This window comes from Pimephales promelas, chromosome 1, assembly GCF_988280905.1.
Source record: "Pimephales promelas chromosome 1, fPimPro1.hap1.1, whole genome shotgun sequence".
NCBI classification, from domain to species: domain Eukaryota; kingdom Metazoa; phylum Chordata; class Actinopteri; order Cypriniformes; family Leuciscidae; genus Pimephales; species Pimephales promelas.
In genome coordinates, this window is record NC_142769.1 from 48,198,020 (window position 1) to 48,342,198 (window position 144,179).

Here is a 144,179-nt window from a genome sequence, read left to right on the forward strand (position 1 = left end):
ATGGGGGAATATTTTGTGGGTCCTCCTGATAATGCCAAATGTGTTATGTTACCCAGTAATAAGTAGCCTATATCTAGTCAGGGAAAGAGTGTAAGCATATTCGTCTAAATAATTCAGTATTTTCAGCTACAGAATCATGAATATTGTTATTCTGGTGTCACTATTGTTCTGTGCTTTGGGTTATCAGCACCTAGTCCAAGCCTATTCATTTAAATTCACAAAGTAATAATGTTTAGACACCCATACATTTAGCATATTAATCAACAGTAAATTTTATGTTAACATTTTACCATATGTCTTGGAGTTTTGTATTACTCGTTTTTGGGTTTTGCCTCCCACCACCATTTTACGCTAGCGAGGAAAGCGCGCATGTGACGAATAACGCCAGAGAAATGTCAGTAGGACTATTGGGCTATAATCGATTATGGTCTATTACTGAGTTGTTCTCTTTTGCATTGTGATGCATCGATGCAACGATTCATTTCAACACCCCTACCCCATATTTACAATTAAATATACTGATGTTGTGGGCCTATTTTCTTCATCACAGAATCAAATAGCAACCGATAATAAAAATCGAAATCTTATTATGGGACTTCCATCAGGACAACGATCCAAAAAAAAAAAAAAACATCAAAATCAACACAAAAATGGGTCTCTGAGCACAAAATGAAGGGTCTGCCATGACCGTCCCAGTCCCTTGGCCTGAACCCTATTAAAAATTTACCAAAGTGTTTCAACATGGATTTGGGAAATTGGAGGATCATAACAGATTCAGTATGGAGGAATGATGTGTGACAATTTGTTAACACTGACTGAATACAAACAACAGCCATTATTATGTGTGGAACGAGGCAGAAAATAGTAACAAACTGCTTTGCTGTGGGGGGGACAGCGGTTACTAAACAAACGTCAATGCATCCAGGCCTGTAGGTGTCAGTATAAAGCCTAAACCACTGGTACTTACAGGACGAATAAGATAAAGCTAAAATAAAAACCATTCATTATAAAATTCATTCATTCATTGCAAAATCATTCATTATAATTCTTCACTACAGACTTGTTTTCCACTCACTGATCTCTATATTTAGATTATAGATGTATTGTGGGATACTAACTACTATATTATAGTTGCAACTTGCAAGATCTCAATTCGAAGACCAGGGCAAATCGTGGCGCTTAAAAATTTTATCAATTACATAGTTACACCAGTAGGAGGCGACACATTGTTTTGTCATTGAATCATCCATTCAAGTGATTCGTTCAAAAATGCTCACTCATCCAAGTGAAGTCTTTATGAGTGAGTCTTTGAATCATCCATTCAAAACGATAAAAAAATAATTTAAAATTAGTTTTAAATAGACTGCACTGCAGCAATGTACATTTTGTCTGAACCTCCAGTAAATGACATGTTAATGTGTAATTGTGCAGTCTGGAATTGTGCAGCGCTAATTTCACACTGGACATTTTGAAGGCGGAGAATTTTTTTTAATTTGCATAAAATTTGCATAAGTTAACCTGTGTCTCTTGCATCTACAAGGCACAGTGATTTGTCTTACATAGCTCATACTTGCTAACTGAACGCATGTGATGTCTCTTACTAGACACTTTATATGTATCTTATTGCAGATGTATGTTGTCTGAAGTCATTACTGTGAGCTGTAAAACGTTATGTTATTACTTGAATTATTGTTTCAGCTCAGATATGAGGTTTAAGCTGAACTCCACTCCTCATCCTCCCATGTTGCTTTACCTAGTTCAGCATCACTAGTTCAGGAACAGATCTGTTGTTTGTCCACTAGATGGCAGCACATGCTCAGAAAACAAAGCTTGTTTAGATTCCTTTGTGTTCGCAGTTAAAAACTCGTTAAAACAAACAAAACATGCCAGTGCTGATGATCATGTGAGCATTTACACGAGAATTTTGCTTCTGTTTTGTACACTTTTGTGCACTGGTTCTCAACTAGTGGGTCATGTGACACGATCTGGACAGCAGCGGAAAACGGTGTTTAATGCAAATAAACTATGATCGGAACATAAATAGGCTTATTAAAAGGAGAATATTTGTTAGTCAAGTTAAAGTCAAAGTGTCCAATAAATTGGTTTTGGTGTATATTTAATTGTCATTTAGGAGATTGACCTATTCCAAAACTCGAAAATTTGAACATCGTGCAAAAGTTCAATTATTTCAGTAATTCAACTTTAAAGGTGAAACTAATATATTATATAGACTCATTACATGCAAAGTGTGATATTTCAAGCTTTTATTTGTTATAATTTTGAGGATTATGGCTTTGAAAACCTTTTCACGATATTCTAATGTTGAATCATAATCATCAAAATTATAATAATTGAAGGCTTGAAATATTTCACATTGCATGTAATGAGTCTATATAATATATTAGTTTCACCTTTTAAAGTTGAATTACTGAAATAAATGAACTTTTGCACAATATTCTAATTTTTCGGGTTTCACCTGTATGCACATCCGCAAATTATGAAAGAATTATTAAACAAACAACATGTTTTGTGCAGTGAGTTATTTAAAAGCATGAAACCATCAAAATTCAGTTTTGTACAGCAAACAATTTGGTACTGTATTGTGTGACGCCTCTTGATGACTATAATGTTCATTTATGCTTTTTAATGGTTGTATTTGTGACTTATGATATCTTCAGGTTGTTGTTTTTTTTTCTTAAATAACTTTATGTTGTTGTTCTCCAGACCTTACGGTTTCACCACGGCTGAGGTTTGGCTGGCCGACGTGAGCGTCAGTCTGGATGAGTCTCACAGGGCCAATGAAACTCTTTTACCTGCCAACGGGAGAGGACGATCCAGACACACTACATGTGGACCAATGGGGTGGCTGGATTCATCTGATGACAGAGTGGCGGAGAGGTCAGAGGTCAGTTGGCATGAACTTGTTGAAGATTAAGTTGTCTCCTTTAATACGCACAGTAGATCACTGTGTTAATCACTGTGTTGTGTTCAGGAAAGTGTTCTGCTAGGATGTTTTTAACCATTTGTTGGTGGCCTGATGGTATATTTAATAATTTGTACTTTTATTTTGAAAAATTTATATTTAATAATAAAAGTATTTTAAGTTCTGTCATTTTAATCATTTTAATCTGAGGTGTTGTAAAAACGAACAAAAACACTCCATCAAAAATGTGGGTCAGTACGATTTTTTATGTTTTTGTAAAGTCGCAGATTATAAATACAGTAAAACAGTGATATTTGTGAAATATCATTATTCAAAGTATTATTTTTCTATTTAAATATATTGTAAAATGTAATTTATTCCTGTGATGCAAAGCTGAATTTTCAGCATCATTACTCAAGGCTTCAGTGTCACATGATCCTTCAGAAATCATATTAGCGGATTTGCTGCTCAAATAACGTTTATTATTATTATTATTATTATGAATGTTAAAAACAATTGTGCTGCTTCTTGATGCATTTTTTTCAGGATTTTTTGACAAATAAAAAGTTTAAAAGAAGATATTTAAAACAATAATATTTTGTAACATAATCACATTTTATTAATTTGATGAATAAAATAATTTATTAAAAAATAAATAAATAAATTCTAACTGACCCTAAACTTTAGTTTATGTACATAGAAAAAAAAGTCAAATGATAATCTGTGCAAACTAAATCCAGTTTTTCATCTTTAGTCATGCACGGGTGAAGTAAACCGTCTACTTTTACTCTTACATGATATAGATGTGATGTAAGTAAACGTTACTGGAGCAAACCACAGGAATCCACAACCAGTTCATCCGCCTAGATAATGAGTCCCACCCAAAAATGTCCATTATTTCATCATTTACTCTCCCTCTGGTTGTTCCAAACCTGTATCCGAGTGTCTTTCTCCTGCTGAACACAAAGATGATATTTTACAGAACAGACCGTTGACATTAGCCATTGACTTCCAAAGTAGGTGACGAGTCAACATTACTTGTGCTAAATTGACAGACGGATCTAGATGCTGCTCAACCTGTAATATTACATTCAGTGTCATTTAAATGGTTTAAAAAGAGTAATTAATGATACTGGTGCTTAAAAATTAATCCAAAAAAGTAATCACATGACCAACAGTAGGGATATGGGACAACCAACATATGAATGTAATTGATTGTTAAGTGAAAGTGAAAATTATTTTGAGGAATTGATTGTTATATGAGGGTCATAACAGTGTGTGGACTGACTCTATGTTGATGACAGACTCATGTTTAGTCTTATTTCAGCCAGTGACCCGAGGAGAGCTGAGACCGTTTGTGAACCTCTCGGCTGCTTCTCATTGGCTGCTGGTCTGAGAGGTCTCTAAGTGCAGTCTGGGATTTGAATTACAGTGATTGATTGATTTAATGATGTAAACCATGCAAAGAGCCATGGATTCCTGTTCTGCAGTGTCCCTCTGCCCCACACGAATGTGATGGACTTACACACACACACACATGCAAACAGTGCTTGGTTTTAAATGAAAAAGCTGCAGATGTGATGTAACAAACAGGATTGATTGAATGAGAAATAGATGAGAGGAACACAGAGACGTTGCTGCTGAAACGGCACACACACACTCTGCATTGTTTTGAGAACGACGAATGAGCTTTTTTGATATGCTCAACTTTCTTTAATGTGTAACGCTGCTGTTTGAGAATAAAAAAAGACCTGCAAAGTTACAAAGCAAGTGTTGCGGAGCGGCCTTGTCATTTTTTAGCAGTCAAAAAGCATTTTATTTATATAAAATAAAAACTAAGACAGTATATTTGATTTATTGTAAATTTAATGTCAAATTTTTGAAGTGCTTTCACTTCAGTAAAAAATCTGCTGAGTGGTTTCTTTAAAACAAGGCCAAATTTACAACCATTTAAGTTTGAATAGTGCATTTTAACCCCCATTCTCAAAAAGGCGGAGGTGACAGCTAAGGGGTTAAACAAAATGTTTTAATAGAAAATAACCAGAATTAGCTAAAGTCATGTGTCATTGGCCAAAGAAGTCTTCATAGTGTGTGTGTGTGTGTGTGTGTGTGTTATCTGAGAGGACCGTAGAGTTTCAATAATCCAGTATGTGGGGATGTATCAGTGAAAAGGAAGGAGCTGAGAAAGTGTCCTTCAGGAATGGAGAGATGAAGGTGTCGTCTGTGGGTTATACAGGAGTCTTGACTCTGGACGTGACGTTCAACAGTGTGAAGTGAATTAGATTGTGTGTGTGAGAGAGTGACTGCAGACTTTCTGGTAAATGTATGGTGTCATGACAAGACTGTCAATCACCTGCCGTCTCTGCACAGGGTCACCTTTTCTCACACACACACACACACACACGACTCTCTGCTTGAAGGTCTTGAATGACACTCAACTCTTCCCAAAGCTGGATATCAGTCGAACACGGTCTCCATGAAGAACGGCTCTTCACCTTCTCTTTCATTCATTACTTTACTGCGCTTTCATTTCCAGCCATGTTTTTCAAAATACTGTTGTGTTATCGGATGAGTGGATGGATTGATGGATGGATGGATGGATGGATGGATGGATGGATGGATGGATGGATGGATAGATAGATAGATAGATAGATAGATAGATAGATAGATAGATAGATAGATAGATAGATAGATAGATAGATAGATAGATGGATGGATGGATGATAGATGATAGATGGATGGATGAATGGATGAGATAGATTGATGGATGGATGGATAGATAGATAGATAGATAGATAGATAGATAGATAGATAGATAGATAGATAGATAGATAGATAGATAGATAGATAGATAGATGATGGATGGATGGATAGATAGATGATAGATGGATGGATGAATGGATGAGATAGATTGATGGATGGATGGATAGATAGATAGATAGATAGATAGATAGATAGATAGATAGATAGATAGATAGATAGATAGATAGATAGATAGATAGATAGATAGATAGATGATGGATGGATGGATAGATAGATGATAGATGGATGGATGAATGGATGAGATAGATTGATGGATGGATGGATGGATAGATAGATAGATAGATAGATAGATAGATAGATAGATAGATAGATAGATAGATAGATAGATGATGGATGGATAGATGATAGATGGATGGATGAATGGATGAGATAGATTGATAGATAGATAGATAGATAGATAGATAGATAGATAGATAGATAGATAGATGATGGATGGATGGATAGATAGATGATAGATGAATGGATGAGATAGATTGATGGATGGATGGATAGATAGATAGATAGATAGATAGATAGATAGATAGATAGATAGATAGATAGATAGATAGATAGATAGATAGATAGATAGATAGATAGATAGATTGGATGGATTGGATGGATTAGATAGATGGATGGATAGATAAATAGATAGATGGATTAGATAGATAGATAGATAGATAGATAGATAGATGGATAGATAGATAGATAGATAGATAGATGGATAGATAGATAGATAGATAGATAGATAGATAGATAGATAGATAGATAGATAGATAGATAGATAGATGGATGGATGGAAAGATAAATAGATGGATAGATAGATAGATAGATAGATAGATAGATAGATAGATAGATAGATAGATGATGGATGGATAGATGATAGATGGATGGATGAATGGATGAGATAGATTGATAGATAGATAGATAGATAGATAGATGATGGATGGATGGATAGATAGATGATAGATGAATGGATGAGATAGATTGATGGATGGATGGATAGAGAGATAGATAGATAGATAGATAGATAGATAGATAGATAGATAGATAGATAGATAGATAGATAGATAGATAGATAGATAGATAGATAGATAGATAGATAGATAGATAGATAGATTGGATGGATTAGATAGATGGATGGATAGATAAATAGATAGATGGATTAGATAGATAGATAGATAGATAGATAGATAGATAGATAGATAGATAGATAGATAGATAGATAGATAGATGGATGGATGATAGATAGATAGATAGATAGATAGATAGATAGATAGATTGGATGGATTAGATAGATGGATGGATGGAAAGATAAATAGATGGATAGATAGATAGATAGATAGATAGATAGATAGATAGATAGATAGATAGATAGATAGATAGATGGATGGATGGATGGAAAGATAAATAGATGGATAGATAGATAGATAGATAGATAGATAGATAGATAGATAGATAGATAGATAGATAGATAGATGGATGGATTAGATAGATGATAGATAGATAGATAGATAGATAGATAGATAGATAGATAGATAGATAGATAGATAGATAGATAGATAGATAGATAGATAGATAGATAGATAGATAGATAGATAGATGTGTATTAACTATATTATATGGTCTTCTTCACAGAAGGAGAGAGAGGGAGGACAGAAACAGAAAGAGTTGAGGAAGCTGTAGGAACGAGTGTGGGTAGATATCCTGTACACACCTCCTCTCAGCGTGGAGAAGAGAACATGAGTCGAGGGCTGATGATGACGACACACACTGATCCCACGTGTGTGTGTGTTCAGTCTGACAGGTACACAATAAATATGTCCTCCTGTCCTGTGTGGGTAAATGTTGTGTGTGTCCTGAGGGGCTTCTGTACAGAGGAAGTGATGTATGCCTGAGGCCCAGCTAACCATGAGAAGGAGGAAGAGAGGAGAGGGACACAGGAGCCTGTGGGGAAGAGGAGGAGTGTGTAACCCGAGGGCTAAACGCCACTGCCAGTGTGGTGGAGAGTAACTGTCCTCAAGTTCAAGATTTAGTTTTGATACTTTATTTATTGTCGTCTTTTTGATGCTCAACAATTGCTCACTCTCTCCTTTCTCTTAAAGGGACAGTTCACCTTAAAATGTCCATTCTGTTATCATTTCCTCGCTCCAAACCTGAATGAGTTTCCGAACACAAAAGGTGATATTTTGAAGAATGTCAGTTGATGAGCCCCATTATTTTGAAATATTTTAATTAAATTATTTGTAAATGTAGTATTATTAATAGGGCTGTCAAACGATTAATCACGATTAATCGCATCCAAAATAAAAGTTAGTGTTTACATAATATATGTGGGTGCACTGTGTATTATTTTGCAAATAAATACACACACATTATTTATATATAAAATATTTATATTTATATATAATATAAATCTATATACAGTATATACATGAAAATATTTCTTAAATATATACAAGCATGTGAGTGTATTTATATATATATATATATATATATATATATATAAATAATTATACACAGTGCACCCACATATATTATGTAAACACAAACTTTTATTTTGGATGCGATTAATCGCAATTAATCGTTTGACAGACCTAATTATTAATATAATAAAAAAAATATTTTTATATTTATTATTTAATTAAATGTATTTAAAATAAAAAAAAGTTTTTCTTTACATCAGAATAACCAGAAATGTATTGAGAGGTCTTCAAATATTGACTTCATCAATAGCAGCCAGGACATTCTGCCAAACATCTCTTTTGTCTCACACTAAAGACAGAAAGTCGCTCAAGTAAACTTTTATTATTAGCTGAACTATTCCTTTAACAGCTTCCCCTTATCATCATGTCGGTTCACTCTCTTCGCCGTGTTGTTCACTGAGGGAAGGTGACGAACGGGGACGGACAAATCAAAACCTCCTCTTCGTCCTCCACCTCTTTTGAATGAAAGGAGCTAATCAAAGCGCCCCCCCCCCCCACACACACTCACACACACACACGCAGCCTCTGCTTTCGGCTCTTTGTGCTCCAGGCCTTTGTGTTGAAGAGGCCCTGACGGGGAGAGAGACAGACTCACAGAGACAGAGGGAACACTTAGAAGACGAGCGATCACGTTAAAACACGCCACTGTAATTTACTCCGATGCTGCTGTGCACTTTATCAGAACGCTGCACACACACACACACACACACACACACGTCCCCTGCTTAACCCCGACACAAACAGACATTACCCAGATGCTGCTGCAGCCAGAGGAATCAATCATGGCCTGTCCACTTCTCTCCCTCTTCTCTTTCTTTCCTTGTCTGTCTTTGCTTCCCCCTCAGTGTGTTTTCTGGCATGACAAATAACAGCACGTTTGTATTGCCAAAGCAGCCGCTGAACAGCTGCAAACGCCAGATATTTACTCCATTTCTACATTTTCTTTAAAAAATGTGAGTTGTGATTAATGTTCACCACCGTTCAAAAGTTCACAAGGCAACAAAAAATACAGTAAAAGTGCTAATATTGTGAGATATCATTGATAATATAACTGTTTTCTGTTGGAATAGCTTTTAAAATGTAATTTATTCCTGTGATCAAAGCTGAATCTTCAGCATCATTACCCCAGTCTTCAGTGTCACATGATCCATTACAGTGAAACATTACTTATTATTATCAAAGCAGTTGAGCTGCTTAATATTTTTTCAGGATTGTTTGATTCATAGAAAGTTGAAAAGAACCGCATTTATTTAAAACAGAAATTAGGGCTGTCAAGCGATTAATCGCATCCAAAATAAAAGTTTGTGTTTACATGTGGGTGCACTGTGTATAATTATTTTGTATATATATAAATACACACACATGCATGGACATTTTAAGAAAAAAAATATTTATATATAAAATATTTATATTTATATATAATATAAATTATATATAAATCTATATACAGTATGAAAATATTTCTTAAATATATACAAGCATGTGTGTGTATTTATATATATATATATATATATAAAACAATTATACACAGTGCACCCACATACTGTATATTATGTAAACAAACTTTTATTTTGGATGCGATTAATCGCGATTAATCGCTTGACAGCCCTAATAGAAATCTTTTGTAACATTATAAACGTTGTTCCTTTTATGACGTTTGACGTTTATGATCAATTTAATTTGAAGTATCCTAAGTAAAAAAAGTATTAATTACTTTAAAAAAGGGTAAAAAGTTATACTGACCCCAAACTTTTTAAAAATTGAAGTAATTTTAAGTTGGCCAGTTAAAGCTTGTCGAGTGATTTCTACTCACTTTAAGTTTATTTTAATAAAAAAAAAAAAAAAAAACGAAGTTTATTTTGCAATACTCTACTTGAAGTACATCAACATTATTTCAGTGAATTAAGTCGTGCGTTTAAAGTGTGTCCTTTCCTAGAACATCTAAGTAAATAAGATATTGTGTTGATAGCATATCTACATAGAAGGATAGGAAGAATGTGACATTTTGAGTAGAAATGATCACAAAACAGCAAGTTACGAAAGCTAAAAACAAAAGCAATGATAAAAGTGCGTAAACTCATCTGGAAAACCTTATTAATTATTCATGCCCCAGTGCATGATGGGAACACCAGCATCAGTTGTTTTTACTTAGTTTACGCTTTATTTTCTACAAGCTTAAATTGAGTACTAATATAGAATTTACGTTGTTTTTTTAAAATTCTTGCCTGAACTCATTTATTCAGAAACCACATAATCAATTGCAGTTCACTGTATAATTATAATAACGGTATAATTTCCATTGTTTTCATGATTAAGTTGAAATGCTGGGTTTTTTTTTAACCCAATTTTGGGTCAAATATGGATAAACCCAGCCATTTGGTTACATTTAAATTACATTTTTAACCCAATGTTTGAGTTTGACCATATTTGACCCAAAATCGGGTTAAAACAACCCAGCATTTTTTTGAGTGTGTGTTAAAAATGTGTAGTAAATATTTTAAATGATGAAATGAAAAAAAAAAAAATGAAAAACTATAATTGTAAATGTAGAGTTATACATTTAAATGAATCACATTTTTGCATATGAATGTCACATGAATATCACAGGCAAGTAGAAATCAAGCCCTGCTGTTATTCCCAAGAAAAAGGAATTGAGTGATGAATATGTAATTTCATGTCAGAGGAAAAGGCCCATTGTCCCTCACACAGTATCAGGCAGACATACTGTACATCTAGCACACAGCGCTATTTGTGTGCGCCTAATAGCTAGGAAAGTTTTACATTGTGCAACTCAATGACGAGCGAATCTTTTTAATTCTTTGTGTGGGTTTCGTGAATTGTAAGCAGTCTCTCAGGAAATGCAGTTCTGGGTTTGTTTTGCTTGCATTCGAGGCGCTGAACTAGTCTCAGTCTCTCTCGAAGATCTCATTAACCTCTCTTCAGACTGTGAGCTGAAGAACAGAACAGCAGGGAGCTTGTGTCAGGTCTACGTCACTGTGATAATAAGCCATCTAGTGTGTGTGTGTGTGTGTGTGTGTGTGGGACATATTTTGGAGGGATGGTGGGGGCCGAGACGTGAACTCGAGGATCGTGACTTGGACTCAAGTCAGTCCAAATTTGCAAGACCTGTGACTCAACATAGCCAATATTAGAATACTGGTGACTCGACTTTGACATTATCTTAGTTACTTGTGACTTGACTCATTCTGGACACGTTAGATTAGATTCACGGATCAGCGTGTCCGTCTGTCACTGTATGTCCTGGAGCAAAATGAGCTAGTAACAATAAAAAACGATATAACAGCTATTTGTTGAGGACTGAGGAGTCAACTGAAAATCTGCAAGATTTGTTCATTCATTAATTTCAGATTTGTGTTTCCACTCTAAAATCCTAAACAGATTGAGTGCTTGAAGTAAAAATAGAGTGGACTGGAGTGTAAAAATAGTCCCTAGAATCAAGAGTGACTTTAACGGTTCCTAATTTGGTTTCAGAGTCTCCTTTACATGCAAGCCTGAAGTCCTGAAATTTCAACTAGAAATCGATTAAAAGTCGATATGCGTGGAAAAAACGTTAGATTAATTAGCTGTGCACTACTTGGTAGCCTTGTCTGTTGTGATTGGTCTACTCTGCTCTGATTGGTCAGATGGCTCAGTCTGTTGTGATTGGTCTACTCTGCTCTGATTGGTCAGATGGCTCAGTCTGCTGTGATTGGTCTACTCTGCTCTGATTGGTCAGATGGCTCAGTCTGTTGTGATTGGTCTACTCTACTCTGATTGGTCAGATGGCTCAGTCTGTTGTGATTGGTCTACTCTGCTCTGATTGGTCAGATGGCTCAGTCTGCTGTGATTGGTCTACTCTGCTCTGATTGGTCAGATGGCTCAGTCTGTTGTGATTGGTCTACTCTACTCTGATTGGTCAGATGGCTCAGTCTGTTGTGATTGGTCTACTCTGCTCTGATTGGTCAGATGGCTCAGTCTGTTGTGATTGGTCTACTCTGCTCTGATTGGTCAGATGGCTCAGTCTGCTGTGATTGGTCTACTCTGCTCTGATTGGTCAGATGGCTCAGTCTGTTTTGATTAGTCTATTCTGCTCTGATTGGTCAGATGGCTTAGTCTGCTGTGATTGGTCGACCGCTTACATTGTTGTGTCTGAAACAAAATGTTGGTCCTGCTCTTCCTCAGCTCTTGATACACAGTGATACGAACAGGAACGATGGCGTCAGTTTTAGCGTATTATTTAAACCAAACTCGTCTAGTCTCAGCTACAACTACAGTGTTTCAGGGTCACAGAAGACGTTGTTCACGGGCAGCCAATGAACATCATAGAGTGGCATTATGCAAATGTGTTGCATTAAAACATGCAAACGTTATTACACACTGCATAAAAGGTCATATTTGAAAAACATAACAGGGGCAGTTTAAAGAGTGAGCTCAACCCACAAATCTACCCACAAAATCTTTTATAATATGTCAGATGAAATGTTTGTATAGACCTTATTCGCAAACACCGGAAGTAGCTTACCGCGGCCATATTGTTGACATGACATCTGTCCTGCTGCCCCTAGCAGTGCGCAGATTTGAGTTGAGGGGGAGCTTGATCTCGTTGGTATCAAGAGAAGATAAGCTTGATTGTTGTATGGGCCCACATCAAAATCAAGTAATAGCATTAAGTAAAGATCCGTCCTTATTGCCAGCCGTAACCTATCCGGATATTTATAACGGATATCTCGATCAGACAGTATCCGTATAACGTAGCATACAAATTACAATTTGCCTCAACAAGGCAACATTGAACGACACTCGTCTCATTCGTGGAGGTGGAAAAACAAGTGCTTTGTGACATGCAAGATTTGTTTTATTAAAATGTAAGTGCAAAACAAAAGTCATGCGAGTCTGTTGTTTTTGTCAATTTTAAGTTTTCATTGAAAATGTTTGTGATTACATGAAGTACATGGTTACATATTTGACCACTTGCTTGAGCAACTTAATATATACAAGTAATGCATGTAATAATTGGCTTACGTTGTTGAAATAGTGAGTATGTGTTAAAATAAAAATAGTGAGTAGCGGGGTGTTTGTGGTACAGCCGCGGATCAGTTATGCACTGCAAACGCAGCATATAAGCACCATAGACGAATCCGACGAGCGTTCGGTGTAGGCTGCCATCTTGTGGCGACGCCATTACTGAGCTGTTACACCAGCATAGACATGTGCACCGGTATGTAAACAAACCTCGGTGATAGCGCGAACGCACCCTCGATGACAGCTACAGCCAGAATGACTTGTTGGGTTGATGATGTTAGACAGCGGCCTCCAGTCACAGATGAAGGTACAAACGATCTTACAGATTGTTTATGAAAATAGATTGGCAAGCTAGCTAGGCTAACGTTTGCTAACGAGGAAACTATAAAAAGATCTGTCCATTTGGCAACAATAAATAAATGAATCAAATCAAATAAACAAATTCATGTTTTTCATTTGTGTCCATTTTTTATCTCATTTTCACATTGCAACGGGCAAGGGTAAGGTAACGTTACAGCTAGAAAATATACATAATATCGACCAATTAGTGTTTTTAAACCATGGAAAGAGGTCAATATAACAGCAGGAGAACAATTATGTCACATAACGTTACATTTAGCTCATTATTGTTATTATACGCGAATGTCTGCGTCTTGTACTCGCCCAGGAAATCTGTGTAAACTGCACGACACCAGACAGGGGCAGTCGACCCGGGGTATTCACAATGTTTTCTCTTCAAAATTGAAATTTTACTCCCACCATTGAAACAGTTTATAACAGAAACCCACTCGTTTACCCACTCGACATTATACAAGGGGTAACGTTGTAACGTTAGTGACAGTCGTAAATCGCGGGCTGTTTATTCCAGTGGACGCAAGTTGCAACTAAAACAATAGAAGGCAATGGCGCAACGCTACCCAGCAACAGCTCAGTAATGGCGCCCGCTTACTTCCGGTAGTTTCGCCGGATTCGTCTATAGCGCGGATTATGTGTGAAACCTGTGGTAAAATGATGGGAACAGACTTTTCTGTGGGGAGTTGGCTTAAAGTTTAGCCTATTTATCCTAGCTAGCCTCTCCTGCGCTGTCTCCTTCCCTTCACGTTTTCTGACAGTCTAGGGCTGCACGATTATGACAAAAATCATAATTGTCGATTATTGCCTTGAAATTATAATTGCGATTATTAATTACGATTATCACAATTTATATTGAATGATGTTTTGAACAGCTTTATGCCATTGTTCGAAGTGACTGCATGCAAATTGTTATCAAAATAAAACGGCTGAAAACTCCCGAAAGACTTTCAATGCTTTTCTATGGTTTAAAGTAACACCAAGTAACTTTTCCTCTTCGGTCGCCCTACTGGTTGGAAACGAAATTGTCCATTGCCGCTGTCGTAAATAATTTAGCCTACCATCGCACGCACGCTCGCTTTTTATCCAGCACCGGCTTTAGAATGAACGATGTCCACAGACAAGGTAGAGTATGTTACATGATTTCATGAAAGGATGATGTATTGCGACATCAGAAATGAAGAAAAACAAAATAATGACTATTGCAGTGCATGATATAAAGCAGTCGAATTGTGTAGTTCTTTTTGTGGTCTGACTCTGGTTTCTACCCGAACCCCGAAGTTACATAGTGCCAGTAAAAGCGATACAGACCCTGTCAGGCGACGGCAGAAGTGCCTTTCACCCTGTTACGACTTGATGAACCACTGATAAGATTTTGGAAACATTATTTTAAGTAAACAATGTTAGATAGTTAATGCTAATTATAATGTTACACTAACTAAAATGAAAACAATGGGAAAAAACCCCTTAAGATAAGCTGTAAAAAAAAAACACATTTTAAGCACACAGAATAATGTAAGTGGACTTTTTGTAATTGTGCCTTTAAACGATTACATAATTGTGGCATCCATAATTGTAATCGCGATTACAAATTCGATTAATTGTGCAGCCTTATGACAGTCGGTAACTTATCGCATAAAAACTAACTCCGGGGATCTTATTGCTATTGTTATAAAACAGAAAAAAATTGTTATAAAAAAATTGCTATAAAACAGCCGTGTATTACACAAAATCATCACGCTGTTAAAAAAAAACAAAACAGTGATAATACCATGGATAATCCCGACACTACCTCGCTTGACAATTGACAGACTGACAGACTGACAGTTTCAGTGGTTTCTATGTCAACAATATGGCCGCCGCAAACATTGATGACGCTGATCGAATAGGGTCTAAATGAAATGATATCACAGTAATCTTCATTATATCCATAGACATCTGATTTAATATCTCATTGTGACAAATTTGACTGAAATGTTCAGAAAAATTGTCTGTGCGTGATGTAAAATGACAACGTAATTAAGGTTGGGTTTAATTAGACAGTTGTAAAGGGAGTCCAAAGCTCACAGGACAGTTATGGCATAACTTTAATTACCTGAAGGCCGAAGCCCATTGAAACACAGACGCACACGCCTCTCCACATTGTGTGAACAGCGCGTTGGATGGCGACAGATGGATCACTTCAGCGAGCGTGAGCTCTCACACTGCGTCGGTCTGTGAAAGCCTCTTCTACAGTAGCTTTGTTCTCACTGTAGAAGACTGGAGAAATATTGAGACACACTCTTCAGGAGGAGAACAAAGAGCACACACAAAATTGAGCGATGTTTCTGTGTGACTGCATGCTCTCCTCTCTCTTTCTCTCTGTCTGTTTTTCTGTTCCTCTGCGTGTTTCTTCTGATAAGAGTCTGTAACAGGCTTATGGTCCTTAAAACCTTTTAAAAGAGATCGTCACACTGTCTTTGTTCTCCAGTGGAGATCCTCCCTACTCTGTCTTAGACATTTGATGTGTGTGTGTGTGTGTATGTGTGTGTGTGTGTGTGTGTTCTAGAGTGCTAATGCACACCATGATTGGATTGGATGTGATGAGATCAGCGAGCAGTCTGGATTGGTGGAGGTAGTTTTGGAGTTTGATGTTGTTGTTGAGAATGGCATAATTCAACTCTTTATGATGCAACAATTCAGCATGTTGATGACATTATGAGCTGTAATGCATCCACTTGTGCTTATGAGATTGAAAGATTAACAATCCACTGTTATTCTGATATATTCCAGTGTATATATGAATATCATTTTTGAATATTAGGTTAATTGTTGTATTTACTTCTGAAATCTTATTTTGCTAGCTTTTATATGTATATACTTATATGATGCATTCAGTGTTGAATTACTGTAATTTAATTACTTTTCCCTTGAAAATGTAAAGTAAGGGATTATTCTTAATTTATCTGTAATTTAATTATACTTTTTAGCATCAGACAATACATTTTGATGTTAAACCCACTCTTGTTTTATGTCTGATCTCATGACATTTCACACTTTTTTCATACATATTTTACAATAATTCATAAGAATTTGTACGAGTGCGGTCGTAATATTTAGACACCTTATAAAATGCATACGAATCGCTGTGAGATCCGATTGGTCACAGTATTTACCGTAATGTAACCTTCTCCACCTTGGTCAGTTTAAGGATAATTCATGCTATTTTATAGTATTTATTTGAAAGAATTAAAACAGATTCACGTCTATCCTTTTAAATTGTTATTAAATTAAATACTTTTTAGAGAGAGTAATTAGTACAGTAATCTAATTACACTGTTGAGGTAATTAGTAACTAGTAATTAATTACTTTTTTAGAGTAACTTACCCAACACTGGGTGCATTTATAAGCTTCAGTTTCCATAAAACGATTTTTTAAAACTCCTTATCCAGTAATCAAAAACAGCTGGTAAAGACTCGTTTGTTCAGTAGTAAATAATTTATCACATCTTTTTACATTACTGTTGGGTATTTTCTCTGCAGGAATACAAAATGTCACATTTCTGCAGCCAATGCCACTTTCTCAAGTCAAACATTTCACAAAAAGACTTTGGTTTCAAATTATGAGTGTGTGTGTGTGTGTATGTGGACAAAATACAGGGCCTAAAACTGACCATTTCACACACCTGCCATTGGCCGGTGACTTAAATAAATTTACTGGCCATAAATATTTTTTACCAGCCATGAAACATCTAGATTAATCCTTATTAAAGCTACAAAAGGCATTAATTCAAGAACAGTGAGTGATTTTTCTTTGTCTTTTGTTTAAGATAAAAAAATAATATGCTGCTGTCGCTTTAAGAGCTAATGCACGGATCCAATATACTGATATACATGCGTTTTTCAACTCAACTGTTTACGTTCACTTAAAGTTGCTCTAAGTGATGTCACGTGCCAAAAATTAGTTGTCACATACAGCAAACATCTCCTCACTATCCGCTAGCTGCCTGTCCCCTGAACTCACTATAAAAAACGCGGTCCGAGGTTTCACAAAGGGCAACAAAAACAAACTGGGCCAACCCGCACCACGAAACATAACAAACAGCTCCAGCCAATCACCAACAAGAAGGGTTTGGGGGGTTAGTGCGCGGATGAGGAGGAGAGAGGGTCGAGCTAGCCTCCGTTTTCTTTGACAATACGAACGTCAAAAAGAAGTGACGTCACCCAACATCGCTTAGAGCAGGGGTTTTCAAACTTTTTGTGTGTGTGGACCACTATTGTAATCAAGAGTTTCCGCAGACCACCTCATAATACACATAATAAAATACGTCTACACACAGTCCCACCTGAATTAATCCACACCTCTAAATAGGCTTACAAGCACTAAAACTATAACTGGTCCTCACATCAGTACAACAGGCTTGTTAAAAGAAAGTTTACTGCACACAACGCCTGCCTCATATTTCATTTATTTATTTACGCCATAATTAGATTAATTTGAACAACAGGCTTATTTCCATTGCAATGGAGTAGGAAATCTTGACCGTAATAAGAACACTTGGATGTAGTCAACTTTTCAAAACCCAAAAAAAGGATTTTAGCGGATTATTAACCTTCAGAGTTTTACAAGTCCTCAAAAAGTAGGCTTGAGTTTGTCCACTTAACAGCACATCCGCAAAAAACATTTCAGAAACGCGAGATCAAGTTTCCAACTAACTGGAAATTAAATTGATAACAGGCCTTATTCGTTCCATTTATTAACATTTGGTTCACTGTAAAACCTGATGAGTTTAACTCAAACCGTTTGAGGAAACCGATTGCCTTAAATTATTTAAGTTTATTAACTCAAACAATTTCAGCATAAAAAATATTTGATTTGTTTCCAAGTAACTCAATAACTTATTGTTAAGATAACTTGGGTAAATAAAGTTAATAGTACTAATTAGTTACTATAACTTAAATCTATCAAGTACAGTATACTGTAAACCCAAATAAGTTGGCAGAACTCAAATCACTTTTAATAATATAAACTTAGTCAGCTTTAAAAGCTAATCTGCTGACGTAGTAAATGCTAACATATTAGAAACAGTATTTTATAAGCACTTACAAGCACAGAAGCACTTGCTGTATAAGGTTAATAATATAAAGGGATAATTTGCTCTCAAATCAAGCTGAATGCACCACTTGTCACCATGATGGTAACTATCCTAAAGCCAACATTAACAGATAGATACTGTAACCCAGCCGTTTCAGTTAAACTTAAGTTCGTCTAAATTAAAATAAATAATTTCATAAAACTCAAAACAATGAAACAGTTCAGTTTACTTAAAATATATCAGTTCTGTGAACTTGAAAGAAAAAGAAAGTGCTAAATACTCATAAAAATTAATTTGACTTAACTGATTCGTTGAATTTAAGTTTGTCCTACTCAAACCAATTAATTATTTTGACCGTTAGGGTTTACAGTGTTTCATATAAACTCTCTGGTTTCATATAAACACCTCTGCCCTATACATATTTAATTTGCAATTGACAATTTAATTTAAATTTTATATCAATATAGGCCTACATTTAGGTTTTACATTATGGGAATTTCCTGGTAAAATGAAGGTTTTTTACATGATTTTATATTTTATTTTGCCTTTCCACGGACCACCGTATGGAAATGGCCAGCTTAGAGCACCTTTAAGACATAACTGACTGTATTCACAAAGATACATGTCAAGACGAGTATTTTGGCATAATATGTCTTTTCAAACGCATGAAGACGTTTCAATTCGGTATCCGTGCGCTGTCTGACACTTGGATTTCTCTCACAAAACTTCTCACGCAGCATGCGAGAAACGAATTGAGCTCTCTTTCGTGTCTCAATTTGACAACACTATGTGTATTGTTCATAATTAATACAAACCAAATATTGTTGCACTTTTTTTTGGATCATGAGTACACTACACCTGTGGTTACTCCGCTAGATACCTGTAAACTTGAGGAGAACTGACTATGGAAATCATGTTGGGACCAGTTCTGAAAAAGTTTACCTTAGAAAAGTTAGATCGGAGAAAAGCTCTAGTATGAGTTTGATATTGTGTATCGAAGTGCTTTTTGGGGCTTTGACAGTATCTGTTTGTGTTTTCTGTGATTTGTGTGTGATCAGGCTTGCTTAAAGGAGCATCAGTCCCTGTGTCCACGAGTAGCCGTATGTTTTGGTTTGGGTGTGTGTGTTTCTGCAGGGTACCTTTAAGTCAGGGCCAGGTTTCTGTTGCCATGGTGAACATGGAATCCAAAAAGCTTAGCTCTCCCTGCAGCTCAGGACCATCTCATTGGCTGATTGTCCTACATGGGATTGTGATGCGGGCTGTCAGCTGACCAATAGGGCACAGGCTGAGCGAGGGCTGTTGCTAGGGGGAGTTGCTTGGAAATAGTCAGCTGGGTTTTTCTCTCTCTCGCTCTTGCTCTCCCATTGCACTCATTGACTCCTGCTCCCCCTCCCATTTCCTCCTTCCTGTCTCTCTCTCTCTCTCTCTCTCTCTCTCTCTTTGCACTTCTACATGTGCTAGGGGAGCACATGTTAAAAAATTCACTAAATATTTCATGTTGCTCTTTGGTGTGCGTGATGTGCAGAATTGTTTTGGCTTGGTATTTGTGTGTGTCTCTGTTACGTGCATGCTTTTGTTTTGGTTTTAGTGTGTGTGTGTGTGTGTGCGTGCACATATACACAGAGTATCACTTAGACAAAGTTCCCCTCGGTCGACCCCCCCCCCCCCCTCCTCCTCCTCCTTTTGACCTATATTGTTCTTAAATTAAACTCTTAACACTAATGATTGACCTGATTTTAATGTCAATACCAGCATAATTAGTCTCTTTACTTCCCAGTTTTTTTTTATTTGAAGACTTCCCTATTTTTTTTCTCCAGATGTAAACTTTTGACTGCGTCCAATATCCTGTAGGTATTTAGTGCAGTAAGTCCCTAACCCAAACCCAATGGCATCAGGACTGAGCAGGCCCGGCAGGACGAGGCTTAGCAGGGCTAGACACACAGGAAACAGGGAAGGACAGGTGGGGCGAATAAACCAATGATCTGAAAACAAGAAGGCTGGGGTTAAACAAAACTTTTGCTGCTAATTTACTCACCCCCATGTCATTCAAGATATCCATGTCTTTCTTTCTTCAGTCGAAAAGAAATTAAGGTTTTTGATGAAAACATTCCAGGGTTTTTCTCCATATAATGGACTTCAATGGGAACCAAACGGTTCAAGGTCCAAAAGACACTTTCAGTGCAAACTGTTCAAAGGGCTTTAAACGATTCATCAAAAACCTTAATTTCTTTTCAACTGAAGAAAGAATGACATGGATATCTTGGATGACATGGGGCTGAGTAAATTATCACCAAAAGTTTTTTTAAAAGTAAACTACTTCTTTAAGATAATAGACAGACTGTCTGTCCAAATCCAAATTTTTGTGCATATCCATTTGAAATCCGAACAGATTTAGCTTGTGTGAACGTCCAGAAATCACATGAAATGCAATTTTTTAAAAAATTCAAATCATGTGACTTTCTCACGCCATTAAAACGTAGAACGTCAGAGACGTTGCTATAGGAAACATGCTGAAAGTCGTTGCAGAATCTGTGTTGTTTCTCGGACGAGCAGGAAATGACAATATATAACATGCTTTGAATGCTATGATAATACACATTTATGTGTCTATTTTTAATTGTTTTCATTTAAAGATGAATTTCTGCACCTCTAGTGTCACCAAAAAGAAATGCAATATTAATGACACATAATGAATACTCCTGTGAAGAAAATTGGTTTGGACAGTGTTGCTGTGTTGGGCTGGTCACGATGCTCAAAGTAAGGTTGTTTTTTGGTCTTTTTGCCTTTATTGGACAGAAACCAATACAGTTTCTTTTTGTAGGACAGGAGAAAGGTGAGACATCAGGAAAGCTGGGAACTTGAAATTTGGGTTTCCCAATGCAATTTTGGACCGCTGTCCAGAAGGCTATGTCTCTGACAGCAGGATAAAGTATTATAACACTCTTCAGCCTAACTACAACTATATTAGATAGATCAGACCCCAGCAACTAGAAAACTGCACCATAGTGTTTCTAATTGCTCACATTTTCCCAAGAAGCCTTTGCTAATAGTTCTTCAGCTGTGTTAGCCGCTCTCTCTGATGGGAGATTCATCACTGAAATCCATTTCTGCTAATGTGAGGTTCCAGTTTCTCTATTGCACTACGTAAATACACAGACTTTACCATAGTCTTCTGATCCAACAATGACACTAGGAGGAGTGTTAAACCTTGAAGTGGAGAGTGTGTTGATGAGATACCATAGATTAAATCAAAACACTCAACTCGACCCAACTCCACATCCCTCCCTCCATCTCTCTCTCTCTCTCTTCTGGCACAAGCTCAGCTCTAATGCATGTATCTTAACACTGAGTGTGTCCTCCTGATTTTCTTGTTTTCAAGTTATTATAAGCCGAGTGAACACCTACTGCTAGAGTGGTGGAGTCTTAGGAAGATCGATCATTATTCTGGTTCCTGTGGTTAGTTGTGTGAAGTGCTGCAGGCGGATTGTGGAAGTTATGGACTGAATCTATGCATTACTGTACTGTGGGTCATTGAGTTCTTCTGTAACACTGATGCAGATCAGGTTACAACACAGCTCAGCACTTTCCTCAAACACACACATAGAGAGAGAGCTCCTGGACTTTTGCAAGTCGGATACATCTTTAAAAGATTTGGCACAAATTGTAACGCTCAATACAGCAGCTTTAGAGATAGAAATCCCATCTTTTGGCTAATTGAACCAAACAGTTTTTATAGAGAATTTGCATGCACATTTTTCGTAAAAAAATGTATGATGTATGTCTTTTTGTATGTATGTCTTAAAGCCTCTCTCTCTCTCTCTCTCTCTCTCTCTCTCTCTCTCTCTCTCTCTCTGCTCCTCCCAGACTCAGTCTCTGCTCTGGAAAGAAAAATGAGATGTCAGGAGAAAGATGGAGAAAATGCGAGAGGAAGAGGAAGAGTAGAGAGAGACGAGGTCCACAGGTGAGACAGGATGGCAATTATCAATTGTGCAAGTGAAGGATGTGCAGGTGTGGGTGATTGTGTGTGTGTGTGTGTGTGTGTGTGTGTGTGTGTGTATGACTTTATGAATGTCCAGTTGTCATTCATTGACAGCACTCACTCTAGATAGATAGATAGATAGATAGATAGATAGATAGATAGATAGATAGATAGATAGATAGATAGATAGATAGATAGATAGATAGATAGATAGATAGATAGATAGATAGATAGATAGATAGATAGATAGATGATGGATAGATCGATAGATGATGGATAGATGGAGAGATAGATAGATAGATAGATAGATAGATAGATAGATAGATAGATAGATAGATAGATAGATAGATAGATGGATAGATAGATAGATAGATGATGGATAGATCGATAGATGATGGATAGATGGAGAGATAGATAGATAGATAGATAGATAGATAGATAGATAGATAGATGATGGATAGATAGATAGATAGATGATAGATAGATAGATAGATAGATAGATAGATAGATAGATAGATAGATAGATAGATAGATAGATAGATAGATAGATAGATAGATAGATGATGGATAGATAGATAGATAGATGATGGATAGATCGATAGATGATGGATAGATGGATAGATAGATAGATAGATAGATAGATAGATAGATAGATAGATAGATAGATAGATAGATAGATAGATAGATAGATAGATAGATAGATAGATAGATAGATAGATAGATGATGGATAGATAGATAGATAGATAGATAGATAGATAGATAGATAGATAGATAGATAGATAGATAGATGATGGATAGATAGATAGATAGATAGATAGATAGATAGATAGATAGATAGATAGATAGATAGATAGATAGATAGATAGATAGATAGATGATGGATAGATCGATAGATGATGGATAGATAGATAGATAGATAGATAGATAGATAGATAGATAGATAGATGATGGATAGATAGATAGATAGATAGATAGATAGATAGATAGATAGATAGATAGATAGATAGATAGATAGATGATGGATAGATCGATAGATGATGGATAGATGGATAGATAGATAGATAGATAGATAGATAGATAGATAGATAGATAGATAGATAGATAGATAGATAGATGATGGATAGATCGATAGATGATGGATAGATGGATAGATAGATAGATAGATAGATAGATAGATAGATAGATAGATAGATAGATAGATAGATAGATCGATAGATGATGGATGGAGAGATGATGGATGGAGAGATAGATAGAGATAGATAGATGGATGGAGAGATAAATTGATGGATGGATAGATAACATGGATGGATGGAGGATGGATGGATAGGACAAAAACAATGGAGCTCATGCTTTATTTAATTCAATCAATGTGTCATTGTTACAAACTCAAGCAAAGTGTGTGTGTGTGTGTGTGTAGGTGTGTGTGTGTGTGTGTGTGTGTGTGTGAGTGCTGGTGCACTGACTGTTGTGGCAGGACATTATTTGACTTCTTTGCTCACCTTATTGCGTCTCACAAAGCGAGAGAGAGATGAAAGGAGTGAAAATGAGTGTCTAAAGCCGGAAAGGGGAAAAGATGGAATGGAGAAGTGTGTGTGTGTGTGTGTGTGTGTGTGTGTGTGTAATAAAGGACTGTGAAGGACAGAGTCCCTGCAGACGACGGCAGATTGACTAGAGGCTTGTGAATTACAGAAGACAGGCTACGTGTGTAACGTTTCTTTCATCTGTCTGCTCTCACATTCCCTCCTTTTCTCAGGTGACTGATCCCAATCCCCCCCAACTCATTTCCCCCCATAAAACTGTCTGAGAGTCATTCTGCCTCTCTTTGTCTGTCTCTTTGTTCAACAGTAGCTGAAGTATAGGATTGTGGAGAGAGTGTTCTGTCTCCATCTTTCCCGTTTGTTTGACACGTTCTGCATCAGTGTGTGCGAAAGGCAGATATTCTTCCAGGTTAGTTGTGGAGGACTCTCTCTCTCTCTCTCTCTCTTCATCCGAGTCCTTGAGTTGAGGAATCAGGAATATGTGACACACACAGACTGCCGCTATATAACAGCCACAACACACAGAGTCAGAAGCCAGAGTTGTGCTTTTAGTCGTGTGGGAAAATGTTATTTCTCACATGTTGCTCTTTCATTGCTCAGTAGATGTAGTTCTTACCTGTGTTTTCATCGGGTGATGTTAGTTCACTCATTCTGCCTTCATTTACCCCTTTTCCACCAAAGCATTTTGAGAGCCGGTTCGGAGCCGGTTCTCAAAAGCGAAGCGAACTCCGTGAGCGACACTGGGCGAGAGAGAGACTTTATTAAACTTATATAAACTAATATAATTTATATTACTGGACAGTTTAAAGCTCATAATCATGTTTTGTTGTTACTTGAAGAGTGCAGTGTTATGTTGCATCATGCAGTATTTGTCCTGAAAAGGCTCCTGAGTAAATGTCTGTATTACCTCAATACATTTAAAAAGGTCATTCCTAATTTATTTGTATTTTTTAATACATTTTAATCATTAACTTTAAAAGCACACTCTTTTTACGACTAAAATAACAGTCAAGGGTAAAAAAAACTAATTCCCAAAAATTAAAACGGAAAAAAATGGAATTTGGGAAAAAATAAAACCGAATTTGGGAAAAAATAAAACGGAATTTTGGAAAAAATAAAACGGAATTTGGGAAAAAATAAAACGGAATTTGGGAAAAAATAAAACGGAATTTGGGAAAAAATAAAACGGAATTTGGGAAAAAATAAAATGGAATTTGGGAAAAAATAAAACCGAATTTGGGAAAAAATAAAACGGAATTTGGAAAAAAAATAAAATGGAATTTGGGAAAAAATAAAACCGAATTTGGGAAAAAATAAAACGGAATTTGGGAAAAAATAAAACGGAATTTGGGAAAAAATAAAACGGATTTCATAGGGCCCTAATCAAAGGAAAAGATTAAAAGACTTACATATTTCAATTGTTTTAAAGCCTTCTTAGTACACGAGTTAGAGTAATGTTGTACTTGCAAGTGTTTCTTGCTCAGACTTATGGCGACGTACACAGTGACTTAACGATGTCGTTCCCTGGTCGTTCTTTTTTGGTGGAAAAGGGGTAATTCACTCGCCCTCATCATGTCATGCGATTCATAAACGATCATCGATATGGCAAGTTTGAATGTACAGGTCAAAGGTTGTCCACTTTCTTTGAAGTTTTTCCTAAAAGTGCTATTGGACTATAAAAATATAGTTGCACCAAGATTAAAATTTTGCATACTTGGGAACAGTTTGTAGTAGGGATGGGTAACGATTAATCGCATCCGAAATAAAAGTTTGTGTTTACATAATATATGTGTGTGTGGTGTGTATAATTAATTTGTATAAATACCCACACATGCATGTATATATTTAAGAAAAATGTGTTAATTAAAATATCAAATATTTATATTTATACATAATATTAATTATGTATAAATATATATATAAAGTATATATATTTCTTAAATATATACATGCATGTCTGTGTATTTATATATACAAGTTAATTATACACACCACACACACATATATTATGTAAACACAAACTTTTATTTTGGATGCGATTAATCGTTGCCCATCCCTAGTTTGTAGCGTTGTAAACATCTCTTCTGAAAATTTGGGGATGGGTGTCTCAATCCACTCATCTCACTCAACATCTCAGTGCTTCTAGGAGAAACTTTTGAGAGATTTCCTCCCAAATGGGATGGATTACGTATTTAAAAAAAGATGTTTTGGTTCCTTCACCCCTCTGTTAGACATGCAAGAGCTTTAAATAAGCTGTGTGTGTGAGACTGTGTGCACGTGCGTATGTGTGTGTTGAAACACCAGCCAGCTGTTTCCAGCAGTGAGTGGAGTATATTTGTGTGTGTGTGGTTTAGTGTCAGCGTACTGCATCTGTCTGCTAGTCCCAGCGGAGGAAGAGAGTATTGTGTGTGTGTGTGTGTGTGGTTTAAAGAGCGAGAGACACTCGGTGAGTAAAACATACAATGTGCAGCATGAAAGCACTTTCTTTTCCTTCCTTTCAAACTGTCACCAGATTACTTGACTCTCACATGTAAACACAGAAGTGTGTGTCTGTTTCGTTTGTGATATTATTATGCTGTAGCTGCTGACCCTTATAGAGGTCTCATACACTCCCACACACTTACCTGGGATACTGTAACCATTAATCTCACACACACAGACTTTGCCTGGAACCTGTTTGAGTCTTTTGTAAAGGTTTTATCCAGGAATGTGTTAACCTCCCCACCCTCTCATGTGGAGCCCCTTCTCTCTGCATTTCGTCTGTGTGTGCGTGGGTGTTTGGCCAGCAGATATAGAGACGCATATAGAAGTATAAACCCTGGAATTATGCAATAATACACTTTTCTCTTTCCACCATTTGCTGGCATGTGTGTGTTTAGATGGTGCAAGCTGGGTTCACTTATGTTGGTCATTTCTTAGGGCGTTTTTACTCATCAGAAAGCTTTCCAATCATGAAAATACTGGTGTAAAATGCTATCCAACAAAAATCATACACTGCTCCGTTATAATTAATGAAGCTGAGTGCACAACGAATAACTGTTTGTTATAATGAGATTATGCATTTGTGAGTGTGCAGAATCCACTCAGTTTTTCTTCAGCGCTAACTTAACCTCAGATTGGAAAATCAAGTCTACAGTAATGATTTATATTCTGCCATTTGTGCTTGCATATTTATGTTATGTTGTTCATGAACTGAGGAAACAAAACGTTTGGCGACTATTGTAACGGTACACCAAATTTGCTCCGTTTCATGATTATCTATCGTCTGCTATATTTACTTCTTTATTGAAACATTGGTCAAACGTCATTTAAGCTAATCTCTGAATGTCTAATAAACATTTAACCTTGCAGATTTAATCAAATCCAGTGGTATCTTGTGAAGTGTGCATTTGTAGCCGGCATAAACGTGTTACTTGCGAGTGACGATCCGTGCGCAGTAAGTGAATGCGAACTGGAGATCAACTTCACAAGAGATGCGATCAAACATTTTAAATTCTTTATTTCAAAATATGCTGTGCTATATCCAGTTGCCCACTGTCATATTCATGTCGTTTCCACTGTGTGCTGTATGGAAAATTAGCGTTACCTTGTCAAAAAAAAGTATTTAAAGAGTAACTAAACCCTAAACCAACTTTTTTTTAGTTGATGATCTGTAAGAATGGATCTTTATTAAAGGATAATTCCAGTATTTAATACCTTGAGTCTATTTTTTAGTTTGTTTTGAATGAAATAGAGTGGTGGACTTAGAAATTTCGACAATGGCTCCTGTCTCGACTTTTTGACTATTTTAGAATCGCCTGTGACAGCGTTAGACTGGCTGTCTATGGGCATGCACAAACATGTCCTAAAAACAACCCTTAAAGGATTAGTTTACTTTTGAAAAAACTTTTGCTGATAATTTACTCACCCCCATGTCATCCAAGATGTCCATGTCTTTCTTTCCTCAGTCGAAAAGAAATTTAGGTTTTTGATGAAAACATTCCAGGATTTTTCTCCATATAATGGACTTCAATGGGAACCGGATGGTTCAGGTCCAAAAGATAATGTTAATAACAGTTTCAGATGCAGCTTCAAATGTCTTTAAACGACACCAGACGATGAATAAGGGTCTTATCATGCGAAACGATCGGTTACTTCAAAGCTTATTCCAAAAATGTAACTTTTCTAAGGACAAATGCTAGCCTTGCTCAATTCTGTGAGGCGCGTTTGTAACGTCACGTATTACGGAATTACGTTCAAAAGGTCACGGGCGACGGAGCCGGAAGTACAGAATCAAAATCGTCCGACATCGTTGTTTTACCGTTTAATTCCTTTTTTGTAAACGCCGTTTGAGTTAGTTTGCACGTTCAACCTATGCGTTCAACTTGTAAACACTCTGACTCTGTACTTCTGGCTACGTCGCCCGTGACCTTTTGAACGTAATTACGTACTACGTGACGTTACAAACGCGCCTCACAGAATGGAGAAAGGCTAGCATTTGTCCTTAGAAAAGTTACATTTTTGGAATAAGCTTTGAAGTAACCGATCGTTTCGCATGATAAGACCCTTATTCATCGTCTGGTGTCGTTTAAAGACATTGGAAGCTGCATCTGAAACAGTTATTAACTGTCTTTTGGACCTGAACCATCCGGTTCCCATTGAAGTCCATTATGTGGAGAAAAATCCTGGAATGTTTTAATCAAAAACCTAAATTTCTTTTCGACTGAGGAAAGAAAGACATGGACATCTTGGATGACATGGGGGTGAGTAAATTATCAGCAAAAGTTTTTTCAAAAGTGAACTAATCCTTTAATGTTAATTTCCAAAACTGTGCAACTCACCGAGTGGTTGGTGGTGTTCGTTGATGTTCTGAAACAAGTAGCGTAGCGAAATACCGTTTCTGTCGTGTTTTATTTGTCATTTTTTAAAATCGCATTGATGTCTGCTGGAGGACTCGTTGATATTACTGTGCTAGGTAGGAAAACGGCAAGGGGTCTGTTTACGTTTGGTTGTAGTCTTTTCGCTCGGTTTTCTGTCTTGCCATATTCGACTGTGTCTGTGACTTTTTTTACGGTGCGCTAGACACCGTGTTCTGTACAGCGTCCTGGTTGTCGCCATCAAGTGGTCGGGAGTGTGCTAACGCTTCAGACTCCAATATCGAGCGGAAGTTTATACACGGTTGTGAGGTATCTGAAAAAATAGTTCCACTATAGCAAACAACACGGATTGAAAGCATATACTGCGCCGATATATTTGTTTTTAATCATCAACGAACACCACCAACCACTCGGTGAGTTGCACAGTTTTGAAAATGAACGTTAAGGGGTGTTTTAAGGACATGTTTGTGCATGCCCATAGACAGCCAGTCTAACGCTGTCACAGGCGATTCTAAAATAGTCAAAAAGTCGAGACAGGACCCATTGTCTAAGTCCACCACTCTATTTCATTCAAAACAAACGACAAAATAGACTCAAGGTGTTAAATACCAGAATTATCCTTTAATACCAGTCATTGATTCAAGTAACTTTTTTGACATTTGTGTATAAAGTGTTTTATTTCTACAATATATGGTGTAAAAACGTCTTAGTGCTGCCCTCTTCAGGTTGAATGGTGGCTACTGCAGTTGAATTTTCCTATTGGATGTTCCACACTTTGTGACGTACGCAGGTTTCAGCTCACCACGCTCTTGGTACGAGCTACGCCCTTGGCCAGCTTGTTTCGTCAAAAAAAAAAAACCACTGTAGCGAGTCAGGAGTTGGAATTGCGAGTATTGAAAACGATCAGGATAGAGTGTTTTAGCATCTATTTCGTTCCCTTTATAGTTATGAAATTAACTAAATTAGCGCATGAAATTACTGGATAACTGAGTGCCCTGTTACAGTGTTTACTTCCTTTTTATTCACATTCATATGTTTTTAAACAATGACTTTATTTGTGGAAAAAAAAACTGTAATGGGATTGCAGATTCAAGAAATTGCCATCTAAAGTATATCGGTATATACGTAAATCGGCTTTATATCGGTCATCGGCCAGCCTGCTCTCTCAGATATCGGCATCGGCCATCAAAAAACCCATATCGGTTGACCACTAGATATTATTATAACCTTATCTGCGAGATATTTTAATAACACGGATTTAGCGGTTAGCCTATTTAGTTTTATATACGCTATAACTATAACCGTCGGTCTCACCCTAGACGTACTACATCCGCCATGTTGTTACTGTCACGTGACCAACCAACGTTAGTTGCGTTGCTTCACTGCCATTTATAAATCCTCTCCCGTGGCCTCATGGGATAGTAAAGTGTCGGCGAATGCGCACTTCAGAATCTCGCCAGAGATTTTTTCGAATACTATAAATTCAGACACACTACTTTGTTAGCTGTTTACTGTTTTTCGCTTACTGTATAGTAGGCAAGTATGCAATTTTAAACGCAGCTCTAGTGTCATTTGAGTTGTTAGTTTAGTTTCTTACCACCGTGATGTCATTAATAATAACGTCATTAACTGCACACAGGCCTACAGGGGTCACATGGGAGGAGTTTGCTTTGTCAGAGACTCTTAAGGGGTCATGAGGGATTTGGGGGTACGGATGAGGGGACGCCCCATGAGGTACAGAACATCTTGAAAAGGCAGTTATAGGAGAGAGAGTGAAATGTTTGTCAGGAATTGGAATCATTGTTAGTTGCTTTTTACATTAGCAAACTTATTCTTGTAGGTTGTAGGGAACATGATTACAACTGCACATTTCACATGCACTTTTTGAGTTCAGAAAGCTGAATACACTGCACAAAGCACACACACACACACACACACACACACACGTCTCGATCTCTTGTTTCCCTTCTTTTAACGCGCACTCATGGCTCTCATTTTTACTGATAGCATGCAGGTGTGCCATCAATTACACACTTTCCTTCCATCTCACGCACACGCCCCGCCATCTCGCTCTCTCTCTCTCTCTCTCTCTGTCTGTCTCTCTGTCCCCTGTGTTGTTGGTGTCTGGGGGTAAAGGCCCTATTAGTGCCTCTGTCTGGAGCCTGGAGAAACTCTACACCCGACAGAGACGGAGAGACAGAGCAGGAGAAAAGGGGGGAAATGGGGTAACTTGATCTCTTCGGTTTGTCTATTCAATACAGAGGTCACTAGCCCAGGCACAAAGCATTAATCCTTGCACACACACGCACAGACTCATAAACATTTGGCCTAAAAACCCAGAGCAGTAACATGCAATGTGATGATGTAATTCCCTGCAACAGTACACTATTGGCACTGCCATCATGAAAATGGTGCCTATGGAAATATGGGTGGTTTCTGTCAAAGGAAAAATGGCTACTGGCTGGTATACCCTCCGGCACAAAGATATTGTGGTAGAGAGAGAAATGGTGGGAAAGGCAGACAAACAGTGTTTCAATTGAAATCAAGGAACGTGTCTTCAGGCATTGAACTGAATGTGTCCACTTATAATTTTGAGCCTTGGACTTCCGCTTATAAGTCAAAAATTACATGCTGTCCATATTATTTATTGCGTTTAAAGTAGTATTTTTGCTGGAGCATCTTGGCTTAAAGGGGTAGTTCGCTCAAAAATTAAACAAGTTCATCTTTGCAGCACAAATGAAGAATCCCCCAAATTTTTGATGAATTCTGAGAGGTTTCTGTCCATCCATTGACAGCTACACAACTTTGAAACTTTAAAAAGTCCCAAAAGAGATCGTAAAACTAATCCATAGGAATTGAGTCCAAATTTAATAAAGAGACACGATCATATATATGTATAAACGTATTGAACATATATAAATGTATTGAATTGAGGGTTTTATTTACATATAAACATTCAGCAACACACACATCAGTTGTGGTAGACGGAAGATCAAGCACGTTACTTTCACGTGAAACAACCAATGAGGTTCATTCTCGTGTTACGCATCACGTTTGAGCTTCAGTGAGAACCAATGAGATTTATTCTCACGTGTAGGGATGGGTATCGAGAATCGAGTATCGATTGGAATCGGGACTAACTTTTCGTTTTTTCCCGGAATCGTTCAAAAGTTAAAATTTCGATTCCTAGTCTCGATATTTACAGTCCGCCGAGCGGAAGAAGAAACCGCTGAACATCACACAACTAAGAAACGTCTACCGGAAGTGTTGGCATAACCGAGCGAGTTATGCCAACGTTTACGTGCGGTTAGCTTACGTCGGCGGTCCAAAGTGTGGCTTCACTTTTCTAAAAATAACAAAATCTCGGCAAAATTTGTGACAAAAGGAGTATTTGTGACAGAAGGAGTATTTCCGTCAGAAAGGATTATTTCCTTCAGAAAGACCGTTGGTTAGCAAGGTTAGCTAAACCCTGCCTTTTAAAAGAATCGGAATCGAGAATCGTTAGGAACCGGAATCGAAACAAGGAATCGGAATCGGAATCAGAACCGTTCAAATTCAAACGATCCCACTCACGTGTCAAGCAAGTTTGAGACAAGTTTTTTGTTTGTGTTTTTGTTTTTTTACATATGCTATGATCATTGTTCCTATATCTTAACTGATAGAGCATGGTGCTAGAAATGAGTTGGATTCCCTGGGAACGTGTAGCGTCTGCCAAAAGCGTAAATGTATTCTTTGAAATGTTGTGGAGCACCATGTAAATGCCATGTAAGGTGCACATGGTAGTCATTCAGTGCCATGGTTTTATTATCTCTGACTGTACCATGCATCGCCACTGTGCTTTTCATTGGAGAGCCCAGTGGCAATCAGAAGGCCACTTCAGCTTACAGTGAGCAGTTGTCTTCAGGATTCATTAATAGCAAGAGGTCTGTGCGAGTGTGTATTGTTTCTCTGTTTGTGTTTATGTGAAGTGTCCACAGTAGGGCTGGGTGACACATTGAATATTCACGATTGTTTTCCTGGAAATGTTAAAGATAATAGTATTCCCCTGGTCATGTGATCTCTGCATGTTAACAGCCATGAGGTCACAAATGGAACCCTAAGCCCTCGTAATCTAGTCCCGAGTCCATGCCGTTTAGTTCACCTCACAGACTGCAATTCATGCTAGACGTTTGAGCAACAAACAAACATCTCCAACCCATATTGTAAGGTGTGGTGGTGGTGAAAGGAGCGATGACTCAAGGGCTTTTATTAATAATAAAAATACAACGTAATGCAAACAAAACTACCCCATGGGGAAAAAAAAAGTCAGGATCTAGGCAGGGGCACAAGGGGTACATTCGACGACGAACTAGCACTGAAAACAGGTGGGCCAAATCAATCAATAATCAGGTACCAAGATAGCCTGGCTCCGCCCTCCTTCAATACTACGTCTGGGATTGTGCTGTATTTTTTGGTTTTCGCCAATCATCCAACAGAGGGAGTGGCTGAGAACGATGACGTAGATCGCTAGTTTGAGTCGTCGTCAAACGTCACGACTAAACGTTAGCGATTGGTTATGGCAGATCCAGAGTGACTCTGGGCAGATCCAATAGGTTTAGGCCTTACATTTACGTTACTTCATTTAGTTGACACTTTTATCCAAAGCGACTTACATGTCAGAGGTCGCATGCCTCTGGAGCAACTAGGGGTTAAGTGTCTTGGTGTCTCACAGTGGATTCGAACCCGGGTCTCTCATACCAAAGCCATGTGTCTTATCCATTGCGCCATCACCACACGGACATGGGTATATTTATAACCGAATATCCTGCCCACATGAAAATGCAAAAACACACTATCAAGTGCTGTCAAGAGCATGCCACACCAGCAGGCGGCGATATAACCCTAACCGTAAAGTGACGCTGGCCAATCAGAAGCCTAACAAAAAGTTATTAGAGGTTCCGGTAGACGGATAACGGCGCAGCACGGGCGCACTCTGACGTCACAAGGCAAAAACCCTGGTTTTGCTGTCTACACGACAACACTAATCAGCGATTCTGAAAATCCTCACCCAGGCAGGGGTTTTCAAAAATGTTCGGTTTCAGTGTCCTGATACCTCGTTTCCGTGTGGACGAACGGCCGAACCGCGTAAAAAAAGTCACGTTATAAAAAATACTCGTTTCCGTGTGGACAAGGCCTTAGACTTCAATTGAGCACCCGCCTTCAAGGAAGTTAACGCTTGTCAATGGAGCGATGCCAGACTCTCTGTACAAATGAAATGCACGAGAGTCTGGTGGGACCAGGCTAGTAACAAGATGGGAGGGGCTAGACAATCGACAGGAGGGCACTTGGCACAAGGAAACATAACATGCCATGTGCTCTCACCAAACATGACAAAAAAACACAAAATTCTAGAGAGCATTTGATTGATATTTTTGAAAACGTGAAAATATTTTATCTGACGTGCCTTTCGTTTACACGGCGACGGCGTTTTTGAGGCTTAAAAACGCAAAAAAGTGAAACCACTCTCCAGAGTGAAAATTCTAAAAACGATCCACTGCCGCATTCCGGTAAAAACGCAAAAGTCTGCTTGACAGTGAAGGTTGTACGCAGGCGCGTGGACTTGGTGTTGTTGTAGTATGCACTTCTAGCCGCCTGAAGTGCATACTACATTGAATTTCACACACTTTTGCGTCACCATTTGCACGCGGATTTCCCACACAAAACACTCGTCTAAACGCAGAATAAAAAGTGATGACGCAACGCCACTTTTGCATTTTCTCTTCAGAATCTTTTCCATGTAAACAATAAACATAGCCTAAGTTTGAATGCTTATATCTTCTAAATGCGAATTTTGTTATTGTTTTGGAACACACCAACTTATTCATATCTTTAAGGCTAATATAGTCATACTAAAAGCTAGTTAATACATAAATATCAAGATTGTTCAAGATATCGAATATCATCAATGGCTGAAAAATATCAAGATGCATTTCTTAACTCTATTACCCAGTCGATCTGCATGCTATTGCTATTGTATGGTGGCAGTGCTGCAGGGCACCAGCGTGGCCTGGTGTTCCCCGATTTAGCCGGGGGTTTTCCTGCGCGCACGACCCCTGCGTGTGGCCTGGCCTTGGGCCAGATCTGCTGCCTGTGTCAGAGTCCCTCGAGGTCTGAAAGGACAAAGCTGGTCTCCATCCAGCTCTCTTAACCCCCAAAGCTGGCTCTCACTCTGATATCATTTCACTTTGATGGCCTGCTCTATCTCCGGCTCGCACAACCCTCCGCACGCGCTCGCTTTCACTCCAACTGCAGCTGTGTGGCAGTGTGTGTGTGTGTGTGTGTTGCACTGTGTGTGGCCTCACATCAAACTCCTAAGTATTTTGTTTAATGAATTCTTTGCCCTCACTTTATGCCCATCTGAGCGGTACCAGCATCTAAGCTCCAGTACCGCCCCGTCCACCACCCACAGAGAGAGAGAGAGAGAGAGAGTCAGGGCGGTTCTGGTCATGTGTGGTCTTCCATGGTGTTTTAATTAGGTTCTTCTCACTCAGATGGATCATTACCTATAATGAGGCGAGGCCAAACCACTGAAACACACATGTATACGCATCTATAAAAAAATACGTTTTTATTTAGACCCGTCACTAGAAATGCACCTTAAAATTCTTCTGTTTAAATGTATATACGCATCTGTGACATTTCAGCAGTTTACTTTCCTTTTTTTACTATTTACAGCACTGTTCAAAAGATTGAGGAAATTTTATTTTTCTAAAGAATTTAATATTTTTATTCAGCACGAATGCAGTGAATTTAGGGACTGTAACAACATTCATTATGTTACAAAAAGATCTATTTCAAATAAAGGCTGTTCTTTATATAAACAAACTTTATATTAATCAAATGTGTCATGGTTTCCTTGAGCAGCTTGAGTAGCAAGTCAGCATATAAGAAAGATTTCTGAAGGATCATGTGACACTAAAGACTGGAGTAATGATGCTGAAAATTTAGCTTTGGAAGTAAAAATAAATTCCATAAAAATATATTCAAAAATATTTTTTTTATTGTAATAATATTTCAGAATAGTATGCAGCATTGATGAGCTGGAAAGACTTATTCAAAAAACATTGTAAATGTAATATCTTACGACGACCCCAAACGTTTGAATGGTAGTGTAAATTTAGACACTGTCTGTCTTCAGTATCAGTGTTTACATGCACAACAAAACTCTCTTAGCTTGTAAAATCTGCTCATTATAAAAACCTGACAATGCAAAAAAAAAAAAAAACGAATTTATGTTATTAGTTATTACACTGAATAAGCAAGCAGGACTGTGGTAAAGGTGTTTACATGCATAGCGAAATCGGGGCAATAACATGACCTTACACGTCTGAGTGAGTGTGTGTGTGTGTGTGTGTGTGTGTGTCTGTCTGCATACAAAAACTTTAAGACACCCTGAACCCTCATGACCTCTGCGTCCAGACGTTTTTCCTTCCCCCACGGCAGTGAAACCCCCCATCCGCACTCAACATATCATCATATAACTACACACACACACAGATTCCTGCAGTCATCCCTCCTCCCTCCCTCACTCAACACTCATGCTTTATCTGTGTGTATTAACTTTTATGAGCGTTTTTTGAAATGAAGCACTAAGCCGTGCATTTCAGTAGTTTTGCCAAAAGAAAAAGGAATAGGGTTGTTGTCACAATACCAACATTTCTGTAGCTAATACAAATTTCACAATATGTGGTTTATTGCAGCAAAAACTAATATGTTTTTAAACACATTCCTTTGTCAAATCAAATAAACTATGCTTAGGGCTTGAGTTGATATTGACACAAATTTTGCAATTCGGTTCACAAGCTTGCACAAGTTTTACCTTTCACTAAACATATTTAGATATACGGGAAATCGCAAACGATTTCGATATATCTAAATATGTTTAGTGAAAGGTAAAACTTCCGAAATCTCTGTGTAAACAATGCGTGACGTAGACGCGCGAGAGATCACTTCCGGCATAACGTCTGGAGACGGTTCAGTTCGGTTCAGTTGGACATCTGATTCAGATCAGTTCGACAGCTGGTAACAAGAGTTAAAAACTATATAAATACTGTTCGTTTTCTCACACCAACCGCTCGTTTCGTGTCTTAGGCCATCAGTGTGTTCTTACATCTTACATTTACGAGTCATTAAATCATGTTTAATTTGGACTTCACTGTGCATGCTCTTTGAAGTGGACCCCCTAAAACTGCATTATTTGACTGACAGACAACACCGGTTTGACCAAAAAATGTCAAAATTGAAAATACTGTGGAAACAAAGAAACACCTACATCTTGGATGCCCTTGAGGTAAGATAAAACATATCAAAAGTTAAAGGGGTCATGAACTGGCTTTTAAAATTTTATTATATTGTTGTCTGAGGTCAACTTATGACGTTCGCTTGGTTTTTGCATTCAAAAACATCAAAATGAATAAGTAATAGGCTATTTTGTACCCTGGTTGTGAGCCTTCCTGAAAAACGGTCGGTTTTTATGGGCGTGTCGCACTGAAGACTTGGAAGTAAACACCCACTGCTGTGAGTGGAGAACAGTTTTGCATATTATAATGAGTTTAACTGACCCGTCGGTGTACGTGGGGGAAAACGTCCTATGTTGTCAAATGGCAACCGGATTCGCCCATACATGTTCGACCCAGAGTCCGTGTGTTGCACAATTCCTGTCAGATCAATATAGATGGCACAGCACCGTTCTTTACTCTTAATCGGTCTGCAAATCCAGTCTTGTTTACAAAATAATCCTCAGTGAAATGAAGCGAACAGACGACGATGTTTTACCCTCATCAGCTGGAACGTCATTAAAAATAAAGTTTATCCATGAAGTCCTAGCTTATTGGAATCCACAGGAAGCTTATGCAGTGACTGTCTTCTTCCACAACCAGGCACTGCACAATATTCTGTATTGCTCGGTAGAACGATCCGGTTTGTCATCACGAGGTAGGCATGTATAGATACAGTCGGTTGGTCTGGGAACGCCCCCGGGAACGCCCCGTCACGTGGTGTGAATTTAGCCTGTGGGGGAAAACATTGCCTTGGCGCTCATTGAAATACATGGGACAATCATGCCGAAGAGTTGCTGTGTCGTTTTCTGTACCACCAATAAACAAACAAATTATAAATTGAAGTTCTACAGCCTTTCTTACATACATACAGAACCGGATAGGAGGGCAAAATCGCAAAATTAATCATATCTTATTAGATTACTGTGTGAGTAGAGGTCTCTGTGTGATATAGCTAGTAGTAGATGTTTAACTCGTATTAGGCAGTGGACCAGATTTGTCTGACGTTACATCCCTTACGAAAAAGAACTATAGTAATCCTATGGCTATTAGTATTCTATAGTAGTTTATAATACTTCTGTGATGTTCTTAATACCTCTATACTTCTAGGCTATGTCCCAAAATACTATACTATTCCTATAGGATTAACGTTACTATAATATTTTGTCCTAAAATACTACAAGATTCCGTTAGTTGTTTTTCATAAGGGATGTCTCAGTCACATTAGCGTTATCAGCTGAAGGTTATCAGACTGCAGTCTGTGAGAATTCGGATAACTGTCAGCAAAGTCCCTCTGCAACTTCGCAACCTCTAGCACTGATCACCGTTTTACAAAAGGATTAATAGTTTGGAGTGAAGCATACGTACAATTGGTAAGTGACATGGTTTTATGGACTTATAGTAACTTATACGCAAGTTGATTGAGTAATAGGCTTGTGTTGCCGGTAGCTTCCGCGATGTCTTACCTGAAGTTTCAACCAGATAACAATAGTCGGAAACGACACCTCCGGCCATTTGGTTGGGTCATTGACCCAGTTTTTAATTAAATAAGGGCAATCATAACCTATTACAGTTCATTTTGCAATGTACCGTTGCTGGTCGGCAGGCATAAATGACTCGCAATATGACATTTTTGTCATTCAAATACATAGGATGGTCGCGCTGCTTTCCCCCACGCCGACCACGCCCCCCAACTATGACGCGTTGCCGACTGTATGTATGGTAGGCTACTTAGCTATGCGTGTAATGCGCGAATCGGTGGGCGGGGCTAAACCGGCCGTGTTGAAGTCATGGTTGAAGTAGGCGTTGATCTTCTTCTGCGGGGGTGGTGTTTTAACCCCTTCGACGTCATAGTTTCCCACTTTTAAAAACGAGTCGTTTGCTTGGTGTCAATAAAAGCTTTTATTGGACTAACAAGGACGTTTTCAGTTCTGAAACTTACAGGATATTCTTATAATATGATGACCTCTTAGATGTCAAAAGCTCAAGGAAAATTTGATTTCTCAGTTCATCACCCCTTTAATTTCAAAGTGTACTATCCCTTTAATGGGCTGTATGCACGCATAAATTCCGCATTTGACGTAAGGATGCTCGTCCATTTCCGGTTGTGGAGATTAAAGCGGAGGAAAACCGAGGAAAACGGGATTATGGCAGAGTCTTCAAAATTTACTGTCCTCCCGTCTTTGAAATGAAACGTACATACGTTTAGATGTGATTTTATTTATAGTTATATTTATTTAATATAATTTTAAAAAGAAGCATAAACACAACCTGTTTTATCTGTTTTTGTGACTAACGTTTCTTTAGTATAAACATGGAGTATAAAATTCAATATACATTCTCGGTATTGCATTGGACTCTACGATCGGCGGAAGTTATCGAGCATCCTTAATGCTTCACCGGAAATACCGCCATGCATAGAGCCCATTGATGAATATGTTGATACCAGCGAGTCGTTTTCTCTCTTTTTTCCTCACTCAAGGCAAACCAACTGTTTTAATGCCTTGACAAGACGAGCATTTTCACCATGAAGTGCATTTGACTAATCACTCCTGCACCGTTCACTACATTATACACTTAGTATACTTCATTACTTTTAGCAAGTGTCGTTTCTATAGCGCATGGATGGCGCTGCCAAGGTCATGGGTTTGAATGCATGAACTGTTCAAAGGTATACCTTCAATGCAATGTCAGTCACTTTGGATAAAAGCATCCCGTTTTCTTGATTCGTAACATCCGAAACACCTGAAATCGGTGTGTGTAAATGTGAACGTGCTCTTGGAAAATGCTGCATGTCTGCTTTATTAAGTGTTAAAGTGAGTCATAATGTAATGCTATTGTAATGAATCCATCCTACTGGATATTCATAAAGTTTTCCCTTTTTGTGTTCCACAGAAGAAAGAGAAACATTCGGGTTTGGAACGACATAAGGGTAAGTAAAGTTGATTTTTGGATGAACTATCTGCTCCAGTAGGGTTTGAGTGACTGAAAAGGGAGTTTGAAGGTTAAGGTAAAAGCCAAAACTTCAGAGCCTGGGATACTGGAGTCAGACAGGGACGGGACGGGACAGGGGTGGAGATTAGACAGGCCGACGCCCCATAGATGCCCACAGTGGGAGGGACACATGCGTCTCTGTCTAATAAGTGGGCTGAGACAGAGACACCACAGTGTTTTTCAGTAGTTTGATGGATGTGGCCTGACGTGACTCAGTCTCTGGTCAGTGTTTTTGTGGTTGTCTCTCTCTTCCGCTCTATTTTTACATTTTTGGCAGGCCTTTGAACCCTAAAGGTGACTCACTCTTTTTCTATGGCGAGGGAGTTGAGCACACATTTGTAAACATCATCCATAAATATGCATCCGTGCACACGAAAACTCCCTGAATCCGTAGGGAAAGACTGCGAGACTCACGTGCCGAGGCATATACAGTTTTTTTTTAGTGTGTGTGTGTATTTGATCCTTTTTTCCCTTGCTCTTTCTTTTTCCCTGTCCCTCATTCTCTTTGGACTTGTTGCCTTTCCTTTCCAGCAACTATCAAAGCACTGACTGAACATCCCAACACACACACACACACACAGATTGCACATTCAGAGCATTTCACATACTGACTCTTTTGTATGTGAGCTAAGAGAATCCAGATGCACGTGCCTGTTCACCCCTCTCTCTCTTTCTCTGTGTGTGTGTGTGTGTGTGAGTGAGTGGTCTGTAGCTGACTCAGCTGATAGTGAGCACTTAATAGGGTCTGTAGATCAGATCCGACAGCAGTTTATTAGGTCTGTGAGATTTCTGGGCTCACATTCAGGCCTTGTTTTCAGGAGCAAGACTCTCAGCGCTAAACTGTGCTTACAGTGTCATGTTCCCCTCATAGAGCAAAACATGCTGTTATTTATTATTGTAATGTTGTAATAATTGTAATCTTAATGTTTTCTTCTGGAGTGAGCTGATCACAATTCAGTGCTAGCTAAGCATAGGTGTAAAAAGGGTTCGAAACATAATATGTGCCTTATTGACATCATATAATACAGTAGATTACCGTATATAGTCATGAAATCAGAAAGCGTCCTGTTTGAGTACCTTGACCATTGGTCACATCGATGCATGTTAGTAGTAAGAGGTAAACAGAAATGTGTCTCCGTTTACCACTTGTGACCGGATTACATGAGACGGATGTTAATACCAGGTGTAAACAAGGCCAAGGTCACACACACACATACTGTACAAGCACTAAATGTGTGTGTGAATCTGTCGAAGTCTATTAATAGTCACGTACGCATGTGTATGGGAAAGACAGGGAGAGGTACTCATGACAAATTGTTAAATGTGAAAGCATATTATTTTTATTTTTATTTTTTGCATGTTTGTGTGTGTGTGTGTGTACTGCTTTACCATATTTTAGTGACGCATTTGTACCCAGAAAAGTACATTTAGGGGTGTCCTCATTTGTAAAAATAAATAAATGAAGGTTAAAAATAAAGTTTTGTATTGTTTTTGTAAAAATGCTAAGTAAAAAAATAATAAAAATTAAATAAAAAGTACATAAAAAGTAAATAAATTCTAAATTCATAAATTCTATGTAAAAAGGTTTTATGTTAGGTTAAGGTTAGAGTTTGGTTATAACAATTATAACTAGCTGCTTATAAAACAATATAGAAGTCTATGCAATTTACGCAATTTAGATAATTTTATGAAGTGTGTGTGTGTGGGGGTGGGTGGTCCTGGTAAACCCTACACTATGGGGACAATAGAAAAGATGGCAATATCCAAAATCCTTGTCCTTGTGAGGAATTTGTTTAAGTCCCTGTGAGGAAAACGGCTGATAAATAATACTAAGTGATATTTTCTGAAAAATGTAAAAAAGCAGAACGTTTTCTGTGAGAGTTGTTTAGGCTTAGGGGATCAATACATACAGTGTAAAAATCATTATTCATATAAAACGTCTCCATAAAACATGAAAACCTGACGTGTTTTTATTTTATTGTGCATTTAAAGAACACACTCACACCTGTTTGCATTGCATGTAAAATGTAAGTATTTATACCTTTTACATTCTCACACACACACATTCTCCATCCTAAACACACTTTTGAACTAACTCTGCAAGCTGTGGCTCAGGGCCAGAGGTTAAAGGTGAAAGATCAGATGGGAGAGTTGACCACATAAAAAAGCCATGCTACTGCAGGGTCGAAAAGGTCACCTTCATAAAGGTCAAAGTTCATCCTGCCCTGTCATGCTTCAGCATGTGTCCTGAACAGGTGTCCTAGCAACCGAATTGAAGTGTTTGCTGAGTAAACACACATCCGGGTGCACGATTTCGAGCTCAACCACACACACACACACACACTCTTTGATGTTCGGGATCCCTGTGGGTCAAGATGTGTTGAAAATATGGAGCAGATTTTTAAAGGACTTTTTTTTTTCTCCCCCTTCCTGCTTTTCCGTCTATGTGAGGTCAGAATAAATCTGTGTCTCTAAATCTTCATATCAAGATAAAAACAAGGATATCAAAACAAGGATCCGTGGGGACGGAGACACACGTGTGCTTGAATTCTTGCCCTTTTTATTTGTCGTATATAGATGAACACCCTTACAGATGATTTATTCAGTTGTGTATCTTAAATCTGGTTTGTGCATTTACTAATGACAATATTAATTTCCACCCTGTCGGTTGCGTTTTTTATTCAGGTTGCTAGCCATAAACATGCATGCATTGCATTATGATTTGCACATTTTGTGATCAAGAAATCAAGCTTGGGTCTTAACATGATCATTAGGTGGGTGTTTAACCAGGGGTCTCACACTACTAGCCCACAAGTGTTGGTTTATCCAGAAATTCAACCGCAAATTCATTTATTTTCTTTGGTTGGACATTTACTGTAAGCCTATAATTCTCAAGGTTGTTAAACAACAGTCTAACATGTGATAATATAAATATAATTATTTAACTGCTCCCTAAATGGAGAACTCCACATGGCTCTTGAGTTTGAGACCCCTGGGTTAAACTGTGTAAAAGTCTTAAAGTCTGGTTTGAAGTTTCCCATCATGCATTTGTGTTTGCACATCTGGTTAAGTAGGTGTGTAAATGCCTTGTGCAAAACGTGTGTGTGGATTTGTATGGAAGCTTGTTTCTGCCACAGAATGAAAAATAAAAAAGGTAATTGTGACTTTTTATCTCGCAATTCTGACTTTTTTTCTCAGAATTGCTAGATATAAAGTCACAATTGTGTGTTATAAAGTCAGAAATGCATGATAAAAAGTCAGAATTGTGAGATTTAAACTATTCTGAGGAGGGAAAAAAGTTAGTCTTTTTTCCCTTAGAATTGGCCTGATAACTCGCGCGTTTATATCTCACAATTCTGAGAAAAGATGTCAAAATTTCAACATATAAAGTCGTAATTATGTGTTATAAAGTCAGAATTGCGAGATGTAAACTCCCAATTTTGAGAAAAAAGTCCGAATTGTGAGATAAAAAGTAGCACTTCTGTCTTTTTTTCTCAGAATTGCGACTTTATATCTCGCAATTCTGACTTTATTTCTCGGAATTCTGACTTTATTTCTCGCAATTCTGACTTTGTATCACGCAATTGCGACTTTATTTCTCACAATTCTAACTTTATATCTCGCAATTCTGACTTTATATCACGTAATTCTGACTTTATATATCGCAATTCTGACTTTATATCACGCAATTCTGACTTTATATCTCGCAATTCTGACTTTATATCACGTAATTCTGACTTTATATCTCGCAATTTTGACTTTATATCTCGCAATTCTGACTTTATATCTCGCAATTCTGACTTTATATCGCAATTCTGACTTTATATCACGCAATTCTGACTTTATATCTCGCAATTCTGACTATATCACGCAATTCTGACTTTATATCTCGCAATTCTGACTTTATATCTCGCAATTCTGACTTTATATTGCAATTCTGACTTTATATCTCGCAATTCTGACTTTATATCACGTAATTCTGACTTTATATCACGCAATTGCGACTTTTTATCTTGCAATTCTGACTTTATATCACGCAATTCTAACTTTATATCTCGCAATTCTGACTATATCTCGCAATTCTGACTTTATATCACGTAATTCTGACTTTATATCACGCAATTCTGACTTTATCTTGCAATTCTGACTTTATATTGCAATTCTGACTTTATATCTCGCAATTCTGACTTTATATCACACAATTCTGACTTTATATCTCGCAATTCTGACTTTTTATCTCGCAATTCTGACTTTATATCACACAATTCTGACTTTATCTTGCAATTCTGACTTTATATTGCAATTCTGACTTTATATCATGCAATTGCGACTTTTTATCTCGCAATTCTGACTTTATATCTCGCAATTCTGACTTTATATCACGCAATTCTGACTTTATCTTGCAATTCTGACTTTATATTGCAATTCTGACTTTATATCTCGCAATTCTGACTTTATATCACACAATTCTGACTTTATATCACACAATTCTGACTTTATATCACGCAATTCTGACTTTATATCACACAATTCTGACTTTATATCACACAATTCTGACTTTATATCACGCAATTCTGACTTTATCTTGCAATTCTGACTTTATATTGCAATTCTGACTTTATATCTCGCAATTCTGACTTTATATCACACAATTCTGACTTTATATCTCGCAATTCTGACTTTTTATCTCGCAATTCTGACTTTATATCACACAATTCTGACTTTATCTTGCAATTCTGACTTTATATTGCAATTCTGACTTTATATCATGCAATTGCGACTTTTTATCTCGCAATTCTGACTTTATATCTCGCAATTCTGACTTTATATCACGCAATTCTGACTTTATCTTGCAATTCTGACTTTATATTGCAATTCTGACTTTATATCTCGCAATTCTGACTTTATATATCACAATTCTGACTTTATATCACGCAATTCTGACTTTTTATCTCGCAATTCTGACTTTATATCACACAATTCTGACTTTATATCTCGCAATTCTGAGTTTATATCACGTAATTCTGACTTTATATCATGCAATTGCGACTTTTTATCTTGCAATTCTGACTTTATATCTCACAATTCTGACTTTATATCTCGCAATTCTGACTTTATATTGCAATTCTGACTTTATATCTCGCAATTCTGACTTTATATCTTCATATCTCGCAATTGTGAGATAAAAAGTCGCAATTATTCTTTCTTTTTTTTATTCAGTGGCGGAAACGAGCTTCCATAGATTTGTGAGTTGTCGTCATGGCTGAAGTTCCTGCTGATGTTTATTCCTGAGCCTGTTTATTTGTCTTGCACGCCATGTGAACTAGACAGTGAATGTGATCACATGTGAGTGCGTGTATACAAGCTATATGATTCCTCCTGCTGCTTACAGTGTGTGTACATGCCTGTGTACTAAAAATATCCCTTAAACCCGCTCACCTCCTCCTGCACCTCCTGCTGGATCCACCTCGCTCCACCCTGTCATGAAATGCATGCTACTAACTTCCTGCACAACCAAAAGAGGGATATTCCCAATCAGCCTGTTTTGCTCTCCAATGTGCAAAATAGTTTTTTCATATTTTCCACATAGCAAAAGTTTTCCTTTGCAGCACTTGCTAATATATGCATGTATGCGTTTCTGTGTGCAACCTTAGCGGATATTTAGGTGTGCATGCAAAGTCGTCTCCCAGAATGTGTTTTGATAAACTGCTGGGTTGTTTCAACCCAAATTTGGGTCAAATATGGACAAACCCAGCCGTTGGGTTGCATTTTTTTAATTGCACTTTTAACCCGACGTTTGGGTTTGTCCGTATTTTAACCAAAGTTGGGTTGAAACAAATTAAGGTATATTTCCATGCATGTGATTGTGTTTCCCCTTATGCGAGTGTGTGTTTGGCCAGCTGTGTGGAGGCACATTCTTCAAGCTCCAGGCGGAGGGGGGTTGGAAAACAGAGCAGGCGAACTCCAAATTCCTATTCTCCCTCTGAACATGTCCGGGGCTAAACTGCAATCCCAACAAAACTCACGCGGCTCTGTGTTTTTCTGTTCTATCCATCTGTCTCTCGAATGAACAGAAGTTAGTTGACTTTGAGTTTTGACTTAAGAAATAGCAGATTTGGTTCTTCTCCGCATTGTTTTAATACTATAATCTTGGGATTTTATCATACTATGATGTCATAATAACATGATGCCAGCCCCGCCCCCTTTTTTACTCCCACTAGTCTAAACAGGAAGCGCTTTGGCTCCTGTTTTTCAGCATTACAAATAAACTGGATGTTTCTTGTACCCATTCTTTACTTTTCACTCCTGTTTCTTCTCTAACACAGATTGGGGAAATGTAATATTTCTCAGATTCAATCTAAAGAACTGAAGAGTTTAATTCAGTCTCAGAAAAAAAGGTACAAAAGCTGTCACTGGGGCTGTACCTTTTCAAAAGGTACACTTTTGTACCTAAAGGGTGCATATTGGTAACTTAATGGTACATTTTATGGCTCGTTTCCACTGAGTGGTACGGTACGGTACAGTTCGGTTCGTAATCGGTACACAATTATTTGCGTTTCCACTGTCAAAAGTTGTGAATGGTACCAAAAAGCCGAACCGTACCGTACCACTTTTTGGGTACCCTTTCGTTAGGGTACCTAGCACAGTGAAAGGGTACTAAAAGGTGGAGCTAGACTCACTGCAGAACGCTGATCTGTGGACAGAGTATCGTCACTCGCGCGTGCTACAAGGGCATTAGAAGCATGCAGTTGAAATATAATTCTACTGTTATTTTGTCACGAAATGTAGTTGTAAGAATTTTTCAGGCGAGAAAGTAGTTTTTTAATGCTCAAATCTGTGGTTTATTTATAGATTTATGATCATTTGACTGAGATCCATTCCAAGCGATCACCGGACGCTCGCGCTCGTGTCCCCCGCCTGGAACAGCCTTTCCTCGGCTAGTCGTTCTGATGTTTGCCGCTAATTCGGACGTCTCTGTAGTGGTTAAACATGAGATATAGTTCGTCTTGTATAAACCTAACAGGCGATCTTTGGTCTCGTGAATCTATAATTCGTTCCCTGGCCAATAGTTTTGGCAGAAGGCTACGTGAAGTTTCATATCTTTCGGCGCTGAATTTGTAGCCTATTTGACTGACTGAATTGTTTCTTTATGTTATTAAAGCTTTACTGTATATCTTTTTGTACCTTTTACTTATACTTTTATAATGGCTATTATTGATAAAACTGAAATTCAACAAAAAGAGATAGTTTTGTCATTTTTTTTAAATTTTATTACAAGATCATCTGTTGTTTATTGCAACATTTGTACCAATGCGATATGCAATACATTGCATTACACATTGCCTGGAATATGTTTAATATTTTTTAATTTAAACGAAAAGAGGCCGGGTTGTTTTATATTTAGTTTTGTTATAAATGTAACGTTACATACATGCAGTGAATATAATCAATAGGCTATGCGTTGCCTAACCAAATTTATGTGCTTTAGAATGCTTAAAATGTATTGAAATGAAATCGAAAAGAAGCAGAGTGGTGTTTTATAACATATTTCGTTTTATTGTTGCCTAAAATGAACATACAGAGATAACTGGAGTTGCAGAGCGAGCAGAGTGCCGCGTTCAAGAACGCGCTGTTCCATTAACAGCATTACTGGACTCGCGTCCTCGGGATCATTCTCTTGAGTCGGACTTTGCATTGGCTTCTTGGAAACGCCTCATGCCAGCGCTTGTTTCTAGTGACAAACATGCCAAAAAGCAAGAACAAGATCTGCTGTCTGTCATCCATTCTTGTTTACTATGTCACTTTCTTCGCGCGAAAATGACGTCGATCGCTTCTTTCCAGCATACCACGCCTATCAAGTAAGGGTATTGTTGGCGGTGGAAACGCAAGCCTGATCATGGTGTACCCGACCCGTACCGTACTGTACTGTACCGTACCTTACCCCTCAGTGGAAACGAGCCATTAGGTGCTAATATGTACCATTAAGGTACCAATATGCACCCTTTAGGTACAAAAGTGTATCTTTTGAAAATGTACAGCCCCAGTGACAGCTTTTGTACCTTTTTTTCTGAGAGTCTTTGATACTACCACTTATAAATGAACAGCAGTAAATATAGGGTACACAATTGTTCAATAGATTGAGTTTGGTAAGGGTTTTTAGTGATTGTGAGTGTATTATTGCTCCTGTGATGAAAGCTGTCTTCTCAGCATCAGTACTTCAGTCTTCAGTGTCACATGATCCTTCAGAAATCATTATATGCTGATTTGCTTCTCAAGAAACATTTTGTCGCTGTCGGGCAGAAAGCTTGTATCTCCAAAAGCGCTACTTTTTTTCTACTTAATTTTGAATAATTAAACACTGCGTTGTCAAAGTTGATTTTGTGACACATATTTTACAAAAAGCAAGATTAAATGTTGTTTTTGACCCACGGATTTCAAAGTATTTTGTCCATAATTAGAACATCTGAGTTAGTAAGTGCATCTCATTAAGTTTTCATCAACTTACATGTTAAAAAGTTTATTGTAGCTATGTGTGCGCTCAGTTTTTTCGGTCATTTGGCCAAAATTTCATGTTATTAAAGATTAAATACTTCACACAGGCTATTTTAGACAGTATTGGCTCAACTCGATGACAAATACACACTGCTCAAAAACATTAGCCATTATTTAGTGTTTCTTGAGCGTAAAAAAATGCTATACTTATTCAAAGAACTAGTCATTTATTTACCATTGCATTGCAAACAAGCAGAGATGCTCCAAACTGCATGTGGCACTTCATTAACCATAGTGGTGGGCGGAGTTATGAGGTTTGACTGATAGTTTGATTATCCAACAGAGTTGCGATGTTTAGTTACATGCTCTTTTTAATACTGTTCATTAGTTAGACATTTGATGTAAAGCGAGGCCAATAGTAATGATTTATAAAAAAAAAATGACTTATATGGTTTCCGTCTGACTTTTTTGAACTGTAGTTTATAAAGAGATTTGATCACATTTGGAGATGGTTAAACATCTTTGAAAGAAAGCAATCATTTGATCTAAATGCAAATCACTGAACATGCAGTGACTTATGTACATAATCAGAGACAATCTCCTCAATACAATTTTTGCAGTCATGTGTAAAGGTGATGCACTCCCATCCTATCAGTGTTGAAGGTGTGTGTATGGCTGACTGTGGCAAGCTAGCACATTGAATAGCACTTAACCTTCACCTCACATTCACAGTAGGAATGTGTGTATCACTCTGTGTCTGTGTGCATTTTGCTGGCACGCATTAATAGATTATTGATGCACTCTTGTGATGGTTGACTGTCAGATGGAGGTGGAAATGGACCTATAATTTCATGCTGATGCCAGACAGACAACACAAATACTAATTTATGTCCTGAGAGGAAACGATTTCGAATGGATAGGAGGAGGTGATCTTCATAACACCCTTCTCATACCATCTCTCTCTCTCTCTCTCTCTCTCTCTCTGTCTCTCTCTCTCACCCTAGTCCTCATTTTGAACAGATGGGTTGAGGTATCAGTTTTTAATGAAAAAGGGGGTGTGAGAGTCACGTGACCATCTCTCACACACATACTGGCATTTCAGATTTTTGTAGAGCTCGCATTTAGTCACCTAGTTTGGAATCAGAAGGAATGATTATTTGTGTATTATTAAATATTGTAATAATTGCATTAACGTTTGTCTACGAACAAGCGCATAATGAGATTCTATGTTCTTATTAATGCATCTTTACAAAATCTGACTTGAAGGATTTCAGTCGAACTAAAGTGTTTACGTGACATTTTAAAAAGGCAAATTATTGCTTTAGTCTGACTGAAATCTATCTATCTAAAGTTTAGTGCTGTTAAGATTTCTAAAATAATTTTTTAATTATTTGGCTCACCAAGGCAAAAAATTATAGTGCTTAATATTTTGGGGAATCGTATTTTTTGTTTTTTTTTAAATCTGTACTGTATTTTTATTGGCAAAAATCTATTATCTACATTACTATTAAAGCTACACTGTGTGATTTTTACCCCCATCTAGCGGTGAAAAGATATATGACCATCCAGTGAATATTAGTTTCTGTTCCTCTCAATTCCGATTTCGTTTTAACTCCTACGGTGGCCAATGTAGTCCAAGATTAACATGGCTTCCAGTTCGACCTCGTCCATGAGTGTTAACTCAAACGTAAACGCGAAAGGCGAAGCTTGAATTAACGGGTATGTCCCTCTTTGGCTAATGTACTTTCAAGATGGAGGGGCAACATGGCGACCGACATTAGATCCCCTTATTTTCAATGGCATATTATACACTCACGAGAATACTTTATTACTTGAACGAAGTAAATATACATTAATGAGCACACATATTTTTGAAAGAACTGAGTGTTTTTAGCTAAGAATAAACTAAAAGAGTTACACAGTGTAGCTTTAAAGTAATATATTTTTGTTAAACCGAACTTTTATTTTGAAGGGTTGTCATGAAGACCTTTGAGTTTCTGTTCATATATGATATGGCGATAGTTACATTTATCTAATGAAGTCTTTTTGTGCTTTAATATTCACAAACACTAAACCATATTGTGATTGATTACTTGTAAAGCCCTGCTTTGGATTTCTTCATCCATAATTTGCCAAATTTTACGACATTCGACATTATACAGTAAAATCTACTCAGCGATTCTGTTCGCATTTTACAAGTCTCAGAAATCACAGGCCCTTAGTGTATTCGTGTCTGTACTGATGTTACTAATCAGCTCATAATGATTGTAATGGGTTAACAGTGTTCATGTGAATTGATTGACAGTTTTCCGAAAGGAAGTCAACTTCATTTAAAGCTATGTGAAAAGACAGAAATGGTGCATTGTGGGATGCATTGTTAGGAATGTGCTGATTGGTAATTGCACACAGCTGTAGCTCATTAGATGTTAATTGCCAATTAATCAGCATCTCCTTGTTGTGTATTTTAAATGAAGAAGAGAAATTAGAAGTTGGGAATGTAGAAAAGAGGAAACGATTTGTGCTTTGAGCAGAAGAGCGCGAGTCTCGCTTTTCTTTCCTCCTATCACAGTTTCCTTTCTCTGTCAACACTTGTGTTCTCCGCTCCCTCTCTAACATCTCTCAGCAAGAAAAGAAAGCACAGGGGGAAGAAGGGAGGGGAAAATATGCAGTTTGTTTGTTGGGAAGTTCAGGTTTTATCAAAACAATTTTTCATTATACTTTCAAGTTAGATAATTCTTGCACACAACAGATCAGTTGTAGTCCAATTCGGGTGCATGTATATGATGATGGACAAAGCTGAGCTACAATCACTTTATATAGAACTGTATATTTTAATTCAGACTTAAAGGGTTAATTCACTCAATTTAAATTCTGTCATTAATTACTCGCCTTCATGTCGTTCCAAACTTGTAATACTTTCGTTCATCTTCAGGACACAAATGAAGATCTTTTTTGATGATATCTGAGAGATTTCTGTCCCTCCATTGACAGCTACACAACTACCACTTTGACGCTTCAAAAAGTTCATAAAGAGATCGTAAAACTAATCCATATGAGACGTTTAGTCCAAATTTTCTGAAAAGACTCGATCCCTTATATAATATATATTATATATATATATATAAATCTGTTTATATATGATAAACAGATTTAATTTACACTTTATTCACATATAAACATTCATTAACTCGCACATTAGTTGTGGTTAAAAAAAGTGGTAGTTGCGTAGCTGTCAACGGAGGGATAGAAATACACGAGTTTGAGTAATTAATTAAAGAATTAAGGCTATGTTTACACGGAAACGATCTGAAGAGAAGTGGTATCACTTTTTATTCTGCGTTTAGACGAGCGTTAAGGCCATTTTATACTTCTGTGTCGAGGGTACGGCGTAGGCTACGCACGTAGGCGACGCCGTCGTAAGCATTTATACTTCTGCGTTCAGATCTTGGTTGCTCTACAGTACTGCTCCGAAACGCTAGTTGGCGGCGGAGGGTTTTAATGTTCCACTGTGTTTAGATTCCTCGCGGCTAGGTTACTACAAGCAAAGGCGACTGAAAGAGAGCGGATCATGTTGGAGTTGGAGCTTATTGAGGTGGAAAAACACTTAATTTTAGTGAAATTACTAAAACTAAAAGGCAGAAACGAGAGAAGACGTCGGAGGAGATGGTACGTGCGGAAATGCGTAGGAGGAAATGCGATGCTACCAAGCCGACCAATCACAGATCTTGCAGTCCTCGTTATCGCGACGTGTATCTATATTTTTGAGGAGGTGTGCGTCAGGCTACGGCGAAGGGTATGCGGTATGGTATGCATCTGTGCGTATGCTACGCCGCACCTACTGCGTGCACTTCTACACGCAGAATTATATTATGGGTGGGAAATGCGCGTACAAATGGTGACACAAAAGTGTGGGAAATTTGATGTAGTATGCACTCCAGGTGGCTAGGTGGCGATGTGAAGCACTACAACAACACCAAGTCCGCGCGTCTGCGTACAACCTTCACTGTCAAGCAGACTTTTGCGTTTTTACCCTTTACACGGGAACGCGGCGATGGAGCGTTTTTAAGATTTCCACTCTGGAGGGTGGTTTCATTTTTTTTTTTTTTGCGTTTTTAAGCCCCAAAAAACGCCGTCGCAGTGTAAACGAAAGGCACATCCGATAAAATATTTGTACCCGCGAGCGTTCTTGTGTAAACAGGCCCTTAAATTTTGAGTGAACTATCCCTTTAATTCTTTTATTAAAGGGATAGGCATTTTAAAAACGATGAGTTGCTTGCAAAGAGGTTGTTAATTAAGGACAGAGCAGTGCAAACTATATTAGATCTGACATGCTGACGCACGGTATTTGTCATTTGTGTAACAAATGGGGTTTTTCCCCCTTACATAACTCTACAAAGGACTCTGATAACACCAGCGTTCCCTGACAAACACTCTCTCTTCTCTGAAGTCTATTGGCCGAGAGTCAAATATTTCACTTCTCGTTGGCGGCCACTTTTCTCCTGTAATAAATCAATACAATGGAAATGATGTAATGCTTAGGCCAACGACACTGAGGACGATTGTAGATGTGGCTTTATTTGGCTTCTGAATTATCTACGTTCCTCTCTCATGAAGATTTCTAGAATAACTTTTATCTTTATTGGATCATGGGAATGGAATTCATGAAAGAAAGCTAAAAATAGCTTGGAACAGCGTCAGTGTATCGGGAGACAGCTTTTTTATGTGTGAGTGTTTCTACTTTATTGCTGAACAATGTAAGCATGGCTTCTTTGCACTAAGTTAGCAGGTTTTCCATCCAGCCTGCTTTTTTGGGTCTCGCAGTGGAACGTTTTCGGCTTCACGTGGATATCCTCTGCTGTCCCCTTTCAAGAGTGTGTGTGTGTGTGTGTGTGTGCTTGAGTCTGATTCGAGGTGACAAAAGGAAAAAAGTTACAGCACAAACAGCTGTTTCTTTATTCTTTCTCCCACGCATTGATCACACACAAATGCATATCTCAGACATCACACACGTGATGTTTATGCATTCGAACAAGATCATACATAAACACCCCTAGCTTTTTGTTTTCAGCTGAATTTAGTCATCCAACCATAGAAATTCTGATCTATATTGAATTTATGCACTAAATTGATAATTTCTGGCATTGACCAATTGCAGCTATGTAGGTTTTTTAACGGTTGATGCCAATATCGAAAGCATGTGATTGGGCGATATAATGCAGCTGTACACCACCATCAAAAAGTTTGGGGTCAGTAACTGTTTTCAATATCAGCATAATCAGTGTAATTATTTAGGAACATATGACACTGAAGACTGACGTAATGATGAAAATTCAGCACAGAAGCACTAATTTAATAACGTACCCCACCTGACCTGTTTGACTTAAAGACCTCGACCCCGAACCGCATTAAATCTACTACACCAGGCAGACAAAAATGATTTATTTTCTCATGTAACACAAGCACTCAATCCAACATTAGGCATTCTTGATGCATTTTATAGACTTGCAGCCCAACATGGTAATAATTAACAGGAAAAAATAGAGTTCAGATGCAAAAGCCTCTAAATGCCATTTGAAATTTTCTTCTTTAATGATGATTTTTATCAAACTTGTATATTTAAGTTCAGTAATTTCACTTAAATAACAATTAATAGGTATTTATCATTGCCATTTAATCACTGAACTTAAATATACAAGCTTGATAAAAATTATCATTCTAGAAGAAAATTTCAAATGGCACTTAGAGGCTTTTGCATCTGAACTCTTCAAAAGATGAGAAAGTGCATCTGTCGTGTAAACGATACACAACTTTTGCCTACATCATGTCAACAATCTGTTTATCTACTATGAACAAATGTCCATAAATCATACCATAGGCTATATGGTATAGAGATGCTTGGAGGTCTCCATAAATTGAAAGAACATCAAATGTGAGGCTTTATAATACGGGCAATATTTAAGCGTATTCACTCTGATATAAAGTGTGAATTAAGGTTTTGTCTTTGCACGTGGCTGTTGGTCCTCTTAGCAGCATGAAAAATAAAACTCTTATTCAAGTTGCGAGCAAAGAGCGCTGCCTTTATAATGGCTGACGCTGTCAATCACTTCAGTTTCAGCACGACTGGCTACGATGCTACAAATCTTGTTGTAATTGGGAACATTTGACGGTCTTCAGACTGTGAACACAAATAAGCTTGGGAATGTTTGAAAGCAGCTGCCAATCAGCGAGTACCGAATTGAGTCGAAATATTCTTAGTTATTGGACCCGCAGCCAGCTAATCTGGACCAGCATATGACAACTGAAATATTATTCCACCCGTTACCTCAAATATTAGTGGTTCACCCGCATGCAGGACCGATAACACGACTACTACAGCAAGTTTGTGCCACCAGTCGTCGGTCTAATGAAAGAAGTATCTGCCAGATGGTGCTAATTTAACTGACTGGCCTTTTTGACAAGTAGTCCATTCAACTACTTTTTGACTTTTCCTGCATTTTCTGGATGGTTTTTGACAGAAATGTTGAGTTAAATGTTACTTTAGGCCAGCTTGCGCCAGCTCAAACCCTCTTTTGCCATTAAAAAAAACGACTTTCAGGATTTACTAAAGAAAACTTTAAAAAGAAAAGAGAAAAAATGGTGCCTGACCTTATTGCGTTTGCATTTGTTGAAGTTTCCCTTTCAGATGCAACATTGATGGGAGGAGGATATTTAAATGAATGGTGCAAGATGATTTACTAAGGTTTGTGCTAGTCAATTTCTGCCATTTAACTAGCTTGGGAAAACCCAGACAACTTCCGGCAAATTTAGATTTGCTCTGAAAGTTAAGCCCCTTTCACACAGCGCGTTGATCCCGGGAAATTGCCAGAACGCCTTCTGTGTGAACGCAAACACGACCCGCGATTGATACCGGCATCGATGCCGGGTTGGGGACCTGCTAACATTGCCGGAATCAGTCCCGGAACAAAAGCCAGGACCAATGCAGTAAGGGGTGTGTCATAGTGATGACGCTCGTGCCATCGCGCGACTCTGTTGCTCTTAGAAAAAAGTTTGCGTTCGTCATCAACGAAGAAAGGACGAACAAATGTCTGGAAACTGGAGCGAAGCAGAGACCAGGAGATCCTCACTATCCACGCTGAAGCTGAGGAACGGTATGTTTTCGACGCGTACGTTACACGTCTCATCCTGACGTCATGTGTCTTTCCGGGATCTTTACAGGTTGAGTGTGAATGCACTCACAGATCCCGGCAAATCACTGGCAGTGTGAATGAACCGAAAGCAAACAATCCCGGGACAAATGCCGGGTCACATTATCTGTGTATAGATACTGTGTATCTGTCGAAATCGCGGTACCAATCTGAAACGTTGCGGCGGGCTTTACACGATGACGACAGCGCTGGGATTTTGTGGCAGATTTTGTAGCCTACATTACAAAGATGGATGCCGCCGTTGAACATCACTCGTTCGAATCAGCTATCACGTCTGTTTTAAAGGGTTAGTTCACCCAAAAATGAAAATTCTGTCAGTATTTACTCACCCTCATGTTGTTCCAACCTCGTAAGACCTTCGTTCATCTTCGGAACACAAATTAAGATATTTAAGATATTAACATCGCTCCTGCATACAGTCCATAGGCTTCTTGAGGGACTGGCTCTTGCTGGCCTCAAAAAGTCATTAAAGACATCGTTAAAATAGTCCAAGTGACTACAGGGGCTCAATCTTAAGTTTATCAAACGACGAGAACACTTTTGTGCGCAAAAAAACAACAAAAATAACGACTTTATTTCAACTATTCACTTCCTTCTCCATGAGCCTGTAAGTCAGTTAACGTAGTGTGATTGCGTAGAGCTACGTCACACGTAGGCTCACTATTGGCCGACGCTGGTCATGTGTGTGTGATGCGTGTGACGTACAATAACAGAAGCTTACGCTATTAAACTAGTAACCTGACTCGCGCAGAGGGAGAAATAAACGAATAGTTGAAATAAAGTCGTTATTTTTGTTGTTTTTTTGCGCACAAAAGTGTTCTCGTCGTTTGATAAACTTAAGATTGAGCCCCTGTAGTCACTTGGACTATTTTAACGATGTCTTTAATGACTTTTCGAGGACAGCAAGAGCCAGTCCCTCAAGAAGCCTATGGACTGTATCCAGGAGCGATCTTAATATCTTAAATATCTTAATTTGTGTTCCGAAGATGAACGAAGGTCTTACGGGGTTGGAACAACATGAGGGTGAGTAAATACTGACAGAATTTTCATTTTTGGGTGAACTAACCCTTTAAGCGATTTGAACGTTTACTTTTTGTTAAAAACCAGGCAAAGAACAACACTCGGAGATGTTTCTCCGCCGCTCTGCATACGTCATCTCCTTCATCGCTCTGATTGGTTTTTAGGTCTACCCGCGACGTCCGTTGTTAACGCCCCTCTGGAAATGATTTGTCTATGACGATTTGCCAGACCATAACTGAGAATGCTCTGGTTTTAACCAGGCTACCATTTAACGGCCAATAAAAGCATAAACCAGACAGTAGTTTGCGCTGCTCTTGGTAGATCGCGTTGGTCATTATTGAAGTGATCTGCTTCGTCTGTGTTTTTTAATTTGCTCTCAGTAGATCACGTGCAGGACTTTCTTTTCCAGTCAACTTTTTTTTTATTGCACTGTAACGCTAATTTGTCCTGTTTAAGCCTAGTTCACACTACGTGATTTTAAGCCCGATTTGCAAATCGTTGAGTCGCCGGCAAGTCAGGGTGTTATCGCGTGCAAATCGCGGGTGATTAGCGGACGATTAACGCTCGCCAATCCGATAGTGTGAAAGAGCCAACAACGCATCAAAGACAGCTCGCAGACACCTCGCAGACAGGTCACCGAGCTCAGAAAAATATCTAGCATGCTAGATACCTCGAGCAGTCGCGCGACTCAATCTCAGTGATGTCGTGAGTACAGCCAATCATAGCAACGCATGGGTTGAGGACACCAGGTAAATCTTACTTTTTCTTTTTTGCATTTTTTTTTCTCAGAGCAGATTGTCGAGCAAACAGTGTGCAGCACTAGTTTCTGTCTGACGTCCATATTCGCGTGTTGTGTTCTTCTCTGCAGTTTCGCGTCATTTCTGGTTCGTTTTATTGCGTGGTTTTTCGTGACAAAACATGGTTTCTAGACCAGATAGAATCGTGTTGTTGTCAACTCGTTATTTGTTTGATTATTTTCAGGATTAAGACCGTACTATAGTACTGAAACAGCTCTCATTGAGTCACAAATGATTTGCTCTTATCATCCGATCGTGGTTGTATCTCTATGTAGTGCGTTGTTAACTCGTGTAGTGAGTTACCTCCTGTTGTGGATCAATCACGTTGTGTTGTGTGGTGTGAACAGCTAAACAACTTGAAAACTCATGATTTCACTGAGAGCAAGTCATGTAGTGTAAACTGCACAGTTCAGCCCGACATTTTAAAATCATGTAGTGTGAACTAGGCTTTAGTAGGCTAAATCTGGCCCATAGTGGTTCGCCAAACATGCATGTAAGTGTACAACTTTTTGTATGATGGGAATCTGCAAAAAAAAACGTTCTGGTGCAGATTCATGATGCACTCGGATTCTGAGTTCACAGAAATATTGGAAGGGAATGAGAGAATGAAATATAGTAAATGGATCCCTTCCGCTTTCCGATCCCTCTATCTGACACACAGGGAGGGAAGGATGGTGAGAACGAGGCTGAGAGAGAGAGAGAGGTGACAGGGGACGGGGGGAGGGGCTGTTTAGAGAGAGATGTGAAAAAAAAAATAAGAGAGGCAGGCTGGCCTATAGCGGGGGTTGGGCTTAAGCGCTGTGTGTGTGTGTGTGTGTGTGAGAGAGAGAGAGAGAGACCAGCTCCTTTCCTCTCTTTGTTTGACTACTGAGTGGAAAAAAAGCAGATAGAAAGAGTGTGAGTGAGTGAGAGAGAGAGTGAGAGAGAGAGAGGAGAAGGACTGAGGGAGGAAAGCAAAGAGAAGGAGAACGAGGGAGACACACTTTTTTTATTTGGCTAAAATAAGAGGGAATTCTGTTTTGTTTGGAGCTGGAATTCTGCATCCTCTTCACTGTGTCAGCTTTTGCATGGTGTGTTTTTGTTTGCAAGCCCTGCTGCCGGTGTGTGTGTGCGTGAGTGTGTGTGTGTGTGTGTGTGAGGGGGGCAGGTAGTCAAGCCTGCAGCTGGTTAAAGGGAAAATAAGAGCCGAGATTTTACCGAACAGACCGAACGAGCAGCTCTCAGTGTGGGATTACCTCAGAGACACAGGGAATAACGTTGGGAAACACGGTAAGACATGCAGCTTCCTCTATCCAGTTTCTTTGTGCTTCCAGCAGGGCATTTAAACTGAACTCGTGAAAGTATCCGGCTGCGTTTGGACAGCTCAGCAGAATAAAAACACACGCTAGAGAAAGTTGCGCTGCTTTTTCAAACCGGATTGCTGCACAAAGGAAGCTTGTTGTATAAGTCCGGCTCGCTCTGTTTATGTCACACACACACAAAAAGAAAAGATAAAACAGAAATGCCTGTTCTATTCCCAGGGTCTCCTTCCCTTACATCAATATAGGTGTATAGCTGATATTTCCGGACATGATTTCTCTTCTGTTAGTGACTCTTTGTTGAGTTAGTGTGATTGTTTTGCAGGTGTGTGTGTTGTCTGTTGTGGTCTAGGGAAGTGGTGGTTGGTTATGGATAATGTGTTAGTTGAGAACTAGAGTAAAACCCCAGCGGCGTGAGTGTGTGAACCACCGCTTCCTCCTAGCTGTGTGTCCGTCTCACACAACCCACATCCATTACCGGCATCCTGGAGTGTTTCGATCAATCAAGAGTCATTGTGTGTATGCCTGTGTGTGTGTGTGTGTTGCTGGGTGTGTATCTGCTGGCTCCACCCCTCATTAAAGCTCTCCATTAAGATAAAGAAACACAAAACATTGCCGGAAGAGCACACTTCATCATTGTCATCAGGAGATCTGTAAAACAATCTCACATCTTCATCTGTCAGTATTCGGTTTCTCCATTCCTCAATGGTTCTCCACCGGAAGAACATCCTCTCTCTCTCTCTCTCTCTCTCTCTCTCTCTCTCTCTCTTTCTCTCTCTCTCTCTATATCTCCAGCAAATTGTGACTGTCTGCCCTGAAACGCATTTGGCGTGGCTTCACCGGTGCCTGTTTTCATCAGCGCGTGTGTGTCGCCCTGGGGTCGCTTTGCTTTTAGCCTACATTGGTGTTTGAGTTGCACTAGCTGCAGTTCAAGCCGAGCACAATACAACTCTGTTAGCATTAGTGGTGTGAGGACTGTTATTACCCACAATGCCATGGTGATTAGCAGCGTGCTAATCTATTCATTAGCTGCTAATCTAATTGTCAGCACTGTTAATGACTGGGCTGTCCGTGTATTTCTTAAGTAGTTTTGATCAGTCGTTCATGTCAAAACACTGTTGTTAGGCCTGGCTAACTTGACGTTCGCCATCACTGTCAATCATAAACAAATCGAAAAATTAAATGAAGACAAAAAAAATCTGAAAGTTTTGCATTTGCAGTAATGTAATGTTAACTAATTGCTATGGTATTTTGGCTGAAACCATGCCCTCATATTTGGTACCCGGATGAAAACCCGGCCTAAAGATGGTTTGCTGGTCTTATCTGGTTTAAGTGGGTTTCCTAGTCTGGAATTTAGCCAATTTAGCTTAGACTTCCCAGTCTGACCAGCGGAAGTGCCTCTAAAACCAGACTGGGAGACCATCAAATCATCTTAGACTGATTTAGGAGGTAGTTTTTTCCCCAAATGTATGTCCTGATCATGTTGGCTTTGACTCAGTCTCTATTATAAGCTCTCTCTTTATCACTCCCTGTGATGGGCGTTTGTTCTTCTGCAGATGTGGTGAGGGTGTGTGTGTGTGTGTGTGTGTGTCCTGAACCCCACCCCCCAGGACAGGCCTGGCTGAACGGGGGATTGTGCATTCATTGGAATGGAGAGAGAGAGAGAGAGAAGGGAGGTAGGAATGATTGAGTGGGCTGCCTGGAGAAGAAAAGGAGAGGGGGATGGGGGAGGGGAAATGTTGCTTGGCTGGTGTTTTGCTCTTTGGTTGAAGGAGGAGAGGGGGAGGTGGTTAAGGTATAGACACCCAGCTGGTTAGTTTGAGAAAAAGAGATGCACAAACATCATGGGATTGGAAGATGTACAGAATTCTGAGATCAAGTCGTATTATGTGCTTGAGAGAGAGAGAGAGAGAGAGAGAGAGAGCACAAACACCATGTGATAGGAAGGAACTATTGCTTATATGCTTATAAACACTGACATGCATAGAATTAACCTGATTACTAGTCAGTGCATTGGAACTTCATAAAATAACCTCATCTATCTATCCATTCATCCATCCAATCTGTAGTTCTATCTCTAGAATAAAATTTAAAGGCCCGTACACACAGGGACGAATATCGGCACACATTATTCGCCGGCGTTTTTTCAATGCGTTTTTTGTGTTCACACCCAAGCGATTTGCAAAAATGAACATGCAAATTCATTCTCTGACATTAGATGGCGCCCATTTGCTCTGCAATACCACTCCATATCAGTTCTCTTTTATCGAGATTTTTGTAGTCGCCGTCGCGTTTGTCATATAGTTATTTATGTCCCGACACCAACGAGACCAGCAGCTCTGCATTCATCTTGCCTAGCATCTTCCTCGTCTTATTTCTTCCCGGCAGTGTAGACGGCGACGCTACTCGCCATATATCTTCTTCGCTGTTACGTATGTGTGCTCGGCAAGACCGTTTTGCGTTTGAGCGCCCCCAAGTTGTATTTTACTGTAACTTCAGAAGCTCTAAACACGTGAGCAAAAGCGTCAATCTCATTGGTCGGATAGTTTTTGACGCGGCGGTCAAACTAAAAAACCAACGCATTCTCATCCTTTAGTGTCATATAGAACGCTATATGACAAAACGGCGCTATACTACGCACATGGCAACCGTTATCGTTAATATTACACGCGCTGTGATGGGTAGGTTTAGGTGTGGGGTAGGGTAGTCTCATATTACACTAAAGGATTTATGATCTTGGGTTTGCGTGTAGTATAGCGCCGTTTTGTCATATAGCGTTCTGTGTGACGCTAAAGGATCAGAACGGGCTGAAAAAAACAAACCCGAGGTGTTTTTAAAACAATTACGGTTTTACGCGTTGGTGTGCACACTCACATTGGCACCCTTTGTTTGTCACAAGGCGTTAAACGTCGTTGAATATCACGCGTGAAATTCGTACCGGTGTGAACAGGCCTTAACTCTACTGTCATGTGTTCTTAATTATACTGTAGCAGTGTAAATAATTGTTTGTCATGGCAGTTTCTGCTTCTGTGAATCGTGTTAGGATAGCGAGAGTGGTGTCTTGGTGAGATCATTTTTGATTTGTTTTGTTTAGTAAAGTTTGATAGGAGGATAGATGTGAAGAAAATATCTGTCCCCCCTTCTGTCTCTGTTTTCTCAGAGTTGGGAATGTTTTCTCTCTCCTCACACACACACACTCTCATAAATTCCTTATTATCGTCAGCGTGCAACTTGATCACTCCAACTACACACCTGTGTTTCTACGCCTCCTTTGTCTCGCTTGAGTCCCCTGGGAATGAGGTGGTACTGACATGCACATGCATACACTCTCCTGAGTAAACAACTAAAGATGCTTTTCCTGGAATATAGAGTTAATTTATATTTAACATCATCTTTGGTCTCTAGCATCAATGCTACAGTGTTTTTTTTTTTTCTTTTTATTCGAAAAAATGTGATGCTGGTATCCAGGCAAATTTATTCTATATTATCATGTAGTGTGTATGGAGTGTTAATATGGGAATTAACACAAAAAACACACACGTAAATCTTATAGCTAAACACAAACAAATTGAGTGACGTGAAGTTTAACCCATGATTTGGTCTCAAATCACAAATCTACATACCTCATAACTTCCACACTCAATTTCATCTATGTTTAACACAGTCTCTCATGTCTTAAGTGAAAATATCCAGTTGAGAAATTAAACGGATGCGTGTCGTTATATTGGGTCTTAAAGTGACAGCAGCCTAATAAACCTGAGTCAGCAATGTTAATCAAACAACAGAAAACACAGAGAAAATCACTTTTGTTGCTTTAACAAAGACTAATTCAATTTGATTTATTCATGCAGTGTTATTTTACATTTGATCATTCAATTTCTCTACCTGAATACTTTTAGATTTACCTGAAAAGCAAAATATCACAATGTCAGTTTTTTTTCTAATATCGTGACACTATTTCAAACACCTGTTTCAGTGGAAACCATGTGAAATAATCAAACACCCCAAAATCTAGATCTCTGCAAAGTGCATTTTGGGGTGTGACCCTTCTGTGACCCCTGGGAGTGATCGATGGGCGTTTTGCATTACTTAAATGGAGTCATGTGACTGAACGATAGGGTTACACCATCAATGGATGAAATGGCACCCGGCCAATCGATGGCCGAGATCATAGTGATATGGAGAGAGGAAAAAGGTCATCTCAGGGTCAAAAGTGTGTATTTGAGCTTGCTTTCTGTCCCCATTTCTTCATTGTTCTGTCATCACACTTTTTTTCATCTCTCTTTCCATCCTCTGTAATACCATTAAGTGCGCGCCGTCCTTCTAACCCAGTTCTCCACTGAGCTTTGACCTCTTGTGTAAGGTGTGTACGCTTGTGTGAGAGAGATTTTAACTGTACTCTGACCTGTTGTGTAAGGTCTGTAGTCTAAGGTGTGTGTGTGTGAGAGGAGTGCGATAAGAACTGGAGCCGTTCAGGCTGCACAAGAGTGAGTATCTCTGCAGGTCTGTACGAGATTTAGTGCCTTTCTCTTGACTGTGATTTGTGTATATGTGTGTTTGCTCTGCCTCTCCTGCATTTCACACTCCAGCAACCCGATCCATTTCCTCTAGATGAGGTAGCCTGTATAGACGACCCCCGTGTGTGTCTTGTTGCAGTCAAAGCCATTGTTGATGTAATTGATTTCTCACTGCTCTTGTTTCTGTAGTGTGACGAGTGCTAATTCAACTAGCTTAAAGGGTGTGTGTTTATGAATGAGTATTGGTTTTGTAGATGAATTTGAATGTGTCTTTCTGACATGTAATAAATTGGCCATACTCCTGCCCTTAGTTTCCAGTTCACCTGCGTGAAAATGATTAAGCCACGCAAGCGTTTGACTAGCACGTTTCCAACACGGTGTCTCATTAAAGATTTCCTTCTGCGCTCAAATTCTTGAATACTTGGCTTTTTTAATTCAGTTTACTAAACTCTTATGCATCCTAAATCCTCTAAATCCTTTGCATCCTAAATCAAATACTATGTAAAAACAGTAGGCGAATGGTCTACTACTTCCAGCAAGATCCTGGAGTGTGTATTCGATAGTACGGGTGTCACAATTCTCCAAATCCTCGATTCGGTTACATTTTCGATTCTAAGGTCACAGTTCGATTCTCAATTTTTATCAATCGGCCAATCAGGATGCTCTCTATCTTACATGTGCTTCATGAGACACACACGCAAGGTCTCTCGCTCTCTCCCTCTGGTATTGCCGTGCGCGCAATACGGTTTGGAGCACAGTTTTTTTCTGTCTCGGTATGCACTATCAATATGCGGGAGGCTCCCAGAACTTCCTTGAGACTTGGGATGTCTGCAAACTGTAGCTTTTTTGAAGCGCGAAAGTTGTCAACATTACTCACTGGTAATCCAAAAAAACTTCCACTCCTGCGACTTCAATAAAAGAGGAAGTTCTGTCGATGAGTCTCCTGCATATGCAGTTGCCATGCTATCTTTTGAATGGCTATAGCTAAAGCCCCTTTCACACAGCGCGTTGATCCCGGGAAATTGCCAGAACGCCTTCTGTGTGAACGCAAACACGACCCGGGATTGATACCGGCATCGATGCCTGGTTGGGGACCTACTAACATTGCCGGAATCAGTCCCGGAACGCGCGCTGTGTGAACAAACGCCAGGACCAATGCCGTAAGGGGTGTGTCATAGTGATGACGCTCGTGCCATCGTGCGACTCTGTTGCTCTGAGAAGAAAGTTTGTGTTCATCATCAACAAAGAAAGGACGAACAAATACCTGCAAACTGGAGGGAAGCAGAGACCAGGAGATCCTCACTATCCGTGCTGAAGCTGAGATCGTTCACCAGCTTTGTGGAACGGTATGTTTTCAACGCGTACGTTACACGTCTCATCCTGATGTCATGTGTCTTTCCGGGATATTTACGGGTTGTGTGTGAACGCACTCCCAGTTCCCGGCAATCACTGGCAGTGTGAATGAACTAAAATCAAACAATCCTGGGACAAATGCCGGGTCACATTATCCGTGTATTTTCCGGAATCTCTGTGTGAAAGGGGCTTCCCAGACAGCAAACTGACATTTAATCAACGTGGAAACGACGTCTCTCATGACATCGAAACAACGTTGATCTGGCATTGTTTTTCTCATCGAATTAACGTTGAACCAACGTCAGACGCGGCATTCTTCAAAGCTAAATGAAAATTGGTAATTGGGTTGCAATTGGTTTGTTTTCCTAACGTTGAAACAACGTTGATTTCATGTTGATTTTCCGTTAGTTTTGAAGAATGACGCGTCTGACGTTGGTTCAACGTTAATTCAATGAGCAAAACAATGCCAGATCAACGTTGTTTCGATGTCATTTTTCCACGTAGATTCAATGTCAGTTTGCTATCTGGGTTAAGTTAGAGGTGCTTGACCATAGACTCGCAGCACTTCAACACCCCGCGTTTTTTTTTTCCGCTTGGCAAGCCGAACGGACGTGACATGGTACTGTGCACAAAGTACTGTAATGCAACGTACTTTCGCATCACATGTCTAGCAATGCAGCAGTAGGTGATGCTCACTTGACATTTCAGTTCTTTGCTATTACGAGTTTTAATATTTGCATGTGTTTTTAAAGCCTTGCCAGTTAAACTTTTTAGTTGCACGCTATTTTGAAATAAGCTTTTCTGAGTGTGAATCGCACGCATACTAAAAGTCTGTCACAGTGCGAGTACTGAACTAAGTTCTCTTCTGTGTCTTAAGGTTCTTTCACACTGGATGCGATTTTGAGTCACGAATAATTCGTGTGATGGTTTTATTTTGTGATCAGCTGTTTGTGTAATGAGTGCTTCCACACCAAACGTGAATCTGCTGCGGCGAAAAAACGACTAACTTTTTCTGCTTCGATGTCGATATTTTTTTTACATTTGCAGCGACAGAAACGGCTTCAGCCAATCACATACAGGGAAACGAAGGTCCCTTTCAATCCGATCGAAATTTCGTTCGGATCGAGCCCAAACGGTTTACAAGAAGGCTTTTCGGTCCAATTGACAGTTCAATCTGATTACTAACGGATTGTTTAACGTTATTTGATTGCATGTAGACGTAGCCCCTTATGATTTTAAGAGGATGGCTCACCTTAAGCAGACTGCCAGACGCTGCTCCGGATCGATTGGTTCCCTGAAGTTTGTGGTTTGTCTCGTTAGATGCGGTGTCACTGTCTGAACAACCTCAAATTATTCCACAGACACCGAAAGTAAGTTTGGAACCAACCATGATAAAGTTTTAACTACTCTACAAGGTTAGCGTACTCCCCTTCCGACTCTCTGTACTTTAAGATTGGTTGCACCCAAAACCTTCTTTTCTGTCTTTTAAATAAAATGAAAAGCACGTCTTCACTGGATGATGATGATGAAGTGTCCATGTTTTCTTAGCTATCGGCGCAAAAGTTTGGGAATGTTGAAGCTCTAAACGTTGCGCATTCGTGCCGCGGGTGATGTGAGTGGTTTTGACGCGAACTATTTGCTTTTTTGTTTCGTTTTTTGGTTACGCGTCTATTGTAAAAGGACTTTTTCTCTGTTTAAGCTATCAAATACACACAAGGTTTGCATAAACACAGTCAGTTAAGTCTTATGTGAATGCAAACAGTTTTTACGTGCCTTTACTGTAGCCTGTATCAGATCCGTGCATTTGGTCTTAAAGTGACGGCAGCTTAATAAACCTATGTTATCTACAGTATGTCATTTAATGTTGATCAAACAACAAAATACACGGGGAAAATCACTTACCTTCACCTGAAAATCACCTTTTCATTGCCTGCCGACTTAAAACTGTTTGGTTTGCTGCTTCCAAGACTCTACTCATTCCCACTATTTTGACAAACTAATAATTGGCCATTAGTTACTGTTTAGCCCTGATAAGTGCCTGAACGCACCCCATGATTTGGAAACTGGGCTCTGTTTTATGGCGTAAGCTGATGTTGTAATGTGATTCTTTGTTCTAAGATCACAATAATACTAATCTGTTTATGGAGACACTTAGAAGCTCTTAGCTTCAAGATGGCATCATGAATAAGAAAGAGAGAGAAAAGAGAGGTGGGTTTGGGGAGTTTAGATGCTGAAAACTGAATCATTCTGTGTGTGTGTGTGTGTGAGGTGGAGTGGACGTGTTACCACCTTCAGTGCGGCAGGTGCGAGATACGAGGAGTGTGTAGAGCTGATCCCATTTGTTTTTAGCAGCAGTATCACAGGGCACTGTGTGGACGTTGCATTCATTGAATGTTTATGTGGAGCCATTTGCTTGCAGCTATAGTGGCGTCCCCTGCTGTGTATGTATGTAAGTGTGTGTGTGTGTGTGAGCATTCGTGTGCTCTGGTTGAGAATAAATAGAACAGCAGTGTGATTTCACACCCCTCCTCCTTTCCTCCCATCCCCCCTCTCTCTCTCTCTCTCTATCTCTCTGTCTCTCTCTCTCTCTCTCTCTCTCTTCAGCATCAGTGCATCTGTGTCATGTCACAGGGTTTGGCCGTCCCAGAGTAACCCCCCTCCCCCTCCCTCTCCCTCACACTAAACGCTTATTCTCTCGCTCTCTATACGTCACCATCTCTCCTTGTATATTTGCACTAACTGTATATATACACACACGCCTCTTTGATATGACGACATCTGTCAAACGTGCATATGTAAAATATATTTAGTTTGTCTTTTGCTGTGTGTTTGTCATCAGCCCTAAACGCATGGATGCATCACATATTTCTGTGTATGTATGTGTATGTACGTGTAGAAGTCGAGAGTGAGCACAAAAGGCTTTTGTGTGTGTGTGTGTGTGTGTGTGTGTGTGTGTGTGTGCAGCCTCAGGCTCCTCCCCCAGGGAGAGATGGACAGGTGTGGAACAGATTGAGTTCTGCCTCATCAACACTGTACACACACACACACACACGAATACACCTGCACGCTCACAATCAGTAATATACACCAACTGAACACAAAGCATGCAAGCCAATTAATGTCCACATACATAAACAAAAAAATACATTTGCATAACGATTGTCTTTAAAATCATAATTTTTGCAATTCTAAACATTTAGTTCCAGTCCTCAAAATTGATTGGCTGAGCAGTGACTCGCATCCCAAGAGTGCATTTCTTCAACTGATTTGTTTAAAACCCAGATTCATTAAAGGGATACGGTTACGGTAAATTCCTGGAAAGGAAACACTTTTCTACTTTGAATCTTTTTCATAGATTCATGTTCTGCGGTGAGGATTGTCAACTGACCCAGAGATGTAATGTCTGCTCTCACATGATATTAAACATGATTTCTTCCTCATTTTCGGAATGAAAACGTCAGAGCGAAACTCCCAGAATCCCCCTCAACATCCCCACACCTCACTGAAAAAGTAGAAATGCTCATTATATTCTTCTCAGTTTGATTTCTCTTCCTCTTTTGAAGACATTATCACTTCATACTTCATCACGTGGCATGTTTTAGATTTGCTGACAGTGTGTTGACTTTGACCATTTCCAAGTGTTTATACGAACACTAATTAGTCAAATTTGAGTACATGTTGCTATATGAAGTGTTGCCTAAGTACAAACGTGAGTATGTGTGTGCGTTACTTGTCGGCCTGTTGTTCTTTGCTTGTGTGTGTGTGGTCTCGTGATGGTTCAGAGACACCATGTGTGGATCATATGTGAGTTTGAGCAATTAAGTGTGCTTTTTTTGTGAATGTGAATTTTATAAACAGATGGACTTGATGAATACACACCTCTAAGCACACACACTCACACAGACATGTAGAATATAAAGTACATATATGCAAGCACACAGTCGTGTAAGTTGATGTTTTGCATACATAAAACATTAAAATAATCAAATATTATCAAGAATCAAATTAAGACACATAAGGGGCAACACATTTTTTACTGACAGTGCTCTTGCGGTTATCCATACTCCAGCACATTTGACGGCGCTAATCTACATTTACATTTATTCATTTAGCTTTTATCCAAAGCGACTTACTATTGCTATATGTCAGAGGTCGCACGCCTCTGGAGCAACTAGGGGTTAAGTGTCTTGCTCAGGGACACGTTGGTGTCTTACAGTGGATTCGAACCCGGGTCTCTCACACCAAAGGCATGTGTCTTATCCACTGCGCCATCACCACCCCATAATATACACATCAAATGAGAACGTACCCAGAACAGCATTGAATATGAATGTTTTCTGCGTCTGAAATCGCGAACTCTCTTTAGTAGGTATTTATTTTAACCCTGCAATCGCTAAAAATAAAAGTATGTTCTATTATAGTATAAGTATGAATGTAATTATTATGAATGTAAAAGGTCTGGACTCCATCGCAGCTTTCATTGGCCAAGGCCATCTGACTGACATGTAAAGCAACCAATGTTTAGAGTCATGTTTAGAGGCATGAAAATGTAACGTCGATGTCCATACAATAACAGACCGGTGTGTAAAACTCTCGGACGTGTTTTAATGAGTATGCCGCGAACTTTACATATTTCACACACTTTTGAAAATCCAGCGTTTAGTTGATCCTGATAAGAGCTCATTGTCACAGTTGTAAACACAACGGCTTTCTTCTTCCATGAGGGGGTTTGGCTTCCCTGCATCGCATTAAAGAAGGCGACACAAACATCTATGGGACGATTCAACCAATCTGAATTCAACCAATCAGCTAACGACTTCAAAACTCCTGAAGTGTTTCCTATTTTAACATCTTACTGTGCATTCACACCAGACACGAATAGCACGTCAAATACGCTTTAACACTGTTGTATGTTGGTTTTCTTTATAATAATAATTCATATAATCTACATATGGAATAAATAACATTCGAGACAAAATGAACATGTCTCGAAATTAAAGTTTTAAGAGATAAAATATTTGATTTGTTGTGCATTAGAAGCACACAAGACATTTAGTCATATTACAAAATAATTTACTGAAGCATCCAGATTGCTCCTGAAGCAACCAGAAGCTCCTGATTGGTTAACGCGGCGCGAATTGATGCCAAAGTTCAGATTTTTCAACTACTAAAAATTGTAGTTGAAAATTTGCGCCAAACGCGTCAATGCACAAATAGCAGTAATTAAATCATTCGCGCTTAACCCGCCAGACGCTCAATTCGCGCGTATTCGCGTCTCCCGCGCCTCATTGGCGCCACAGGAATTTTTTATGTGCGTAACGCATCTTTGCATTGACTTTCAATTGACATTGAAATCACGCGCGCCTGACGTGCTATTCGCGTCTGGTATGAACGCACCATAAGGCTGAGAATAAACTCGTATAGTTTTTTTTTTTTTTTTCATACAATGAAAGCTAATGGTGTCCTTTTCTTATTCCAGAGGTTTTGAACAACGCAAGTTAACGACATGACTAAATGTTGACAAGCTTCTCATTTTTGGATGCCTTCCCAGACAGCAAACTGACATTGAATCAACGTGGAAACGACGTCTCTCATGATGACATCGAAACAACGTTGATCTGGCATTGTTTTGCTCATCGAATTAACGTTGAACCAACGTCAGACGCGGCATTCTTCAAAGCTAAATGAAAATCGAAAATTGGTTTGCTTTCCTAACGTTGAAACAACGTTGATTTCAAGTTGATTTTTCCGTTAGTTTTGAAGAATGACGCGTCTGGTTAATTCGATGAGCAAAACAATGTCAGATCAACGTTGTTTCGACGTTGATTCAATGTCAGTTTGCTATCTGGGTTTAAGGCACATTTATGCCTGAGAAATTATACGATCTAAAAAAATCTATTTGTGAACTGACACTGATTTACAGACTATAAAACATTCCAGCCTAATCTCTGCCTCTGTACGCCCTGATCATGGTAAAACAGCTTTTACAGGTTACAGATGCATGCACAGCCCTAATGGTGTTTTTAACAGAGTAGAAAGCTAGTCACCATTAAACGCTGAAGACTATATTTGCTGTGTTTGGTGTGGCGTATAATGACAGTCTGCACTGTCTGTCTGTGCTAGTCGTCTAGTTCACTTCAGAAATGTTTAACCTGTGAGATTGATAACACAATAAGGTGATCCCTCAGGGTTTAGGATTTGTCTCTGAGTTTGTAATGGAGAAGCTGAAGAAACATGTGTGAGCCTGTTTGTTGATCACCTCAGCATGTTTTTACCTGACTGACTGATGTTGTTGTTGCTGCTGGCTCTGTGTGTGTGTGTGTGTGTCTGTGTGTGCGTGACAGACATTTTTGTCTAGTCTGGCTGTCTGTGGATGTAGATGGAAAGTCGTTTATTGAACTTTGTAAGGGAAAAACAGAAAATGGCTGTTTTGTTGTGGGCTGCTGTCTGTTTCTCCTACTCAAGCTACTGTTATGTGGTCAGTTGTGTGTGTGTGTGTGTGTGTGGTTGAAAGAGACCAATAGAAATGCACCACACCCTCATGAATGACTGACAGATGTTCAAAGACGCTTGAAATATTCATGAGAGAGTTCATATGCGTTCTGAAGGATCCCAGCTTGGCTTTGTTGGTTACTGTTTAGACAATAGCGTGTGTGTGGGAACAGGTTTGCATGTGGGTAATTTTCGCAAACCATACATGGCTGAATCTGACCTTTATATGCGATATGTGGCAAAAGTTCACTAAACCAAATCGTGGTTTCTGCACCCCGCCCACCTCCCTGCACACACCCACACACGACTGATCGCGATCACAACCGCACCAGTTCACGCAGACTAGTGGGAAGAAACCTGATAGACCAAAACAAATGAAATGGACTTGCAGAGGTTTACAGGATCATGATTTGACCTAGTCTCACTGACTCTTTCTGGGTCAACAGGACACTACCAATGGCGAGGTTGTGGGGTTGAATCCCTGGGAACGTAGATACTGAAAAATATTATACCTTGAATACTCTTAAATGAACAGCTGAATGATGTTGAAGATTTGATGGTGACAGTGTAGTTTTTATATGTAGGGCTGGTTACTTTTACAACTACAATTGTTTATTCTGTGGTTAGTACACAGTGGAAGAAAATGAAATGTGGTTCCTCCTGCAGAACATAATGTTCAGCAAGTACAGACAACAAATACAGGCAGTTAATAAGTTGTAAAAGCATATATGGTTGAACAATAGATTTGGGACACAATCAAAGCTCCTAACCATAAATATTAAACTTGGATGCACAGCCATTTTTGCTTGCATTTTCGCATTTGGCAAACATTGCATTCAAGGTAAGACTTGCTAACGTCTTACTTTATCGCTTGAGGTACTCAAACATGAAATACTCTAGATCTACAGACATGAATGATATCTCAAATGAGCTTGTTAAGCAAAGGTGTTTGTTTACTTTTTAACGCAATCAGAATTGTCTGGTTGACCAAGTAGTGGAATCCTCTATTGACTTGCAATTAAACTTTAGGTAACAGGACCCAATTACAAAGGATTTTGTAACTTTTGAACTTTTTTAAAGGAATAGTTCACTTTTAAAAAAAAGTTTGCTGATAATTTACTCACCCCCATGTCATCTGATACGTCATCCACGTCTTTCTTTCTTCAGTCGAAAAGAAATTAAAAAGGTTTTTGATGAAAACATTCCAGCATTTTTATCTATATAATACACTTTACTGGTAACCAAACAGTTCAAGGTCCAAATGAGAGTTTCAGTGCAAACTGCAAACTATTCATAGGGCTTTAAACGATTCCAGACGATGAATGTGAAACGATCAAGTGAAACGATCCCTCATTTAAAAAAAAAAAAAAATTACGTTTTATAAGCTCAAATGCTAGCTTTGTGCTGTTCTGTGATGACTCTCCCGTTCGAACTTGTTTATTAAAATGAACGAATCTTTTCCAGAGTCGTTCATTTCGTTCGTTGAATGAACCAAATGACACGAAAAAAGATTTTGATGAACGAGTTCGAACAGGAGAGTCACAAACACGCTTCATAGAACAGAGCAAGGCGACCATTTGAGCTTATAAAACTTAAACTTTGTTGGTTTTTTTAATGATCGTTTCGCTTGATAAGACCCTTATTCATCATCTGGAATCGTTTTAAGCCCTTTGAACATTTTGCAGTTGGCACTGAAACTGTCTTTTGGATCTTGAACCGTTTGGTTACCAGTAAAGTGCATTATATGGAGAAAAATCCTGGAATGTTTTCATCAAAAACCTCATTTCTTTTCGACTGAGGAAAGAAAGACGTGGACATCTTGGATGACATGGGGGTGAGTAAAGTATCAGCAAAAGTGTTTCCAAAAGTGAACTACTCCTTTAAGGGTTTTTTGCAATCGGCTGCAGAACATCAGAAAATTTGGTAGATTATTTTGATCACCCAGAATACATATGTGTCCAACTTAAGGCCTTGGCATCTACTACCCATAACACTCTTTTGTCTTTGGCACAGGCACATTTCCTTCAAAAATTAGTTGCTTATGCTCACGTGAATATTGTAGTCGGTGTGTTTTGTGTGCACACATATGGGTATGTGGTCTATTGTCCCAACACGAGGAGCAGCTCTGAATCATACGAGTGACTAACCATTGTAACAGCCAAATGCTGTACCTTGCATTCACGCAAAACAAGCTCACACACGAACGTACGACACACTTAGCCTTCCACACTGGAAGACCCATAAAAGCGGTGCACACTTGCAGGTCTTTGTCAGTGTGAGTGTCGGTTGCAGGGAGCAGGTGTGGTAAGGAGTTTGGTTTGGTAAGTAAAGTGATATAACCTCAATGCTCTATAACACACAAGGTTGATAAAAGTGTGTCACAGCTTTTGGTTGTCCAGGTTTGAGGCCTTCGGGGGTGGAAAAGCTTCTCATTCATAGTTACTGTTTTACTAAATAGTTTTGACTTGTAGCTCTGGGCTAATTGTGAATGCATGCCGGGGAAAATCTTGTTTTAGTTGACAAGTGTGTGTCTGTAAGTTTTGCCTACATTAGGATAGTAAAATCTGAAATTGGAGCAGCCAACCAACACTATATTTAAAGAAAACGGCTTATTAAATAATGACTTAATGAGATATATATATAATAATGCTAAATGTTTTGTGTGAAGAAAAGATTTTGGGGATAATGGACAGCAAATATTATCTCACAAATAGAAGCCAATAGAAAGTTCCTACATAATAGGAGATCATTAATACAATGAAAGAACAGGTTTAGTGCGTCTCTGTGGTGTGTTTGGTTTGGTTCTGGATGAGTGGCACTGTTGAGTAAACCTTTTGTATTTGCCTTGTCTCCTTCAAAATCCTGTGAGATATCATTGTTTGCTACTGTAGGTTCATTGATAGCCAACACCTCAGTTGATTTAACACAATTCTTGTATCTTATTGATAGTTGGAGGTGTACAGAATGGGCGGGTTGGGTTGAGTCACAGTGTGTGTCCTGGAGAAGATGAGTGATGAGTGTGTTCAGTAGGTCATTGTATGTTCACATGCCCCAGCTGGTGCACAGTAGTGAAAAGAGAAAAATCTCTGTGTGTAAATCCAGCCAAAGCTGGCGAACCGTTTTGGAAAAGCAACAAACCAGCTAGCCAGTTTAAAGTCGCAATGAAACGAAAGTAGTGACAGATCTTTTCTTATGTATTGTGACGTACATCCCAGTAAAATAGTGGGTTATTGAAAAAGATAAGATGTAGAATGAGGACTTGCTTCTGTGACTGGTTTTTGATATGTGGGCATTGCACTCAAAAGTGGAGGCAGATGAACGCAAGTTATAGTTTACTGACAGTATTCTGCTTTTGCATATATTAGGCCGTGTGTCCACCAAAGCGTTTTTAGCCAGCGGTTTTCAATGGAGGCGCTGCGCTTGCTATGATACCGAATGTCCGCGGACGTGTTACTAGTATCTAATTTCACAGATAGTTTGTTTCTGTATTAAGTTCCGTTATTAGGCCGTGTGTCCACCAAAGCGTTTTTAGCCAGCTGAAAACACTAGACGCTCTGCTGAAAACGCTTAGCTCTTGAGAGCGTTTTGGCAGCGGACATTTTTTTTTTCAGTTGAGACGTTTCGTTGCTATGATACAGAATATCCGCACCACAGTTTACTTGTAACTGATTTCGCAGATAATTTGTTTCATACTAAAAAATAATTTTTCATCCATTTTGTTCCGTTAGCTCTGTTGGTTGATGTCGTTGTACAGAAAGAATGTAGTGACAGTTGGTCGGTGTGATATTAGCCCCGCCCCTTCTCCACTGTGATTGGATGGCGGGGTAAAAAGTGATAGTGATGAAGTTGAACATTTTTCAACTCTCGGCAATTAGTAAAAAAACCCTGGGCGCTTCAACGTGGAAAAAAACACTCAGCGCCTCGTTACGCTCATGGCGTTTTTAAAAAATGTGGCGCTCCCATTGAAAACAATTGACAAAATACGCCAGGCGAGTGAAAAAAACGCTTTGGTGAACACACAGCCTTGTGCTTGTTGTTGTCGTCTGTTTCCGTTGTACAATCAGGACGTGGCGGTTGGTCGATGTGGTATTTGTCCCGCCCCTCCTTCACTGTGATTGGACGGCTGGGTAAAAAGTGACAGTACTACAAACAAACCACGCCTCTTCAATTTACACCTACACCCTCATTTAAGAAGTTACGCCTCCCGCGAACAAACAAACATTGATGTCATTGACTTAAACAATCTTTTGAAGTTAATTATGTTATGTTTTAAGAATGACTTACCTAAAGTCTGTATAGACTTTATAGATCTTATATTGCTTTTGACTCTCATGAAGTATGAAATAACAGCTAATGTAAATTATACTATTAAAACTCATCACTCATTGACATGGTAATAATAGCTAAAAGCCTAAACCCACCCTTTTCATTAGACTGTAGAGTTTCATAATTAAAATACTTTCAAACTGATGAAAACAATCACTTACAGTGTCTGGTGATCTGTATGGTACGATTTGTATTCCTTATCACTAGGTGGCGATAGTGAATCTTAAATAGCGAGGAAAGTGAATTAGAAGAAGAGAAGTAGTGATGATCAGTGATTTCAGATGACATAATGGATGGTTGTTTCATAATGGGGGCGTAATTTGAGGTAGGGGGCGTAATTAATGGGGAAGTGGTTTGTAGTACTGCGGGACACAGTCGGACACACTTGGAGCGTTTTCCTCAAAGTTAAACATTCGTCGATTTTTGGCGACCAATATAAAATGCGTCACACTGCTGGTGTTTTCAAAACACAGCGCTCACATTGAAAACAACTAGGAAAATACGTTAGCCTAGAGGGAAAAAAACGCTTTGGTCTTAGGATAGGAAGCTGCTTTGTGGAGTACGGACATTGGTTGGCCAGCTAGAAAACATCTGTGCTGTATTTCCCAGCAGGCATTGGGTCTGTTTTTCTCTCTTCATTCTGTCTCTCACTTTCACGCTCTCTGAGCACCAGTCCTCTCATCTATCTCAAGAACACTTTGAGTCTGGGTGTCACACTGTCTCTCCTGGATTTGTGTGTTCTCATGTTTGTTTGGTCTGTGTCCTTATATAATCCTCTGAATCCTCTCTTCACCTTCAGAGAGTAGTCCTCTGTCTTTTGGTAGTAGAAGATAGACACTGGCATTTTCTCATCTAAACTCCCCCTCACTGTGACCTTTGAGCTCACAAAGTCTGTCAGGGTTCAGAGTGACATTTAAGATGTAGCGTTAGATGTTAGTTATGAGATTTGCTATCAGGGTTTGGTGCCAGAAAAGATATCAGTTTTTTTTTTATCTCTGTCTGTCTTTCACTATCACTATCTTAGTGATCACGATCAGCTGGGTTATTATAAAAGCTGATAAACCGGATTGCTGTGCTTGCTAAGGCAGTTGCGCAGTTTTGACATTTTTAAGTGCGATAGGTTTCACTGCGTGATTGTGTTGACTTTTTGCAGTTGTTGCTTCGGGGCTGTGTTAAACTCAGCAGCTGTTTACCTGCAGGGGTGCGACCTTTTGACATTAAGGTCATCAGTCAAGCGGTCTAACCACTTCTGTTTTATAGCCATCAATAAATAAATAAACCCACTTTATCTGAACAAAAATTGCTGTTATTTTCATACTAAAGACTGAAAGGGTTTGAGTGGGGCTTTAAATGTTTGCCCTCAAGCTACAGTCTTGAGTAGAAACCGAGAGAGAGGGAGGAGAACAGGTGAAAGTCAAATGATTTCTTTCTGTTTTCCTTGTCGGGAAATATTTTTTTTCCTGGCCTGCCAGCATTTTCACCACAAAAATTTACATTGTATATATATACATATACATATATTATGTTGAGCATATGTATGTTTTATATTTAAGGCGAAAGGAAAACTCATAAGTGTAAAGGCCTGTTCACAACGGGACAAATTTTGTCTGCGCTATTAGCCTTGTGACTAAACAAAGGGGGCCAATGTGAGTGTGCACACCGACGCAAAAAACGGCACAAGTAAAAGCTTCAATTTTTAATAAACGCCTCGGGTTCGTTTTTTTGGTTTGGCGCGCCGCGTCAAAACTATCCAACCAATGAGATTGGCGCTTTTGCTCACATGTCTGGAGCTTCTGAAGTTAGAATAAAACACAATTTGGGGGCGCTCAAGCACACAACGGTCTTGCCGAGCACACACACGTAACGGCGAAGAAGATATACGCCTTGCTCTATACACTGCCGGGAAGAAATAAGACGAGGAAGATGCTAGGCAAGATGAATGTAGAGCTGCTGGTCTCGTTGGTGTCGGAACATAAATAACTATATGACAAACGCGACGGCGACTACAAAAATCTCGATAAAAGAGAACTGATATGGAGTGGTATTGCAGAGCAGATGGGCGCCATCTAATGTCAGGGAATGAATTTGCATGTTCACTCGGCTCATCTCTCAGCGAAAATCACTTGGGTGTAAACACAAAAATCTCGTTGAAAAACGCCCGCCGATATTCGTCCCGGTGTGTACGGCCCCTTAAATCTTAAAAAGTTACCTTAAATTATATGTGTTTTAAATAATATTCATATTTCTCATAAAATCTAAAGTTTAAGTAAACTACAGTATATGCAATATGACAATAAAATATAGGTTATCATTTTCAAGTAACAGCTTAAAAATATATAGTCAAGTTACATTTATTTCTATAGCTCTTTTCACAATACAAACTGAATCATTGAAGCTTTATAGAAAATCACGATGTTAATGTTTATAATATCGTAATGGCTTACAGACAAGCAGATTAGAGATGGAGAATCTTAAAATGGATACGTTTTTCCTTTGAGTTTTCCGCGGAAAGATAGCACCATTCTCAAAACGATCCCCGTTCACACAAATCCGCGAAAACAACTAAAAACGCTGTATGCTCCTGTCAGGCCATTAGATGGCGATGAAACATAATAGACTGAACATGTAATACACACGTGCATGATGTCATCGTTTCCACAGATTCGCGTTTTCTGTTGTTTTCAAAAGCTTGTTTCAAAAACACCCAGAACGCCGTTGTCGTTTAAATGAACGGCCAAAACACATAAACAGTTTTACGTTTTTAGTTGAAAATTGTGTAGTGTAAACAGCCCCTACAGGCAAATGTGACACATGTTCAAATTTAATAAGTTTGCCAGGCATAAAAACACATGTACATGGTCATATGATCATGTGGGGTGGCTTGTGCCACTCAATGGCCCCTTTCACACAGCGCGTTGGAAATTGCCGTAAAATTGCTAGAGTGCCTTCGGTGTGAACGCAAACACGTCCCGGGATTGAGGCCGGGAAAAAAAAGCCAGGACCAATGCCGTGTACGTTTACATGTTTTCGACGCTTACGTTACACGTCACATCCTGACGTCACGGGATGTGTGTGATTCCGGAAAATCACTGGCAGTGTGAATCAACCAAAATCAAACGATCCCGGGACAGATCCCGGAACACATTATCCGTGTATTTTCCGGAATCTCTGTGTGAACGGAGCTAATGTGTATTGAGGTTACGGCCCCGAAGTGACCAAAACTGATTTTTATATATTGTTCCTCCCATGTCCTCAGAGTAGGGCTGGGCGATATGGCCTAAAAACTTTTTAATTCGATTTACGATTTTTTTTACGATTATTACGAAAGCATTAACAATACATTCAAATCTGAGGAAAATTGTTATAATTCGAGGATTTGCCAGCAAACAGAATTCAGCACTGAACAAAAAGTATCTTAAATGTTCCTGATTGGGCATTGCGTTCAAGAACATCGCTCAACGCTGCAAACGTTATAAATAGAAACTCTGTCCTGTAAATCGTTTCTATTTTGTTTTAGTTGTTCTTGATGCTTTTCTGCAACAGATGAAAACAAATCTATTACTTTTTTATGTTTTAATCATAGATATTTCTAGTTTGCGGGAGTCCCGCCAATCGTTTTATTCTCCCGCAAACCGCACACACAGAGTGAATGCATTACCGCCTCGCACACGGCCATCAGATCTAATTAGTCCCGCGCCGCACTCTATTGCATTGTTAGTGCACGTCTCTCAAGGGCCCGGCCTGACCCAAGGATATTGATGGGAAATATCGGCCCGACCCACTCGGGCAGAATAAACATTAGTTCACTCTACGCTAAGGAACAAACTTCCCCACTCTCACCAGTAGCCATGTTGTCGCTTGCTGTATGCTGTTGCAATTTCGTGTGCGCTATGACGTTGTTGTTGTCGCTTGCTGCGTGAGTGAAACCAACGCTATAGAAACTCCGGGGAGCCAAAAATGCGACATTACACAAAAACTCGATTTACTTATTTTTTAAATCGCCCCCAACAAAAAATTCGAATTAATTAATTTAATCGATTTTTTTCCCCAGGCCTATCTCAGTTTGTATAGGGCTTCACTTTCTAAACCAATTGGCATGTACTGTTAATTCATAGGTGTGTGTATGTGTGGTAGATGTGGGCACTGTAGTGTGGGAGCTAACCCTCCATCTACACGTATACAGTGTGTGTGGCAGCTGTGACAAATAGTGCGCCCTAATGCTGACTCAGTGATGAGCCCACAAAGTGGGAGCAGAGTGTTGGACTAAAGGCCGCTGTCTGTTCACACACACACTCATTTCTGCCATTGCACATCTGACGGTTCTGTGTGTGTTCAGGATTGTGCTGTGCTCGTGGGAACGCTGCTATATTTAGCTGCTGTGTGAGAACAGGAGACTGAGCTGAGCTCCTCCATGATTATAAGGCCAGAGCCAAGCAATCGAACTACAGGCCCTCTGGAATTAAAGTGCTCAAAAACATGCACGTATCTCTTGGAATCTGGCGTGTTCAGTGTGTGTGTGTGTGTGTGTGAGAGAGAGAGAGAGAGATCACAGGGCGTCACACCCTGCTCACAGTGGTCATATCCCTTCTTCCTGTCTGGTGTATCCTATTATGTGATTATCGCCACACACACACACACACACTCAATACTAAATTGCAAGGATACAGTGTTGTTGAATGCGATAAGGGTTGTGTATGACTGAAGAAGAAAATATTTTCTTCACTGTTTCCCAAAGTTACACACACATCTGCTGTTGTCGACGTTTGCCTGTTTTTGGTAGGCGTTGTGCTCAGAGCAGCTTACGTCCTGTGTGTGTGTGTGTGTGATGTCCTTCCGCTGCTGTCCAAGAGGCCTGGTTCCCGTGACACACTCCCGTGGTTTGTCCGGTCTGTTTTGTCTCGGTGCCACTGATGTAACCTTGCTAAATATAACGTGCTGATCACACACACGTCTGTTCGCCATTAGATGGACATACTATGCTGTCCTCCTCACACACCGTCAACATCCTGACATGGCAGATGGCATTGGTTTCTTAAAAAAAAATAAAAATCGTGACTGTTGAACAGATTAGAAAATAGTGGATGCTGTTTTCCTCTTTGTTTTTGTCTTTTTTTTAGTTCAGCACTTCTTGGTCCATGTTGCGTCTGTCCTATTTTTACTCTTAGATTCACAGTTCTTGTCTCCTCACTCTCTGTGAAATCAGTTCTTCTCAATTTAAGTTTTCATGTCTCGAATAAACCCTAATGTCATTGATTCAAGTTTATTTCAGTCTATTTTTTATTATTTTATTATTTTTTTATTATTATTTATTTTTTTGTTTATTTTTTATTATTATTTATTATTTTCTATTATTTTAACTTATTTAATTTAATAATATTTTATTTTAAAATGTTTTTTTGCACTCTGTTGCTTGTCATAATAATAAAAATAATAGTAATATAGTACTAATGATGATATTGTTTTTGTTATTTAGATAATATTTGTACATGAAATGTAAATCGACGGATCACAAAATCTGTACTACTGTTCTTGTCTCGTCTTTCTCTGTAAAATTAGTTTCTCAACTTAAAAACTAGAGGTATTTTCATGTCCTTTTAGATTCAAGTTTATTTCAGTCTATATTTTGTATAATTTTTTTTTTCACTCTGTTGCTTTTAATTTTGTCATAATATTAATAATATGATTATTTTTGTTGTTCTTTTTTATTTACATGACATCACATTTAAATCGATGAATTACAAAATCAACTAATTATTATTATTATTATTATCATCATTATTATTATTATCATTAAATAACATAAAATTAAAATCAACATTACAAAAGCAAATAATAATAATTTATAATAATAACAACGATAACTATTATTATTATTACTAGCCCTATATCTAATGAACAGCATGTCCTAAGGATGAAGTACTTTATGACGTTACTTGAATGTCTTTAGATAAAGCATTTTTGTATGATGAAGCATGATTTTTCATATAATATGTATAATATATAAATATAAATACATGTTTCATATATTTCAACAAAATCAGCGTATTACAAAGGCAAATAATAATAATTTATTATTACTAGCCCCATATACTGAACAGCATGTCCTAAGGCTATATATGGTATCAAGTACTTTATGACGTTGCTTGAATGGGTGAGGAGTCTTCTTGGGTAAATCATTTTTTGTACGATGAGGCGTGATTATCGTGGTCAGCTTTATTAATAGTAAGGAGGCGGAACTGCTGTCGAGAGAGAGAGAGAGAGAGAGAGGGAGAGGGAGAGGGGGGGAGAGGGAGGGAGAGGGAGAGAGAGAGAGGGGGGGGGGAGAGGGAGAGAGCGCGAGAGAGAGAGAGAGAGAGAGAGAGAGAGAGAGAGAGAGAGTCACGAGTAAAGACGCGCAAGTTTGCGCTGTCAGGGAATTCCGGGGCCGCGCGCTGACGTCATGAGCCTGAGGGGCGGCGCGCTGACAGAGAGAACGCGCGTGCGTGGCGCGCCTCTGTGCGCGGCCACGAGCTGTGCCAAAGCTGTGTGTCCCTTTAAAAAACCCAGCGCCGCTGAGCGCAACTCGATCCCTGTCTTAACTCACAGACACAGCTCTGTGTTCGCTACAGAGAGAGAAGACTGACCCAACAACAACATAAAATATCAGCAACACACCCTCTGCGGAGAGACGTGACTGATTTAACCGTTATAAAGCGACGGATTTAACGATTTTGCGGATTATCAGTGTTATTCAGCCGGCTTGGACTGGGATATTCCTTTACACGTCGAGGAGAAGTCACGGATAACGACATTCACCGGTACTGACAGGAATTATAACGTTACAAATTTTGGTCGTTGTTGTTGTTGTTTTTTTTTCCCAGGCAGCGTCGACGCGACGCTTCTACATTTCATTCTCTTCGCGTTTATTACAAAACTCCGCCTGTAATTCAAGCTTCTTTAAATGTGATCACTCATAATTAAAACATTTTCACACGTTGACACCTCTCTAGTTTCCAACGGACTCAAACGAGATAAGAAAAGCTAAAAGATGTCCTCGTTTGTTCCCCAACAGATCCCGTCTAACTTTTGGAAGCGCTAGTGGAGACTCAAGCTGAACGAGTTTTACTACTAAAGGTAAGTCAGCGAGACTCATTGTTCCGTTTTTTTATTGTTGTTATCCACATGGTACACTCGTGACTTGTTTAAAGTTGAGAGTTGGCCGTGACTGGAAGAAATTTCACTCTTTATTACAGGGTAGCAACAGTCTGTGTGAATGAAAGCGTTGTAGTAACGGTGACCGGAAGTTCAGCGCGCGCATTAACTCTTTTCTGTCCACAACCTCATGGCTTTGAGACAATGAATGGCCTATCTTGTCTTTAGGCAAATATTATCTTTAAACAAATCAAAGCACTGTTTAATTCTTGGGGCAGGGCGTTTAATTGTTTAATATATGGCAGTGTTGTGTTCTGGAAAAAAATTGTTTAGGTTGCAGAGTCTCAGTCCCACGTGTGTCCGGCTGAAAGGGGGTTGGGTTCACTGTGGTGTAAACTGACCTGGGTCATCCCTTCAGTGGGATGTGGCAAACAGAAATTTTAATTTAGAAGTACTATGTAACATTAATATACATCTTGTATAACTCTTGATGACCTTGTTACAGTCATGAGTGTCTAAAGAGGTCCTTTATTATATGATCTTTTTTTTCACATGACCGCAAAACGGATTGCATACTTCTTAAACCACACTGAATTGGATTTTTATTTTTAGTTAATAATATTTGAAAACAAAAAGGCTTACATTAACATTAATTTAACTCGTTCTCAACCAGCGTTTAAAAAAGAAAGTTGTCTGCATTTGATAATTTTCAAAAATGTTCATGGCCCGCAGAATATTTTGTTCATATCTGAACATGCGAAATATATGTGAGCCTCTGCTTTTAAACAAATTTATTCTAGCTTAATGCATTCTTTTTTATCAACACTTGGAATATGGATATGTTTCATTAAAAAATCAACATCTTCAGCTTAGAAAAACTATTCAGATTCAGAACGATGATCAAAACATAGTCCTATACCTCACCCGTGTACATTTCAGTAACATTAGGCATTTTTGATTGCTATGCTGTTTAATATTAATGATTGGGTTATTTTACATATGCGTTTGTTTCGCATGTGTTGATCAGGAGATTCGGTGATCTTTCAGAAGATGTGTCATATCACCCCCTATCGTATAACATCGAAAACGAGTTGCTCTTTCATATTTTAAGGATCATTAACAAAAGATTGCCAAGCTGTTAATGATGCTATTTGTATTCTATAATCTCCTCACATTGATTTTTTTTGACATGCAAATCATTTAAATAGTTTTTAAGTTAAAAAGAGCATCACTTCATTAACCCGTCTGATTGCGGTGTGCTCATCCACCGCTCTTTGTTTGTCGCGTGAGGGCAGGGCTCGACTGCTGGTCATTCTCATAAAGTTGAATGGATTGCGTCAGCCTTGCTCGTGCTGAACTGAATGCGTCTGCCTGAAAGGAAATAATTTGCATGGTTTTTTACTACAACAAGCCTGCAGCCATGCCTGGGGGTGGGGTGTTTTTCTCTCAGTCTTCGCATGTGTTTTTTGTACATATTCCGCTGTCAGAGGGTTAAGGGAATACGCAGGGGAAATTTCAAATTTCACTGCTACACGCTATTCGTGTTGACGTCCAATATACAGTGCATTTGAAATTACAGTGAAAAACGTAGGTGTTTGTAGCTTGAGAGTGTCTGGAGAGCAAGTCGGGACACTCTGCATTTTACAGGCGGTCATAAACACCCGTGGGATAAATACAGGGGTTTATAAAGGGGGGACAGGAAGATCCCTTTGAAGATACACTTCCGATCAATTAGCACGACTGACATGAAAACAAAGAGGCTGCGTTTGTGTGGCTTTGAAGTCGTGGGGTGTAAATGTTGAGTGCGCGGCAGCTGCTGAGACTGTCCTCCTCAGACCGACGGATGTTTTGAATCAGCCGCCCGATTTCAGCGTCACTGCCCCTTTATTGTGACGCCGTAAACGTGTTAAAGCTATAGGCCAGACGCTTGTGTTGTGTATGAGAATGAGTGCCGCGTCCAATATTGTTGTTTTGAAGCACAACTATGTAATGACCTGAAAGAATCGGTGGTTTGAGCTGGTTCTCTGAAACAAACTGTTCGTAAGAACCGATTCGTAGAAATGAGTCAATCTTCCCATCATTCATTATGAGAAAAGTCGAGAAGGTGTGAATTTGATCCTAACAGGTGGAGATAAGAGAATGGTGTAGGTTGTGTGTGTGTGTGTGACGGGAAGAAATGTTGATGTATCATGTAGGTCAGTTGGATTGCTTAGTCAATGTACGCTTATCACAATCACAACAGCCCTTGATGATGAAAGTGAGGCGGGCTTGCGTGCGTGTGGTTATACTGGTATATCAGGACTGGCTGAATGAAAGAAAAAAGGTGTAGGTTGTAAAATCCATTCCATTGAGCTCTAATGATTGCGTGTGGGAGTTTTTCCCATGTCAGGACAGTACTTTTGTGGTAAAAGGAAGTGATGTAGTTGGAATTTCACTAGAGAAAGTGTTCGATTCTGTGAAGGGTTGTTGTTTTCAAGCATGATCAGTTGGTGTAATTAAAGACAAGAAGTAAGGAAAGGAGTTTAATGCCGTTTGACGCCACTTTTTTTCCCCTTCTGACTGGCTTGTTTTTTCCTTTGTCACTTTGCCGGTCTGTAATCTCACGCTTTTGGCAGAAAACCAGAGTGAGGGGAAAAGGGAAAGTGTGTAGAAGAAAAGGGAGGGCTAGTAAAACTGGAGTGGGACAGAGTGGTGGAAAACACAAAATATCAGTCATCTTTCTGTGACTCAGTCAGATGTTTTTTTGGATAGAGTGAGCAGCCAGGATGCAACACACAGATCTCTGATATGCGTCATGACGTGATGACTGACGGGTGGGATTATTTTTCTGTATCGCAAACATCTTCAAATTAAAGTCTCGTTTTTGGACAATAACTTTTATCATATTTCAATTAGAGTATCTGAAATGTTTCAGATGCCAGATGTGACTCGATTGGATCCCTTTTCAAAATGTGTCGAGCTTCAGACATTTGTGTTTTCGTGCTCCAACACAGCAACCCGTTGCCATAGCAATCCGGGAGCCAGCTTGTTCGTCATTGATCCTTTTTTGTTACTAATAACTTATAAGTGTGCCTGTTTTGTTTGTGTCTAATGCATTACTAGCTTCTGGGAAATGAGGAGTTTGAATGTAGGAGGGGACTTTTGGGGGCTAACGAGACACAAACACGACCGAGATTTTCAAGTTTTATCTCTTCCAGTAATGAAAAGCTGAGATGTTTTGATGACTACAGAGAAAGGTTATTTCTGGTACTTCGTATTCATAATGGTAAAAGAGAATGAAAGAGCGAACTTGTGTTTCCTGACATGTCACGGTGACACATTTGTACAGTCTGAGCACATTAAAAGTTTTCTCGCAGATGGCTGTGTGCAGACACACTCCAGACTTTCATGTCTAGCAGACATTCACACACTGAGTCACTGTCATTCACGCATGGCACCCGTTGTCAGTCACTCTTTTTGTTCCTTAAATGTTTTACTCTACTTCTAAAGGGAAGTGAACTTAAAACAGTTGACTGACATGAATGCGTCAAAAACATCCCCCGAGCTTCAGAAGACTTAATCGGATGTAAAACTAGACACCTAACCAGTCCTTGTTTTTATTTGTTGGGCCATTCATAAATACGTACACAGAATATGTTCCACAGGATGTTACCTCATTCCCCTCAGTCCCTTTTAAGACGCCCTCCCCTCTTTTGAGAGGCCCACTTCCTGTTGCTGTGACGGCAACTTCCTGTCTTATCCTATCTGTTCTGCTTTCTTTAATCTCACATGTTGGTATATTCGCATTCACATTCACTAACAATAACCAGAGCAACATTTTCCCTGACTATCCAGATGGGGATATCCTAAAGGAATAGTTCACCAAAAAAAAAGAAAATTAGCTCATGATTTACTCGCCCTCAAGCAATTCTAGTTGCATATGACTTTCTTCTTTCATCCGTACACAGTGTTTTATTAAATATCCTGGCTCTCCTCAGCTTTGTAATGTCATTGAACAACGGCAGAGTTTTTGAAGCACCAAAAAGCACATCCATCCATCATAAAAGTAATCCGTACGACTCCAGTGGGTAAAGAAATGCCCTCTGAAGCGAATTGATGGGTTTTTGTAAGAAAAACATCCATATTTAAAACTTTATAAACTAGAATCACTGGCTTCCAGCAATGGCCGTACACACGTCGCAAGATGGTCAAGTTCTGGCGGAAGAGTGACCTCTGACCCGAGTATGAAAACTCAAGCTCCTCTTCTCTTATTTTTCTTTTCAAGACTTTTAATTTGTGACCGGTGTTTTGTTTAGCTGTATCCTCTGTGTTTTCTCGTGCTTGCGTCATACATCCAACGCCATGCGTTCGGGTCTGAGGTCATCCTTCTGCCAGAACTCCACTCTCACGAACACGCGTATGGCTGTTGCTGGAAGCCAGTGATTATAGTTTACAAAGTTTTGAATATGGATATTTTTCTAACAAAAAAAAAACATTGCCTTACCCACTGGAGTTATATGGATTACTTTCATGATGGTGCTTTTTGGGGCGCAAAAATTTGGATAGTTTCCAAGTTTCAATGCCATTACAAAGCTGTGAAGAGACGGGGTATTATAAAATGTTATCGTTTTTGGCTAAAAGAAGAAAGTCATATACACCTGGGATGGCTTGAGGGTGAGTAAATTATGGGATAATTTTAATTTTAAACTGTTCCTTCGAGGTCCTTTCTCCCCAAGAATAACTCCCCAATAACTATGTTCATGTCCACACCAGCAGACAATAATGTTTGGCTCTCAATGTTTTTATCGTTCATTAGCACACGAGTAGTGTAACTCAGACACAAAATAAAATGTTGCGCTTAAGCGTGTAAAGTGGATAACTATAATTAGGGAGCGCTTAGAAAAACGTTTTATTTTGTGTCACCATTCTTGGTCGAGTTACACTACTCACCTGGAAAACGTGGAGGTGTTTGATCGCTTCTCTGCTTGGCCCATATTGAATGAACATGGGCTAGTTAAGTGCTATCAAAGCGTCTCGCGCGCCAGATCGATTGAGTGCACACACTGAGACGACAGAGGTATGTATCAACTCGTTTTAGTTAAGGCAATAACATAGTGTAATATGAAAAAAATGGTGGAGTGTCCCTTTAAGATCAGAAAACGCAAAGTGCTGTTAGAAACTTTGAACACCGTTATTTTTGTGTCTCTGAAGCGTCTGTCAAGCGCAGCGCCTTTTCTCACTCGAGCATAAATTGCTGGTGGCGCCCCTGCATGTGGATATTGTTTTTCTCAACATAAACGTCAAACGATATAAACACGATAATCATATGCTGACTCGAGCGTGCGTATATTCTGTACGATAACTGGCGCAATCTGCTTTATTAGGGGTTTTTTTTCGTTCGCGTTGCTTGAGCATGCTTTTATTAATGCTTTTGTTTTTTATATTTTTTGTTTGCACATAGGTCTACTGTTTAATGTTTTCAACTAAAAGAAAACTTTAACATGTATTGGAAATAACACTGTGAGGCAGTTAGCTGTCACACAAGAGTAAAAAAAGAGAAGTTATTTAAATTATATATTTCGAGCTACATCAACAACTTTGAGGGTTAGTATTCTCTCATATCATATGAAATTCGACTAGCGAATCAGCGTTTCTAAAATCGGTGTCGCCGTTTCTGAGAAAACGGATTTTATTAAAGTTTTTAATAAAGTAAGGCAGTAAGCTTCCGGAAGTAAAGACGCTGACTGAGATTCTTTCGGACACATGTCAGCAGGGTTCGTGCATAGAGGCTATTGTAAGCTTGTTCAGAAATGGTGACAAAAAAAAAAACGTCTTTTTCATTAAACGCCATTTAAATAAACGAATATCCGATTTTTATGAGCCCGAATATTCGAATGCAATATTTTTGAAAAATGCCCATCCCTAATATTTAGAACTATATCTGTATTTATTATAGTTATATTCTCTCTCTGGTGAATTTTGCCAGACTTTTCCAATTAATTAGTCTGCTTAAACTCCACCCCTATTCTTACAATTGACTGCAAGCTCGCATTCAGCCCTTCCTCCGTCCATTCAAATATTGATAGATGCAAACAAGTGCCCACCCTTCTTTCTTTCTTTTTTTTGTTCTTCTTTTTGAAAATCTATGATGTCTCACAACATGGAAGAAAAGATCTGTAGCAGTTCCCCACAACTTTGAAGTCATGAAATCAAAGTTATTTTGGACAGTTGACATCTGACGTCTGTGGATGTCATTAGTGGTCATTAACCACAACTCACTCCACCTCTGAATAGTCAATGATCAAGTACCAACTTTTTTTTGTTATTTTTCATTGAAATATTATTTTTCATTCAGAAAAATGACGGGTTATGTGAGTAAAATGTTTTGTGAACGACATTTCAGGTTGACTTCCCCTTTTACCAGTGTCAGTAATCACCTTCAAGGTAATGACTAAGGGTGTTTTCTCAGCAGTGCTCACCACAGTGACAGCATGCTTACTCTCTCATAACAGGACATGACCACTAGTTACTAAGAAAAGCATCATGGTTCACTTTAAGACGAATCATACTAGCACCTGTATTCGAGATTCAATTTACTGGGTAAAATTGATTATTTTGTCACTTCAAGATTGAAAGTGAGTATTTAGATTAGGGTCACCTGAGTGTCCTTCCCTACTAATAAGAGAGAGTTTCCTCAACGTTTTTTTTAAACGGCAAATCTGCCCTGGTTTATATATTAGCCTACATATTTATTCATTAACAGCTGATACCAGATGGACAACAGCACTTTCATTTAAACATGCACTTGTGGATATGAACATTTTAGTGTTTATTGAACATCAGTGTCATATCAATGTCTGTGATGTCAACGCTAATCATTAAACGCTCCATCCTGATGGATTTATTGTCTGTCTAGCAAACATAAATCAGGAACTAGGTCAAGGGCGATGACATAAAAACGAGAGCAGGGGAAAAAAAATCATGGTCACTGCATAGAATGAGGCCAGTTGTGAGTTTTTATTGTAGTGTTATTTTTGGTAGGGTGGTGCAAGGTTGTGGGTAGGTTCTCATGAAGTTACATGCGAGTGTGTGTCCTCAGCTGAACTTCCCCTCTGAATCAGGGTGTACACTGTGTTGCTTGTGCGCGCGAGTGTGTGGAGGCTACGAGTGTGGGCTTGGAAATGCAGCGACGCCACTGTGACGACTCAACCTTGCATCATTGGCAGAGGCAGACACACACAGAGGGAAGGGAACAGACGCAAGCCTACTGTGACGACGTGTTTCCTTGTGCCTCTGACTGCGATCTGTATCTGAGTTGGGTTATATAATGGCCAAATGAGAGCGCTCAGCCACAGCCTCTTCCGCTGTTCCTCTTTCTCCCAATTCCTCTCCTCTTCCTATCCTAATCTCCAATCTGTTTCAGACACCGCAATTCCTTGACTCCATTCCATGTCGTTCTTTTCTGCATACTTTCTGCTCAGCTGTTTTGGCTCTCTTGAGTAGCTTTGTGGTGGTTTCTGGCAATAATGAGGATAGTGTCATCATTCACGGACATGAGTCATGACCCATATCACTATGTTATAATAATCTCCTTTTGGGATTCTTTTCACATTGCCATGTTACTGATGAGCCCTTTATTCTTAAAAGAGCGAATCATAACTTAAATTAAAAATTATGTATACATTACTTCAAATGTCAAACCTTTTGGTCCAGCTGTATGGTTGGTTATTTCCTGAAGGGTTTTTTTGTTGTTTGATTGGACCATATTGGTTGGGGACGCCCACATATGTGGCCTTCAATTTGTTTGGTGTTTTTAGGTGCTGATCTGGTAAGTGTGACGACCAAGACAGTGACTGGAATAGTTGTTTGATGTTTGTTGTTATGGGGATTTTTTTTTATTAAAATGAGGGTCGACGTGAGGGGGGGGTGAATGGGGAAATTTTCTAATTATGGTGTCCTCGTTGTAACATTTAAGAATCGAAAGTGAGTTTGAGTTACTTAACCTAAGTATGAGTAACTACACATAGAATTTCTAGAAAACAGTTCCAGTTGGTTGTAGCATGAAAGCGAATGCAGATACAATGCCTTACAATAAACCAATAACCACACAACCACGTTCCCTTTTTATAATTAATTGTACCGCAAAACCAACTGTTTTCTCCTGGCTGATCGTCGTCGGTGAGTTTCGGTTATAAAAAAACCCCCACTGTAATTTTACAGTGCATATGTTTGTGCATATGTTTGTCGATGACGGCACACTTTCAGATTTTTCCTATGCTTTGACTGAGGTGGGCGTCCCCGATCACCTGACCGTAAAGACTTGGGTTGTAGGGTAAGCCCTTTCCATGGTTGAGTCATGGGAGTTCCCCATTCGACAACAGGCAGCTAGCTGTTATCAGACCTTGTGTGTGGTGTGTGTGTGTCAATTTCTCTCTCTTACAATAAGCTTAAGGATCAGTTTCGGAGTCTGTATTGTTTCCAATATCTATATTACTTATAACGAAAAAACATGTTCTCGTAAAAAACTAGCAGAATAATATGCGAGATGTGGAAATGTAGTACTGAAAAGTTTCGTTTTGCGTTTATGTGTGCGTGTTGTTATAATATGAATGCACACTGAAAAAAATATGATTTGAGTAAGGTCTCACGTGGTTGGTATCACTATTCTGACCAAAGTACGGCGACAAAATACTGTTCAACAGTATAATTTATATCTAATACACAGAGTCCATTTCACTAGCTGACTAACAAGCTGTGGACACTGAATGACTTGCCTGAAGTAAATGTAATGCTACATAGGATATTGTTTACAAGCTGTTTTACTGATGTCTTTTCGCCGTTAAAACACCTGATCGAGCGATTACATGCTTTTCATTGAGTTGTACGGTATCTTTCAACATACCTTCAGATGTTCATTCATTTATTAGGCACGCGCCCCACATTGAAGTGGGTTAGAATTGTATTTTATTCATTGTTTGAATTTCGTGATAAAATGACAACGTTTCTTAGTTTAGTGTGATTATTGGTAGTAAATGGTGGTCAAGCTACAATGCTGTATTTGTCTTGTAAACTCAAGACACACTAAAATTCGTAGGATGAATACTTTACACCCCTAATTACTATTTAATCAAATGTCAGGGAAGAAATATTGTTTTTGTGTCATAAGGTAAGGTGAGGACAACCTCAACAATATTGTGTAACCTCACTCCCCTGATCTCAAGAGGCACTCAAAGTGGGTTGAGTAGGACCGGTTTCACACTAATGTATTTCTCTTGTGCTAAAAACATGCAGGGATATACAAACCCCTTAAACACTTTATCCACCCTGTATTTCGCATGGAGCTTTTTCCCAAGCTACAGTTTTCATATGTGATAGTTGGCTTTCCACACCAGTACGCCAGGCCTGTGTTTATTCAGACACCTCCCCACAATAACTCTCACCATTGTGTGTGAGAGACAGTATCATGGATTTCCTCTCACTGTTGTCCTGCTCACCACCCAAGAGCTCCCAGTGTTGCAGACGGATTTCCTTTAGTTTCTTAAAAACATCCACTTCTCTCTGGGATCCTCAATGTTTCTTATGGGAAAACAAAATCTTAAATATATTTTGTTCTAAAGCAGTTAAATAGTCTTAATAATTTTTATATTAATAATAATAATAAAAAATGTGATTGAGTTGTCCAAACTTATGACTGATACTGTCATGTCAGATTCTTAAATCACAATTTGTCTGATAAAATGCAGTGCTTCTTTCTTCTCTGAAGTCAATTTGACAACCTGTCTGTGATATTATTGATGGCACAGCTGCGAGGCCTGGCTGTTTTTACAGCACTTGTGCTGATTGGATGGAATGAAGCCAAAGTAATAGACCAGGAAAACAAATAGGAGTGAAGTCAAATTCAAAGCACTGATGTTTACCTCTTTATCTCTCTCTACAGTGATCAACGAACACAGAGTCGGCAGAGATGATCGAGTGTTGGTGCTAAACCCTAACTCTTCAGACTTTTGAGAAGTGGTGCTAGATGCTTATTTGACAGGTATGTGTGTGTGTCTCTGTCTGTGAATATTCAGAAACTGGTCTAAGAATGGAGTGTATTACAGGGTCATGATTATTACGATTATTTCAGTCCCCACTAGCAGCTAAATCCTGACTTCCTGAAATATTAGAGAAGCCTTTTTTTATAGGAGTGGGTGGGCTCATATGCACTGTAGGCTCAAAATACACACACAAGCACGCTGACTAAACCTGCTGAGCAAGGAATAGCTCACACACGTACTGTATCCAAACAATCTCAATACTGCCGTATGCATATATTTCTGTGGACTAATTATGCCTCCTCACCAAGATTACACCTTAAACACTGCATTGAAGTGTTAAAGGCTTGTAAATTTCCCCAGAAAGTGTTACTCTGTATGCTGGGTTAACTAGCCCGGGACTAACTCGTCAGGTTATACAGCATTTTATCGATGGCAAGTTTTGCATATGTGGCCTATTTTATTGTAATAAATGTGTGTGTGTTTTGTGCTATAAGAAAGTGCCTGTCACACTTGAAACGCTGTTGCCAAGTCCATAATTAGTGTGTGCTAGGCGTCTTTTGCTGTATGGGCATATATGCGCGTGTGCCAAGCAATTTCAATCGAGTGTGTGCACGCACGCTTGCCAATGTTTGTGCATTCAGCTTGCGCCTGGCGTGCCATGTGTGTTCAGAATGCGTGGGAAGCTCAGTGTGTTCGCATGCGTGGGTGTTTCATGGGAGCACAGCCGGTCTTCTTACTTTGGAGTCTCCCTAAAGAACACTTTAATTTTAGACCCGTCTTTTTCCCCTAATCTGTCCATCCATCCTGTTCAAGCCTTCTGCTGTTCCTTTCCTCCCTCCACCCCTTGCTCTTTCTTTCTGTCCTTTCCTCTCTCCATCACGCCTGGCCTAATGAGATTAACCTCAGTGCCTCTCTTGTCGCACACACACACTCATGCACATGCAAATAATCAAACTCAAGCAACACAAGTACACACACTCCTTTATATACACATGCACACAGACACCGCTGGCTTGACTCCAGGACTTTGCTCTGCTCGTCCCCTCCCTTCTATCACTCTCACCCTCTGCCAAGAGGCCTCGGGAAGGGTTATAATGACCTCAGTGTGCTCACCCTATAGGTGAACTCCCACAAGTCCATCTGTGCACCCTTTCCTCCCATTCGAATACAGAAGAGCACTGCCCCCTAGAGGTTACAAGTGGTACTGACGTTCTGGAGGGTTCCTTTGTTAATCGCTGCCTTCGGGCCAAACACTCATACAGACTACAAAGGATGTGTTTTCCCCCTGTCTTTAATAGATTTGGCTGTATTTGTGCCTCACCCCCTTATGTCCCATCTCTCCTCTTTTCTTTCTTTCTCCAGTTGGCAGGGGTAGCAGTAAACAGCTTCTCCTTCGTGTTGGTGAGTGGCCCTCTCTGTTTTGCAGTGGAGGGCTTCAAACTCACAGCTAGTGTGGTGAGTAACCATGTGTACTGTTCTCTTGGTATTTTAGATCAAAATATTTGGTGCATCTTTGCATATAACATCATTTTGTAATCTTAACACTTCAGTGTAGCCACTAAATATCGAGATTAGATGTCAAATGGAAGAGCAAAGACATTTAAGGCAGCATCATGGCTTAGTAGTTAAATAGTTTAGTGTCACAAGCACTTAACTCCTTGCAATCTTTCCAGCATGTAGGGAAGTATTTGTGCGGCACTGACAGATGTATTGGCTGATATATTGGAGATGTGTAGGATATTACATAAATTGTCTTTTATAGTCTAGGCTGGATGCATCACACACCAGAACAGTTCACCGGGTGCAGCACACGGGACCCTTTTCCTCTGGACGGACTCAACCGGGGACCATGGGCTCCCGTGGGCAGCCGCGCCTGGCCACCTCCCTCCAGGTAATCATTAGGGCCTCGTTATGCTTTTAGTTAATGCACTGATAAAGTCGTGTTAACAGAGCTATCAAAAGGAATGATCAAAGACAAAAAAAACATTCTCTTGATAGGTGCTTACCTGGTGTCAGTCAGCACCAGTTCATCTCCCATATGCCACCAAGTCACATGACTGGCCTAAACCAGCCTAGTAAATTTTTAAACAATGGGTGAGTGTCTTAAGCTTTATTGTTGTTTTACAAACACTTCTGGCAAAACGTGCAACTTGCGTTGTAAGTTGGCTAATGTGTCTTTTGTATTTCCAGTCCTTTACATCGAGGGGATAAGCAAGAAATGCCTCAGGCTTTGTTGCCAGGATTACAAAGGATGCCCCCTGCTCCTCCAAGACCTTGGGAATCAACCAGAACTGGCCAGGGCTATGAGCCATTGCCCGGTGAAAACCACAACCGACTACACAATGGCTACAATGCAGGGCCTCCTGCACACCTCACAGCTCGAGCCAATCAGCTACTGAAGGTGAATTTTGTATTTCATTACTTTTCATTTTACCTTTGTTACATGAATGATGTTCTTATAGTAAGAAAATAACTAGCTTTAATTTACACGTTTGAATGTGTAGCACTGTAGCCCACTTAATTGAATATTAGGGTTAAGAGTACTCTTACCAAACTCTCTCTCTCTGTTTCACCTCAAGTATGGTGCTCCTCAACCTCAGTTCACAGCCCATGGCTCACGGCCCATGCCTCCATTACCTGATATATGGACTCAAGCCCAGACTCAGCAGCCACCCAGAGGACCTCACTCTCATTCTGGACAGTTAAAACGGCCTGGGCCACCTCTGGGAGAGCACTCTGTCATTCAGCATACCCCTGCTCTATCTTTACACCGACCCATGGAGGACTGCCCTGGTCCAAGCAAGAGAAAGAAGAGCTCTGGGTCTGAGCAGGTTGGTAATGTCTTTATGGCCTCACCTATGCAAGTTCTGTCTTAAATCTCCTTTAACAAAAGCCCTCTCTTTTTCTGTTTCTTATATCAGGCTCCTCATTCAGCCATGCAGCGTTTACCTGGGCAACCTGTACATTTGAATCAGCAGCCATCCTCTCACTACCCCTCTCCCAAACCTGGATTTTGGAGCCCACTGCACAAAGGAGGAGCACCCTGGAACCCAAATGACCGCAAAAGTGGGCAGATTGATTTCCAGGTAAGTCATCGCTGATCTGAATTTTAATATTCAGTGATATTTTCTTCTATTGTGTCAGTTTAATATATGTCATCATCTGTCACATTTACCCTTATTCCACCCTCGTATTACATGATTTTAGCCATTTTTTTCCACTTGCCAACAGTTAATGGAGATCTTGTCAAAGAGTAAAAATTGTTGGCAAGTCTATTTAGCAGGTTAAAAATCTGGACTTGTTTACGATTCACTACTCGTGTAGTGTAATTTTTTTTTAATGCTCTATTCCCAGGATTCAGCCAAACCAGGAATTGGAAGTTTCCCATATAAACCGCCTTCCTTGACTCCATCAAACATGTCTTCACCCACCATTCCCCCCACAAGAGGTTGCGGACAAAGCAGGGGTCCTCAATTACCACAGTCCCACAAGACCAGTCCATCACAGTCTCTTGGGCCACCTTCACAGAGTCCTCACGCCCATCATTCTACATACCCCTACCCCAACAACAGACCTTCAGCTCTGACCCAAGGGCAACCACAGGGTAATACTACACAAAGAGGACGTGATTCTGTTGTGAGTTCTTTGGATAGACATGCTCCTCCACCACCTACATCCTCATCATCACTGCGGGCAGATAGGGAGCGCCCTGCACCCTCACCAGCAAACCACACCACTGTGCCTTACAGTCACTCCCAGTTCCAGCCTCACCCAGGGCTGATCCATTCCACCAGCCCATCAGCCAGCAACCAGGCCACAGTACCTCAGCACAACCCCAACAAACCCTGGAAGAACCAGGTAATTAGCACAGAGAATTAAATAATGGGAATCACACAGATTCAACTTATATTAATGGGATAGTTCACCCAAAAAATTAGTTCTGTCATTAATTGCTCACCCTCATGTCGTTCCTAACCCGCAAGACCTTTGTTCATCTTCGAAACACACATTAAGATATTTTTTTGATAAAATCCGAGAGCTCTCTGACCCCTCCATTGATGGCAATTTAACTACCACTTTCAAGGCCCAGAAAGGTAGTGAAGTTATCTTTAAAAATAGTTCAACCTTAATTTTATGAAGTGACGAAAATACATTTTGTGCGCAATAAACTACGTCTGAGTTCTCCGTCAGAACGCTCATTATTGGCCAAGCTCTTGCATTAGCACCACACGCATTTGTCATGATGCTCATGTGAACAGCATCGGCTTAATACAGAACCGGTGTTCTGAAGTAGAACCTGGAAGCGCTGCACTGTATTTACAGCGTAAACTGACATAGACGAGAAAAAATTGTTGAATAAAGTTGTTATTTTTGTTTGTTTTTTGCGCACAAAGTATTCTCGTCCCTTCTAAAAATTAAGGTTCAACCACTGTAGTCACATGGACTATTTTATGACAAGAGTTATAATTTTTTCGGTGAACTAACCCTTTAACCAAAACCTGGCGCTGGTGCATTTAATTATTAACTTGATAATTACTACCTGACTAATATTACTAAATAGCATGATATGCAACATATAAATGTTATCTATCATTTTGGGACCTGTTTTGTTGACTCTAATATTCTTTTTCCCTTAGGAGTCACGTGACATTTCAGTAACAGGGGATTCTCAGGTTGTCGCACGCCTTTCTCAGGCACAGAATAAGGTTGTTGGGGGCGACCAGGATCCAGGGACGCCCAAACGTGTGAGTCCTTCTCAGGCCCCTGTTCGAAAACCTGTCATTACCCCAAACCTGGAAACTCCTCGTCCACCTTGCTCCCTGGGACTTTACACCAATTTTGGAGGTATCCCTACAATGAGCTCTGCACCCCCTACCACCACCTCCATCCCCAGCACCATAAGCAGTTGGAGAGGAACTGATTCTTCAGTGCTAATTTCAAACCCAAACCATGTATCCATGATTGGTAAAAATCTGCCACATCCAGGGTATCAGGGTGTCCACCCTGGTGTTGGAACCCTTCCACGCCCATATATTGGGGCACAATCTCAGATTCAGCAGTCCACTCTTCCTCCCACAGGACAAGGTAGACATAACTACACCCCAGTGTCCTCTACTTTCTCCACCCTAAACTCAGGGCTTCAGAGATCAGGGGAGAGCGTCATCACCAGCAAGACCTCTAGCACTCTCCAACAAGCCGTCATTTCACCTTTACATCACCCTCAACCTTCAGCACACATAAAAGTTAATTCTGCCCTCCAGCCAAGATCCAACAGTTCATGTAACTTAGTGCCCATTCAAGCTTCCCCCTCAATTTCTCAGGCAACTACTACTGTTCCAGCCCCAGTCTACCCAAGGTCCTCTTTGCAAACTGCTGCCTCAAGCTCTCAATCCACTGCTGATGCTTTAAATAAACTTGATGCAGAGTTGCAGGGCCACATGCAAGCAGAAGAGAGAATGAGAGAGCAGGAGGAAAAGAGGAAACAGAATCTAGAGCGACAAGAAGTGGAGACAAAGCCACACGGTGAGTCCGCAATCAGGAGTCTGGAGCGTTTGCTGTCAGGTAGTGCAGCTGAGCCTCTACCTCCTCGTTTGTCTCCAGCCAATGCACCCTCTTCCATCTCACCTCCTAGCCAGAACTCACCACCTTATCCCTGGTTGAGTCGAGGAGGAGTGCCCCAACGTCCTTCTGGAACTGCAACAACCATTAACGAACGACCACGACCACCCCCTCTCACCCCACAGACTGAATATGCCCGTGAGAAGCAAAGGCAGAGAGAGAAATGGAAGAGTGGGGTACCATCTCAGAATCCCACAGGGATTCCCACATACCCCTCAGAGTCAGGTCTCATCAGCCCTTCCCACAACCACACAATGCAATTAAAACCTGAGCCCTCCAAAGATATCACCATGTTGAAAACCTCTCATATCCCTAGTATTTTGGATGCTATTCCCAATCCCCTGCCCCTGCGAGAGCCACCCAAACTTTACCAGGCTTTCCCCAAGGATGTTCGCTCTTCATGCACACAGATCTGCACGCCCGCCAATAGCCTGCAAAAACATATGCCCAGTACAGGACTTGGTAGTCTGGGTAGCAGTGCAAGTAGTTGCAATAGTGACTCTGATGGTGCCCAATTTGAGGAGGAAACTTCTGAGCTCTTGCCTGATGGATTGGCTAACATTATGAAGATGTTGGATGAGTCCATCAAGAAAGAGGAGGAGTTGTATTCTGGTCAGAGAGGGGAACAGACAGTACCAGAACCTCAGTTTTCTACTAATGTGGCACAGATGAAGAGTTATTTATGCGCGCCGGACCTCGTGCCTGCCCTAAAGCAATCTCCAACTGAGGATTATCAACCAGTGAGTCATGCAAGCCCACCTGTGTTAAGTCGGCAAGGTTCCTTGGCATCGCCTTGCAGTCGCACTTCTTCACTTGAGGAAGAAGAGGAGGTCCTTAAGGTCATTCCCAAGTCTGCCAATTCCGTTAGCTTGCAGTCCCAGGGAAGCATTCTTGCCACGACAGGAACCAACTATCGTCATAGTGACTTGGCCAAGCTGTATGGACTTTCGGAGTTAGAGAAAAGTGAGTGTGAGGATGATGAAGATGATGCTGATCGGGAAGATGAAACGCCATCCTGTTCACCACCTCAGCGGCCACATCTCCACCAGACAGGCGTGAACAGCATGTTTAAAAACCTTGCATCTGTTCTTGAGAGCCATAAGTACACCTACCGGGGTGGACCTTTTGGTCGTCCTCCTCCCTCTGCTTTTGTGGGAGTTAAGTACTCTTCGTCACTTTCTCTGGGGCCTGACATTTGCAGGCAACAACAAAGCACTTCTCCCACATCAGGTACAGCCAATCACCCAGGTTTTAGCAGTCCGACGCAAACCCCTGCCTTTAGTAACTCAGGTGAGTCCTTTCCCCTCTCGCCTACAGCTTCGGCATCAGAGAGGAACATAGGGGATAAAATAAGCCAGTCAGATCTTTTGGGCAATGATGATGAGGAAGAGATTTCAGAAGAACCCACAGGAGAGAAGGATTCTGGAACTGTGATAGACTTGTTGGAAAGACGACCAAAACTGACCACCATCTCAGAGTCTTCGCTAGCAGAGCTTGGTCATAGCTATGAGTTGAACAAACACATTCTCCCTTATAAAGACCACTCAAAGGCAGAGTCGCAGGAGATACGCAAACCTGATAAAGAAAAGGACAGACACAGGGAAAGAGAACGAGAGAGGAAACACAAACACAGTAGCAGTAAAAAACATGAGGACAGGAAAGAGAGAAAGAAGAAGCACAGAGAAAGACACAGCGATGCGTCTCTTTTCTCATCCTCATCTTCCAGCTTCAGTCGACGGCACAGGGACGGAAAGTCACACAAGGAAAAGAAGAGCAGGCAGGTGCTGGGTAACCTGGACATTCAAAGTAAGGAGTTTAGGGAGAAGGAACAAGAGCGTGAAGGAGACAAGAAGAGAAGGAAAGAGGGATGTAACCAATCTCAGAGCGAAGGGGAAGAGTGGGCACAAAGGAAAGACAATGACAGCAGCTCAGGGCGTTCCTCTGATCTCCCATCAGCTTCATCAGCATTTTGTTCGGACGACTTTCAGAAACTAAAGGCACTGACAGATGGACCACCCAAAGAACTGAAGATACGCCTCATAAAGGTGGAGAGTGGAGACAGGGAGACATTTATTGCTTCAGAGGTGGAGGAGAAGAGGATTCCTCTAGAGCAAATCACCATTAAGAACACTGCTAGTGAAATCATCAGAGCCTGCAAGTAAGTGATATTTCCATGCAGGACATATTTCTTGCCTGCAGTGGCAAAAGGGCCATTTAAGACCTAATACTTAATGTCTTGTTTTTTCAGGGGAGCTCGTGTGAAGGAGAAATTCAAGGAATCGTACCTCCTACCTGCCTTCTCCGTTAAACCAATTTTGCTCCCAGAAATGCCCATCCCTCGAGAGAAACTCAACCCCCCCACACCTAGTATCTATGTAAGCACTGCAGTAGCATTTTCAGCATCTCCTGCCCCCTTGTGGTCATGTTTTGTTTCACATGCATAGTATCATCTAGTCCAGTAATATTAAGTTTGATGGTATGGTGTATATTAACTCTTACCATGCCAGCCTTTTTTTTTTTCTTTTTTTTTTAGTTGCCAGTTTTTGATCATTTTCAGAAAACTTTCACAGCCTCCTGAATATTTTGTTGAACATCTGAAAATGCAATATATCAAATGAAAAAAACAGATCCTCTGCTTTGACAAAAAAGTATTTTATTCTAGCTAAATGCATTCTTTTTTTTTATCAACACTTGATTTTGGGTGAGTTTCATTTAAAAAAAGCAACATTTTGTACAAAATGCTGAGAAGATTGTTTTTTTTTTACTAAGACTACAAAGTGCATAAGCTATGCTTTGATCGCTTGTTTCTGCTCCTTTTTTTTACTTTTGATATGAAGATTTTGTACTCTTTCAGAAGATGCGTTGTATCGCCCCCTACTGTTAACAGTGAAAACATGGATTGTCTGAAAATTCTGTGAATGTCAAGGAGAGCGTTAATCGCATGTCTTAATGATTAATGACATGTTGGTGTTTCTCTACAGTTGGAAAGTAAAAGAGATGCATTCTCTCCAGTCCTGCTGCAGTTCTGCACCGATTCTAAAAACCCAGTTACTGTCATCCGGGGACTTGCTGGCTCCCTTAGATTAAGTAAGCTCCTGCATATGTCTTATGGATGGACAAAATACAGATTTTCAATTTTGTAACTATATTTGAGTCCAAACAGTTGCTGTTGTTGAAACTAAGTTGCGCTTTTTTCCATTCCTCCTCCTTTATAGATCTTGGTCTGTTTTCAACTAAGTCTTTGGTGGAGGCAAACTCGGAGCATGCAGTAGAAGTTCGGACCCAGGTTCAACAGCCAGCGGATGAGAACTGGGATTCCACTGGCACTGGACAGACCTGGCCCTGCGAGAGCAGCAGGTCACACACAACAATTGCCAAGTATGCCCAGTACCAGGCCTCCAGCTTCCAAGAGAGCTTACAGGTGTGAACACAATCCTACACCATAAGATGCTTGTACAGTGTTTGTTAATTTCCAATGGTGTATTGGTCATTTTGCAAATACTTTAGTCGTTGTTTGTACAGTTTTGATGTAACTATTAAATTACTGGACTTATGATTATGATTACTGGACAGAGTCAAATACATCATGCACTCACCATACTATTGTCTGACCTTGCAGGAAGAAAAGGGCAGTGATAATGAGGAGGAGGAAGATGAGAAATCGGCCTCTAACTCTGAGAATTTGACCAGTAACTCCTCAGCTCCTGGCTTTAGGTAATTTATTGCAAAAATTACCTCAGCACTTAAATCTTGAATTAATCCAAATAATTTCTTTTATTTAAAACAAATTAATTAGAACTATAATAAATCACCCTCCCTGTGTGTGCATGAATAAAGATCTGCTGTTATTAATTGTTTCATTATTTTTACAGTTCAGAGCAGAAATCTGTGGGGAAGATAATTAAATTTGGCACCAATATCGACCTGTCTGATGCCAAAAGGTAAGACCATTATGCATATTTACTTCAACGTGTGCAGCATCTTCTTTTGGAGGAAATGAAAGTCTCTACACAGACAGAAATTACACAACTATGTCTTGATGTACAAGCAATCTGTATTGACTAACTGGTGCTGTCTTGTGCTTTAGATGGAAGCCTCAGCTGCAAGAACTGCAGAAGTTGCCGGCGTTTATGCGCGTTTCTTCCAGTGGGAATATGCTGAGCCATGTTGGCCACACCATTTTGGGAATGAATACAGTACAACTCTACATGAAGGTCCCTGGCTGCCGCACACCAGGTTTGACTCGATCTCAAATAACTTTCTTGATTTATAGTCAACCAAGGATGCATTAGTCTGCTTGGGTGAGTAGTTCTTTATTGATGTTTGATGCTTGTGCCATCAGGACACCAGGAGAACAATAACTTTTGTTCCGTAAATATCAATATTGGACCTGGAGACTGTGAGTGGTTTTGTGTCCATGACGACTACTGGGAGGCCATCAGTGATTTCTGTGAAAAGTAAGAACTTAAAACATGCAAAATCTGTCTTTTTAAGCCAAAACTCTGTCAAAATAACACATACTATTGTTTGGCTATGAATTTTAACCACGAAATATATTAAGTTTGTGAACTAATTTTCTCTCAGGCATGGAGTGGACTACCTGACAGGATCATGGTGGCCGGTTCTGGATGACTTGTACCGCTCTAATATCCCTGTGTACCGGTTCATCCAAAGGCCAGGAGATCTGGTTTGGATCAACGCAGGCACCGTACACTGGGTTCAAGCCGTAGGATGGTGCAACAACATTGCTTGGAATGTGGGACCTGTCAACTGTGAGTAACCTACACACTGACTGACCTTGTAACCTTACAATTTTTCAATGATAAAAAAGAAACTGTCATTATGGTTACATTAAATGGTTGCAACAAAATTTGTAAAACTAAAATTTCTTAGCCAGGGCACATAAATGTAAAAAGCTTTTTTGCTAGACCTTTATCTTTTGTGTTTGTAGCATATCAGTACCAGTTGGCTTTAGAGAGATTTGAGTGGAACGAAGTGAAGAAAGTGAAATCCATCGTTCCCATGATTCACGTGTCCTGGAATGTGGCACGCAACGTCAAAGTCAGCGATCCAGACACTTACAAGATGATCAAGTGAGTATGCAGAGACTCTTTTTTACCAAGTTACACCACAATTAAGTCGGACGGACATTTCATAAATGTTTGTTTTTTTCAGACACTGTCTCCTTCAGTCTATTAAGCACATTCAGATCCTGAGGGACCAGCTGGTGGCATCAGGAAAGAAGATCTCCTACCAGAGCAGAGTGAAGGATGAGCCGGCCTACTACTGTAACGAGTGTGATGTGAGTCGAATGTTGTGCTACATAGTTAATATAAAATATTGGCTGGTTCTGCGTAGAAAAAGATAGTACCAGTATGCAAAAACAAAACATTAGACCTGCAGAATTATGTTCTAAAAAAAAGAATATTTAGCATGTAGCTGTGTCATCTCTGGTTATGAAATAATGCAGCTTTAGCTGTGTAATCTCTGGTTATGAAATAATGCAGCTTTTAGTTAATTTGGCACAACCGAACAAGTAATTTCTGCATCACTTGCAGTCATTATTTTTGCACTTCCTTTTGGTGTCACTAGAGGCCCAGGAATTGCACCCTTCAACTTCTAAAGTGGATCTGTTATGTTTTTGTTTTGTTTTTTGTACATTTCCTTTTGTGTGTAATATAGCTGTTTTTGCATGTTAAGAATCTGCAAAGCAGACCGTCCATGCTAAAAGTTCAAAGGGATTGAATCTCTACAATAGAGAACTGCTTTAACGCTTTATTTGTAGTCTTGCTATTATTATTGTGACGTAGCTACGTCACCAAATAGGCCATTTGCAAAATATCCGTCTACTGGCTATTTTGGGTAGCCCTCAAACAAAGGTAGTTATAAGTCCAGGGAGATTTTATCACTGTCAAGGAAAGGGGTTGTTTTTTGGACTGTAAGTGCAAAACATCACATGGACTTCCAATCGCAGAGGAATTGAAGAATCAGTGTTTAAAATGCTGAGGAACAGTGTTAACAATACATTTTAATCACAACCTTTTGTTATGTTCTCACCATTTTAATAATGTCTGCTTCTGAACGGTGCCTGGGTGCATTTCCCGAAAGCATCGTTAGCCGACTATGGTCGCAAGTTCCTTTTGTTATAAGTTTATTTCAATGAGTCAGTGTTGCCCAATGAACATTCGCAAACAACATCGCAAAGTTGTGTGTTTGGAACGACAGCTCTCGACCTGTGGCTAGGAGCAGAGTGTCTTGTTTGTATGACATTTGGACTTCATAAATCCTTACCGAGAGCAAAATAACAAGCTAGCTGACATTCAGTACAAGCTTTATATCTTTTATTTTGAATATATACAAATGTAATTTACGTATCTTCATTTGTCAAGAAATCTAAAGCACCGTTCTTGAAGTACGTAAGAACGAGCCTATGATTGAATCTGGAAATAAAGCAAAATAACTGAGAAAAATTACAATTAGTCCTCAGATGTTATGTCTGTAAATTAAATGAATTTTCGCATTAACTCTTGATTGATTAAAATAAGTTATTACTCTCCACTACCTGCGTGACATCATTAACCAACATGGTTAAACGTCTGTTTCATAAAACCGTATTTGCGCAAATTTGCCGTGACTAGCTAGTTGATTTCATGTATCGCATTATGGCAGTTGAGCAGTGAGTTGGGTAGTAGGGAAATGCACCCCTGTTAATGCAGGGCACTGTTGTATTTTTTTGTATTTATGGCGTGATGTAAAGAAATTACAGTTACAAGTAGCATCGCTTAAAATTCAAGATGCACCGGTCGGCTGACCATAAATCTTTTTTTAGTTTTATTTTGGCTGATCTCTGTTTCACACTTCCACACAAACTGCATGGCAATCATTTCCTCAATGTCATTTGTGTGGAAATACTACAGTCTGTTAACTGGACACAGGCTAGAAATGGGATGCACCAAAGACAGATGCAAAGGAGAATACAGATGCTCCAGCAGAGCAAATACTGTACCAGGCACAACAAGCCTGCTGTTCATGATGCTCGAACTAGAGGAAGAAAATATAACCCCCCCACCCCCAATTCAATATTTATATGTATGCATTTCTGAAGGGATCTGCCGTTTCATAATCATCTCTTACTGTCAGAGAGTGAATTTGCATTTTTATTCAGTCTACTGTTTAAATTCAGCATAATTTCACAAACCTAAATTCAAACCATTCTGGTTTGGCTTTTGTCAAGTCATCTGTATTTATATAGTGCTTTATACAATACACAGATTTGTTTCAAAGCAGCTTTCCAGTGATTACAAGAAAACTATTCATTTCGGCTAGCAAGTTAGAGAAAAGAGAGAGAGAAAAAATTGGGAGAAACCAGGCTCAATCAAGAGGGCCAGTTCTCCTCTGGCCACTGAACGAACACAGTGTGATGTTTCAGGCTGCATCACAAGTCAGAATTAGCATTCAAATATTTATCTAGTTCCTTTTGCTTGAAGATCAATTCATCACTCTGGTATGGAGCCAAAGCTGAAGGCCATAGGGTCTGTGCGGAGGACCTGCCGATGACTGTCATGTCGATGAGGCCTTCACAGGGGATTGTCTAGTTGACACGGTCCCTGCTGACATTCAGGGCTGTGTTTTGGTCGTGTCTAGATGCAGGTCCACCATCTGACCTGGATATGGACCGAATACGGCTGACTACGGTAACCTTGGGATGAGGATGAGACAGACAGACTAACATTAGCGTAGATGCCATTCTTCTTATGATGTAACAAGTACATCGGGTGTTATAGGAAGGGTTCTTGGTTCCGGTTGACCTGGTTTATGTTATGCAGCCTAACATTCATTTAACTGATTTGAATAATATGAATTGATAATGTGTTGTGTATGCCAGGTTAAAGAGATGTTTTTAGTCTAGATTTAAACTGACAAGAGTGTGTCTGCTTCCCGAACAAGGCTAGGAAGACTATTCCAGGGTTTGGGTGCTAAATGGGAAAAGGATCTACTGCCTGCAGATGATGTTGGTATTATTGGCCAGAATTTGGAGATCACAATAGATATGACGGACTATAACCCCTTTCGAACTGGGTAGTTCTAGGAACTAGCTAGCGGAGTGGTTCACAGAGAACAAAATGTTCCCTTGGTCCATTTTCCTGGTTGGATTCGCACCTCCAGCAGGAACTCTGAAGTGACGTAAACTGCGCTTGTTGTGACTTTTATTTTGACGGCGATGAGCACACAGTGCTCCCATTCTTCATCTTCATTAGTTTACAATCTGTTTAACAGTCCTGTCTGATATGTAATTATATAGAACTGTTATACAAAGAAAGTAGATAGTATAAAAGGACGTATTAGCGTTTGATGCCCAATAGCAGAAATACATAATCATGTTATGCTTGGTCTTAAAATTGCGTTGGATTTTCTCCTCTGCGTAAAAGTTAAGAGAGGTCCATCTATCACTGTTTTCCATGTTCGTAGAGATTATATCTTATATATTTACTCCAGAAACTGAGTGTACACAAGTTTCTTTTTTAAGCCCAATTAGTGTACACTTACGTCACTGGTAGTTCCTATGGTTCTGGGTTAGACCCTACTCTAAAGTAGGAGCTAATTTAGTCCTCACAAAAGGTGTTCCTAGAACTGAAATCGTTCCCAGTTCTTGCGGTGCGAACACCAAAAAGTGGGTACCTCTTCTTCTTTCTAATTAACATTGTTTAATAGGAAGCTAGTGCAGTGTTGATAGAACCACGTTAATATGGTTCTAGTAAGAACTCTAGCTGCTATGTTTTGGACCAGCTGGAGTTTGTTTATTAAGCTTGTAGGGCAACCACCCATAAGAGGTCATGAACTATCTTCTCTGAATCTGTCATAGTTTAGCTATTTTTTTTTAAGATGGACGAATGTGGTTTTACAGATGTCAGAAATGTGGCTTTCAAATAAAAGATTGGTATCAAAGACTCAGAACTGACGAAGAAGACTTGACAGAGCAGCTATCAAGTGTTACGCCCGTTTCACACATACTCCGTTTGCAGTGCGTATGCGGTCCGTATTTTTTTCCGTACCCATGTTAACAGGTTAGAGCTTTCACACTGCACGCGGATGCAGTCCGTCGATCCGTTCCAGTTGCGGTGCGTATACAGCAGTGCAGAGATCGTTTCCGTACAGAGTCTATCTCTGCTGTGCTGCAAACGCAGAAATAAAGTGACCGCGCACGGTTCGTGGTCAAAATGAACTCAGATTGACCTCGAAATGTAGTAGTTTCACCATAAATGCATTTAATTCAATAAAATGTAGTACTCTCTCCATAAAGGTATTTAATTGTTTCATATTTTTACTTTAAGTCATATTAATATACAAGTAATACATGGAATTGTATGCATTCGTTGTTTAAATCGTGTTTAAACGAGCATGCGTCCATTCAAGTTTGTAAAAGAGAATCGCAAATCCATGGCAAAACTTTTATTTTTAAAAAAGTTACTGCATATGGTGAACATATTTTGATTACCAAAAACCAGGACACATGGCCGAAAACAAATGATACTCGAAGTTTACTCAGCCTTGTTAATTTCAATACAATTAAAATAGGCTATGCCCCCTCTGTGGATAGAAAATTGTATTAAGACACAAAATCAGATGGGCTTCTCAGAGGATACTCAACATGTTTTATTATGACAGGTTGGTTCAAAAAATAATGAATGAAATAATGATTAAAAAATAATGTCTACTATGTATTAGAAAAAATAAATATATCAATATTAATTAACTAAAAGAAATACCTTCAAATTGAACAAAAATACCTCTCACAAATGTACAAAAACGAACTAGTTTCCTTCCTCTTTATCCTGTTTTTCCTCCTCATCCTCCTTGTCTGCTCATCTCCTATATTTTGCTATAAAGCTGATCTTTTGCAGCGTTTTTTTTTTGTGGAAAACCAGGACATCACTTTATAAAAAACGGCCAGGAAGGACGTGAAAACAGGACTGGGATAACAGGACTGTTGGTCACTGGTCACGCTATTGCTGCATAACTTCTGATTTTGAAATAAAAATAGCGAGTGTTTGTGGTACAGCTCACGCGATGCAAACGCAGCATATGTGAAAGCACTTTAGCGCTTGCGGCTCCTGTACCGGATACGCACCGCAACACTCACCGCATACGCACTGCAAACGGAGTATGTGTGAAACGGGCGTCAGGTTATTACATATGCAGGTTTTTGGTGTGAGGAATATTCCAATAATTAGAATCTCTTTTGTTGTTTATTTTTTACAGAATTAAAGCTACAGTCCGTAACTTTTGGTGCGCGAGCGGTTAATAAACAGAACTGCATGCATCTTGTGAAAGACCATTGTATCCAAAGTTACAACCCGTATCAGTCTAAAATAGTCTTATTATAGGCGTACTGTAGTGATTAAGACAACCTTGGGTTTGGAAAATTAATTCAACTTGCTTATTATAATAAATTTATTTAAATTTTGAATACAGACAAAGTGTTTGTGTTTTAATTAAAGTTGCAGTCCTGAGTCACGCAGGTACTGAGTTACTCCACAGTAATAAGACTATTTTACCAGTCTAACATAGTCTTATTATAGGTGTACTATAGACCCTTTTACAGCCCACGTGATCAAATAGTTGCGTGTGCATTTTGGCAACGGAAGTGGTGTTGTTTCCCACTGACTGTAATGAGAGTTTATTAAAACGGTTTCCCAGCTTTAAAATGTCTGGTTGTTGCGTGTACGGTTGTACTAATCAATATTCCACCAAGGGGCTCAAGTTTTATATTTCCGACAGAATCACGGCCGTTTCAGAAGAACCGGCGGCGCCTTTGGCTGCAGGCGATTAAACGCGTTGATTGGAGCGAGGACAAAGATAAAAATCCGCTCGCGTAGCTTGACGCAATGCTGATTCTCGCCATACTTCCGTTACCAATATGCTCGTGCATACGTTGCCACGTCATCATTGTGTACAAACCGTAAAAAGGTCTATAGTGAGTCAGACAAGAACTTGGGTTTGGAAAATTAATTCATGATGTACTCGCTTATTATATACATTTTTAAAAAAATTTGAATACTGAAAAAATTACGGACTGCAGCTTTAAGCAGCAGGGAATTACTTTGTCATCCAATTATTTTAGACCAATTCACAGAATTAGCGGAATGAATAGTTGATATGTTTCGTCAGGGCACAAAGAAAGCTGAGGATCATCAGTGTAACAGAGAAGACTAACCTAATGAGATCTCTCAAGTGTAGCATGTACAGAGTAAAACACAACGGTCCTAGTACTGAGCCTTGCGGTACACCATACTGATCTTGTAAACGTACCCTAGGAAAAAACATTTTGTCTACAAGAATAAATTTACATGATTTAATTATGAACCTGTAAATAATATAATAGGCGCCCTTTAAGAGTTTATGGTTTGTGTGTATGTTCCTGAGCAGGTGGAGGTGTTTAACCTGCTGTTTGTGACCAGCGAGAATGGCAGTCGGAAGACGTATGTGGTGCACTGCGAGGACTGTGCACGACAACGAAGCCCAAACCTCTCCAATGTAGTGGTGCTGGAGCAATACCGCATGGAGGAGCTGATGAATGTGTACGACTCATTCACCCTGGTGAGTTCATGTTCGTGCACTTCGACGACGCGTGCAGTTGAACAAAGAGCTAACATCTATCATTTGCTTGTCTTTGTCTTTCTCAGGCCATCAGTCCCAGCTCCCGATGAGAAGGTCTCATCACTTTCCCTCACACAGCCATAACCAAAACTCCTGCTCGCAGGACAAGATCTTATATTTTAGTCCATTTAAGACTTAAAACATTTACAGTTGGGGAAAAAAAAATTACCTACTACTGTTAATATTTGTTGAACAGCCAATCCAGAACCAGTTTACTAAGAATTGTTTACAGAACCAATCAGCCAATAAGACTCCAGTTTGCTCCTGTCGGTCTTTGTGTATCAACGTCTGAATGGCTCTGCGGGACGTCCGATGAACCGCAGTCTGGTGCTGTCGCGGCTTACGGCCGTGGATTTGACGAGATCCTGTCAGTTTAGGTTTTTGTTCTTAGTTTTCTTTCATGTTTGTTTTTTGTCTTGAATACTGAAATGTCTAAATGCTCTTTGTACTTTTCGTGGGTGCTTATTTTTCTCCAATAATTTATTATTTTTAAACCTAGAACAGCCTAGATATATACCACATTGGCCTTGTGACTTGTATTTAGTGAAGAGATAAAAAATAATAATACTAATAATAGAGCTATGGACATTTTTCTAAAGCATTAAGAATTAAAAAGAAATAGTTGTTCAGAATGCTTCAAAACATACGGGTTTTAAAAGACTTTTTTCAGTTTTAGTATGAAACGTTGTGTTTATATCATCAGGACAAGCATTTAAGGATTGCATTTTTAATCAATCTCTTTTCCTGCATTTTGTGGTTATTCTTGTTCAGTTTCATCTGTTTTAGTCAGTGACTTGTTTCTCTCCTCTATACAGATCTATTCTCTTTGGGTTTTTTTTTTTATTGTACATTTTTTTTTTATTTAAAATGTTCTTCTATTTATTGGATATAAAATGCTCTCCCTGCCTCAACATGGTTATCATAGATGTTTTAAGGGTTTCTATTGTTATTCTAAGTCCTCTATATGTTAAGGGTGCTGATTTTCTTTTTTTCTTTTTTTAATTTTGGTGCTTACCCCTTTAAATGTCTTTCTTGTTTATATGAATTAAATCTCATAACTGACTCCTTGTCCTTTTAGATTGTAGAGCACAGAGGGTAGGATTTGACTAATCAGAAGTTGTCTGATGAACACAAATGTTTTTACAACACGTTTTTTTTCCCCACCTAAGTTAGCAACAACATGACTTAAATGTGATCACTGTTATATATTTGAACACCTGCTCACTATCCAGTTTATATGTTTATTTAAAAAGGATTAAATCCAGGGGCCATGTTCATACGAGTTCTCATCAGATTAGACCTGTGCTCGCTGAATCTTTTTGCTTGTTTTTGTACTAAGATGGTGACTTGGACTAATGTCAGGAATCCTGAGCCTCGATTAGCAGCTAGTTGATGAATTCAGGTGATTCACCAATTTGAGTTAAGAACAGTTTTGATACCTATCTTACATATTTAATGGTGCTTCTGTCCTGTTGTAAATGCTGTTCGATTGAGGACACGTTTGCCACGCTGACTACAGCAGGCATAAACTTTCAATATACATGCTATACCGTTATTGGCTGCAGTGGGTTGTCATACGCCTGAACTAATGCTTATTATATGGAGAAAACTCACATTGAACTGTAAATTGTGGCATTTTACTGGAACGAGTAACAGTGTGAAAGGGGATTTAACGCATTATTGTTTTAAAATAAATACTGTAATTTTTTACAGCTTTAGAGGCGTTAGTGTGAAATGATTCATGTATTATCAGGAAAATGGTTTTGATTATGAAATAGATGGTGCTGAGTTCTTCTTGAGCTACTCTCAATTTTTTAAGAAATATTTTTCCTGTTGCAATATACACACTTTCCTTTTTTTTCTTCATTATTTTATTTTTGTGGTTATTTAAAATCTGCACTGTTTTGGAATTCACACACGAAGCGAACTGAGCCAGACATGTCTTAAACACTTTGTGAATTCGTGTGTCATTGATATGATTACTCTGAATAATATTAAATGCTTTTGATAAACTTTGATCTGTGCCATGTCTCTGTATTCATTCTTTGAAAGTGTAAGGTTTCAAAAACATTAACGTTTCAGCCACAAACAAATGAAGCACAGCTATTACATCTGTTGAAGGAAGATCTTTAAGAGACTAAAACAAAGGCATGCCATCTCAAAATATTACTTAAAGAGGTATCAATAATCTTAAGCGATCTAAACAAAGCCATGATGATTTATTCAACTTTTGGCTTTCTAACGGTTGGAAAAAATCTGTATGCAGAGGAACAATGTTTAGTTGCGACTTGGCTCTGCGTGACTGTTTGAATATACCATATTTTTTCTCATAACTAAGAGCGAGATTATCTCGCAATAAGTTACTTGGCTGTGCTAGATCGTGAATAAGTAACGGCTGAAGGGCGTTGTTAGACACGATGCGAATCAACTCAAAGCTCAGAGAAACTCAAAATTTCGACCCCAAGAAAACCGACAGTGCCATTCGGATTTTTTTTTTTTCTGGCGAGAAATTAAGTTTCTCCAATCTTCTCAAAACTTTGGATTCTGGTAACGAAAGGGGTAACATTGTCGTTTTTTTTTTCGGGTCGAAATTTTGAATTTCGATATCTTAGCTCTGGAAGGGTCTAGAGCCTCCATTTTTGCACTCAGGTGAAAGTCTCACGGCCCTCTATCAGAATCCAGAGTTTTGAGAAGATTGGAGAAACTTAATTTTTCGCCCAAAAACGGAAAAAAACGAAAGGGGTAACACTGTCGTTTTTTTTCGGGTCGAAATTTTGAATTTCGATATCTCAGCTCTGGAAGGGTCTAGAGCCTCCATTTTTGCACTCAGGTCAAAGTCTCACAGCCCTCTATCAGAATCCAGAGTTTGGAGAAGATTGGAGAAACTTAATTTTTCGCCCAAAAACGGAAAAAAACGAAAGGGGTAACACTGTCATTTTTTTTCAAGTCGAAATTTTGAATTTCGATATCTCAGCTCTGGAAGGGTCTAGAGCCTCCATTTTTGCACTCAGGTCAAAGTCTCACAGCCCTCTATCAGAATCCAGAGTTTTGAGAAGATTGGAGAAACTTAATTTTTCGCCCAAAAACGGAAAAAAACGAAAGGGGTAACACTGTCGTTTTTTTTTCGGGTCGAAATTTTGAATTTTGATATCTCAGCTCTGGAAGGGTCTAGAGCCTCCATTTTTGCACTCAGGTCAAAGTCTCACAGCCCTCTATCAGAATCCAGAGTTTTGAGAAGATTGGAGAAACTTAATTTTTCGCCCAAAAACGGAAAAAAACGAAAGGGGTAACACTGTCGTTTTTTTTTTCGGGTCGAAATTTTGAATTTCGATATCTCAGCTCTAGAAGGGTCTAGAGCCTCCATTTTTGCACTCAGGTCAAAGTCTCACAGCCCTCTATCAGAATCCAGAGTTTTGAGAAGATTGGAGAAACTTAATTTTTCGGCCGAAAACGAAAAAAAACGAAAGGGGTAACACTGTCGTTTTTTTTTCGGGTCGAAATTTTGAATTTCGATATCTCAGCTCTGGAAGGGTCTAGAGCCTCCATTTTTGCACTCAGGTCAAAGTCTCGTGGCCCTCTATCAGAATCCAGAGTTTTGAGAAGATTGGAGAAACTTAATTTTTCGCCCAAAAACGGAAAAAAACGAAAGGGGTAACACTGTCGTTTTTTTTCGGGTCGAAATTTTGAATTTCGATATCTCAGCTCTAGAAGGGTCTAGAGCCTCCATTTTTGCACTCAGGTCAAAGTCTCGTGGCCCTCTATCAGAATCCAGAGTTTTGAGAAGATTGGAGAAAATTAATTTTTCGCCCAAAAACGGAAAAAAACGAAAGGGGTAACACTGTCGTTTTTTTTTTCGGGTCGAAATTTTGAATTTCGATATCTTAGCTCTGGAAGGGTCTAGAGCCTCCATTTTTGCACTCAGGTCAAAGTCTCACAGCCCTCTATCAGAATCCAGAGTTTTGAGAAGATTGGAGAAACTTAATTTTTCGGCCGAAAACGAAAAAAACGAAAGGGGTAACACTGTCGTTTTTTTTTCGGGTCGAAATTTTGAATTTCGATATCTCAGCTCTGGAAGGGTCTAGAGCCTCCATTTTTGCACTCAGGTCAAAGTCTTGTGGCCCTCTATCAGAATCCAGAGTTTTGAGAAGATTGGAGAAACTTAATTTTTCGCCCAAAAACGGAAAAAAACGAAAGGGGTAAGTAACACTGTCGTTTTTTTTTTCGGGTCGAAATTTTGAATTTCGATATCTCAGCTCTGGAAGGGTCTAGAGCCTCCATTTTTGCACTCAGGTCAAAGTCTCGTGGCCCTCTATCATAATCCAGAGTTTTGAGAAGATTGGAGAAACTTAATTTTTCGGCCGAAAACTAAAAAAAACTAAAGGGGTAACACTGTCGTTTTTTTTTTCGGGTCGAAATTTTGAATTTTGATATCTCAGCTCTGGAAGGGTCTAGAGCCTCCATTTTTGCACTCAGGTCAAAGTCTCGTGGCCCTCTATCAGAATCCAGAGTTTTGAGAAGATTGGAGAAACTTAATTTTTCGCCCAAAAACGGAAAAAAACGAAAGGGGTAACACTGTCGTTTTTTTTCGGGTCGAAATTTTGAATTTCGATATCTCAGCTCTGGAAGGGTCTAGAGCCTCCATTTTTGCACTCAGGTCAAAGTCTCACAGCCCTCTATCAGAATCCAGAGTTTTGAGAAGATTGGAGAAACTTAATTTTTCGCCCAAAAACGGAAAAAAACGAAAGGGGTAACACTGTCGTTTTTTTTCGGGTCGAAATTTTGAATTTCGATATCTCAGCTCTGGAAGGGTCTAGAGCCTCCATTTTTGCACTCAGGTCAAAGTCTCACAGCCCTCTATCAGAATCCAGAGTTTTGAGAAGATTGGAGAAACTTAATTTTTCGCCCAAAAACGGAAAAAAACGAAAGGGGTAACACTGTCCTTTTTTTTTCGGGTCGAAATTTTGATATCTCAGCTCTGGAAGGGTCTAGAGCCTCCATTTTTGCACTCAGGTCAAAGTCTCACAGCCCTCTATCAGAATCCAGAGTTTTGAGAAGATTGGAGAAACTTAATTTTTCGCCCAAAAACGGAAAAAAACGAAAGGGGTAACACTGTCGTTTTTTTTTCGGGTCGAAATTTTGAATTTCGATATCTCAGCTCTAGAAGGGTCTAGAGCCTCCATTTTTGCACTCAGGTCAAAGTCTCGCGGCCCTCTATCAGAATCCAGAGTTTTGAGAAGATTGGAGAAACTTAATTTTTCGCCCAAAAACGGAAAAAAACGAAAGGGGTAACACTGTCGTTTTTTTTTTCGGGTCGAAATTTTAAATTTTGATATCTTAGCTCTGGAAGGGTCTAAAGCCTCCATTTTTGCACTCAGGTCAAAGTCTCACAGCCCTCTATCAGTATCCAGAGTTTTGAGAAGATTGGAGAAACTTAATTTTTCGCCCAAAAGCGGAAAAAAACGAAAGGGGTAACACTGTCGTTTTTTTTTCGGGTCGAAATTTTGAATTTCGATATCTCAGCTCTGGAAGGGTCTAGAGCCTCCATTTTTGCACTCAGGTCAAAGTCTCACAGCCCTCTATCAGAATCCAGAGTTTTGAGAAGATTGGAGAAACTTAATTTTTCGCCCAAAAACGGAAAAAAACGAAAGGGGTAACACTGTCGTTTTTTTCGGGTCGAAATTTTGAATTTCGATATCTCAGCTCTGGAAGGGTCTAGAGCCTCCATTTTTGCACTCAGGTCAAAGTCTCGTGGCCCTCTATCAGAATCCAGAGTTTTGAGAAGATTGGAGAAACTTAATTTTTCGCCCAAAAACGGAAAAAAACGAAAGGGGTAACACTGTCGTGTTTTTTTCGGGTCGAAATTTTTAATTTTGATATCTCAGCTCTGGAAGGGTCTAGAGCCTCCACTTTTGCACTCAGGTCAAAGTCTCACAGCCCTCTATCAGAATCCAGAGTTTTGAGAAGATTGGAGAAACTTAATTTTTCGGCCAAAAACGGAAAAAAACGAAAGGGGTAACACTGTCGTTTTTTTTTCGGGACGAAATTTTGAATTTCGATATCTCAGCTCTAGAAGGGTCTAGAGCCTCCATTTTTGCACTCAGGTCAAAGTCTCGCGGCCCTCTATCAGAATCCAGAGTTTTGAGAAGATTGGAGAAACTTAATTTTTCGCCCAAAAACGGAAAAAAACGAAAGGGGTAACACTGTCGTTTTTTTTTTCGGGTCGAAATTTTAAATTTTGATATCTTAGCTCTGGAAGGGTCTAGAGCCTCCATTTTTGCACTCAGGTCAAAGTCTCACAGCCCTCTATCAGAATCCAGAGTTTTGAGAAGATTGGAGAAACTTAATTTTTCGCCCAAAAACGGAAAAAAACGAAAGGGGTAACACTGTCGTTTTTTTTCGGGTCGAAATTTTGAATTTCGATATCTCAGCTCTGGAAGGGTCTAGAGCCTCCATTTTTGCACTCAGGTCAAAGTCTCACAGCCCTCTATCAGAATCCAGAGTTTTGAGAAGATTGGAGAAACTTAATTTTTCGCCCAAAAACGGAAAAAAACGAAAGGGGTAACACTGTCCTTTTTTTTTCGGGTCGAAATTTTGATATCTCAGCTCTGGAAGGGTCTAGAGCCTCCATTTTTGCACTCAGGTCAAAGTCTCACAGCCCTCTATCAGAATCCAGAGTTTTGAGAAGATTGGAGAAACTTAATTTTTCGCCCAAAAACGGAAAAAAACGAAAGGGGTAACACTGTCGTTTTTTTTTCGGGTCGAAATTTTGAATTTCGATATCTCAGCTCTAGAAGGGTCTAGAGCCTCCATTTTTGCACTCAGGTCAAAGTCTCGCGGCCCTCTATCAGAATCCAGAGTTTTGAGAAGATTGGAGAAACTTAATTTTTCGCCCAAAAACGGAAAAAAACGAAAGGGGTAACACTGTCGTTTTTTTTTTCGGGTCGAAATTTTAAATTTTGATATCTTAGCTCTGGAAGGGTCTAAAGCCTCCATTTTTGCACTCAGGTCAAAGTCTCACAGCCCTCTATCAGTATCCAGAGTTTTGAGAAGATTGGAGAAACTTAATTTTTCGCCCAAAAGCGGAAAAAAACGAAAGGGGTAACACTGTCGTTTTTTTTTCGGGTCGAAATTTTGAATTTCGATATCTCAGCTCTGGAAGGGTCTAGAGCCTCCATTTTTGCACTCAGGTCAAAGTCTCACAGCCCTCTATCAGAATCCAGAGTTTTGAGAAGATTGGAGAAACTTAATTTTTCGCCCAAAAACGGAAAAAAACGAAAGGGGTAACACTGTCGTTTTTTTCGGGTCGAAATTTTGAATTTCGATATCTCAGCTCTGGAAGGGTCTAGAGCCTCCATTTTTGCACTCAGGTCAAAGTCTCGTGGCCCTCTGTCAGAATCCAGAGTTTTGAGAAGATTGGAGAAACTTAATTTTTCGCCCAAAAACGGAAAAAAACGAAAGGGGTAACACTGTCGTGTTTTTTTCGGGTCGAAATTTTTAATTTTGATATCTCAGCTCTGGAAGGGTCTAGAGCCTCCACTTTTGCACTCAGGTCAAAGTCTCACAGCCCTCTATCAGAATCCAGAGTTTTGAGAAGATTGGAGAAACTTAATTTTTCGGCCAAAAACGGAAAAAAACGAAAGGGGTAACACTGTCGTTTTTTTTTCGGGACGAAATTTTGAATTTCGATATCTCAGCTCTAGAAGGGTCTAGAGCCTCCATTTTTGCACTCAGGTCAAAGTCTCGCGGCCCTCTATCAGAATCCAGAGTTTTGAGAAGATTGGAGAAACTTAATTTTTCGCCCAAAAACGGAAAAAAACGAAAGGGGTAACACTGTCGTTTTTTTTTTCGGGTCGAAATTTTAAATTTTGATATCTTAGCTCTGGAAGGGTCTAGAGCCTCCATTTTTGCACTCAGGTCAAAGTCTCACAGCCCTCTATCAGTATCCAGAGTTTTGAGAAGATTGGAGAAACTTAATTTTTCGCCCAAAAACGGAAAAAAACGAAAGGGGTAACACTGTCGTTTTTTTTTCGGGTCGAAATTTTGAATTTCGATATCTCAGCTCTGGAAGGGTCTAGAGCCTCCATTTTTGCACTCAGGTCAAAGTCTCACAGCCCTCTATCATAATCCAGAGTTTTGAGAAGATTGGAGAAACTTAATTTTTCGGCCGAAAACGAAAAAAAACGAAAGGGGTAACACTGTCGTTTTTTTTTCGGGTCGAAATTTTGAATTTCGATATCTCAGCTCTGGAAGGGTCTAGAGCCTCCATTTTTGCACTCAGGTCAAAGTCTTGTGGCCCTCTATCAGAATCCAGAGTTTTGAGAAGATTGGAGAAACTTAATTTTTCACCCAAAAACGGAAAAAAACGAAAGGGGTAACACTGTCGTTTTTTTTCGGGTCGAAATTTTGAATTTTTATATCTCAGCTCTGGAAGGGTCTAGAGCCTCCATTTTTGCACTCAGGTCAAAGTCTCACAGCCCTCTATCATAATCCAGAGTTTTGAGAAGATTGGAGAAACTTAATTTTTCGGCCGAAAACGAAAAAAAACGAAAGGGGTAACACTGTCGTTTTTTTTTTCGGGTCGAAATTTTGAATTTCGATATCTCAGCTCTGGAAGGGTCTAGAGCCTCCATTTTTGCACTCAGGTCAAAGTCTTGTGGCCCTCTATCATAATCCAGAGTTTTGAGAAGATTGGAGAAACTTAATTTTTCGGCCGAAAACGAAAAAAACGAAAGGGGTAACACTGTCGTTTTTTTTTCGGGTCGAAATTTTGAATTTCGATATCTCAGCTCTGGAAGGGTCTAGAGCCTCCATTTTTGCACTCAGGTCAAAGTCTTGTGGCCCTCTATCAGAATCCAGAGTTTTGAGAAGATTGGAGAAACTTAATTTTTCGCCCAAAAACGGAAAAAAACGAAAGGGGTAAGTAACACTGTCGTTTTTTTTTCGGGTCGAAATTTTGAATTTCGATATCTCAGCTCTGGAAGGGTCTAGAGCCTCCATTTTTGCACTCAGGTCAAAGTCTCGTGGCCCTCTATCAGAATCCAGAGTTTTGAGAAGATTGGAGAAACTTAATTTTTCACCCAAAAACGGAAAAAAACGAAAGGGGTAACACTGTCGTTTTTTTTCGGGTCGAAATTTTGAATTTTTATATCTCAGCTCTGGAAGGGTCTAGAGCCTCCATTTTTGCACTCAGGTCAAAGTCTCACAGCCCTCTATCATAATCCAGAGTTTTGAGAAGATTGGAGAAACTTAATTTTTCGGCCGAAAACGAAAAAAAACGAAAGGGGTAACACTGTCGTTTTTTTTTTCGGGTCGAAATTTTGAATTTCGATATCTCAGCTCTGGAAGGGTCTAGAGCCTCCATTTTTGCACTCAGGTCAAAGTCTCGTGGCCCTCTATCAGAATCCAGAGTTTTGAGAAGATTGGAGAAACTTAATTTTTCGCCCAAAAACGGAAAAAAACGAAAGGGGTAACACTGTCGTGTTTTTTTCGGGTCGAAATTTTTAATTTTGATATCTCAGCTCTGGAAGGGTCTAGAGCCTCCACTTTTGCACTCAGGTCAAAGTCTCACAGCCCTCTATCAGAATCCAGAGTTTTGAGAAGATTGGAGAAACTTAATTTTTCGGCCAAAAACGGAAAAAAACGAAAGGGGTAACACTGTCGTTTTTTTTTCGGGACGAAATTTTGAATTTCGATATCTCAGCTCTAGAAGGGTCTAGAGCCTCCATTTTTGCACTCAGGTCAAAGTCTCGCGGCCCTCTATCAGAATCCAGAGTTTTGAGAAGATTGGAGAAACTTAATTTTTCGCCCAAAAACGGAAAAAAACGAAAGGGGTAACACTGTCGTTTTTTTTTTCGGGTCGAAATTTTAAATTTTGATATCTTAGCTCTGGAAGGGTCTAGAGCCTCCATTTTTGCACTCAGGTCAAAGTCTCACAGCCCTCTATCAGAATCCAGAGTTTTGAGAAGATTGGAGAAACTTAATTTTTCGCCCAAAAACGGAAAAAAACGAAAGGGGTAACACTGTCGTTTTTTTTCGGGTCGAAATTTTGAATTTCGATATCTCAGCTCTGGAAGGGTCTAGAGCCTCCATTTTTGCACTCAGGTCAAAGTCTCACAGCCCTCTATCAGAATCCAGAGTTTTGAGAAGATTGGAGAAACTTAATTTTTCGCCCAAAAACGGAAAAAAACGAAAGGGGTAACACTGTCCTTTTTTTTTCGGGTCGAAATTTTGATATCTCAGCTCTGGAAGGGTCTAGAGCCTCCATTTTTGCACTCAGGTCAAAGTCTCACAGCCCTCTATCAGAATCCAGAGTTTTGAGAAGATTGGAGAAACTTAATTTTTCGCCCAAAAACGGAAAAAAACGAAAGGGGTAACACTGTCGTTTTTTTTTCGGGTCGAAATTTTGAATTTCGATATCTCAGCTCTAGAAGGGTCTAGAGCCTCCATTTTTGCACTCAGGTCAAAGTCTCGCGGCCCTCTATCAGAATCCAGAGTTTTGAGAAGATTGGAGAAACTTAATTTTTCGCCCAAAAACGGAAAAAAACGAAAGGGGTAACACTGTCGTTTTTTTTTTCGGGTCGAAATTTTAAATTTTGATATCTTAGCTCTGGAAGGGTCTAAAGCCTCCATTTTTGCACTCAGGTCAAAGTCTCACAGCCCTCTATCAGTATCCAGAGTTTTGAGAAGATTGGAGAAACTTAATTTTTCGCCCAAAAGCGGAAAAAAACGAAAGGGGTAACACTGTCGTTTTTTTTTCGGGTCGAAATTTTGAATTTCGATATCTCAGCTCTGGAAGGGTCTAGAGCCTCCATTTTTGCACTCAGGTCAAAGTCTCACAGCCCTCTATCAGAATCCAGAGTTTTGAGAAGATTGGAGAAACTTAATTTTTCGCCCAAAAACGGAAAAAAACGAAAGGGGTAACACTGTCGTTTTTTTCGGGTCGAAATTTTGAATTTCGATATCTCAGCTCTGGAAGGGTCTAGAGCCTCCATTTTTGCACTCAGGTCAAAGTCTCGTGGCCCTCTATCAGAATCCAGAGTTTTGAGAAGATTGGAGAAACTTAATTTTTCGCCCAAAAACGGAAAAAAACGAAAGGGGTAACACTGTCGTGTTTTTTTCGGGTCGAAATTTTTAATTTTGATATCTCAGCTCTGGAAGGGTCTAGAGCCTCCACTTTTGCACTCAGGTCAAAGTCTCACAGCCCTCTATCAGAATCCAGAGTTTTGAGAAGATTGGAGAAACTTAATTTTTCGGCCAAAAACGGAAAAAAACGAAAGGGGTAACACTGTCGTTTTTTTTTCGGGACGAAATTTTGAATTTCGATATCTCAGCTCTAGAAGGGTCTAGAGCCTCCATTTTTGCACTCAGGTCAAAGTCTCGCGGCCCTCTATCAGAATCCAGAGTTTTGAGAAGATTGGAGAAACTTAATTTTTCGCCCAAAAACGGAAAAAAACGAAAGGGGTAACACTGTCGTTTTTTTTTTCGGGTCGAAATTTTAAATTTTGATATCTTAGCTCTGGAAGGGTCTAGAGCCTCCATTTTTGCACTCAGGTCAAAGTCTCACAGCCCTCTATCAGTATCCAGAGTTTTGAGAAGATTGGAGAAACTTAATTTTTCGCCCAAAAACGGAAAAAAACGAAAGGGGTAACACTGTCGTTTTTTTTTCGGGTCGAAATTTTGAATTTCGATATCTCAGCTCTGGAAGGGTCTAGAGCCTCCATTTTTGCACTCAGGTCAAAGTCTCACAGCCCTCTATCATAATCCAGAGTTTTGAGAAGATTGGAGAAACTTAATTTTTCGGCCGAAAACGAAAAAAAACGAAAGGGGTAACACTGTCGTTTTTTTTTCGGGTCGAAATTTTGAATTTCGATATCTCAGCTCTGGAAGGGTCTAGAGCCTCCATTTTTGCACTCAGGTCAAAGTCTTGTGGCCCTCTATCAGAATCCAGAGTTTTGATAAGATTGGAGAAACTTAATTTTTCACCCAAAAACGGAAAAAAACGAAAGGGGTAACACTGTCGTTTTTTTTCGGGTCGAAATTTTGAATTTTTATATCTCAGCTCTGGAAGGGTCTAGAGCCTCCATTTTTGCACTCAGGTCAAAGTCTCACAGCCCTCTATCATAATCCAGAGTTTTGAGAAGATTGGAGAAACTTAATTTTTCGGCCGAAAACGAAAAAAAACGAAAGGGGTAACACTGTCGTTTTTTTTTTTCGGGTCGAAATTTTGAATTTCGATATCTCAGCTCTGGAAGGGTCTAGAGCCTCCATTTTTGCACTCAGGTCAAAGTCTTGTGGCCCTCTATCATAATCCAGAGTTTTGAGAAGATTGGAGAAACTTAATTTTTCGGCCGAAAACGAAAAAAACGAAAGGGGTAACACTGTCGTTTTTTTTTCGGGTCGAAATTTTGAATTTCGATATCTCAGCTCTGGAAGGGTCTAGAGCCTCCATTTTTGCACTCAGGTCAAAGTCTTGTGGCCCTCTATCAGAATCCAGAGTTTTGAGAAGATTGGAGAAACTTAATTTTTCGCCCAAAAACGGAAAAAAACGAAAGGGGTAAGTAACACTGTCGTTTTTTTTTCGGGTCGAAATTTTGAATTTCGATATCTCAGCTCTGGAAGGGTCTAGAGCCTCCATTTTTGCACTCAGGTCAAAGTCTCGTGGCCCTCTATCAGAATCCAGAGTTTTGAGAAGATTGGAGAAACTTAATTTTTCACCCAAAAACGGAAAAAAACGAAAGGGGTAACACTGTCGTTTTTTTTCGGGTCGAAATTTTGAATTTTTATATCTCAGCTCTGGAAGGGTCTAGAGCCTCCATTTTTGCACTCAGGTCAAAGTCTCACAGCCCTCTATCATAATCCAGAGTTTTGAGAAGATTGGAGAAACTTAATTTTTCGGCCGAAAACGAAAAAAAACGAAAGGGGTAACACTGTCGTTTTTTTTTTCGGGTCGAAATTTTGAATTTCGATATCTCAGCTCTGGAAGGGTCTAGAGCCTCCATTTTTGCACTCAGGTCAAAGTCTCGTGAACCTCTATCATAATCCAGAGTTTTGAGAAGATTGGAGAAACTTAATTTTTCGCCCAAAAACGGAAAAAAACGAAAGGGGTAACACTGTCGTTTTTTTTTTCGGGTCGAAATTTTGAATTTTTATATCTCAGCTCTGGAAGGGTCTAGAGCCTCCATTTTTGCACTCAGGTCAAAGTCTCACAGCCCTCTATCATAATCCAGAGTTTTGAGAAGATTGGAGAAACTTAATTTTTCGGCCGAAAACGAAAAAAAACGAAAGGGGTAACACTGTCGTTTTTTTTTCGGGTCGAAATTTTGAATTTCGATATCTCAGCTCTGGAAGGGTCTAGAGCCTCCATTTTTGCACTCAGGTCAAAGTCTCGTGGCCCTCTATCAGAATCCAGAGTTTTGAGAAGATTGGAGAAACTTAATTTTTCGCCCAAAAACGGAAAAAAGCGAAAGGGGTAACACTGTCGTTTTTTTTCGGGTCGAAATTTTGAATTTTTATATCTCAGCTCTGGAAGGGTCTAGAGCCTCCATTTTTGCACTCAGGTCAAAGTCTCACAGCCCTCTATCATAATCCAGAGTTTTGAGAAGATTGGAGAAACTTAATTTTTCACCCAAAAACGGAAAAAAACGAAAGGGGTAACACTGTCGTTTTTTTTTCGGGTCGAAATTTTGAATTTTTATATCTCAGCTCTGGAAGGGTCTAGAGCCTCCATTTTTGCACTCAGGTCAAAGTCTCACAGCCCTCTATCATAATCCAGAGTTTTGAGAAGATTGGAGAAACTTAATTTTTCGGCCGAAAACGAAAAAAAAAACGAAAGGGGTAACACTGTCGTTTTTTTTTCGGGTCGAAATTTTTAATTTCGATATCTCAGCTCTGGAAGGGTCTAGAGCCTCCATTTTTGCACTCAGGTCAAAGTCTTGTGGCCCTCTATCATAATCCAGAGTTTTGAGAAGATTGGAGAAACTTAATTTTTCGGCCGAAAACGAAAAAAACCAAAGGGGTAACACTGTCGTTTTTTTTTCGGGTCGAAATTTTTAATTTCGATATCTCAGCTCTGGAAGGGTCTAGAGCCTCCATTTTTGCACTCAGGTCAAAGTCTTGTGGCCCTCTATCAGAATCCAGAGTTTTGAGAAGATTGGAGAAACTTAATTTTTCACCCAAAAACGGAAAAAAACGAAAGGGGTAAGTAACACTGTCGTTTTTTTTTCGGGTCGAAATTTTGAATTTCGATATCTCAGCTCTGGAAGGGTCTAGAGCCTCCATTTTTGCACTCAGGTCAAAGTCTCGTGGCCCTCTATCAGAATCCAGAGTTTTGAGAAGATTGGAGAAACTTAATTTTTCACCCAAAAACGGAAAAAAACGAAAGGGGTAACACTGTCGTTTTTTTTTTCGGGTCGAAATTTTGAATTTCGATATCTCAGCTCTGGAAGGGTCTAGAGCCTCCATTTTTGCACTCAGGTCAAAGTCTCACAGCCCTCTATCATAATCCAGAGTTTTGAGAAGATTGGAGAAACTTAATTTTTCGCCCAAAAACGGAAAAAAACGAAAGGGGTAACACTGTCGTGTTTTTTTCGGGTCGAAATTTTGAATTTCGATATCTCAGCTCTGGAAGGGTCTAGAGCCTCCATTTTTGCACTCAGGTCAAAGTCTCGTGGCCCTCTATCAGAATCCAGAGTTTTGAGAAGATTGGAGAAACTTAATTTTTCGCCCAAAAACGGAAAAAAACGAAAGGGGTAACACTGTCGTTTTTTTTTTCGGGTCGAAATTTTGAATTTCGATATCTCAGCTCTGGAAGGGTCTAGAGCCTCCATTTTTGCACTCAGGTCAAAGTCTCACAGCCCTCTATCAGAATCCAGAGTTTTGAGAAGATTGGAGAAAATTAATTTTTCGCCCAAAAACGGATAAAAACGAAAGGGGTAACACTGTCGTTTTTTTTTTCAGGTCGAAATTTTGAATTTCGATATCTTAGCTCTGGAAGGGTCTAGAGCCTCCATTTTTGCACTCAGGTCAAAGTCTCACAGCCCTCTATCAGAATCCAGAGTTTTGAGAAGATTGGAGAAACTTAATTTTTCGCCCAAAAACGAAAAAAAACGAAAGGGGTAACACTGTCGTTTTTTTTTTTTCGGGTCGAAATTTTGAATTTCGATATCTCAGCTCTGGAAGGGTCTAGAGCCTCCATTTTTGCACTCAGGTCAAAGTCTCGTGGCCCTCTATCAGAATCCAGAGTTTTGAGAAGATTGGAGAAAATTAATTTTTCGCCCAAAAACCGATAAAAACGAAAGGGGTAACACTGTCGTTTTTTTTTTCAGGTCGAAATTTTGAATTTCGATATCTTAGCTCTGGAAGGGTCTAGAGCCTCCATTTTTGCACTCAGGTCAAAGTCTCACAGCCCTCTATCAGAATCCAGAGTTTTGAGAAGATTGGAGAAACTTAATTTTTCGCCCAAAAACGGAAAAAAACGAAAGGGGTAACACTGTCGTTTTTTTTTCGGGTCGAAATTTTGAATTTCGATATCTCAGCTCTGGAAGGGTCTAGAGCCTCCATTTTTGCACTCAGGTCAAAGTCTCACAGCCCTCTATCATAATCCAGAGTTTTGAGAAGATTGGAGAAACTTAATTTTTCGCCCAAAAACGGAAAAAAACGAAAGGGGTAACACTGTCGTTTTTTTTTCGGGTCGAAATTTTGAATTTCGATATCTCAGCTCTAGAAGGGTCTAGAGCCTCCATTTTTGCACTCAGGTCAAAGTCTCACAGCCCTCTATCATAATCCAGAGTTTTGAGAAGATTGGAGAAACTTAATTTTTCGCCCAAAAACGGAAAAAAACGAAAGGGGTAACACTGTCGTTTTTTTTTCGGGTCGAAATTTTGAATTTCGATATCTCAGCTCTGGAAGGGTCTAGAGCCTCCATTTTTGCACTCAGGTCAAAGTCTCGTGGCCCTCTATCAGAATCCAGAGTTTTGAGAAGATTGGAGAAAATTAATTTTTCGCCCAAAAACCGATAAAAACGAAAGGGGTAACACTGTCGTTTTTTTTTTCAGGTCGAAATTTTGAATTTCGATATCTTAGCTCTGGAAGGGTCTAGAGCCTCCATTTTTGCACTCAGGTCAAAGTCTCACAGCCCTCTATCAGAATCCAGAGTTTTGAGAAGATTGGAGAAACTTAATTTTTCGCCCAAAAACGGAAAAAAACGAAAGGGGTAACACTGTCGTTTTTTTTTCGGGTCGAAATTTTGAATTTCGATATCTCAGCTCTGGAAGGGTCTAGAGCCTCCATTTTTGCACTCAGGTCAAAGTCTCACAGCCCTCTATCATAATCCAGAGTTTTGAGAAGATTGGAGAAACTTAATTTTTCGCCCAAAAACGGAAAAAAACGAAAGGGGTAACACTGTCGTTTTTTTTTCGGGTCGAAATTTTGAATTTCGATATCTCAGCTCTAGAAGGGTCTAGAGCCTCCATTTTTGCACTCAGGTCAAAGTCTCGCGGCCCTCTATCAGAATCCAGAGTTTTGAGAAGATTGGAGAAACTTAATTTTTCGCCCAAAAACGGAAAAAAACGAAAGGGGTAACACTGTCGTTTTTTTTTTCGGGTCGAAATTTTAAATTTTGATATCTTAGCTCTGGAAGGGTCTAGAGCCTCCATTTTTGCACTCAGGTCAAAGTCTCACAGCCCTCTATCAGTATCCAGAGTTTTGAGAAGATTGGAGAAACTTAATTTTTCGCCCAAAAACGGAAAAAAACGAAAGGGGTAACACTGTCGTTTTTTTTTCGGGTCGAAATTTTGAATTTCGATATCTCAGCTCTGGAAGGGTCTAGAGCCTCCCTTTTTGCACTCAGGTCAAAGTCTCACAGCCCTCTATCAGAATCCAGAGTTTTGAGAAGATTGGAGAAAATTAATTTTTCGCCCAAAAACGGATAAAAACGAAAGGGGTAACACTGTCGTTTTTTTTTTCGGGTCGAAATTTTGAATTTCGATATCTTAGCTCTGGAAGGGTCTAAAACCTCCATTTTTGCACTCAGGTCAAAGTCTCACAGCCCTCTATCAGAATCCAGAGTTTTGAGAAGATTGGAGAAACTTAATTTTTCGCCCAAAAACGGAAAAAAACGAAAGGGGTAACACTGTCGTTTTTTTTTCGGGTCGAAATTTTGAATTTCGATATCTCAGCTCTGGAAGGGTCTAGAGCCTCCATTTTTGCACTCAGGTCAAAGTCTCACAGCCCTCTATCATAATCCAGAGTTTTGAGAAGATTGGAGAAACTTAATTTTTCGCCCAAAAACGGAAAAAAACGAAAGGGGTAACACTGTCGTTTTTTTTTCGGGTCGAAATTTTGAATTTCGATATCTCAGCTCTAGAAGGGTCTAGAGCCTCCATTTTTGCACTCAGGTCAAAGTCTCGCGGCCCTCTATCAGAATCCAGAGTTTTGAGAAGATTGGAGAAACTTAATTTTTCGGCCGAAAACGAAAAAAAAACGAAAGGGGTAACACTGTCGTTTTTTTTTCGGGTCGAAATTTTTAATTTCGATATCTCAGCTCTGGAAGGGTCTAGAGCCTCCATTTTTGCACTCAGGTCAAAGTCTTGTGGCCCTCTATCATAATCCAGAGTTTTGAGAAGATTGGAGAAACTTAATTTTTCGGCCGAAAACGAAAAAAACGAAAGGGGTAACACTATCGTTTTTTTTTCGGGTCGAAATTTTGAATTTCGATATCTCAGCTCTGGAAGGGTCTAGAGCCTCCATTTTTGCACTCAGGTCAAAGTCTTGTGGCCCTCTATCAGAATCCAGAGTTTTGAGAAGATATGAGAAACTTAATTTTTCGCCCAAAAACGGAAAAAAACGAAAGGGGTAAGTAACACTGTCGTTTTTTTTTCGGGTCGAAATTTTGAATTTCGATATCTCAGCTCTGGAAGGGTCTAGAGCCTCCATTTTTGCACTCAGGTCAAAGTCTCACAGCCCTCTATCATAATCCAGAGTTTTGAGAAGATTGGAGAAACTTAATTTTTCGGCCGAAAACGAAAAAAAACGAAAGGGGTAACACTGTCGTTTTTTTTTTCGGGTCGAAATTTTGAATTTCGATATCTCAGCTCTGGAAGGGTCTAGAGCCTCCATTTTTGCACTCAGGTCAAAGTCTCGTGGCCCTCTATCAGAATCCAGAGTTTTGAGAAGATTGGAGAAACTTAATTTTTCGGCCAAAAACGGAAAAAAACGAAAGGGGTAACACTGTCGTTTTTTTTCGGGTCGAAATTTTGAATTTTTATATCTCAGCTCTGGAAGGGTCTAGAGCCTCCATTTTTGCACTCAGGTCAAAGTCTCACAGCCCTCTATCATAATCCAGAGTTTTGAGAAGATTGGAGAAACTTAATTTTTCACCCAAAAACGGAAAAAAACGAAAGGGGTAACACTGTCGTTTTTTTTTCGGGTCGAAATTTTGAATTTTTATATCTCAGCTCTGGAAGGGTCTAGAGCCTCCATTTTTGCACTCAGGTCAAAGTCTTGTGGCCCTCTATCATAATCCAGAGTTTTGAGAAGATTGGAGAAACTTAATTTTTCGGCCGAAAACGAAAAAAACGAAAGGGGTAACACTGTCGTTTTTTTTTCGGGTCGAAATTTTGAATTTCGATATCTCAGCTCTGGAAGGGTCTAGAGCCTCCATTTTTGCACTCAGGTCAAAGTCTTGTGGCCCTCTATCAGAATCCAGAGTTTTGAGAAGATTGGAGAAACTTAATTTTTCACCCAAAAACGGAAAAAAACGAAAGGGGTAAGTAACACTGTCGTTTTTTTTTCGGGTCGAAATTTTGAATTTCGATATCTCAGCTCTGGAAGGGTCTAGAGCCTCCATTTTTGCACTCAGGTCAAAGTCTCACAGCCCTCTATCATAATCCAGAGTTTTGAGAAGATTGGAGAAACTTAATTTTTCGCCCAAAAACGGAAAAAAACGAAAGGGGTAACACTGTCGTGTTTTTTTCGGGTCGAAATTTTGAATTTCGATATCTCAGCTCTGGAAGGGTCTAGAGCCTCCATTTTTGCACTCAGGTCAAAGTCTCACAGCCCTCTATCAGAATCCAGAGTTTTGAGAAGATTGGAGAAACTTAATTTTTCGCCCAAAAACGGAAAAAAACGAAAGGGGTAACACTGTCGTTTTTTTTTCGGGTCGAAATTTTGAATTTCGATATCTCAGCTCTGGAAGGGTCTAGAGCCTCCATTTTTGCACTCAGGTCAAAGTCTCACAGCCCTCTATCATAATCCAGAGTTTTGAGAAGATTGGAGAAACTTAATTTTTCGCCCAAAAACCGAAAAAAAAGAAAGGGGTAACACTGTCGTTTTTTTTTCGGGTCGAAATTTTGAATTTCGATATCTCAGCTCTAGAAGGGTCTAGAGCCTCCATTTTTGCACTCAGGTCAAAGTCTCGCGGCCCTCTATCAGAATCCAGAGTTTTGAGAAGATTGGAGAAACTTAATTTTTCGCCCAAAAACGGAAAAAAAACGAAAGGGGTAACACTGTCGTTTTTTTTTTCGGGTCGAAATTTTAAATTTTGATATCTTAGCTCTGGAAGGGTCTAGAGCCTCCATTTTTGCACTCAGGTCAAAGTCTCACAGCCCTCTATCAGTATCCAGAGTTTTGAGAAGATTGGAGAAACTTAATTTTTCGCCCAAAAACGGAAAAAAACGAAAGGGGTAACACTGTCGTTTTTTTTTCGGGTCGAAATTTTGAATTTCGATATCTCAGCTCTGGAAGGGTCTAGAGCCTCCATTTTTGCACTCAGGTCAAAGTCTCACAGCCCTCTATCAGAATCCAGAGTTTTGAGAAGATTGGAGAAAATTAATTTTTCGCCCAAAAACGGATAAAAACGAAAGGGGTAACACTGTCGTTTTTTTTTTCAGGTCGAAATTTTGAATTTCGATATCTTAGCTCTGGAAGGGTCTAGAGCCTCCATTTTTGCACTCAGGTCAAAGTCTCACAGCCCTCTATCAGAATCCAGAGTTTTGAGAAGATTGGAGAAACTTAATTTTTCGCCCAAAAACGAAAAAAAACGAAAGGGGTAACACTGTCGTTTTTTTTTTTCGGGTCGAAATTTTGAATTTCGATATCTCAGCTCTGGAAGGGTCTAGAGCCTCCATTTTTGCACTCAGGTCAAAGTCTCGTGGCCCTCTATCAGAATCCAGAGTTTTGAGAAGATTGGAGAAAATTAATTTTTCGCCCAAAAACCGATAAAAACGAAAGGGGTAACACTGTCGTTTTTTTTTTCAGGTCGAAATTTTGAATTTCGATATCTTAGCTCTGGAAGGGTCTAGAGCCTCCATTTTTGCACTCAGGTCAAAGTCTCACAGCCCTCTATCAGAATCCAGAGTTTTGAGAAGATTGGAGAAACTTAATTTTTCGCCCAAAAACGGAAAAAAACGAAAGGGGTAACACTGTCGTTTTTTTTTCGGGTCGAAATTTTGAATTTCGATATCTCAGCTCTGGAAGGGTCTAGAGCCTCCATTTTTGCACTCAGGTCAAAGTCTCACAGCCCTCTATCATAATCCAGAGTTTTGAGAAGATTGGAGAAACTTAATTTTTCGCCCAAAAACGGAAAAAAACGAAAGGGGTAACACTGTCGTTTTTTTTTCGGGTCGAAATTTTGAATTTCGATATCTCAGCTCTAGAAGGGTCTAGAGCCTCCATTTTTGCACTCAGGTCAAAGTCTCGCGGCCCTCTATCAGAATCCAGAGTTTTGAGAAGATTGGAGAAACTTAATTTTTCGCCCAAAAACGGAAAAAAACGAAAGGGGTAACACTGTCGTTTTTTTTTTCGGGTCGAAATTTTAAATTTTGATATCTTAGCTCTGGAAGGGTCTAGAGCCTCCATTTTTGCACTCAGGTCAAAGTCTCACAGCCCTCTATCAGTATCCAGAGTTTTGAGAAGATTGGAGAAACTTAATTTTTCGCCCAAAAACGGAAAAAAACGAAAGGGGTAACACTGTCGTTTTTTTTTCGGGTCGAAATTTTGAATTTCGATATCTCAGCTCTGGAAGGGTCTAGAGCCTCCCTTTTTGCACTCAGGTCAAAGTCTCACAGCCCTCTATCAGAATCCAGAGTTTTGAGAAGATTGGAGAAAATTAATTTTTCGCCCAAAAACGGATAAAAACGAAAGGGGTAACACTGTCGTTTTTTTTTTCGGGTCGAAATTTTGAATTTCGATATCTTAGCTCTGGAAGGGTCTAGAGCCTCCATTTTTGCACTCAGGTCAAAGTCTCACAGCCCTCTATCAGAATCCAGAGTTTTGAGAAGATTGGAGAAACTTAATTTTTCGCCCAAAAACGGAAAAAAACGAAAGGGGTAACACTGTCGTTTTTTTTTCGGGTCGAAATTTTGAATTTCGATATCTCAGCTCTGGAAGGGTCTAGAGCCTCCATTTTTGCACTCAGGTCAAAGTCTCACAGCCCTCTATCATAATCCAGAGTTTTGAGAAGATTGGAGAAACTTAATTTTTCGCCCAAAAACGGAAAAAAACGAAAGGGGTAACACTGTCGTTTTTTTTTCGGGTCGAAATTTTGAATTTCGATATCTCAGCTCTAGGGTCTACACTGAAAAAAATGATTCTGAGTGCATGTAAATGTTACGTAGTTAAAATGTGTAATATTAACAATAAAATGTTACGTTTATATCTTTACATAATATATCTGGTTTTGAATTTATCTTCATTTGTTCAAAACACAAGACAATGTGCATATTTTTACCTTACAAAATTAATCTAAGTAATCTCAGCCAATCTTTTTAGGCACATGCACTCAACAAACAATACCTTGTTTAATTTACTCAGTGCAAAAAATTACTCCCCTTCCTGTTTTTTGGTCTGGAAACCCCTTGCATTTCAAACGAAGAGGAAGCCTACACGTGGAGACTTAACTCAAGGTAAGAATAAAGTTAGAAAAGTAGGCTAACAATTAAGGTTACTTGGGTTTGTACATTCTTTACAGTGTTCCAATTGTTGTACAAAAATTAGGCTTTAAATGTAATTTGAAGATTGCTTTGTCGTACGTGGATTTTCTGTTAATTACCATGTGGCAACGCTGGGATTGCTTTATGTTGCTTTACGTGTAGTCTAACATTAATTGAAACTTTGCAAGTGGCCATAGAATGGTTTGTTCTAGTGTAATTTAAAGCCAGCGTTATAATCCAGCAATAAAATAATGTAATGTTAGTGCAAGCACGTGGATTTTTAGAGCAGCCATGAATAAATTAGGGTAACATCAATCGTTTTTTTCCCCCAACCTGGGCCTAATTTTATTCTTTAAAAAAATATGTATTTGTGTTTAAGTGACTGATGGGAACAACAATCTTTTAAATTGGCCAGGCTTAGACCGCTTCAGTGTGTAGATGCGAAAGAATTAACGTTAGGCCTAGGCAAATCGTACGTTATATGGGTAATTGCGTTCTTTTACATCCACAAAACCTGCTTGTTTTGCCACTGACATGCTATTCTAAGTGTCTGACGACATTACCTAAGATCGCGGACAGCTCCAGCGTTAAAATTAACTCGTTAAATCATTTTACTTGATCTAAAAACTGACTATCACATTAGAAAGATTTAAGATTCCAGCTTGGATATTTGGCCACTATTTATGACAAAACTGAGTTGCAATGACTTTCTGTCTTTCTTTCTTTTTTTTTTCTTTTGTCAAATAGTGCAGATAACCATTATAATATCCTTATAATTTATTTGTGTTCACATAGATGGAATTGACAGCATCCGCGAATAACTCCAAACGTGGGCGCAATTTTAGAAATATTGATTTAGTTTGCGCGCTCTGTTTTTCTTCATGGTTGTGTAAGGTGTTTTTTATACTTTATGGTTAGAGCGCTCATTGGGGTTTTTCAGCCGTCAATCATCTCGTGACCATAGTCCCGCCTTCAGAATGACGCGGTTCACTGCACGCTTCCCCATCGGAGCTCCGAGGGAAAACAAACCCAAAGTAACAATTAAACCGAAACTGAAGAAAATTTGCTTACTGATGAGCAGGTCAACTAATTGCAGTGTTGTGGAGAGAGTAAAATGTTAAACTATTTTTAATTAGGCTATAGTTGTAGTTACAATTTTTTGCCATGTTTTTGGTTTTTTGCATTGGTCAGTTAACTATAACACTGTGTCCTTACCAGGTGATCCTCCTGACAAGTAGGCTACACTGGATAAAGGTTTGTAAATTTCTCTAAATTGGTTTATTGTAGTGAGAAAACTGGGGGTATAGTTATAATGTCAAATGGCAAAATTCCTGTTGTCCTGTTTATAGAAAGTTTTAGTGTTCTTCAATACAGTACATGTGACACACTTACTCATGACCAGTGATGCTGGCATTTCTACAAAAAAAAAAAATGACAAAAATAGTAATGCACAGTAACTTGGATAAGTAACTGAAATCTGAACACTTTTGTCAGTCACAAGCAATAATGCGCTACTATTTCCAAAAACGTAATCAGATTAAATTTACTTATCCAAGTTACTGTGCGTTACTATTTTTGTCCTTTTCTTTAGTAGAAACCGAAATTGCGACACTCCCTGTGTCACTGTGTGAGAAGGCAGAATCACAACACGCCACTTCCAACTATCAGAGTTATCCTTCCCGTCCAGATCCAATGCTACCACATTTTTAAATTACTATTAGTATTCTTTGAAGTTAACATTATAAAATACATAGACCTACACCACACTGCACATTCTTCGAGCACATGCTTGCACAAATGTACATAAGTATATAGAACAAAACTACCACAGCACGTAATCCCACCAAGATTTCTGTTTAGAGCAAAGAGCTGTATGCATTCTACACATTAGCAAACAAAAAGTAGGTTAAATTCTCTCTTGTATATTTCACAGTTTTGTGATGACGACGATTCTGCAGCCATCCAAGAGGAAATCACTTCATTTGTACTCAACATGTTCGTGGTCACCAAAACCAGGGATGGAGGTCTCGAGAAGCAAGCTGGAATAGCCATCGAGGGATCAGAGGTCCTTTTTGGAATTCCCAGTGTAGCACATGCTTGCACCTATACCTTATGGGCATTATTTATGCCTTGGAACTAAGCTATCCAAATAAACTAAAATACACCTTTGGAGGATGTTAACAAAAACATGCCCTCCAAAATCAAGCTTACTGGCCTAAAAGTATGACAGACGTTGTTGTTTATAACTCTGTTTGGACTTTTTGGGAGTTTGGCTTATTCACCATATCCCCCAGAGTTAAATAAGTCCACACATACCCTTCTCATCTCTGTGCGTGCCGTAACAGTCAGACGCACCCACTGTTAGCCTAGCTTAGCACAAAGACTGGAGGTAAACAGATCCAGCTAGCATACTAATCTTAATAAATGACAAAATAACACCAACATTTCCTATGTTGTGTTTTTTATAGTCACTGTGCGTACAAATAACAAGGTCATATGAGACACAGCCATCTTCAAAACCGTATACATACAGGGAACTATATTCTCAGAAGGTGAATCACTTCTACTTGGTCAGAGTGATTAGCGCAACACTCTGAGCGAACTCTCTGCTCCTCACCACGGGGCTTCTCAGGTGCTGTGAGAAAATCACTGCATAGAAGAAGTGCTTCACCTTCTGAGAATATAGTATCCAGTGTGTATACGGTTAGAAGATGGCTGTGTCTCATGTGACTTTGTTATTTGAACACTCTGTGACTACAAATCACAACATTTAAATAGGAAAATGTTGGTGTTATTTTGACACTTATTAGGATTAGTATGCAAGCGGGACTGCTGACTTACTGACTTAGTTTACTTAGGTAAACTGCTATTTACCACCAGTCTTTGTGCTAAGCTAGGCTAGCAGTGGGTGGGTCAGACAGAGTTACGGCACACACGTAGATGAGAAAGGTATGTACATGGACTTATCTGACTCTGGGGGATATGGTGAATAAGCTTAAGTCCCAAAAAGTCAGAGTGTTCCTTTAAAGTCTTAGAATATGTTACTGTACATGACTGAAAAACACAATTGTATAGAAAATACTCTGTAAATGTTTATTTTTATTGAAAAGTCCTTACTGAGAGTGTTGAAATATAGTTAAACATCTGGTTGGTTGGTTGAGACTGATGTAGTACGTTTAAAGGGATAGTTCACCCAAAAATGAAAATGAAGTCATTAATTACTCACCCCCATGCTGTACCAACCCCGTAAGACCTTCGTTCATCTTCGGAACACAAATGAAGATATTTTTGATTAAATTTGAGAGGTGGATCACTGCTACATAGGCTGCCTAAGACATTGAAACTTGACGGCCCAGAAAATCAATTAAGAAAATGTTTAAATATTCCATGTGACTACAGTGGCTCAACTATAAGTTTATATAGATTTGAAGATCACAGTTCTCGCGCATGCGTCGTGGAAATCTCTTGAACTCTCGTCTTTTTTTCGCACAAAAAGTAGTCTCGTCGCTTGATAAACTTATAGTTGAGCCACTGTAGTCACATGGAATATTTAAACAATTTTTTTCATTGACTTTCTGGGCCGTCAAGTTTCAATGTCTTAGGCAGCCTATGTAGCAGTGATCAACCTCTCAAATTTAATCAAAAATATCTTCATTTGTGTTCCGAAGATGAACGAAGGTCTTTCGGGGTTGGTACAGCTTGGGGGTGAGTAATTAATGACTTCATTTTCATTTTTTGGGTGAACTAACCCTTGGTCACAGCATGCACATCTTGAAGTATTGAAGGGGAATTTTGTTACCATATTCCTGAAGACAATAAAGCCTGTCAACTTCCACTTAATGTTCCACGTCCATTCCTTTAGCACCACCATAAAGCACAATTTTCTATTGTACACAATGTTTCAACCTGTGAGGTGAATATATTTTATTATACTTTTAAATTTTTTATACTGACCTTGTCAGTTTTTACTATCAAATGGCGAAAATGTCAACTTATATTTGATTAGCACATTCCACGGGGATAGTACCAGTTTTGAAATAGTAGTAGAAAAAAATAACTATTTGCATTTATACTTTCAGTAAAAAACTAAGTTTTTAATAATGAGTAAATGTAACTTTAAAATACACTAACATTAAAAAAAAATAAAAAAAAAAATAGATCCCACTTGAAATTTGTAATATGGAAATGTAAAAAGCTTGTTGGATTCAATCAAAATTACTCATTCAGAACTCTTAAAGTTATGTAGATCACACACATAAATAAATTACTACAGCAATGCTAAAATTAAGTTAACTTTATGTGAAAATTCTATTTCAACAAACAGAAAAATTAAGTAGTTTCAACAAAGACTTGTCTTGTTGGATCTACGTAATAAAGTTATGCAAAAAAATTCATTATATTTTTTAAGTAAATCAAGCAGATTATTTTTATCAGTGTAGAGCCTCCATTTTTGCACTCAGGTCAAAGTCTCGCGGCCCTCTATCAGAATCCAGAGTTTTGAGAAGATTGGAGAAACTTAATTTTTCGCCCAAAAACGGAAAAAAACGAAAGGGGTAACACTGTCGTTTTTTTTTTCGGGTCGAAATTTTAAATTTTGATATCTTAGCTCTGGAAGGGTCTAGAGCCTCCATTTTTGCACTCAGGTCAAAGTCTCACAGCCCTCTATCAGTATCCAGAGTTTTGAGAAGATTGGAGAAACTTAATTTTTCGCCCAAAAACGGAAAAAAACGAAAGGGGTAACACTGTCGTTTTTTTTTTCGGGTCGAAATTTTAAATTTTGATATCTTAGCTCTGGAAGGGTCTAGAGCCTCCATTTTTGCACTCAGGTCAAAGTCTCGCGGCCCTCTATCAGAATCCAGAGTTTTGAGAAGATTGGAGAAACTTAATTTTTCGCCCAAAAACGGAAAAAAACGAAAGGGGTAACACTGTCGTTTTTTTTTCGGGTCGAAATTTTGAATTTCGATATCTCAGCTCTGGAAGGGTCTAGAGCCTCCATTTTTGCACTCAGGTCAAAGTCTCACAGCCCTCTATCATAATCCAGAGTTTTGAGAAGATTGGAGAAACTTAATTTTTCGGCCGAAAACGAAAAAAAACGAAAGGGGTAACACTGTCGTTTTTTTTTCGGGTCGAAATTTTGAATTTCGATATCTCAGCTCTGGAAGGGTCTAGAGCCTCCATTTTTGCACTCAGGTCAAAGTCTCGTGGCCCTCTATCAGAATCCAGAGTTTTGAGAAGATTGGAGAAACTTAATTTTTCGGCCAAAAACGGAAAAAAACGAAAGGGGTAACACTGTCGTTTTTTTTTCGGGTCGAAATTTTGAATTTCGATATCTCAGCTCTAGAAGGGTCTAGAGCCTCCATTTTTGCACTCAGGTCAAAGTCTCGCGGCCCTCTATCAGAATCCAGAGTTTTGAGAAGATTGGAGAAACTTAATTTTTCGGCCAAAAACGGAAAAAAACGAAAGGGGTAACACTGTCGTTTTTTTTTTCGGGTCGAAATTTTAAATTTTGATATCTTAGCTCTGGAAGGGTCTAGAGCCTCCATTTTTGCACTCAGGTCAAAGTCTCACAGCCCTCTATCAGTATCCAGAGTTTTGAGAAGATTGGAGAAACTTAATTTTTCGCCCAAAAACGGAAAAAAACGAAAGGGGTAACACTGTCGTTTTTTTTTCGGGTCGAAATTTTGAATTTCGATATCTCAGCTCTGGAAGGGTCTAGAGCCTCCATTTTTGCACTCAGGTCAAAGTCTCACAGCCCTCTATCATAATCCAGAGTTTTGAGAAGATTGGAGAAACTTAATTTTTCGGCCGAAAACGAAAAAAAACGAAAGGGGTAACACTGTCGTTTTTTTTTCGGGTCGAAATTTTGAATTTCAATATCTCAGCTCTGGAAGGGTCTAGAGCCTCCATTTTTGCACTCAGGTCAAAGTCTTGTGGCCCTCTATCAGAATCCAGAGTTTTGAGAAGATTGGAGAAACTTAATTTTTCACCCAAAAACGGGAAAAAACGAAAGGGGTAACACTGTCGTTTTTTTTTCGGGTCGAAATTTTGAATTTTTATATCTCAGCTCTGGAAGGGTCTAGAGCCTCCATTTTTGCACTCAGGTCAAAGTCTCACAGCCCTCTATCATAATCCAGAGTTTTGAGAAGATTGGAGAAACTTAATTTTTCGCCCAAAAACGGAAAAAAACGAAAGGGGTAACACTGTCGTTTTTTTTTCGGGTCGAAATTTTGAATTTCGATATCTCAGCTCTAGAAGGGTCTAGAGCCTCCATTTTTGCACTCAGGTCAAAGTCTCGCGGCCCTCTATCAGAATCCAGAGTTTTGAGAAGATTGGAGAAACTTAATTTTTCGCCCAAAAACGGAAAAAAACGAAAGGGGTAACACTGTCGTTTTTTTTTCGGGTCGAAATTTTAAATTTTGATATCTTAGCTCTGGAAGGGTCTAGAGCCTCCATTTTTGCACTCAGGTCAAAGTCTCACAGCCCTCTATCAGTATCCAGAGTTTTGAGAAGATTGGAGAAACTTAATTTTTCGCCCAAAAACGGAAAAAAACGAAAGGGGTAACACTGTCGTTTTTTTTTCGGGTCGAAATTTTGAATTTCGATATCTCAGCTCTGGAAGGGTCTAGAGCCTCCATTTTTGCACTCAGGTCAAAGTCTCACAGCCCTCTATCATAATCCAGAGTTTTGAGAAGATTGGAGAAACTTAATTTTTCGGCCGAAAACGAAAAAAAACGAAAGGGGTAACACTGTCGTTTTTTTTTCGGGTCGAAATTTTTAATTTCGATATCTCAGCTCTGGAAGGGTCTAGAGCCTCCATTTTTGCACTCAGGTCAAAGTCTCGTGGCCCTCTATCAGAATCCAGAGTTTTGAGAAGATTGGAGAAACTTAATTTTTCGGCCAAAAACGGAAAAAAACGAAAGGGGTAACACTGTCGTTTTTTTTTCGGGTCGAAATTTTGAATTTCGATATCTCAGCTCTAGAAGGGTCTAGAGCCTCCATTTTTGCACTCAGGTCAAAGTCTCGCGGCCCTCTATCAGAATCCAGAGTTTTGAGAAGATTGGAGAAACTTAATTTTTCGCCCAAAAACGGAAAAAAACGAAAGGGGTAACACTGTCGTTTTTTTTTTCGGGTCGAAATTTTAAATTTTGATATCTTAGCTCTGGAAGGGTCTAGAGCCTCCATTTTTGCACTCAGGTCAAAGTCTCACAGCCCTCTATCAGTATCCAGAGTTTTGAGAAGATTGGAGAAACTTAATTTTTCGCCCAAAAACGGAAAAAAACGAAAGGGGTAACACTGTCGTTTTTTTTTCGGGTCGAAATTTTGAATTTCGATATCTCAGCTCTGGAAGGGTCTAGAGCCTCCATTTTTGCACTCAGGTCAAAGTCTCACAGCCCTCTATCATAATCCAGAGTTTTGAGAAGATTGGAGAAACTTAATTTTTCACCCAAAAACGGGAAAAAACGAAAGGGGTAACACTGTCGTTTTTTTTTCGGGTCGAAATTTTGAATTTTTATATCTCAGCTCTGGAAGGGTCTAGAGCCTCCATTTTTGCACTCAGGTCAAAGTCTCACAGCCCTCTATCATAATCCAGAGTTTTGAGAAGATTGGAGAAACTTAATTTTTCGCCCAAAAACGGAAAAAAACGAAAGGGGTAACACTGTCGTTTTTTTTTCGGGTCGAAATTTTGAATTTCGATATCTCAGCTCTAGAAGGGTCTAGAGCCTCCATTTTTGCACTCAGGTCAAAGTCTCGCGGCCCTCTATCAGAATCCAGAGTTTTGAGAAGATTGGAGAAACTTAATTTTTCGCCCAAAAACGGAAAAAAACGAAAGGGGTAACACTGTCGTTTTTTTTTCGGGTCGAAATTTTAAATTTTGATATCTTAGCTCTGGAAGGGTCTAGAGCCTCCATTTTTGCACTCAGGTCAAAGTCTCACAGCCCTCTATCAGTATCCAGAGTTTTGAGAAGATTGGAGAAACTTAATTTTTCGCCCAAAAACGGAAAAAAACGAAAGGGGTAACACTGTCGTTTTTTTTTCGGGTCGAAATTTTGAATTTCGATATCTCAGCTCTGGAAGGGTCTAGAGCCTCCATTTTTGCACTCAGGTCAAAGTCTCACAGCCCTCTATCATAATCCAGAGTTTTGAGAAGATTGGAGAAACTTAATTTTTCGGCCGAAAACGAAAAAAAACGAAAGGGGTAACACTGTCGTTTTTTTTTCGGGTCGAAATTTTTAATTTCGATATCTCAGCTCTGGAAGGGTCTAGAGCCTCCATTTTTGCACTCAGGTCAAAGTCTCGTGGCCCTCTATCAGAATCCAGAGTTTTGAGAAGATTGGAGAAACTTAATTTTTCGGCCAAAAACGGAAAAAAACGAAAGGGGTAACACTGTCGTTTTTTTTTCGGGTCGAAATTTTGAATTTCGATATCTCAGCTCTAGAAGGGTCTAGAGCCTCCATTTTTGCACTCAGGTCAAAGTCTCGCGGCCCTCTATCAGAATCCAGAGTTTTGAGAAGATTGGAGAAACTTAATTTTTCGCCCAAAAACGGAAAAAAACGAAAGGGGTAACACTGTCGTTTTTTTTTTCGGGTCGAAATTTTAAATTTTGATATCTTAGCTCTGGAAGGGTCTAGAGCCTCCATTTTTGCACTCAGGTCAAAGTCTCACAGCCCTCTATCAGTATCCAGAGTTTTGAGAAGATTGGAGAAACTTAATTTTTCGCCCAAAAACGGAAAAAAACGAAAGGGGTAACACTGTCGTTTTTTTTTCGGGTCGAAATTTTGAATTTCGATATCTCAGCTCTGGAAGGGTCTAGAGCCTCCATTTTTGCACTCAGGTCAAAGTCTCACAGCCCTCTATCATAATCCAGAGTTTTGAGAAGATTGGAGAAACTTAATTTTTCGGCCGAAAACGAAAAAAAACGAAAGGGGTAACACTGTCGTTTTTTTTTCGGGTCGAAATTTTGAATTTCAATATCTCAGCTCTGGAAGGGTCTAGAGCCTCCATTTTTGCACTCAGGTCAAAGTCTTGTGGCCCTCTATCAGAATCCAGAGTTTTGAGAAGATTGGAGAAACTTAATTTTTCGGCCAAAAACGGAAAAAAACGAAAGGGGTAACACTGTCGTTTTTTTTTCGGGTCGAAATTTTGAATTTCGATATCTCAGCTCTAGAAGGGTCTAGAGCCTCCATTTTTGCACTCAGGTCAAAGTCTTGTGGCCCTCTATCAGAATCCAGAGTTTTGAGAAGATTGGAGAAACTTAATTTTTCGCCCAAAAACGGAAAAAAACGAAAGGGGTAACACTGTCGTTTTTTTTTTCGGGTCGAAATTTTAAATTTTGATATCTTAGCTCTGGAAGGGTCTAGAGCCTCCATTTTTGCACTCAGGTCAAAGTCTCACAGCCCTCTATCAGTATCCAGAGTTTTGAGAAGATTGGAGAAACTTAATTTTTCGCCCAAAAACGGAAAAAAACGAAAGGGGTAACACTGTCGTTTTTTTTTCTGGTCGAAATTTTGAATTTCGATATCTCAGCTCTGGAAGGGTCTAGAGCCTCCATTTTTGCACTCAGGTCAAAGTCTCACAGCCCTCTATCATAATCCAGAGTTTTGAGAAGATTGGAGAAACTTAATTTTTCGGCCGAAAACGAAAAAAAACGAAAGGGGTAACACTGTCGTTTTTTTTTTCGGGTCGAAATTTTGAATTTCAATATCTCAGCTCTGGAAGGGTCTAGAGCCTCCATTTTTGCACTCAGGTCAAAGTCTTGTGGCCCTCTATCAGAATCCAGAGTTTTGAGAAGATTGGAGAAACTTAATTTTTCACCCAAAAACGGGAAAAAACGAAAGGGGTAACACTGTCGTTTTTTTTTCGGGTCGAAATTTTGAATTTTTATATCTCAGCTCTGGAAGGGTCTAGAGCCTCCATTTTTGCACTCAGGTCAAAGTCTCACAGCCCTCTATCATAATCCAGAGTTTTGAGAAGATTGGAGAAACTTAATTTTTCGCCCAAAAACGGAAAAAAACGAAAGGGGTAACACTGTCGTTTTTTTTTCGGGTCGAAATTTTGAATTTCGATATCTCAGCTCTAGAAGGGTCTAGAGCCTCCATTTTTGCACTCAGGTCAAAGTCTCGCGGCCCTCTATCAGAATCCAGAGTTTTGAGAAGATTGGAGAAACTTAATTTTTCGCCCAAAAACGGAAAAAAACGAAAGGGGTAACACTGTCGTTTTTTTTTCGGGTCGAAATTTTAAATTTTGATATCTTAGCTCTGGAAGGGTCTAGAGCCTCCATTTTTGCACTCAGGTCAAAGTCTCACAGCCCTCTATCAGTATCCAGAGTTTTGAGAAGATTGGAGAAACTTAATTTTTCGCCCAAAAACGGAAAAAAACGAAAGGGGTAACACTGTCGTTTTTTTTTCGGGTCGAAATTTTGAATTTCGATATCTCAGCTCTGGAAGGGTCTAGAGCCTCCATTTTTGCACTCAGGTCAAAGTCTCACAGCCCTCTATCATAATCCAGAGTTTTGAGAAGATTGGAGAAACTTAATTTTTCGGCCGAAAACGAAAAAAAACGAAAGGGGTAACACTGTCGTTTTTTTTTCGGGTCGAAATTTTGAATTTCGATATCTCAGCTCTGGAAGGGTCTAGAGCCTCCATTTTTGCACTCAGGTCAAAGTCTCGTGGCCCTCTATCAGAATCCAGAGTTTTGAGAAGATTGGAGAAACTTAATTTTTCGGCCAAAAACGGAAAAAAACGAAAGGGGTAACACTGTCGTTTTTTTTTCGGGTCGAAATTTTGAATTTCGATATCTCAGCTCTAGAAGGGTCTAGAGCCTCCATTTTTGCACTCAGGTCAAAGTCTCGCGGCCCTCTATCAGAATCCAGAGTTTTGAGAAGATTGGAGAAACTTAATTTTTCGCCCAAAAACGGAAAAAAACGAAAGGGGTAACACTGTCGTTTTTTTTTTCGGGTCGAAATTTTAAATTTTGATATCTTAGCTCTGGAAGGGTCTAGAGCCTCCATTTTTGCACTCAGGTCAAAGTCTCACAGCCCTCTATCAGTATCCAGAGTTTTGAGAAGATTGGAGAAACTTAATTTTTCGCCCAAAAACGGAAAAAAACGAAAGGGGTAACACTGTCGTTTTTTTTTCGGGTCGAAATTTTGAATTTCGATATCTCAGCTCTGGAAGGGTCTAGAGCCTCCATTTTTGCACTCAGGTCAAAGTCTCACAGCCCTCTATCATAATCCAGAGTTTTGAGAAGATTGGAGAAACTTAATTTTTCGGCCGAAAACGAAAAAAAACGAAAGGGGTAACACTGTCGTTTTTTTTTCGGGTCGAAATTTTGAATTTCAATATCTCAGCTCTGGAAGGGTCTAGAGCCTCCATTTTTGCACTCAGGTCAAAGTCTTGTGGCCCTCTATCAGAATCCAGAGTTTTGAGAAGATTGGAGAAACTTAATTTTTCACCCAAAAACGGGAAAAAACGAAAGGGGTAACACTGTCGTTTTTTTTTCGGGTCGAAATTTTGAATTTTTATATCTCAGCTCTGGAAGGGTCTAGAGCCTCCATTTTTGCACTCAGGTCAAAGTCTCACAGCCCTCTATCATAATCCAGAGTTTTGAGAAGATTGGAGAAACTTAATTTTTCGGCCGAAAACGAAAAAAAAACGAAAGGGGTAACACTGTCGTTTTTTTTTCGGGTCGAAATTTTTAATTTCGATATCTCAGCTCTGGAAGGGTCTAGAGCCTCCATTTTTGCACTCAGGTCAAAGTCTTGTGGCCCTCTATCATAATCCAGAGTTTTGAGAAGATTGGAGAAACTTAATTTTTCGGCCGAAAACGAAAAAAACGAAAGGGGTAACACTGTCGTTTTTTTTTCGGGTCGAAATTTTGAATTTCGATATCTCAGCTCTGGAAGGGTCTAGAGCCTCCATTTTTGCACTCAGGTCAAAGTCTTGTGGCCCTCTATCAGAATCCAGAGTTTTGAGAAGATATGAGAAACTTA

The 144,179-nt window shown here is 39.4% G+C and overlaps 1 protein-coding gene and 1 long non-coding RNA gene across 7 annotated transcripts; both read left to right on the forward strand.

Annotated features, from left to right (window-relative positions):
* The first annotated feature begins 22,527 nt into the window (after positions 1-22,527).
* On the forward strand, positions 22,528-112,280 carry kdm6ba (lysine (K)-specific demethylase 6B, a). 6 transcript variants are annotated; one of them, XM_039658533.2, is made up of 24 exons: positions 22,528-22,617; positions 40,241-40,277; positions 82,892-82,953; positions 92,888-92,986; positions 94,350-94,442; positions 94,750-94,878; positions 94,986-95,081; positions 95,178-95,388; positions 95,567-95,818; positions 95,909-96,073; positions 96,342-96,845; positions 97,625-100,764; positions 100,855-100,981; positions 101,588-101,693; positions 101,822-102,027; positions 102,226-102,320; positions 102,479-102,547; positions 102,694-102,842; positions 102,949-103,063; positions 103,191-103,378; positions 103,558-103,699; positions 103,782-103,908; positions 110,031-110,204; positions 110,291-112,280. In XM_039658533.2, exons 6-24 carry the CDS (start codon positions 94,760-94,762, stop codon positions 110,312-110,314), a joined length of 6,009 nt encoding a protein of 2,002 aa, XP_039514467.2. In that variant the 5' UTR covers positions 22,528-22,617; positions 40,241-40,277; positions 82,892-82,953; positions 92,888-92,986; positions 94,350-94,442; positions 94,750-94,759; the 3' UTR covers positions 110,315-112,280. The 6 variants fall into 6 exon arrangements, with proteins under 6 accessions (XP_039514467.2, XP_039514469.2, XP_088986996.1 ...); XM_039658535.2 differs by having other exon boundaries at positions 110,034-110,204; XM_089130870.1 differs by lacking the exon at positions 22,528-22,617 and adding an exon at positions 23,783-24,583.
* A 19,882-nt stretch (positions 112,281-132,162) lies between these two features.
* LOC148998520 (uncharacterized) lies at positions 132,163-134,601 on the forward strand. The gene is made up of 3 exons (XR_016168465.1): positions 132,163-133,224; positions 133,409-133,444; positions 134,124-134,601. It is a non-coding gene; the product is annotated as an uncharacterized LOC148998520 (long non-coding RNA).
* The last annotated feature ends 9,578 nt before the right edge of the window (positions 134,602-144,179 follow it).

Bases quoted from the DNA above. Each gene is read 5' to 3' on its own strand.
- kdm6ba (XM_039658533.2), top strand. From the start codon at position 94,760: ATGCATCACACACCAGAACAGTTCACCGGGTGCAGCACACGGGACCCT. The intron at 100,765-100,854 runs GTAAGTGATATT...TTGTTTTTTCAG, and splicing joins GAAATCATCAGAGCCTGCAA to GGGAGCTCGTGTGAAGGAGA. The intron at 102,321-102,478 runs GTAATTTATTGC...TTATTTTTACAG, and splicing joins TCCTCAGCTCCTGGCTTTAG to TTCAGAGCAGAAATCTGTGG.